Here is a 144,179-nt window from a genome sequence, read left to right as displayed (position 1 = left end):
TTACAAAGACGGTGGGTAATACTGACAATTGCTGTTTATTACCATTTCCTACCTAATTCCACATTTTCCATCAAATCCAATAGGTATTTGATAGAGAAACACACAAAGGAGCTGGAGGAACTCAGCTGGTCAGGCAGCATCTATGGAGGTAGATGAACAGTCGATGTTTCAGGATGAGGCCTTTCATTGGGACTGGTATTTGATAGATATGTTTTGTTGGCATTTATCATCTGACACCATTCAACAGCAGTGTTAACCACTTTAAAAACAGCTACAACTCATGCAAAACCTTGTGGTTGGAGAGATACATCAAATGCAGAGAAGAGCTAATTATTTCTCCAATAGTTATGTTGCTATGAATCTCCATGCATATATCTAATTGCAATTTATGGGACATTGTAAAAATATATCAAATATTTGTAAGAAAGCAATGGATACAGATGCAGATCTTGTCCAGAGAAATTTAGAATATATTTGTCATCCAGCAAATGGTATTGAACCAGAAGATGTGCACGGTGTGCATTGCAGTGAAGTGCACACAACTATTTTAGTGGGGGATCTCCTGCCACAACAAACTCCGTTTGTGTGCAAGAGTCCTTGGGTAACTGAACAGGTGTCAAACATTATTTTAATCAAAATTTTCTGCTCAGTAATTGGATCCATGGCTGCAATTGTGGTAGGTATGGGTGACCGGAAGCTGTAGATCCAGTCAGACCTGTGATGTGGTCAGTGAGATGGAGGGTTCAGGGTCTAAAATCTGTCCCTGATCAGAGATGGGGGAGAGAGATTGGAACCTTGGGTCAAGGAGTGGATGGAACCCTCAATCAGGGAGTGGCGATAGAAGAACCAGTCCAATGATTACTCGCAGGTATTATGTACCAGGGCACATTGGAGGATACTAGGTGGAGGTGAGCAAATGATAGAGCAATGAGGTTTGGAAACTGAGAACTCAATCAGGGCCCACTATGGATCATAAGGTTAAGAGCAGGGGTCTGGGCCAGAGTGTTGGATGTGGGGCATTGTGGATGTTGATGGTGTTGTGGGCTGGTTATTGGATTAGGGCGTCATTGTCCGCAATTTGGTGGATTACAGGTTGTGCAGTTAGTATTTCAGGAATGAGATCAGTGGGTAATGAGTAAGGAGGATCAGGGCAGAACTGATGTGACCCAAAGGATTAAAGGTAAGCATGAGATTTTCCCCTCAGCAGTCCCAGCCCAGCATGCACTGGGAAGACCTACTTTACCTGGGAACAACGATTACCTGAGCAGCATCTTGGTCCAAATTCCACCACAATGCTCCAAGTAGAATGTTGCATATGGAGATGACCTTATCCCATGAGACCTGACACAGAAATTGCATCAGGGCACACAGGTGATTCACACCTGGAAGTACCTAGTTTAATTTTCAGAAGGGTGCTAAATAGCCTGGAAGTCATTATAACATTTCACTCTGGGAAAAAAAAATCAACTTTCAATTGGATAATGCTGAAAAATGTCAAAGATATGCAATTGATTTTATGGGTAATGATGTTTAAATGTGCCGCTTCTTTTTAGTGATATTGATTAAAAGATCAATATTGGTCAGAATACCAATGTTAACAACTCTGCTCATCAACATTAAGCCCTTGAAGTCTTTGACACCCATTTAAGAAGGCAGCTCAAGCCTTGGTTTGATACTTAACCTGGAAGTCTGCACCTCTAAGAGAATACAGCACTCCCTCAATACAGCACTGAAGTGTCAGTCTGGATTTGTGTGCTCAAGAATGGGCTTGAGACCTGAATCTACCCTCACTGATTCAGAGGCAAGCATGCCATTGATTCACCCTCCTCTAACAGCAACTGTCCAGTTTGTCTCTTAGAGTGGATTTGAATCAATGCAATTTAATTTTACTCTCCCATGTTGCTAGATTCATTCCAAGAAAAAATCCAAAGACTGTTACACTCGTGTTATCTTGATGCATAAGAACTCTTCAGGCATTCAGACACATGTTATGCACATGAAAGAATCTGAACAATAACTCATTGTTAGAGCAAGATGACTTCGGAATTGCAATCAATAATTTGTATCTATGATAAACAGACGTTTCATGGTTTGAAACAATCGGTTTGATTTTTAGAATTATATAGTCAAAATGTCGTACAGCACGGAAACAGGCCCTTTGGCCCACCAAGTCCTCACCAATCATCAAGCACCCATTTACACTAATCCTATACTAACCCATTTTATCCTACCCACAGTCTCAACAACACCCTCCAGATCCTACTACTCATTTTACAGTGTCCAATTAATACTAACCCATGCATTGTTTGGGATGTGGGAGGAAACCCGAGCACCTGGAGGAAGCCCATGCAGTCACGAGGGAGAACATGCAAAACTCCACACAGAGAGCACCGTAGGTCAGAATTGAACCAGGCTCACGGGAGGTGTGAGGCAGCAACATCACTGCATTGTCACCTGAAGGCTGACAGCAGAAACATGACAACTACCTTTGGTCGACAACAATCAGTTAACCTAGTTCAAGTTCTAAGGTGGCTTAGAAACCCAGCCAACCTGTGGTAAGACCCTTTGAGGGTGGACTGCAAATGCATGTAAGGTAGGAAGGATGGCTGGACCCGCCATAACCTGAAGCTTTTTCTCAAGCTGAAGGAGGATTCCTGCTCTTCCTACCTCCACTGATATACAGCCAGAGACTTCTCTGGACTGATTTTGCCATAGATATTAGAGGTCCGCTGATCACACTGCTCATTGCCGGGATTTGCAATCCAAATATGCCTGGTGCATTTGTCCTTTAAAATTCCAGGGCTCCGGTTACATCATTCCATCCAAGCACACAAAGGCAAGAGGGCAACTGCCAGAACTGGGTTGCAATTTGCAGCCACACAAGCTGAAGGCTAGAATAACACACCCATTTTGAAGCCATTTTCTGCTGATTTTGTTCGGTCCAGATAGTTCCACTGAGTTTTCCTTCATATATTTATTATTTTATGATTTATTTATTATCCTGTCATTCTCTATATCTGCAGTAGATGAATGGACAATATAGAGGCTGTAAATAATATTGAATGACTAAATTTGATAAAGATTTTGGAATTGGAATTGGAATTGGTTTATTATTGTTATATGTACCGAGATACAGTGAAAAACTTGTCTTGCATACCGTTCATACAGATCAATTTATTACACAGTGCATCGAAGTAGTACAAGGTAAAACAAGAACAGAATGCAGAAAAAAGTGTAACAGCGACAGAGAAGGAGAAAGTGCAGTGCAGGTAGACAATAAGGTACAAAGTCATTACGAGGTAGATTGTGAGGTCAAGAGTCCTTCTTTTCGTACTAGGGAACTGTTCAATAGTCTTAAAACAGTGGGATAGAAGCTGTCCTTGAGCCTGGTTGCACATACTTTCCAGGCTTTTATATCTTCTGCCTCATGGGAGAGGGGAGAAGAGAGAATGACACGGGTGGGTAGGGTCTTTGATTATGCTGGCTGCTATACTGAGGCAGCAAGAAGTGTAGACAGAACTTGTCTTCAACCCCACAGCTACAGAGACCTGAGTTTGATCCTGACCTCAGGTGCTGTCTCTGTGGAGTTTGCACCTTCTCCTTGAGACTACATGGGTTTCCCGGCTTCTCTATTGTGTTCCCACAGCCAACGACATGCTGGTTGGGTAGTTAATTAGCACTGTAAATTAGTGGCGGGAGAATCGAGGAGGGGGACAGTTAATGGAAATGCAACAGGAAAAAAGGTGTTAGTGTAGATAGGTCTTTGATAGTCCGTGTGGATGTGGTGGCATGAAAGGCCTGTTTGTGTGCTGTGTGACTCAATGACTCCAGGGCTAAGATTTATTTTTTATCCATTTTCTACTCCAGGAAGTAAGTGAGTAGTTGCTGAAGAGCCATTCACGGTTTGCTGTTTCTCCATTGATGCCCAACCCTACTGGCCATTCTTTAAGCATGAGGGATTGTTCCTAATGTTCAATGTAATATTGATGCAAGATATTGGAAGCAATGGAATGAGCCATTCCTGATGTTTCTGCAGGAACTTGACACCAATTTATGGTGGATACTTGAAGTTGTAGTCTCCAAAGAGTTTCAAATTCTTTACAACAGCATGCAATTCGACAAGTGATAATCACAGCTGATCCATTTCTTCCCCCCACCCCAGATGCCCACACACCATGTGTTTTTTTCCCATTGAAAGTTATTTTCTGTTCTGGTGTGTCTTCTTACCAAAAAAATCTCCTGTGATATAAAGGCAACACTGGATTGTCCTTTTGCATTTAAAAAATATTTACAAATATCTGTCGCACTCATCTCTACACTACAAAGTCTCAGTTGTGACAATGGAAGATGCCAAGTGTGGACTGGTTGCTCCTATATTGGTTATGGTTTCCAACAAACAGTGTAGACATACTTGAGATGTAATATACAGCTTCTCAATATCAGCTTTGGTCATTTTCATCACCTTCTTCCAATTATTACAAGAATTTTTGCTGCATTATGTTGAACCTTTGATGTTGAAGATGTTGAATTCCACACTCAATACACAATTTAGACACACTCTGTCCCTTCAACTCATTTATCTGGGAGATATGAAGAACAGGTGTTAAAAATTGGCCCGAAAGTGCTGGGTTTTCTTAACTGCCCCATCCAAACTTGGTTCAGGCAGAGATGCAAAACAAAGGAAAATTGGTTGGTTTGGTCCACCATAAATTTTATACCCTAAATTCAAATATCTTTTGAGCTAAATGGCAGCCAATCCCTTCGTGCCCATGGGATAAAAATCTTTACGTGAAGAAGAGCCTGATGAGCAGTTCCCTTCTCTTGCCTTTTACCATTGAATCTATCACTCCCAGAGTTGTGTGTGTCCAATCACCCTCTGCATTCCCAGCAGCAATCAATTGAAACTCAGGTTCCTTTGTTCACTGTTTTCTTCCACCATATTGCAAGGAAGTCACCCAGACACAGAGTTCCAGGATGACTTAAAATCACAACTCACACAGTGATAATTATACCCTTTGCATAATTACATGTGACCTTCATTATCCAATTCTAGGGTTACATAGAAACAAAGAAAATAGGTGATTGAGAAAGTAGGCCATTTGTCCCTTCAAGCCCACTCCACCATTCAATATAATCATGGATGATCATCCAAATTCAGTACCCTGTTCCTACTTATTACCCGTATCTCTAGATCACTTTAAGGAGCGTAAGAACTCCTTCTTTGAGATATTTAATGATTTTGCTTCAACTGCCTTTTGCAGTAGAGAATTGTCCCACTCACTACATTCTGGGTGAAGAAGTTTCTTTCATCTACATGACTTACCCTGATCCTCACACTCTGACTCCTAGTCCTGGACTGCCCCACCATTGGGAACATTCTTCCTGCATCTAGTCTGTCCAGTCCTGCCAGAATATTTCTTAGGTTTCTATGAAATCCCCTTTCATTCTTCAAAACACTAGCAATATAGGTCTAATTGACTCAATCTCTCTTCATACATGAGTCCCAAAAATCAGTGTGGTGAACCTTCGCTGGTCAAGCTCCAAAAAAAGAACATCTTTCTTCAGATATAGAGACCAAAACTATGCACAATACTCAGGGTGTGATCTCACCTAGGCCCTGTATAATTGCTTCTCCTTACTTGAATCCTCTCACCATGGAAGCCAGCATACAATTTGCCATCTTAACTGCCTGCTGCACCTGAATGCTTACTTTCAACAACTGGTGCACAAGGACACTTAAGTTTTTCATCTCCCTCTTCCCCAATCTACTGCCATTCAGATAATAATCTGCTTTCCCATTTTATTGAACAAAGTGGATAGTCTCACATATATCCATATTATACTGCATCTGCCATACTCTCTCAACCTGTCCAAATCCCGCTGGAGCTTCTCTGTATCTCCCACACAGGTCACACTTCCACCCAGCTTTGTGTCGTCTGCATAGTTGGACATACTGTATTTAATTCCATAAGACAAATCATTAATATGTATTGGAAATATAATGATGTTGGTCAAAATTGTCTTTTTCTGGATTGTGCACTGTTTCCTACTTCTGGTTAGATATAGCTTAGACATTAGTTATCATTCTAATGGATATTTTCTTCAGATCAGTTATTCATTGTACTCATATGTTCCTTTGAGAACACTTCGACTGACAGTCATGCTTAGAATAATCTTAAATAAACACAATTTTGCTCTCAGAATAATTCCACTTAATGCATAGCCACTTCACCTTGAGCATTAATTTGACTGGGGCAATAGGTTTTTCAGAACTACTGATCTTCATTTTGGCCTTTAAAAGGAAAACCAGTTGTTATTTAGTTCATGGCAGCTGAAAGTTATCCCTGTAGGTGTATTAGGCACAAAAGAAGCAATATTAAACTTACATTTGTGCACATTAAAGCCAAGTACTAGAATGACAACAAAAAAGGGCTTGTAAATCACTTTCACTGGATTAGTGGGATTTATAACTTAAATGTTAATACAATGGTTACCATGTATGGTGCATTCTTTTTTCTGCCCTTCAAAGGCTGTGCATTTATTGAAGTCACAACCAGAGGTCCACTCGACCCATTAAAATCAGTGTGACAAAGAAAGTATGGAGTTCAGAATGGCAAAAGGCACAGCATTTAATTTATGAGCATCTCAATGAAGTTAGAATATATTCTTAGCATGTTCAGTTTATGCTCTAAAATGGCCTTACTTGATAAAAAATGGTTCATATTGACTGGACACATAAACATAAAGCTGCAGTTCATTAGCAAGGTATAAGGATTAACGTATAAACTGATATACTGAAGCAAAAAACGGCAGATGCTAGGAAACAGAAAATGATGGGAACGCATGGTGGGTCAAGCAACGTCCACTGGGAGAGAAACAAAGTCAATGTTTCAGAACTAGGGAAGTGAGCAAAAAGTGCGTGCTTCAGTTATACAGAATGGTGGAGTGTGGAGTGGGTGTAGAGAGAACAGATGGAATGTCTGTTAGAGAGTGTTGACCAAATTTGTCAAGATAATTTTTTTTAAGTGGTGATTACCTGAAGTTGTTAAATTCAGTATTGTGTCAGGGTTTGCCATGTGCCCACACAGAGAGGAATGCTGCTCCTTGAGCTTTATGAAGTGCACCACAGGAGGAACCGGGAGGCTGAAGGCAGAAAAGTGGAGAAATGAAGTTACAAGTGAATGAGAACTCAGGGTTACCCTTTCAGACTAAATGAAAGTGTTCTGCATGTTGCTCACCCAATCTGCATTTGGTTTCTCCAAGGTAAAAAAGACCAATCTTGAGCGTTGAATCCAATACATTAGGTTGGAAGAAGTACAAGTGCATAGCTACTTCCCTGTAAAAGGTCAGGTGTTGTATCCCCAGACAATAGTTACCTGCTGTCATGGGAAGACAGCAATGTTGACAAATCCAGTGACCGAGATGCTACCTGGTACTCACTGAAATCAAAGTAGACAAGGCCATGTCTCCTTGCATGTGGTGCCTCACTGAACACTCTGATGCTGTGGTGAATAGTAAATTGTGAGCTGTGATATTCTGCTACAACTGTTTGGAAAGAGCCTTTGGTAAGGAAGGTGGAAAGCATCATGACCTTCTTCTCCAAGGAAGGCAGAATTCAGGCATGAGAGTGCAGCTGAGTGTCTTTCCACATTATTTCACATATCCAGAGCCTGTGAATACATTGCAAATGGGAGGTACAAAGTGATGTGTCTGAAGTCTGTGTGGGAGTAGGCTCTACACGGATGGGCCTGCCTTTGCTTCCTATCCCAAGGTCCCTGAACCACCAGTCAAAGCCTCCAGGAATGAACTTCTGCCAACAGTGTCACCACTGACAGACCCAAAGAATGAGTGTGTCACCAGCTCACTCTGTAAACTCTGTAAAGTGTTTGAATAGCCTGCAGTGAATTCTGAAGCTGCACAGTCGGGTCTCCCAATGTCAATAGAATGAGAACATAAGAAACAGGAGCAGGAGTCTGTCATCTGGCCCGTCAAGCCTGCTCCGCCATTCGATAAGATCACGGCTGATCTGTCCGTGGACTTAGATCCACCTACCTGCCTTTCCCCCATAAACTTAATTCCCCTGCTATGCAAAAGTCTACCTAACTGTGATAATTAATGAGGTAGCCTCCATTGCTTTCCTGGGCAGAGAATTCCACAGATTCACTACTCTCTGGGAAAAGCAGTTTCTCCTCATCTCTGTTCTAAATTTACTTCCCCGAATCTTGAGGCTATGTCCCCCTAGTTCTAGTCTCATCTACAAGTGGTAGAAACCTTCCTGCCTCTACCTTGTCTATCCCTTTCATAATTTTACATGTTTCTATAAGATCCCCTCTCATTCTTCCGAATTCCGGCGAGTATAGTTCCAGACGACTCAATCTCTCCTCATAGGCTAACCCCCTCTTCTCCGGAATCAACCCAATGAACCACCTCTGCACCGCCTCCAAACCTAGTATATCTTTCCTCAAGTAAGGAGACCAGAACTGCACGCAGTTCTCCAGGTGCGGCCTCACCAGTACCCTGTACAGTTGCAGCATAACCTCCCTGCTCTTAAATTCAATCCTTCTAGCAATCCTTCCATTTGCCTTCCTGATAACCTGTTACACCTGCAAACCAACCTTTTGTGATTCATGCACAAGCATTCCCAAGTCTCTCTGCACAACAGCATGCTGCAATTTTTCACCATTGAAATAATAATCTGATCTTCTATTTCTCCTTCCAAAGTGGATGACCTTGCATTTATCAACATTGTACTCCATCTGCCAAACCCTTTCCCACTCACTTAACATATCTATATCTCTCTGCAGACTCACTGCGTCCTCTGCACAATTTGCTCTTCCACAAAGTGTCATCAGCAAACTTAGATACGCTACACTCAGAATTCTCTTCCAAATCGTTAATGTATATCGTGAACAGTTGCAGGCCCAGCACCAACCCCTGTAGCACCCCGCTCACCACTGATTGCCAACCAGAGAAACACCATTTATCCCAACTCTCTGCCTTCTATTGGTTAACCAATCCTCTATTCATGCTAATACACTACCCCCAGCTCCACGCATCTTTGTCTTATGGATGTCTTTTATGCAGCACCTTATCAAACGCCTTCTGGAAATCCTAGTATACAACATCCACCTGTTCCCCTCTATCCACTGCGCTCATTATATCCTCAAAGAACTCCAATAAGTTTGTCAAACAGGATCTGCCCTTCCTGAATCCATGCTGTGTCTCATATTCTGCTTGGGGAGCCTGCAGCCCAATGGTATGAACATTGAATTTTGCAACTTCAGGTAACTCACACTGCCTGTGTTCCTTTCCCACTCCCACCAGTACAATCAGGTTCTTTCTCCCGTTGTTCACATTTTTCATCCCTATCCCCCGCATTTCTAAGACTCATTACCTCTACCCAGCCTCTTCCCCCACCTAATTCCATCCCTCCCTTATCTGTTTCCACTTATCACCTACCTGCTTCTGTCTCCGTCCTCCATCTCCCCTTCCCCACCCAGTTCTATCTGCCTATTTCCAGTAACTACCTCTTTTTTTTAAGTTCAGAGAGCCTCTTTTCAACCACTTACCTCCAGACAGCATAACTAACTCCTGAAAATGGTGAGTACATTGTTCTGTGAGACTGCTTTCTTTGGGCAATGGGGTACAGGAATCCAATCTGGCAGCCTTAGTTGGAAATGGAAAGCTCTGAGTTCATATCTTACAATTGAAGTTTGATATTGTGTTGAAGACCCAACAGCACCAACCATGAATAAGCAATGAGACCGAGGTTTTTTTTACCTCGTATATTTAGTTGGGCAGAGTCAAGAGGGCTGCTCAGTATTAGAATCAGGAATGACTAGGATGGAAGTTCACACGTTCAGGGAAAGAGCAATCCCAACATAAGAAAGCATAATACTATTCAAAAAATGAAGTTAAAATATTACAACAAAGAACTTACTATATACTTATCTGTATGAACTTAAAGATAATGTAGTTATATATGTCGTAGAAACAAAATTCTTTATGGTACAAGCTTTAATACAAAGTTATCCATTCCAATTTGAACAGCAACAAAGATTCAAGAGCAATTATACTGTGGCAGTTCAATGATGGTCAGGGACTGTATCCTAAGTCTTCAATTTATATTGGATAGGGGTGCATCATGAATGGAGATGTTACTTGCTTGGCGCAGGAGAGACTTCAACTCACAGAGGATTTTGGTAAAATTTCCTCAGTGGGTGCTATTTCACCTGGGAGTGATTGTTCAGATAAACTGTTTCAGGCAAAATAAACTTTTGTGAAATTTGCCCAAGAGAAATGGGCACTAACCATTCTAAATTAATGAAGGCAAATTAGGGAGAGCTTAGGGCTCAGATAAAATTTTGGAAATCAAAGTTATTGTTGGCATCTATTCAGCTCAGATTCAGACACTTAAGCTTGATAGTACTAATGTGATTTAGTTAGAGTGTTGTATGCAAATCCCTGGCTTATGTTTTCAACAGCTCGCAGCAACAAGGATTCAAGAACAATTAATGTGTAAAATTTAAGTGTACAAACCCACATCTTTACCTTTAATTTAGTAATTCATATCTTCTGACTTGTAAAACCTTGCTCATGTGAAATTGCTCTGTGAAATTTTCAATGACCAAGAATTTTTAATGAAAAAATACAAATAACAAAAATTCAAAGCAAATTCGAGCTACTGATGGCTTTACACATTATTTCTGTGTGATCATAAATATCACTCAGGATCGATAATGGAATCTGTTTCTATCTCTGTAAAGTCGGGAGCTGTTGATTGTCTTTAATATCCTGAATAACTTTTAGTAGAAACTCTTCATAAAATGATCACCTTGATGTTGTAGATACCCAAGATGGTGAATATGTTTTCCTACATGGGCCAGATCCAGGTAATTCATTGCAGAGCACCAGACTAACTTGAGGTATAAGTGACATCGGGCCACGTGTCCCCATGTTTCCTTCATGACTCTGAGTCAATTTTGCCCTGAATACTGTCCTCAGGAATGCCTTGGACCATTTTATGGTTATTTGTGGTTGTCGTCAGGATCTGGAACCAAGTTGGAAATTTAATGCAGGTACCAGTAGTCTTAGGTCTTGAGTTTTGGGGCACCTTAAATGAAGGATTAAGGCTGATGTTAGAAGATACCACCAAGTATATCTTTGTATGGATCTAAGGTTGGCATGCTTGCCTTCAGCAGTCAAGGCATTGAGTTCAAGAGCCAAGGAGTTATGTTGCAGCTTTATAAAACTCTGATTAGGCTGCATCTGGAGTATTGTATTCATTTCTGGTCACCCCATTATAGGAAGGATGAGGAGGATTTGGAGAGGGTGCAGAAGAGGTTTACCAGGACTCTATCTGGATTAGAGGGCATGTGCTATAGGGAAAGGTTGGACAAACTTGAGTTGTTTGCTCTGGAACAGTAGAGGCTGAGGGGAGACCTGATAGAGGTTTATAAGATTATGAGAGGCATAGATAGAGTAGACAGCTGGTATCTTTCTCCCAGGGTCGAAATGTCTAATACCAGAGGGCACGTATAAAGATGAGAAGGGGTAAAGTGGAGCAAGTTGTTTACACAGAAAGTGGTGGGTGCCTGGAATGCGCTGCCAGGGGGATAGTGGAGGCAAATACGATAGAGGCATTTAGGAGGCTCTTAGGTAAGCACATGAATGTGCAGAGAATGGAGGGATATGGACATTGTATAGGCAGAAGGGATTAGTTTAGTTAGGCGGTTAGCTAATTAGTTCAGCACAGCATTGTGGGCTGAATTGGCCTGTTCCTGTGCTGTACTGTTCTATGTTCTAAAGTTATTTCCTAAGTTCTGAGTTGGCTCCTGATGATGCTTTGTGGAGTCCTGCAGTACCCATGTACAGGAATGGAACAGTATTTGTCTACTATGCATTGGAATGTCTGAATTCCTTTGCCACATTCACATTTATATTTGACCACCATTGTTCAGAGAGCCAAGTCCCTAACAAAAATTTGTTTGTGAATTTGACTGCTGAGATCCCAGGACTCTCTTCCCAGAACTATTGAGTTGCCTTCAATCCTTCGGAACAACTCATGGTTGAAGTAAGCACCTAGCACACCACTATTGTTTAAAGAATTAGGGAGTAAGGTAGCCTAAATCTTGAGTTTGTAATTGAGTAATAGTAAGTTGAAACTTAAAGAAGAGGAGAAAATTGTTGTGCCATTTTAAGGTCCTTGAAGAACATGGAAGAGCATGACAAAGGATATGGTAGTACAGGTTATCAGCATAAGCTATTGATATGATGATACAAGTTCAAATCCCACCACAGCACCTTAGAAATTTAAATTCAAGCAAATAATCAAACCTGGAATGTAAAAGATAGCATCATTAATAACCATGAAACAACTGGATTGTTGTAAAACTAATCTGACTCAATAACGATTTTCAGGATAAGGAATCTGCTGTACTTACCCATTCTGGCCTTTCTGTGTGTCCAGACTGACTTTTAACTACCCTCTGCAATGGCTCACAAATTACTCAGTTCGTGGAGAGCTCTGGATGGCTAATAAATGTGGCCTACTCCAAGTTCTGTGAATGAATGAATATTAGGAAATGGTGCAATAAGTCTAAACTAAAAATAAATATAAACTTTGCAACATTCCCTTCTCTCTCCCTTCACTGATGACTCATTGGAAGTGAACCAAATACTCTGTCCTTGGACTGGACAGATCACAATGGTGGCAGCCTCAACCATTGGCTTACGCCAAGGTTACACATCAGATACCTGGCAACAGGGAGTGGGCATGCAACTCAATTGCAGTGGTGGGGGTGGTGGGTATAGAGGAAGCAGAAAATGACTAGTTTAGCAGCACAACATCCTGTCCTCAAACACCATGTTATCTCACCTCTGCCGGTGACTTTGAACAAGTCACCAGTCACTATCATAAGTAAATGAAGTACTCAATGCCTCTTTAAGGACTCAGCTCTGAAATAGGTTAAAAGTTAGTCAGAAACGATGCTGTCTAGGCACTTGGTTGTGTTTCAGGCACGACTTTAATTAGCAAGGGCAGAAATTTTGATTTAATTAAACTGCAGAGTGAAAAACAAAAGGGAATGGTGGTAGCGAGAGCACTATTTATGGTTGAGCACTGAAAGTATTTCATATCACTGTTGTTATCTAGCTAAGTTTCCTGTGAAAGGTTCGGTTTCTTTCATTGAACGTGTTATAATTCTTTGCCAAATTTAGTGCCTGTCTCATAAACAAGCTAAGCAGCTGGCCTCCCCATTCACAAGACAAATATGTCAAGCATTTAGATAGCCTTTGTCATTAATTGCCATGTTACTTAAATAACAGTCCAATAAACCTCTTGACACATCCTTACAATATTCCATCCCAAAGCAAAATACTGCAGATACTGCCAACCTGAAATAAATGCAGACAATGCTGGACATACTTGTCAGGTCAGACAGCATTTCATAGAGTCATAGAGTCATACAGCACGGAAACAGGCCCTTCGGCCCAACCGGTCCATGTGGACCAAGATTCCCATCTAAGCTAGTCCCATTTGCCCACATTTGGCCCATGTTCCTCTAAACCTTTCCTATCCATGTACCTGTCCAAGTACCTTTGAAATGCTGTTAATGTATCTGCCTCAACCACTTCCTCTGGCAGCTCGTTCCATATACTGACCACTCACTGGGTGAAAAGGTTGCTCTGTAGATTCCTATTAAATCTCTCCCCTCTCACATTAAACCTATGCCCTCTAGTTCTTGATTCTCCAACCCCAGGAAAAAGACCATGTGCATTCACCCTACCTATGCCCCTGATAAGATAAGATAATTTTATACACCTCTTTAAGATCACCCCTCATTCTCCTATGCTCCAATGAAAAATGTCCCAACCTGCTCAACCTCTCTCCATAACTCAGTCCCTTGAGACCCGCCAACATCCTCATAAATCTCCTCTGCACTCTTTCCAGCTTAGTGGAACCTTTCCTACAGTAGGGTTACCAAAACTGAACACAATATTCCAAATGCGGCCTCATCAACGTCTCATACAACTGCAACATAACATCTTGGCTTCTATACTCAACTACACAGCATCTCTGGAGAGAGTAAACTGAGTTAACATTTCAGGCCAGTCTCTTTTCTTCAAAGCTTGGCTAAGTTAGAAATAAAACAAGTTGTAAGGTACAAAGAAAGAGAGCAGGAGAGGGGAGAACATAAAAGAAGGTCTGTGAGGGCTGGAACACTGGAGAAAATAATTTTAGCAAGACCAGTGTTTATCCCCCATTGCCCTTGAGTTGGTGGCGGTGAGCTGCCTTCTTGAAGAGCTGTTGTCCTTCTGGTGAAGGTACTCCCACAGAGCTGTTGCGGAGGGAGTTCCAGAATTTAGACACAGCAATGATAAAGGAGTGGTGATTTACTTACAAATTAGGATGTGTGCAATTTGGAGGGGAGCTTGCAGGTAGGAACGTTCTCATCCATTTGCTGCCATTACCTTTCATGGTAGAGGTCTTGGGTTTGGGAGGTGCTGTCAGAGTAGCCTGAGCAGGTAACTGTAGTACATTTTGTAGATGGTGCACACCGTAGCCACTGTGCAGCAGTGGTAGAGGGATTGAATGTTTAGGGTAATTGATGGGGTGCCAATCAAGCAGGCTGCTTCACCCTGGACAGTGTGGCAGAGTTTCTTGAGAACTGTTGGTACTGCACTCATCCAGGCAAGTCGAGGGTGTTCTGTGCTACTGACACATCCAACATTGATGGTGGGGAGGTTTTGGGAGATGAGTCGCTTGCTGCAGGATACCCAGCCTCCAACCTGCTCTTGACATCACAATATTATGGTGGGGGACACAGTGATGGCAGCCACTGAATACCAACGTTAGGTGGTTAGATTCTCTCTCCTTGGACATGACCATTGCCTGCCACTTTCCTGGTGCAATTGTTATTTGTCACTTTTCAGCCCAGGCCCAATGTTGTCTATGTCTTGCTATATGCAGGAATGGGCTGCTTCATTTGCCAAGGAGTTTTGAGTTGAACTGAACACTATATAATCATCAACAAACATCCCCCATGGCCTTATGATGGAAGGAAGGTCATTGACGAAGCAGCTGAAGATGGTCAGGCCTGGGACACCGGCCAGAGGATGTCCTGTGGTGATGCTCTGGGGCTCGGATAATTGACCTCTGACAACCACAGGTATGATTCCAGCCATTGGAATTATTTCTCTGTGATACCCTTTGAGTTCAGTTTTGATGGTACGAGGCCAAAGAAGATGACAATGTGCCAAATGAAGAAGCGAAAGGTCTCTATAGAGCAATGGTTTGCAACTTGTGGTTTGCAGGAGTCTACAAGGCTATATCTAAGGGATCTGGCACATTGTTGCCTCAGCTGACAAACCACTCTCCCATGGCCCCTGTTGCCTTGGACCAGTCCATCTCCCCTCCCCAACACTTCCACCCCAACACATTTAACCAATAAGGGTTGCACCTTCTGCTGCTGCATGAGTCAGTGCCATGTTGTCGGTGATGATTAAGTTTACCAGGGTAATTTCCTTAATGTTTAATAATAATCTGAAATCAAAACAGAAAATGCTACAACCTCTCAGGAGGTCAGCATTAATAATCTTCTGAGTATTTATTAGGGAGAGGGGAGAAAATGTTTTTGGTGGAGATGTGGGAATGGCAGAAGATGGTTTGTTAAATATGAAGGCCCGAGGGTGGAAGTTGAGGACAAAGGGAGCACCTTGGTGAATGGGATCCCAGACCAGAAGAGCATTATTAAAACCAGATTTTCTTGGGAGAGCCCATACTGGACACTCTCGGAAGAAGGAGAACTAATTTCCCTGGAGCATTGCTCAGCATATGTCATAACTCGATGCATGTCTGATGCAGAAATCACATCAAATACACAAGAGGGAATCTTCTCAAAAATGTCCAGATGAGTTCCCACAGAGGCGCACTTCAAACCAGAAATGTATGCAATCACATTCCACTCTAGAAGAAATCGGTTTTCAGATGCCCAGCCAAAATACAACAGTGCTTTTTGTCCAAAACTCCAGGTCAATAGAAGGGTAAACAAATGATAAGTTGCTTTGCCAATACCCTGTACACAGATGAGGTGATCACATTCTGCTGTGTGACCATGAACTACCTGTTTATTTTCTTTTTACTATCTAAGTTGGGTGGGCCCTCCACAAAGGGATTGTTAGTCATTTGATAAAACTATCTGAAGAACCAAAGGAAATCAGTTTTTCACATAACGATGTGGAAGGTTTTAGTAGCTGAGTTCCTCCGAGGATCACTTTCACGGTCCGGAATTTGACACTAGGGCTATAATTAACTCAGTAAATTTAGAAACTGTTACATTATTTCTATGTCACTGAGTGGGATCATGGTAGAAGCTGTTTTCCAAATGCAAGAAAATATGAAGATTGAAGGAATATATTACAATGCTAATAATAAAGCAAATCAAATAAATGTTTTGTTATAAATTACTGCAGCTGACAGAGGTGTGATATCTCCCTCTCCTGGTGACAGGGAGAACAGCAAAACTGCCTGTCAGTAAATGAATATTAAATAAAACTAAGATGCTGGAAATCCGAAATCAAAACAGCAAATGCTGGAAACTCTTAGGAGGTCAGGAGGCCAGGTATCATCTGTGGAAAGAGAAACAGTGAACATTTCAGGTCCCAGACCCTTTGATGAAACTGAATTTCCCAGCTGAGTTTACGTAGAGGTACAATCCAACCCGGAAATTTTTGCAAAAGTGTTCCAGTTAAAATGTTAGCTTTTGTCGAGGATGTTTTAAATATTTAACTTAACATTTATTTCATAATTTTCTCTGTCTTATGGTTCTGTAGATTAGCATCAACTTACATCTGATTACATTTCCTACAAAAATCAGGGCAGGAAGTGACTTTAATCCATTAGCAACAAAGAGGAAGCAAAACAAATCAGTTTTCCACTGCCTGTTGTATAAACAATAAAAAATATAGCCATGTTGTATGGATTAGGCCAAAGAATTGCCACCAGATTCATCACAAGCATATTAATGATGCAAACAGCCCAAGATCATGTCCCCATCTTTCTCAGATTCGCAATTAACTAGAGCAACAATATTTAGTTTGACAGGCCAGTGTCATAGTACCATAGCCAGTGTGGATTGAATTAAAGCAGATCCTATCATTGATGATATCCTTGGTGATGCATTCCGTCAGATACAACTTTTTCCAATGAAGTCAATCTTCACTTTTGCTGTTTAAGGTTGGATTCATATGGTAATTGTGAAATAAGAGAGAAATATTTTGACTTTGCAGAGACACTGTTGCCAGACTGTCTGAATCCAAGTCTAGGGCTTGAGCCACATACTTGGGATTTGACTTGGATCCTCATGATAATTTCCAGATCTCCAGGGATCTGGAGCAATCTCCAAGTCACTGCGGGTTCACAGGCCCATCCCCACCCCCTGCTCCGAGCACATCTGCAACCTGGTGTGGTGGTTTGGGCTTATGACAAGTTGAAGCCCGCGGCCTGTGAGTTCTCCAGATCGGCTGACTACAAATGTTCCCAGGTATATTCACCTGAATCAGAATCCAGCCAACATTCCCGAATGGGTGATTCTTGTTCTGTTCCATTCCCTTTCCTGCCACACAGTTCCTTGACCACAAGTCAATTTCATGTGACTAATTTGTCAACCCCTCTGTGCAGCACAGCTCATAGTGTGCAGCCTTATGATGCAAAAAACCTCAGCCATATGATATTCTATCATCGTGCTCCCTTGTTTTGCTCTCCACCAAACTATGCGTCCAAAACTCTGCTGCCAGGTCGTAACTGATGCAAGTCCCGTTCACCCTGTGCTTTTGTACAGCACTGGATCCCAGTCAAATAATGCCTCATTTCAAAGTTCCTCATCCTTCTTTTCAAATCTCTCCTCTGTCGCTCTACTCCCCGTGTTACCTTCTCCATCGCTAAAGCAGTCTGAGAAACCTGCATTCCCCTTACTGATCCCAGTATTTAATCTCTCCACAACTGGCAGCCAAACCTTCACCTGCCATGGCCCCAAGCTCTGGAATTCCCTCCCTAAACCTCTCAGCCCATCACCTCTCCTTCTTAAAATTTACCTTCTGACCAAGCTTTTGGTCATCTCTGCAAATATGTCTCCTCCTCACATGCTGGGCTACCTTCCCATTACTGAAGTCAATGAAACCAAGATCAGAAGGTGAGTACAAGTGGAGGCTGATTCCTTGTCTTTGATGGCCCCTTACAGTCAGGTTAGACTTAGTCCTGCCTGAGGTAGGAGATGAGATGAAGCAGAGTAAGAGTCACCAGAGGTGGTAGATGGCATTTGCCATAGAGTCTGTAGCATGTACATAGGATTCACCTGCCGCAGATGTGACAAATGTGCTTAGTATTGGGATTGGTTTATTATTGTTACTTGTACCGAGGTACAGTGAAAAACTTGTCTTGCATACTGATCGTAGAGGTCAATTCATTACACAGTGCATTGCTGTAGTGCAGGGTAAAAACAATAACAGAATACAGAGTAAAGTGTCACAGCTACAGGGAAGTGCATTGCAGGTAGACCATAGGGTGCAAAGTCACAACAAGGTAGATTGCAAGGTCAAGAGTCCATCTCATCATATAAGGGAACCGTTCAATAGTCTTATCACAGTGGGATAGAAGCTGTCCTTGAGCCTGGTGGTACGTGCCCTCAGGCTCCTGTATCTTCTGCCTGATGGGAGAGGAGAGAAGAGAGAATGACCTGGGTGGGTGAGGGCTTTGATTATGCTGGCTGCTTCACCAAGGCAGCGAGAGGTATAAACAGAGTCCACAGAGGGGAGGCTGGTTTCCGTGATGTGCTGGGCTGTGTCCACAACAGAACGGGCTTGAGCACTCATTAGTACTGGTTTCATCCTGGTCTCTTTGGAAAGACGCAAAATGCTCAGCACCTTCCCAAATATTCCTCTTCAAGTTTGAGTAGTCAGGGACTCTAGTACACCTTTGATACCAGTTACTTAAGATGAATTTGTAATGTCTTCACTTTGAAAGGCTCGAGAGCTGGCAAGCCCCATCTGAGCCATGCATGCTCCCCCATCACTTGATGCAAGACTGCATTGGTCATCTAGTTTGCGATGAGAAACAGCCAGTTCTCTGTCCTCTCATGTATGCCAGCCTACAGCTGAAACTTGGATTGATGCTCCACTTCTCATTGGTAGAATGTAAATGTTTCCCTGCCCTTGGGTTTTTCAAACCTTCGGGATATGGACAGAAGAACATAAGAGATAGAAGCAGGAGTAAGACGATGAGTGGTGCTGAGGTCCAGAGGGTTGAGAGCTTCAAGTTCCTGGGAGTGAACATCACTAATAGCATGTCCTGGTCAAATCACGTAGATGCCACGGCCAAGATAGCTCACCAGCACCTCTACTTCCTCAGGAGGCTAAAGAAATTCAGTATGTCCCCTTTGACACTCACCAACTTCTTTCAATGCACCATAGAAAGCATCCTATCTGGATGCATCACAGGTTGGTACAGCAACTGCTCTGCCCCGGACCGCAAGAAACTGCAGGGAGTTGTGGACACAGCCCAGTGCATCATGGAAACCAGCCTCCCCTCCTTGGACTCTGTCTATACCTCTCGCTGCCATGGTGAAGCAGCCAGCATAATCAAAGACCCCACCCACCCAGGTCATTGTCTCTTCTCTCCTCTTCCATCAGGCAGAAGATACAGGAAACTGAGGGCACATACCACCAGGCTCAAGGACAGCTTCTATCCCACTGTGATAAGACCATTGAACGGTTCCCTTATACGATGAGATGGACTCTGAGCTCACAATCTACCCTGTTGTGACCTTGCACCTTATTGCACTGCACTTTCTCTGTAGCTGTGACACTTTACTCTGTACTGTTATTGTTTTTACCTGTACTACCTCAATGCACTCTATAATTGCACTGTGTAATGAATTGACCTGTACGATCAGTACGCAAGACAAGTTTTTCACTGTACCTGGGTACAGGTGACAATAATAAACCAATAACCAATAACCAATGAGCTGCTGGAGGAACTCAGCAGGTCAGGCAGCATCTGTGAAGTCAACATTTCAAATCGACACCCTTCTAACGTTGATAGTCCATTTCCTTCCACATGTGCTGCCTGACCCACTGAGTTCCTCCAGCAGCTCATTTTTTTGCTCCAGATTCCAGCATCTGCAGTCTCTTGTGTCTCTTCAGAGCAGGAGTAGGCCATTTGGCCCTTCAAGTCAGTTTGGTCATTCAATCAGATCATGAATTCACCCTCAGGTGAAGAAATGTCTTTGTATCTCAGACCTGAATAGCTGACCCCTTATTTTGAATCTGCAACCCTTGGTTCTTGTCACCACAACCAGGGTAAACCTCATCCCTGCATCTACCTTATCAAGCCCTTGAGAACTTCATAAAATGGGATCCTGCAGAATTTTGCAAAATATCCAGGAATCTCTGAGAATTAAATGCTATGGGTAACCCAGGAGAAAATCTCAAAGATTTTCTTTTTTAACTAATTGGAAAAACGTTGGCAATGACAGAGGAAGGAGATGCTTCACTAATGGTCAAGATGTATCCAAGAGGGCTACAATGACCTGGATATTCACTGGGTCGGTAGAGAGAATGGTGGGTTCCGTGGGCTGAGTTACCTGGGTGATGGGATGGGGGGATAAGTTTCAGGTTTCCCTAAATGTTGTGAAGTGTCTGTCTTTCGTCCTTGATGGTACCCCCACCCAAGTGTTAGATTGATTGGCAGGTCTAGGACCACAGGACAGACTGCAGGACCATTGAGGCCTATTCCATATCTTGGCAGAAGACCCAGATTCAGCTGGACTGCAATCCCAGACCAAGGGGACTTTACATGGAGCTGTGGACTCAAGGGGGAGGGTGGGGCATCTCTGGTGGGTTTACGATGAAGAGGAGCATGGGGGAATTGGATGGAGACACTTGTGCTCCTTCTGACCCACAAGCACAACTGAACAGGCACTTAGCTTCAACTCTGGACTATCCTCACCTCCCTTCACATGCTGGAATTCCTAAGGCCTGTGTTAGACAGGTTGAACCAGAAGTTTCCATGCATACCGACATCCCCAAAATGCTACCTTGGCTCCTGCGCACAGATTGGCTGCCCACCCTTGCATCCTTTTGCTAAAACTGAAGTTGCTGGGTTGGAGCCACTTTCTTGATGCACTTGGAATTTCCCTCCTTTTCATACAATCCTCACTGACACCTGATGCCGTGCAAAAACGATATTAAAATTTCCCTCAAAGAATCTGCTCCCTTTATAATAGAATAGCTGGAGGATGGACCAATGGTGGAAGATTGAAGTCTGGGTGATTCAATGCAAGTTGTCATGAGATATAACCGCCGGGAATACATCCAACCAGAGTTCACATTTCCACCCGGTCCTGTAAGAAGCTCGAGCAAGAATGAGGATGTAATGAGTTGCTGCTTGCTTGAACCCCACCAGGCCTCTAAAGCTAAAGCTCAAACTTGGAAAAACAACACAATGCAGAACAGTTGCAAAGGAGGAATAGAACAAACTGAGAACTGGAGCCTTCTAATGTAGAGCAGACTAATCCCCAAATTGATCAAGTATAGGATTAGGCAGCTGAGAACAGAGTAGCCATCACGAGGTTATAATTGCCGTTAGATGGACAGTATTTGTCAGCTGCCTTACTTGAGCAGACAGCACTAGGTATATTCCTGCATTGGCATGTTGATCGACACAACTCTGATGTACACCATTGATCATGAAAGAGATAATTTTCAACTCTTTGTTAATAACTGCAGTTGCCCAGTTCTGACTCCACCACCTACCTACAGGGGGCACTGTCTCAGTTTCACTGGAGGTATTAGGAGAATTCCTCTGCAACTATTATCCTTTGACAGCTGCAAACTATGGAAAATCCCACCGTCCAACATCAGCAGATCTTGACAGACCAGCTCAGCACAGCTGTGAGAACTCAGAAAAACATTAACATCTTTTTGTAAGTCAACTTATTAATCAAATAAAAAAACCCTCAGAATACCTCAGTTCCCAATACTCCAAAGGGCTTGAATCCAGACAACATTGGTCCATGTTTAGTGTCCTCTGGTAGGTGGTGTGACCAGTGGGGATGGCATAAAGATAAGGGTAGGCTGATTTCCAGTCACAGTCAATACTAGATAAGTGCATAAGTAACAAAAGTTTTTTTGTAATGTGAGGTAATAACACACATTTGCTGTGTTAATTCTCAATGCTAATCTATTGGTTATTGTTCTGTAAAATTGCGGTGACCTCATCGTGAACTGTTCTCTGCAATACCAGTTGTTTGTCCTTTTATGTTTTTCTGGGACTTTAATGGACAGAGCAGAGTTTAGACCTGCACTGGCGTCAAGCACATTATTATGGTTGTGAGGTGGGAGAAGCCATTTGTAATTCTGCCATCGTAGTTTTATGTGGAACTCACAGTTCAGAAGCCATACGGAACCAGACCATGCTGATGATTACAATCCACTCAAGCCTCTGACTGTTCTTCCTCAGCTAGCGCCATGTATATGAGCCTTGACTTCCTTCTCATGCCTATCTAGCCCACCCTTATGTGGATCTATGCCATTCACTTCATTCAGAGTTCTTCATCTACGCCACCCTCTGGGGAAAGAATTGTCTTTAATGACCTTTGGAATTCTTATCTTGGTGGCTTCTAGTTCTTTCTTCCCACGAAAAGAAACACCATCCACCTTTGCTGATTTTACCAATCTCCATTGTGTCATCTCTTGGTGTTCTATGTTCAGAAGTACCAGTCTGTCCATCCTGCTCTGATGGGGATCTCTTCTCAGTTATGCTATCATCCTTGTAAATTGTTTTTATGCCTTCTCTTTATCCCTGTAATAATTTCCTTGCCTCATTTCTTCAAAGGTGGCCACATCCATGACAGTTATCTGATTGGCACATTGAGATCCTTCACACCAGGGGACTAAGTTGGAGCCAGCTGACTAACTGAGGCTCCTCCACCCCATTTTTTTTCCCAGTGCTGTACCAGTTATTTGTTGTCCTGCTGTTCCAGGTCTCTTAGATGTCCAGCAGTGCTCCGCTCTGCAGCTTCCATTCCCCAGACTGAGGGCTTTATTAATGGGTTGAGCCACCAAAAACCAAGCCTTGAGGGTGGCAGTGCACTATGGGGATGATGCAACTATCCCTTGCCCAGACAGCAAAATCACCTCAGGACTTTGCTCCATATTTGTGGATGAATTTATGACAGCATTCTAACATATGCTTAAATACAAGCATGTAATACATGTTACGATCCTGTCACAAATAATAATACAGCAAATCCTCCCCTTAAGTAAGAAGAGGAATGAGTTTAGCTTCTCATGTGATGATTGTTGTAGTTGAATAGCATAAACAAAACACTCCCCGATTCCTTTCCCAAATGCCATTTTCCATGAAAGTGGTAATCTGGAAGAACACTCGCCTACAGAAAATGCCCCTCCTGCAGCAGAACAGATAGTTGAAGAAAAATATAATCAACTCATTGCAAGATTCTTGGATTGCATTAAGAAACTGAGCCATACATGATCACTGTGACTTATATAACATCAGACAAAGAAAGCATTCTCCATGTTCTTCTTCACTCTATCTGGTGCTTTGCAATGAAGGCATCACTGAGGAGATTCCCTTTTGCCTCTAGTCCTACATGTTTGATGTCATTTTTGCATACTAATTCTAAGAAAAATCTCTTTTGGGAATTGTTTCCAGCTGTTTCCAGCCTGCTTCATTTGTAGAATGTTACACAGACATGAGGTTTTACGAACTTCAAAGAAACACAGACAACAGTGAGAATCTAAATATAGATTTGTGCTCATTTTGAAGGACAGCTAAGTATGGAAATTGATGTTAACTGCTGCTGGATTTTACTGTCTGTACTAGAAATTGCCTTTCTTTACAAAGAGAAATTGCTTAGACTAGTAAATTTTCCACAATGGAAATTCAGCTGTCCCTTTGTATGAGTGGGCATGTGTGACTGGTTTGTGCAGCAGTCTGTTTTGAAGCTGGATTCATCCACCAGCATTTCAGAGTCTGTTATGCAAAGTGTAGAGCCCAGTTCTGCGAACATTCCTATCTCAGGTCTGGGATATTTTTTGTTGGCGGTGTGCATTCCTCATTAGATTTGCCTGTGCATGCATTGGAAGTCTTCAACTCCCTCCAAACTATTCAAACAATTTAAGGAGGGGGCTGGCATGAACTCAGCAGTCTCGCTCTGTGCAGCTAGGTGGAGTAGCTGATGTCCTTTTAAGCTTGCAAATTTTTTTTGGACACTTCTTGAGCAGCTGTGTAACTGGAGTGAGAGCACATACATACAGGCTTCTCTCTTTCTCTCTCTCTCTCCACAGGACTGGCTTCCATCCCCAGCACAGTGAGCCCAGGTTCAATCGGTATTTTCAATCCCAGTTTGACATTTCCAGCCATGGCAGACTCCATGCAGACTGAAGAGCATGAGCAGGAGCGGGAGCAGGAGAGCCCTGAGGTTCCAGAGCCACAAAAGCACAATGAGAGCCCTAAAGCAGAGCCTCAGTTCAATGGGGTACTGGTGCTCACTCTCCTGGACAAAGTGGTGGGCATGGTCGATCAGATCCAAACCAGCCAGCAGCAGCTGGAGCAGCGGCATCTGGAGATGGAAAGCGCCGTCTTCACCATTCAGAACGAGCTGAGCAAGCTCACCAAGTCGCATGCAACCTCCAGCAACAGTGTCAACAAGATGCTGGAGAAGATTCGGAAAGTCAATGTCAATGTTAAGACCATCAAGCACAACATGGAGAAGCAGGGCAGCGCAGATCAAGAAACTTGAAGCAAATGAGGCCATGCTACTGAACGGAATAACTTCAAAGTAATGATTTATCAGGTAAGACGTTCACTGATTTGAAGAGAGTGAGTTTGTGTGTGTGTTTGTGTGTGTATTTGAGAGTGTGTGTGTGTGTGTGCGCGCGCGTGTGCACGCATGTGGGGATGTATGTTTATGCACGTATCTAGCCATCAAAGAGATCTGAAGAAAAATTAAACTGTGCAATGAAGTAATTCTTTTCACCTCAGGCTTACTCTTTTGATGTTTATCAGGAGTAACTACAGTAAGCTTCACTCAGAGCAGGCAAGAATGGGGTGGGGTTGCTGGTTAGCTAGGGTGAGATCTAACTGTATCTCGCAGTGTGAGGAATGCTGATCAATGACCTTTGTGGTGTGACAACCACTAGAACTATTTTCACAGCGACCCCCCCCAGTGTGTAACTAGACTCCAATTCGCAAACAATAAAAGCTCAGGTCCTTGTTGTGTGCATCAGACTATTCAAATTAAGGTGGCTTGATTGCAAAACTCAAGTGAGCAAATTATGAGGTGGAAGATATTGTCTGGTCACTCTGTGTTAGAAGCAATGCATATTTCCAGTCTTATTAATGCAAGTGAAACTGTAATGATGTTCCAAAGTGGCTGCTGCACTTAATGTCACTAATACAGCATACAGAGGGAACCCTTTCCCAAATACCTCTACAACCTAATTCTGCACAGGTATCTTGCCTGCATGTTGGCAATTGGTGCTACAATTAGAGACTCAAGTGCTGCAAACATTTTTTCTTGGCTAGGAATTTATTTTCGGTCAATCTGATGCAGACTGGAAATCATGTCTAATATTAATTATAAAAAGAATTACATTTCACAGCTTCTTCATTGAGTTTTGCTCCTGTACCATCAGTAGAGAACAAATGCTTGTCCATGTCCTGCACAACTTCAGTTAGAAAAGCGGCAAAGGCGAGGCAGTGGGAGTGTGAGCTGTCCTCCTCCACTGACAGCAATGCCAAATCTGGGTGGGGCCCAATAAAAAGATAAAAATAATAGGGAATTCAGGCACAACTCAAATAACTGTATTAAGCAGTTCCTCGGGCTTATTCCTTAAACTGTCCAAAGCCTTTGAGAAGCAATCAATCAAACGAACTAACAAGATTCAATTTAACTCTTATGGAATTCAAGGATTTAAAATTAAAATGAATGGAAATAAAAGTGAGCGCAACCGTGGGATTTATTCGCGGGGGTGTAGGCTATGAAAGAAAAGAATTGTTAAAATTGGTGCAAGGCATTAATTGGACCACAGTTGGAGTATTGTGTGTGGTTCTGTGCATATCGTGATAGGAGTGGAAGCAGACCCGGGAACGAGATCAGTGAAGATTCACTCTCCTGTTGTCAGAAATACGAGGTTGTAGTTATGAAGAAAACCTCAGAAAACAGGGGTTCATTATTGTTTAAGAGGGAAGCAAATAACATCTTTTAAAATGACAAAATATTCTGAGAAGCAGCAATACAAAAGCTTGTCTTCAGTGTCTGATAAATCCTCATTGCAGAACAAATACTTAGGCTTATCAAGAGAAGGAAAAAGGAAGAAATTGGACAAATTTATAAGCAAATATAACTAATTTATGCAAAGTGCTTTCAACATAACACCAAGAAAAAGGAAAAAAAGTATTCAATGCAGATGACAATGAAGAAAAACAGCCAGTTTATATTAGCCTATGGGAAACACCAGCAATTTATTAGCATCTGCCAGAGAAATTTACCAACCACAGGAAATAACTTCTAATTGGTCACAGTTTGTGGCTATAAGCTATCATCAACTAACAGGCTTGCTCAGGATGTACCTATTTACAATCATGTTTTACGTAATGTTGAAAACAATACTCTTAGTGTTTTGTTATTTGATGATAGGATCTTCCACTGATGGGGGAGCCCAAAACTCAGGGCTGTAGATTTGAGATAACTGTCAATAAGGAAGTCAAGAAAAACTCGTTCATTCAGAAGACAGTGGAAACTGCTACCACATGGAATGCTTGAGATTAGTGGAGATAGATTTATACAGAAGCTAGATAAGATCATGTGGCAGAAAATTGGGATCTGTTTGAGTATAAAATTAAAACTCAACACTCTCCACCCTAACAGCGGCCAATCCAAATCTAACTCATGCCCAATGCTGTTTCAAATTTTCCACAGCCAACCTGAGTCAGAGGCATTTGCAAAAAAAGTGGAAAATTCCCACTGGCCTGTGCTGCACATACATTGCTACTGATCAAGAGCAGAATACACACACAGTAATACTAAGCATATAATCCTGACCTGGATAAAATACTGGGCCAGGTCGATATAGCACGGTTGGACTCAACCCAAACCTCACCCAATACGTATCGTCAAGTCCTGAGGGCTCAGGCTGGACAGCCAAGCTCCAGTCGAGAGGACTGGAAGGGTATGTTGAGGGGGTGATATGAAGTAAGAATAGGAGAGGATTCTGTGGAACAAACACCAGCACAGAATTATTGGGCTGAATGGTCAGTTGGGCATCCAGTAACATAATTCCTTCCACATCCTCAAATCTCACCAGAGCCTTGTAAAGTCCTACACAGACTGAAAACATAACACTTCACAGCAATTTTAGCTGTGCCAATTCAGTTGTACCCTCAGCTTTCCTGAATGGTGTATATTCAACCCGCTTAGAAGTGCCAGCGGGTGCATAATAATCAGTAACATTATATAAGAAAGCATTACAGAAGTAAACTTTAAAATGCTCAATAATTATTTATTGATTAATACAACCTTGGTAAAACTTGGTTTTGGCTTGATACCTTTAATCTTATTGGGGCTGAAAGAGTTCAAAAGAGCTGCTGGAGCTTTGTCAGAATCCATAAAAAACACATGTTGGATTCTTTTCTGAAATTTGCGCACAGCCGGTCCCCATTTCAGCTATGGCTCTATTTTATACAACTGCCGATGATGCAGGGTCTGCAATACTTCAAAATTTTTCTTGGAGAAAACATTCAGCTCCAGAGAAAGATATTGGGCTGAAAGTGAAATGATTTTATCGTTTATACTTGGGCTCAGTGGGTGTTTGCTTCATATTTCTTTGCTCCCCCTGCGTGACTGTAGACACAAGGGATTAATGTACTGCTATGGAGAAAAGAATGTGCTGGGTTTGGACGTAACAGCAAGGTTGGAGCCAACCTTCAAAACAAGGGCCTATGTCAGACACCCACCTGCAGTAGAAATGCCCAAAACATCCCGCTTAAAGGTCATTTTACTGCAGTCATTCAATCTAAGAACCGTCCCTTGCCACACTGAACATTCCATCCAATGTGATCAAGAGAGAAAGAAAAGTTGCTGTCTTCACACAAGATTTCTTCAACAATTGGCCAAGTTGACTGTGATGAACTTACTAGTATATCTAGACTCAGACATTAAGAGTATCAAAAGATAATGGGGACGGGCAGAATTTGAGGTAGAAGATCAACCAAGGTATTATTGTATGGTGGAGATCTTTGAGATGTGTGGTCTCCACCTGCTATTTCTTATGTGCTTGCTGTCACAAGCCTCAGCTTCTGAAGCATGCAGAGAATTATTGTACCATTTGCACTGTTGAGGTTATGAGGGTCTCCAGCTTACTCCAAGCACTGCTATGTTTGTCATGTTTGCTGATGGGATGTTGGGACTGAGTCTGTCCCCTGTGACAGAGCTGGTGATTATCTGAGTCAGGTACATTCATATACTCTGGTCTACTCTGATATTTGATGAGACCAACCTGACACATTATTGAGATGTGTGTAGACTTGCCCACCAAGGAGATGGGGACTCTTCCCACTTTTCTATGGATACATTGAAAACAATCACTCAAAAGCATTGGTTGGTCCAAGCTGGAGAGTTGAGGGCTGGGATTTTCATACAGAGGGTGGGTGGTTACATGGAACAAGCTGTCAGAGGAAGAGGTAGAGGCAGATAGAGGCATTTGGACAGGTACTTGGGTTGGAAAGGTGTAGAAGGATACAGGCCTTATATGGGCAAATGTGATTGGTGTAGATAGGCATCAAAATTGGCCATGGACAACTTGGGCCGAAGGGCCCAATTCTGTGCTGTATAACTCTTAGAGTCAAAGAATCTAAGCTGCAGGGAGATTACTGTCGTTCTTTGCTGATGATTTGTGGTAAAAGTCAGTTGACCAATCAGGAATGTCCCTGAGCTGTGATCTTTGCAGACCTGTTGCCGAAATTCACAATTAACAACAGAAAATACTAGGAATATTCAGCAACCGTGGAGAGAGGAACAGAGTTAGCATTTCGGGACAATGGTCTTGGGAAAAGTTGGGACCTGGCATGTTTAAAATTGCAGAGAGAGGTAGAGCGGAGGAGAAAACAAAAGGGCAACTCTGTGATGGGGTGGGGAGTAGGGGCACTTGAAGCTCACAAGTGAAGGTGCTGATGACTGACAAGAGGTGGATAGGGTGTGCCTTGGAAGGGTTAAGTAGGAGAAGGCAAATGAAATCTGAAAATACCAGGACAGAGAGAAAGATCTGAATGCTGGAAAGAATAGATATGGGACTCGGTTTGTTGACTATCTTAATTTGTTACAAGGTGCTTCTATTACTCTTAAATGCTCTGGGCTTATTATTCCAACAAGAAAACATCAATGGAGATAATGCACAGTATAGCATCAGCATTGAAGAAACTTTGGATGGGGCAGGATGTTTGAAAACATTTAAGTGGGATGTGGCCCTCATAAACCATTGTGTCATTTCCATATGGTTCCCCTTACTCAGGGTATCTCTGAAAAATGGACTCAGAGAGATGGTTATGGTCGATCCTTCTCTTAGGTAGCATGGAGCTGACTACTGGGACCAGTGTGAGGGGAGCACAGGTTGTTGATCCACACTTGGCTTTCCCTCCTGCCAGAGAAGCATTTCAGTCCTCTGAGCTTCACTGAACCGGCTCCTGAGGAGCCCCAGATCACAACAGCCAACAACACCCAGAGGTTTTTCTGTCTCATGGGGAACAGGGAACAGTCATTGCAAGTAGGGGCATTCAATATTTTCAAATCCAGCCCTGACTAGTGGGGTGATGATGGAGTCGTGGAGAGTAATACAGCATGGAAACAGGCCCTTTGGCCCAACTCATCCATGCCGACCAAGTTTGCCCATTTAAGCTAGTCCCAATCACCTGCATTTGGCCATATTCCTCCAAACCAATGGAGGCACAAGTGTCTGAAGATGCTGGAATCTGGAGCAACAAACAATCTGCTGGAGGAATCATGGAGTCATACCTTGCACAAAGAAGGATGATTGTTGGAGGTCAATCATTCCTGCCTCAATACATCATTACAGGAGTTCCTCAGGCAGTATGCTAGGCCCAACCATCTTCAGGTGCTTCATCAATGACCTTCCTTCCAGGTCAGAAATGGGGATGTTCGCTGATGACTGTACAATATTCAATTCTCTTCAGAACTCCTCAACAAATGAAGGAAAAGCTAAGAAAACATTGTATGGGCTGATACATGCCAAATAACATTCATGTCACAAAAGTGTCAGGCAATGATCAGGTCCAACAAGAGAGAATCCAACCACCAGCCTTGATACTCAATGGCATTACCATTACCAAGTGCTCCACCATCAACCTCCTGGGAGTTCCATTGACCAGAAACCCAACCAGGCCAGCCATATATATAACATGGCTACAAGAACAGGTCAGAGGGCTGGGTATCCTGCAAGTATCTCACCTCCTGATACCCAAGACCTTCTCACCATCTGCAAGGCAAAAGTCAGGAGTCCAATGGAATATTCTCCATTTGTGTGGTTGAATGCAGCACCAGCACCTCTCAAAAACTCAACACTACCTCCCAGAAAGTAGCCTATTTGGTTGCTCCCCTACCCATCACCCGAAACATCCATTTCCTCCACCACTGATGCATGGTGACTACAGAGTGTGTCACCTACAAAGGGCACCACGGTCACTTCCTCAGGCTACTTTGGCAGCACCTCCCAAACCCACAACCTCTCCCGCAAAATAGGGACAAGGGCAGCAGGTGCATAGGAACACCACCACCTGCAGATTTCCCCTCCAAGTTCTCACCAACTTGGAAATATATCATTAATCCTTCATCATCACTGCTCTCAATTGCGGAACTCTTTACCCAGTGGCATTATGGGGCTACCTTCACAAGATGGGCAGCAGCGGTTTCAAGAAGGCAGCTCACACCACCTTCTCAAGGGTGGTTAGGCATGGGTGATAAATGCTGGGTTTGCCAGGAATGCCAATTCCCAAAAATGATTACATTGTAAAAAAAACTGCAGGTTGTCATCAATCTAGTGAACAAACCTGTTGCCAACTTATTTTCTAAATGAAAATATCTTACTCAGAGATGCAGGAGACAGAAAAAGTAATAGTGCTTTTACAAAGATTACATGAGGTGCAATGTTGGGGCAATGTAGAGGGAGGCTCGACATCTAATTATATTATAATTCATATACAGTAGTATTTGACAGTCTCACAGTTTGCCTTCAATTGTAAGTCTCCCATTCCCTACTAAGGACAAAATTTATATTAAAAATAGGGTTGGTAACCAATCTTAATATTTAGACCAGGATTCATTAATCAGCTGTTCTTCATGGTAATTGGTTTTATTATTGCCACATGTACTGAGATACAGTGAAAAAGTTTTGTTCGCATGCCATCCAGACAGATTATTCCATACTGTACATAAGTACATTGAGATAGTACAAAGAGGGATAGAAAACAGAATGCAGAATATAGAGTTATAGTTACAAAGGTGAAGAGAACATTGTTAGTAACTCTTACAGCCTTAGAACCACTGCAATAAATGTAATGAATAGATCCAACAAAGCCATCTCACAAGAGTTGCCACACTTCAGCACCATCTTGGATTGTCCTGGTACTTGGGAATCAGGGATTTGGACTTACCATTATTTACATTACTGGATGGAAAAGCAGGAGGAGAGCTCTCATCAGGAGGAGCCCTGTTGCAAATCACCCTTCACATTGCCCACCTGTATTTAAGGAGATATGAATTATGAACAGGAGTAAGCCCCCTTGGAACTGTTTCACCCCATTCACTCAGATCATGGTTGATTTCAATTTGGTCTCAGCTCAAGTTTCCCTGCATGACCCTGGATTCTCCTGTACTCCAAAAATCTGTCTGACTCAGCCTTGACTGTACAGGGTGACTCACAATGCACAGTTCTGTGGGGTGGAGAATTCCAAACATTCACAACTTTCCAGGAGAAGAAATTTCAGCCTTAAATGGCAACGCCTTACACTGAATCTGCGCTCCCTGACTTCAAACTCCGGGACCAGGGTAAAAATCCTCTCATCATCTATCCTGACTAAACCCCTCGGAATTCATATGCTTCATAAGATCACCCCTCATTTATTTTAAACTTCCCAATTGGAATCCAGAAGGGCTAAGAAGTGGCTTTCTTACACCAGAATAAAAAGATTAATTATCCCATAATAACTTAAAGTGATTTGGTAAGAAAATGGGGAGTAAGCTCCCTCATGAATGAAAATGTGATCCAAATTACTAAGGTTCCTGTAAGGGATAATTCCCCTTGTACTCCATGACAAACCGAATTAATTCCAGAGAAAGAAAGACCAAAAAAACACTTGCTCTTCCCTGCTTTTTAAGTTCAGGATCAAGTGCCATGACATCCATTTAGATGCCGTCCTTCAGAAAAAGCTCAGACTTAGTTACACAGGTTTATGATACTGACACTGATTTATTATGTTGCTCAAATCTCCGATAGTGCGGCAAACAATTAGCCACAGGGGTGGCACAATGGTGCAGCAGTTACTGCTGATGTCTCACCACTCCAGGGACCTGGGTTCAATCCTGACCTCCGTATGGAGTTTGCACGTTCTTCCCATGACCACATAGGGTTTCCGCCAAGTGATCCGGTTTCCTCCCACATCCCAAAGACACGCTGGTTGGTTAATTGTCCCCTGTCAATTACCTCTTAGTGTAGTTAGATGGCAAGAAAATAAAGCAAGGGAGTTGAGAGAGCATAAGTGCAGGGCTACAGTGAAAAAAAAATTAGAGAAATGGGATTGATTGGATTGCTCTGTTGGGAGAAGGCATTGACCCAATGGGCTGAATGGCCTCCTTCCGTGTCTTAATAAGTAAGTGCCCTTTGTCCAATGTTTCTGTTTCCTATTGTTTCCTTATTAAGACATCTAACAATGCTGTTAAGAAAGGATGCTGACTAGAAGTAGCAAACAATCTGCTGAAGGAACTCAAAGGGTCGAGCAGCATCTGTGGGGGCCCCAGAAACTCCTGCTCGACCCACCGAGATCCTCAAGTAGATTGTTTGTTGCTCCAGATCCCAACATCTGCAGTCTCTTGTCTCAATTCAACTGATAGGAAGTTCTGGGAGCAAAGAAAAATATTCCTTCAATACAACTAATGGAATAGAAAATTGGACACATCACACCAATCTAAATTCAGCCCACAGAATCACTGCACTGCACAAAAAATCCAAGATCAAGAGAGGTTGATGTTGTCAAGTTGCAACATTCAGTGAAGGTATTAAAAGCAACAAAGAAAGGAATTGCTTTTCATTGGACATCCCCAGGACGCACAGAAAGGACTTGAACATGGTCTCAGAGGAAAAGAGTGTGGAGCTATTGCCGTCTTGAAAAAGGCTTAAAAATATTTAGTGGCCGAGAAAGTCTGCTGTACCTGGAAGTGACATTTTTCTCATCAAAAGTTTCTTCAAGGGCTTGCTGGTGTAAAATTCTATTGCACACGAGGCCCAAGGCACAACTGAAGCAATCTCACATGGTGAACATGCTCAAAGGCCTTTCTTCTGCTCAGTCTGCTGTTGTAGTGTGTGTGTGCTGTGTGGGCTGAGGCGTAGTTGGTGCAAGTAGGAAGCTCAGTGGAGCCAATGTAGGTCAGGCGGGGCGGATGATTTTACCGGACCTAGTACAATTAGGACCTAGACAGCAGAGCCTTGGGTGAGGGTGACCTGAAGTTTGCAGACATAGATTGTGGAATGCCACAAAAGAATGAGAAGGAAGAGTCAATCAGAGGTAATGAGGCACGGATAAGTGTCTCAGCAAGAGAGGATTTGAGACAACACAATGTTGTAGAGGTCCAGAGTAGGCAATCTTAGAGATGGTAACATCGGTTGTCCCATATGACATCAGCTTGCAAACAGCCTGGTTTAGTTTCAGGTGGTTGCCAGGATACTGTCGCTAGATAGGAAGCAAAATAGTGACAGGAAAAGAAGATTGAGAGAAGCTGTGGTGTAGAAAGTACAAATAAAACAGCTAATGTATGACAACAAGACTAAAATTCAGGGTTGGCAGTGGTGTGGCTGATGATATTAGATCAACCAACCATTATAAACTTGCACAATTTTTCTTCTGAATGAAGTCAATGCAAAGTATGTACAGAAAGTACAGACAAGGGCCATAAAGATAGCTGACACATCACCACTATGTTGTCCCATCACTGAAGTTGAATTTCACTCAACCATGCTCATTCCCACCCTCAACCCTCACTCCTCACCCTCGCCCTTAACTCCCAACCCCATAGTATTCCAAGTGTACATTTATTTACCTATCGGATGAAGCAGTTGCAGAATTTGATGGCTGGTGGGAGGATTATATTGATTGACACACCCACTTCTTCACTTCCTACAGAAGTGAACAGATTTTCTTTGGTTCCTTCTATTGTAAATGTCCTCTGTCATTTTGGCCAAAAGTGAGGTTTCCTTTCGACCGCTGGGTTATAATAAACCAAGACACTGGATTTACTTCAGAGGCTTGCCTGCCTCAAGGCTTGGCATAGGATTAATCTGCAACGGAGCTTCTCAGAATATAGCCATGCACATCTGCTGTGATGATACTCCTAAATTGTTTTATGTTATTATGCAGATGCTATTAATAAGTTACCATGCTCTTCAGTTCAGTGTCCAAGGATTTTTCAACAATCTTTAATTGCTAAAAGCTAGCTAAGGAAGCTAAGTCATAAGAAAGTTATGCAACTATAATTAACCTTTTCCTTTTATGGACAGATTAGTATGCGTGTTTGATGATGTATATATGTACAGGATTGCATTTGTATTTGTAGAGTGTGTGTGTAAGTCGGACTGTGCTTATTTGTGTACCTTCTAGGATTATGGGTATCTTCGAGTACATGCATTTATGTGGGATTGTGTGTTTTGGATTGTATGGTTATTCAACTATATGTGTGTGTTGATTAGTCTGTGTCAGATTGAATATTTGTGGGATTTTGTATGGTTGTTGGATTGTGCAGTTGTAGGATTATACAAACACATATGATCCATCAGACATACACAAATACACAACCCAACAGACAAGAAAATTATCTACCAGACAAACACAAATACGTACACAAACACACGATTCATAATCCCACACATATATAGTCAAGATTCAACAGATATACAGAAATACACGTGATCCAATAGACATACATCGTCTAGCAGAAACACACACACAAACACACATGATCTAACAGACACACAGAAACACATACAATTCAACAAAAACACAGAAACACAAACAAACCAACAGACACAAAACTTCACACACAATCCAACAAGCACACCAAATACAATCCTACAGACAAGCGAACAGACATTATACAACAGATACAGAAATAGACACATGAATCTACAGACACATAAAAACAGACACATAATCTCAGAGATGTACACTATTCATGATTCCACTGCTGGGATAAAACAATTTCTTTATTGTGTTGAAAGCTTTCCTTTCGTAACTACAGTAACAACACTTCAAAAGTAATTCATTCTGGAGATGTTACAACTTGATAACATGTCAGATAAATGCAAGTATTATAAGATATACCATGTTTTGTGGAGAGATAGAGGGAATGGAATGTTCTTCAGGAGCTGAGATGCAGGCTGCAACAATAGCAGGACAGTAAGTGTTGAGACTGGTTAGTTCTTCCAGCAGGTTTGAGCAGTGGTGTCTGCTGCCTGATGAAATGCAATGAATGGATTTATTCAGTTATTTATCAGGAGACTTTAATTTAAAAAATAAATTAGATGTCATGTCAAATGAATTTATCCTGAATAGTCAGGATCAGGACATTTCCTGCGTATGTCAAGATTGTTTCAGTCTCCCAATTTGTGAAGTTTTAATACAGAGAAATATACACAACCAAACTCCTGAAAACTTCACTGGAAGAGCCATCTACCTTCTTCTCACCAATATTTGAACCTGTGGAGCTTGTCTGAGTGCATTTACAAAGTGGTATTCACCTTTATGGCTTTTGTTTTTACCATTGTAGCTTGGCTTCAGTCACAGAATCTCTAATCATTCTTGAGCTAGAAATTCCCAGAGAGTCATTAGTATGGACTGACTAGTGAGCTGAGAAGTTAGTGCCAATTTATGGGCAGCTTTAAGATTGAATAAATGGGTGTGTGCCCAGTTTTGAGGTGAAGTTCATTTGGCTCGTCTTAATGGTGTGTTTGACTTGTCAATTCACCACAACTGGAACTGTGGTTTTGAACTACCCTTTACCGAAAAGCACAAATTCCCTGGGGTCACCCAATCATAAAGGAACACACACCTTCTCCTATCTTGTTCTATTCATCTCATCAAGTAAGTAGCTGGAATCAGTTACAAAATGTTCCTCACACAATTGCAAATTAAGGCTTGCATTTGTTCAAACAGGATCAGGCAGTGCACAACTATTACTTATTTAGGAACACTTGTTGATGACATGTAGTTTTTAGTAAGATTTATTTCCACTTTGTTCTTTCCAAAGTCTTCCTTGTAGGCTTACTCTCTTACTTAGGTCACAGACTGAATGGCTAATTCTAGCCCTAAGACGCTGTTCTATAACCAGATCCCACATGAGAATCCAGGATCAATCAAGGTCCTGATAAAAGCATCTATAATTCTATGTGGTCACTTGGTCTCAATACATTAGTGAGTAACCTCTGACCCTCCAGTTCTGGCCTCCTGTGCACAAGCAATTTTCACTTCCCCAGCATTGATACCGGGGCCTTCAGCTGCCTGGTGCCTGACCTTAGGAATTTTAGTTCTTTTGGTATTGGTTTATTATTGTCACTTGTACCGAGGTACAGTGAAAAACTTGTCTTGCATACCGATCGTACAGGTCAATTCATTACACGGTGCAGTTACATTGAGTTAGTACAGAGTGCATAGAGGTAGTAAAGGTAAGAACAATAACAGTACAGAATAAAGTGTCACAGCTACAGAGAAAGTGCAGTGCAGGTAGACAATAAGGTGCAAGGTCACAACAAGGTAGATTGTGAGGTCAGAGTCCACCTCATCGTATAAGAGAACCATTCAATAGTCTTATCACTGTGGGATAGAAGCTGTCCTTGAGCCTGGTGGTATGTGCCCTCAGGCTCCTGTATCTTCTACCTGATGGAAAAGGAGAGAAGAGAGAATGACCCGGATGGGTGGGTCTTTGATTATGCTGGCTGCCTCACCGAAGCAGCGAGAGGTATAGACAGAGTCCATGGAGGGGAGGTTGGTTTCCATGACATGCTGGGCTCCTTCTTTCTTTTAAAGTGTTCCTCAAAACTGAGCTTTTGGTTATGTGGCTCAGGGTCACAGTTTGAAAACTTAATAAAAAGGTGCAGATGCTGGAAACATGAAATAAAAACAGCAAATGCTGGAAACACTCAGCAGGCCAGGCGGTATCTGTGGAAAGAGAAACCGTTAATGTTTCAGGTCTCTGTTAATGTTTCCAGCACGTGCTGTTTTAATTTCAGGGCTATAGTTTGCTTGATTGCATTCCTGTGGACATTTTCTACATAAAAATCATTATAAAAATAAAAGTTGTTCTTGTTGTCAGTGGCAGACTTAATGATGGGTGACTTAATATATTGGCTCATTCTTCTTGCACCATTAGCACAGCTTGACCTGCTGAGCATGTCTAACAGATGTGCATTGTGCAACATCTTTTACTCCTTTGTCTTTATTATCACCCTCAAACTGTAGCCATAACCCAATAACCCCTCCTTAACCCCAACCTCATCCTATCACAGATGTTCCCATTTTCCTATCCCTCCCCCCCCCCAACTTCTCTGCAAAATAAAAGCAAGTTGTTTTTCAGTTCGAACAAAGAACCTTCATCCTGAATCAGTAACTTTTCTCCTTCCACAGTTGCTACCTGGCTTACTATTTCCAGTATTTTCTGTTTTTACTCCTGACTTGTACCTTGGAGGTAGTGGAATGCTTATGGGGGCGTCAGGAGGTGAAGGATACCCATATTTCAAGTTAATTGTAATCCTAGGATGTTGTTGATGGGAGATTCAGTGGTGTTGAGACCTTTGAATGTCAAAGGAAAGCATTTATATTTTCTCTTGTTGCAGGATTTGCTGAAGAAATGTTCTGTTTTAAGATGGTGACAGAAAGACAGCTTTGTAGATAAAAGATGCACTGTCTGCAGATGTACCCCCTTCTCTTTTGTAATTACTTGTAATTCGAACTAAAGGAGCAGTGTCAACTCGCTCACACCCCATACTTTCATTCCCTCAGTTATTTGGAGACTATTGCCAATCAATTATTATGATGATCCATGCAGGAAAGTAGAGTAGAGGTAGAAGATCCCCATGATCTTGAGTTGTTGGAGCAGGCTGCATCCTGTGTTCTTTCCAGATATTGGTGGATCTATTATATCCTTGCACCATTTCTGTTTAGATTTCCGATTTCCAGTGTTATACGTTTGCTTTTACTGTCTGAGCTTATGGAGGTGGATATTTCAGGACAAAATCTATTTTAAACGCACCCTTTTAAGTACTCTTCTGCTTTATGAAGCCTCTTTTATATCATAGATAAAGATATTTGTCAAATCTCACGCATATGGGGTTTGCAGACCGGTACAGACTTGTCCAGATAAAAGTCTGCATAGTGCAAACATAACATTGATCCATATTTAAAAATTCCAATGTATTATACTCACTCACTTGCCCGTACACAGATTTCCATCCAAAAGTAATAGGTCACGGCAAATTATTAAACATTTACTAGGTTTCAGCTGCAATGTGACATCAAAAACTCAGCTGCAAAGTAGGGCAGAGCCCAGTGTTCTGTTACTGAAGCCTTTGTGACCAACCGATATGGTTCAAAGGAAACCTCACGTTTCTTTAGAAGGTAGGAGGGCCACTTGACCCATTGAGTCTATGCCAGCTCTCAGATCAATCCTATTTCCCACTTATTTCCCTGTAAAGCTATAACCTCTCCACCATTCTCACCAACAGATTTATGAACAGTCCATGAACCCATGAAACACTACCCCGTTGTACCTCTTTTGCACTATTTATTTATTTTTGTAACATAGTAATTTTTATGTCTTTATGTCTTGCACTGTACTGCTGTCTCAAAACAACAAATTCACGACATATGTCAGTGATAATAAACCTGATTCTGATTCTGATTCCATCCTGATTTTCCTATCATCCCTATACACTTGGGGATTTTTTAAAGTGACTAAATAACCTTACCAACTTACATCTCTTTGGAATGTGGGAACTTAGCAGAACGCCCAGGGGAAACCCATGTGGTCACAGAGAAAATGTACAAACTCCCCCCACAGACAGTACCGGAGGCCAGGATTGAACCCTGGACTGCTGGAGCTGTGAGGCAGCAGTGCTAACCGCCAAGAAGCTGTGCCACCCACAATTGTAAGCTGCCAGCAATCTCCATTTAGAAGCACCAGACTCTATCTGACTCCATAAACACTACTCCAGCCATTTGATGATGTAGGCCAGCTTACTTGTGTGCTTTATCTCACAGGTTTTGTAATGTCAAATGCTTGGCTCTTAGGGTCAGGCTTTGGTGTAAATATTCCAAGGTAAAGGGGAATCAGCTGACAGGACTGATAATGTAATCCTCTTGATCCACCTGGCCCCCATCGCCATGTCTCTTTCTTCACTCCACCCTCCCATCCGCCCATCACCCACACACTCCACCCATTGGATCCCCTCCCCACCTCTCTCCCTTTATTCCATGCTCCACCTTCCTCTCTTATCAGACAGCATCATCTTCAGCCCTTTTGTCACTTCCACCAATCACCTTCCAGCTTCTGACACACTCCCACTCCCCCTCCTGCATCTGCCTTTCACCCTCCCTTAAACTGGATCCACCTCTCACCTGCTATCTGTTGCACCACCCTTTCCCTTCACCTTTTTATACTGACTATTTTCCCTCTACCTTTCAATCCAGAAGAAGGGTCTCGATGCAAGAGTCGACTGTCCATTTCCCTCCACAGATGCTGCCTGACCCACAGAGTTCCTCCAGTCTTTTGTGTGCTGCTCCTATTAACGTAATTGTTGACCTCAGCCATGCAAAAGTTAAATCTGACATGTTCTATTTTGGCGGATCAATGCTTTAGTATCTAAAGTCCCCCTCCAGAGGTCTGAGCACAGATTCCAGTACTGACAGACCAATAAACAGTTGGAGGATTCCCCTTTAGATGGAATGATCCAGCCAGGTGGAGACACAAGAGACTACAGACGCTGGAATCTGGAGCAACAAACAATCTGCTGGAGCAACTCAGCAGGTCGAGCAGCATCTGTTGGGGGAAAGGAATTGTCAACCCACACTGATGCAGGGTTTTAATCCGAAACGTCAACAATTCCTTTCCTCAGATGCTGCTCGACCCGCCGAGTTCCTCCTGCAGATTGTTTGTTGATCCAGCCAGGTGACTGTCTAATAGATGTAATCAACCATTATCCTGTCTAACAGTTATCTCTTCGTCAATGGATAAAGCTTAGCATGAACCATGGCAAGATTTGGGCCACTACGGCTAACCTCAGTGCAAAGAGGCAATGGGGGGGGGGTTTAACCAAGGTTTCCCACTTCCAAGGGCTATTCAGCAGTCCCATTGGAAGGTACGTGATTAGGAATTTCAACTCCAATGTCCAAACTGCTATACAGAAAATGAAGGAATTTTTGAAGTGTAATAACAGATGTTGGAAATGCAACGGTTAATTTGTACACAACGATATCCCACAAACAGCACTGGCAAGATTGGCAGCATAGTGGTTAAGTCACTGGAAGCCTTTACTATTGATCCATGGGGGAACTTAATTGCAAGTAGTGGAATAGAAGTGGATTAAAAAGTTAGTGGAAGTAATGTTGGTCATGAAACTACCAGACTGTCATAAAAAAACATTTGCTTCATGATGTCCTTCACGGAAAGAAATCTGCCATCTTCATCCGGTCTCAACAAATAGGCTCCAATGATTAACCCTTCACTAACCCCTGAAATGGACTAGGGGGAATTAGGAATGGACAACAAACACTAGCCTTGTCAATGATGCCAACATCCCATGAACAAATAAATAAAAAATGATAATCTGTTAGTTGATAATCTGTTTGTTTAAATGATAATGTTGGTAGTTAATGCTAGTTGATGGATCAATGTTGGCTGGAACACTGTTCTGATTAGTAACATCAACCTAAGAGGCAGATGTGGCCTTAGTATTCTGAAGGATAAAACCTCCAATAGTGCAGCAGCTGCCTGGTTTCTGTTTGCTATATTAAACACTTCAATTATAACATAAACCCATTTGTAAACCCAGGATTACTGGAGCAATGAAGGCAGCTGTCAACCTTGAGTCATTGTGCTATAACAAACCAAAGAATCACAAGAACATTTTAACTACCTTGTGAAGGAGTCTTAGAGGGAGAGTTTATTATTCAGGCAGCCAAGAAGTAAAAGAGATGGTTCATCTATTAAATAATGTAGATCAAATCTGTGGCAATCCTTCTAGCACTATATACTGCAGGATTCTGAAGACTAACCTGTTCAGCCAATATTCCCACTTCTTGCTGTTTCACAAGTAATAGAGCATTTCTGGCCACTCATCTTCCTCCACTTTCAGTTCCTTGTTAAGTTTCTTTCTAATCTCGACCACAACCCCCTTAGCTTGAATTAAAAACCTAGTGACACACTTGGGAGCCACGTCCTGAGCACTGGCTTCACATTTCATAGGAGGGAAGTAAATTGCAGTCAGTTCTTTAGGGAACCTTTGGTTGATTGAGAACTTGGTGATGAGCTCTCTCTTCTGGGTGCAGGTTTATACCAACCGTTTTCCTGGCACTGAGTCAGAATTTTTAGGTAATTAAGTCATATTTAACTGTAATTATGAACATACCAGATATTAACTGGTTTCTGAACTAAGTCATTCCTCTGAAAGAACATAAGAACATAAGAAATAGGAGCAGGAGTAGGCCATCTGGCCCATCGAGCCTGCTCCGCCATTCAATAAAATCATGGCTGATCTGGCCGTGGACTCAGATCCACTTACCTGCCTTTTCCCCATAACCCTTAATTCCTCTACAATGCAAAAATCTATCGAACTGTGTCTTAAATATATTTAATTAGGTAGCCTCTACTGCTTCCCTGGACAGAGAATTCCACAGATTCACTACTCCCTGGGAAAAGCAGTTTCTCCTCATCTCCATGCTAAATCTATTCCCCCGAATCTTGACGTTATGTCCCCTAGTTCTAGTCTCACCTACCAGTGGAAAAAAACTTCCTGCCTCTATCTTATTTATCCCTTTCATAATTTTATATGTTTCTATAAGATCCCCTCTCATTTTTCTGAATGGTCTAGGCATGAGGATATTCATGAAGGCATAGGTCTAATATCCATACCCAATCCGGTCCTCAATCATTCCAAAGTAAAGCATCTCCTCCCAGTCATTCTAGAGCCAGCCATGATATTTCCCAATGCTCACAAACCCAAGCACACCTTTCTCCATAGATGGCTGACCTGTAATTCTAGTTATCTTGATGCTTTTCCCCACCAATACGTTTTACTCAAAATCATCTCACTGATTCTCAATGATAGCCAATCTGATCAATGCCGCATGTAACCTCTAAAAGTATTTTTCAATCACAGCACAGCAAAATAATTTCTCCCCCTTCACAGACATGAACTAACCACTCCAGCAGGCAGTGAGACTTCAGACTTGACATGGTCTTTTGGGGTAATGCCTGAGAAAATTAGAGAATCCTACTCTTGTATTTTCTTTGGATATAGTGCAAGAATCCATTAACGGACTCCATTTCCAACAAATGTTTCCTCTGGTCCAATAAGCAAAGCCACAGTTCGGCTCTTCTGTTCCAGATTTGTCCTCTGTTATTCACCAAGGCCTCCCTCTCCAGTGGAAATGTGTATGACTAATAAATCCCAGGGCCAGTCCTTTGCATGGACTCACTTACAGCTGCAGATCCCATCCAAGAACAGTCTATTTGTAGCCTGGCTCAGGCTCAAGTGATTCATTGGGGTCTGACAGATGGTATTTGCTGCTCATGTGAAAATTAATATCAACAGGAATTTGCATCTCGTTTATTTCTGTGATGAAAGACCCAAGTATTAGTGGGGGAAAGCAACTTTAAAAGTGAACTTGTAAATGTAACTGTGCAAAGTATTAGGGCACTTAGCACCACACATTCTGAAAAGGAAGTGCATTGAATCACACCCAATTTCTATTGTCCTTTGTAAAACAATGAGCGACAGGGGACCTCATAGACCAATCAGCCAACAGGCCCCTGCGTGCTATGTTGTTTCCTATTCTGAGACAGCTTTCAGTTGGTCATCATAACACAGTGGCACAGCTCCTGTTACAAGCTGTGGAAAAAACAGGCTGATTAAAAACTAAACAATTAAATCCTCTCTGAAGCAACTTGAATTTTCCAACAAAACACTTGCCTGTTCCTGATATTGTTCTTCTAAGGAATGTGCCCTTCCAGTCTTGCTAATTAAGACAAAGTTTTGTACGTTGACAGAGATGTTTATTTGTGGCTGCTTAGTTTATCTTTGAAACATGGGATGATGTGGAAACCAGAGGTAAACGTTATTAGGAAGATCTCCAACTTTGCCTGAGGAAATCTTTACACTTTTATGCAGGTATGTCCCAATGCAAGAGGGTACATAAATTTGTTGGGGTCAGGGTCCAGCTCAGTAGAGAAACACTATCATTTCTGGATCAGAATTCTCCAGGTACATTCCACTCCAGAGAATTAAGCACAAAAAAATAAGTTGACAATCGGTATGACATTGAAGGGATGTTGTTCTTTGGATGAGACATTAATCAAAGCTACATGTGTTTTTTTAGGTGGGCATAAAATATTCCATAATCTCAAAGAAGAACAGGACAGCAATTTCTGTTGAACAGGCAATATTTATCTCCCAATTAACATCACTGAACCAGGTTATCCAGTCATTATCACACCACATTGTAGTAATTGTGGTGTGATCATGACCAAGGTGATTGACTAGTGTAGTTTATCTATTACAACAGTGACTACACTTCAAATATTCTTCTTTGACAGTGATTTTGGATGCACTTAAATTGACGTGGAGGGTGTAATATAAAAGCAGGACTTCCATCATTATCAATAGGCTGGATAATATTGGCCAAGTATCCAGATAGAATACCTAGAACCTTTTGTGCTGCACAGAATATATATGTTTAGCCCAGATGTAAAATAGAGTTTTAGTTCAGCCAGAGTAAGAATAAAATTTCAGTTGTCAGAAAAGCATTAGTGTGGACAATCAGCATGTCCCCTTTAAGAGAGACAATAAACAAGAGATAAGGGGAATTTAAAGCTACTTTCAAATCTCAAACATTACAAATGACATTCAAAAAAATAATCAATATTTTTTCTCAAAAATAAATGCAAACTTTTCAAGGGAAGCAAACCACTTGTGCCACATTTTATCTTGTGTTTCAATTAGTTGGAGAACAGAATATGACTTTTCTTTGAACCTCTGAACCCCTTCCTTCTATTTGTAGTGTCCAATGTAATTGCACATCTGACATGCATGCTCAAGTGTACTGTACACCTGGTTTGTACGGCACTTTGTGCTATGTTGTACCCAGCAGCAGGATAAGTTGAGACAGTTTATGAAATGCAAATCATAAATGATAAAAGCTTATTAGAATTAATTTTATATGGAACATTATAGGAATTAAGAGGGTGTGCAATTTAAGAACTGATAGTCTTACAAGCTTTGGTCAAGAACCTAAGCCCACAAGAAATAGGACCAGGAGTAGACCCTCTGGCCCCTGAGCCTGGTCCGACATTCAATGAGATCTTGGTCTCAGCTCCATTTCCCTGATTGCCCTATCAATCAAAATATCTGTCGATCTCCACCTTGAATATATTCAATGATTCAGCCTCTACAGCTCTCTTCAGTAGAGAATTCTGAACATTCACAACCCACTAAAAGAAGAAATTCCTCCTCATCTCCATCTTAAATGAGAGAACCTCTACTCTGAAACTCTGTTGTCTAGATCCAGATTTTCCATCATCCACCCTTTCAAGCCCCATCAAAATCTTATATCTTAATGAGATCACCTCACATTCTTCGAAACATCAATGAGTATCGGCCAAACCTGCTTAAGCATTCTTCACTGGGCAAGGCCTGCGTCCCAGAAATCAACTCATGGACTTTCCATCAACATCATCTAATGCAGGTATATTCCTCATGAAATGAGGTGACCAAAATTGTAAGCAGGTGTGGTCTCACCCAATGCCCAATACAGTTGTCAAAAGAGTTGCCTATTTTTACACTGAATCCGCTTTGCAACATTCCACTTACGTTCCTAATTACTTGTACCTGTATATGTACATAACTGCAAATTATATGTTGTACTTGCATACCTACATGTATAAGGACTCCCAGATCCAACTCCGCAGCAGCATTCTGTAGTCCCTTTCTATTTAAACAATATCTGCTTTTCTATTCTTCCTACCAGAGTAAACAACTCCTCATATATCCCCATATTGTACCCCTTCTGCCAAATTTTTGCCCACTCATTTAACCTATCTATATCCATTCACAGATGATTTGTGTTCTTCTCACAACTTGCATTCTGATCTATCTTTGTATTATCAGGGAATTTGACTCCAGTACACTCGACATTTTCACATAATATGACTTGTAAATTTCTGAGGGCATAGCACTGACCCCTGTAGTCAATTACAGTTTGCCAACCTGAAAATAATCCATATATTCTGAGTCTCTATTTTCTGTTGTTTGGCCAATCCTCTAACCATGCTGATATATTAGCATCAATGCCATGAGCTCTTGTACAGTCAAACCATCCACACTATAATCAAATGATAGTTAATATACACAAGGACTGTCAAGCGTTCCCAAGTACAATGCCAAGCAAATACCTTTTTAGTGGGAATGGGAAAGTAATTATTTGTTAATTTCTTAGCTAATAAGTCCATCTTTTAATATATTGGATAGTGGGAAGGTTGAACAGAGTAGGAGCATTTCCTGGATTTTATCCTTCCTTTACAGAGGAAGTGCAAGGAGAATGTAGGCAGTTTCTCTCGCACCTCTTCTCTCTGTGCAGCCTGAAACAAGTTGAGTGGAGAGAACTGGACAAGGTCCACAATGCAGCACAGCTCAGAATCCTTATAAAAAATTATTTTAAAAAAAAACAACTGAAAGCTATAAATAAATAATATAAATACAATAATTACAAATAATATGACGTAAGCTGTTGCATGGAATCGTTTAGCTGTTGTACTTTAATGGGACCTTAGCTTACATAGCTTTAAAGCTGAACATTAACCCCTGGCATTTCTCTTTCTCCACAAGCCATTCTTTAGTTATTACTTACTCTTTAATTCTGGATGTTTTTAGACACAACTCATTCTGGCAACCATTCAGAATGTGGAACATTTCTTACAAGTTGCTCCCCTTCTCTCTGAGTACTTCATCATCCAAAAATCTCACCCATGATAATTTGATTGATGCAGCCTTCCCTTTGGACTGTACCATCTCCACCCTGTTTGTTTACTAGAAGACCATGAATTTTTTTGATGTCCAACACAACAAGGATATTTTGATGGAGGACAAGGTTTAATTTTATCAGTATTCTAATACTTGTGAACAAATGTCTTCCCTGCTGCATCAAAGCCATTTTGTATTGTATGCAATAAATTGCAACTTCAGTGACTTTGTCACATAGCGAAGTCCAGAGGTAAAGTTTGTGGCTGTATAAACAAATATTTCAAGATTTCCTTTCCAGCTTGCAGACTGTTTGTAAAGTTCAGGACTCAAACTGGAGTGTTAATATGGGAACAGGTTGGGAAAAACTTCTGTGTCCACTTCAGAGTTTAAGTTCATTATGTTGGATCAGTCAAGAGTATCTGGCCTCCTTAGAGTTCAGAATAACTATTTTCAAAGAGTTACAGGATAACAAACACAACTTTATTAGAAGAAATGGAATCAACAGAGCCACGAGTTCATCAGGAGACAATGAATCAATACGATCAGTCTCAAACCAAATAAAATCCACTGCATAATAATAAAGTGCATTAAGATCCATCTTTGGTAATCCATCTGCACTAATTGCATGGAAACTACAATTTTCCTATTATTGTCTTAAAAATTAACATCATTTCATTTGACACAATATGTTGCTTTCATTTGCATCATGGAAGAATATCTTGTGAAGGGAAGAAATAATTTCATCAATTTGGCCTGCTTTAACATGCAAAGGCACTAGTCAGATTTATTGTAAATATACTTAACATCATTGGTTATCAGAGATGAGTCATCCTGTACAATAACTATCAATTTTCCTAACAGGTTAATGTATGCCTACTAAGATCCTGGTGAGATGCCAGTATGTTTTGCTTAACTGGCTGTCCCTACTTGTGGAAGTGGTTAATGCACTGACAGAGAATAGTATAATTTGCCTGATAGCTTACTGGAATGCTTGAAGTCTATTTTTATGCAGTCATGTCATGAGGGCAGACGTGGAGGATACCTACGGTAAGTGGCAGAGTGTAGAAGGAACAGCTAGAGTTTACTGTCATGCATGAGGTATTTTGTTCTGAGAGCAGACACTCCGGGAAAGATCGCAAATGATCTATTCTGGGAAGAAGAACTTTGTGTGTTACGGTTAGTACTTCAATTACTTTTAAACTAAATTAAAGGTTACAATGCATCTTCCTGAGATGCCATAATTAGTTGTCATCTTGACAGGAGTGTGATGTTCACAGATAATATGCTGTAAGATAAAGGATTTTATGAGTGGTACAGGCTATGGTTCAGACATACTGCTGGACTTTAGGGTACCAAGACTAGGAGACAGAGGGAGAAGGGTGAGGGAGACATCCTGAGCCTCAGTCAGTCCAAAGTTGCTATGTGTATTGCCAGGGTGGATCTGAACTGTTTAAACCAGTAATGTCCAAGATTTCACCCTGTAGCCAAGAAATTAAGCTAAACTACATTCATTTTAGGATGCTAAATGGCCCCTAAATCTCCAATAAACCACATCCTCATTATGAATCACATTGTACTGGCAAAGGCAAAATATATAACTGGCAGTGCCCACATCTTAAGTTGGCCTTATGCCCTTTGCACATGCAATGTCCATGATATCTTCCACTTTTAGTTAGTTTACTGACACTCACTGTCCAGATGTATGTAAAATCCATCTTTAACATATCAGTGTATAAGATGAAAAGAAATGATTCACAGCAAGAGAGCCCTCTCATTCTGCAGGTTAACACAATGGAACAGGTTAAAGAGGTAGGGCCTTTGAAGTTGTTCTTTGAAAAGTTCCCCAGGAAATCATTTAAACTCACAAACAGAAACACATCTGCAAAAATTTACCGTAAAATATACAATCACATAGCACAGCTTCTCTGTGCAAAGATGAAAGGATGCTTCATTTCAAGAGGTTTGGCAAAGCTGATTGGTTATAGACAAGGATTTCAATATACGTAGACTAACACTACTTTATCTTGAATCCAGAGAGACTGAGATTACAGTGAGGCTCCATATTCTAGTTTCATGTCCTGTTAATTATTTATTAATAGTCCCTCTAGTTTTCTCCCTTATTTTGCTGAAGGCACTGACTCACACTGGGGGGGAGCCTTTCCTCGGAAGCAAGGTCAGGCAGATTTTTCTCCATAGGGATATTACAATGGAACCTATGCTTGCCAAGCATTTTCCAGGAGAGGTCACAAAACAGGTGTTGTTCCAGTTCCTCGTACGGGGACATGGCAGTCAATCATCGCTGCCCCAATGCCACCAAGGTCGAATTAGCTCAACCAGCACACACCGCCAACCAGGCTGAGTTGGGATAGTTCAGTGCCACGTGCAACACTGTAGTTATCAATGAAATACTGAAGAAAGTTTCTTGGTACTGAAATCTTGCAATGTGATACTAACAACTCCTGCACTGTTACAACGAGGCCCAACGTGATGTCCTGTCATGTCTAGAGCTCTTAAAGTGATGATTCCTAACTGGAGTAAGTGGGCACCTCTGGGTGGAGTAATAGGAAGCATGCAAGAACTGAAACAGGAGCAGGCATCCCACTTCTCTGACACTCGACTGAAAACAGTGGTAGGAGAAGTGGTCACCAGGGAAGAAGAGCAGAAGCCCCCCCCCCCCCCCCCCACCTCCTCCCCCCCTCCACCCCTCTTACTCACACTCACACACACACACACACACACACACACACACACACACACACACACACACACACACACACACACACACACACACACACACACACACACACACAAAAATGAGGACCTCTCCTAAATTTTGGGAATTGTTGATCCATTGTTGCATCCATTACTGTTTTCTGTATCGTACTCCCCATGAAAGCCTGTTCCTTTAAGGGTGCTTGAACAGGGCTGCTTCCTTCCATCAAGCCTCGTTTTCCAACTCTAATGTCACAGGCACTATGTCAAATGTGCATTGCACGCAGATTACTGTCACTGCTCTGTGCGCGAGGTCACATGCACAGGAGCATCACACACAGAAGCAAGTGATTCAAAGTGGCATTACGTTCTGAGCACATTTTACAATTATGTTATACTTCAATTCAACACAGACCACATACAAACTATGCCCAATACAAATACATTTCAGATAAGGCCTGCCTAAATTCAGGATAACCTTCAAATAAATTGCAGCAGACAAAACAGAGTTGCAGAAAAGAAACATTTTCTCTTACCACCTGTGATCATTTGCAAAAGTCAGCAACCATGTTCAGCTCTGGGAAGAAAACAGATTAAATTACTTGCACACATTTTATACTTTGTTATAACATTTAAGTCATTCCAGTATATCATGATTGTGGAGAGTTTTAGCTTAGTGGCTATCTTTTTTTAAACATCTATCCCTTGACACAAAGCAGCACATTACCCCAATCCAGGGATGTGATTGGTTTGGTTCATGCAATCTGCTGCTGAAATAGTTGAGCCTAAGGAATGGCGAGATAAAGACCAGAGACCCTGGACTCGAGAGTGAATCAGACTATCTGGCCCATTGTAGCAGAAGCCTGATACTGCACAAACCTCATTGCCCGCAATACCTCAATTTAGATAGGATCTTAATTCAACATCTTTATTTCTCTTGAAACACTCCCCTGCAGGCACAGTGGTCATAGTCCATACTACAAGAAGCTGATGTTAGAATACCTTTATGCATCTTTTTACAGCTTATCTTCCACATATCTCAAAACTCCACTCTATGCAGGCCTGTTTTAAGATAATAGCCAGTTGCAACATTTGGGCAAGTTTTAATCCATGTTGATAATGATGAGGATGCCATATTTTCTGTTGGGAAATGGAATCAATGGGGTTTTTGCTGGAATTTTGCACCTGTGTTCACCTTCCAAAATGCTACCACATTGACATCACATGGAAACCCACCCCACTCTCTTGCTAGTTTGCCCTCAATCCACAACAAAGGAGCATCTGTGCATTGAACTCCACTTGCCATGTTGACCTCAATGGAACTGGAGCTTGGAAACAGAGCTCATCTCCCAAATGTCATTATAATACATTCAATACATGCAAATGAGGATGGATTTCAAAACACGAAACCAGTTGAGATGATGTTGCTGTCAGTGACATTAATTTCATAGATATTGGATACATTTAACAGGAAATAAGGATGTGGAATTATGGCCCGACCTAAATTATGATATTGTGGAGACTGAAAATATTGTTATATTTAGTTTGCTTATTTTGTTGTGTAAGTTATGTATAATTTATGTTAATTTAAGTTTATGTTAACTTATGTTTGTAATGTACCGTGCTGCTGTTGCAGGAGGCTAAATTTCACAGCACTTATACCCTGGCCTATCACTCCCTTGTGTCTGAGGCACCAGGTAGGGAAACACAATTGCTGATTTCCACCTTCACATTCCAGAATATTTATCACTTCTACATTTGGCAAGACCTGGACAAAAACACATGATCTGGCAAACAATCCAACTTACTGGCTTTACTTTTGGAAATACACATTGATGCAAAACGACCGACAAATACAATTGATTTCAATATGTTTCCACCAAAGTCAAGAGACCGGGGAACATTGTAATTTACAAAACAAATTTCCTGGATTCCGCCCAGTCTTGTATTATCTAGAATACCTTGGCTTTGAAATTATGCTAAGGAAAATTTTAACCTATGTAATGTGTCTGGTATCAGTTTTGTTGTCCCTTGTATATCCCTCCTCTCCTGATTTTAAATACTCATTGAGTATTCAGTGGAAATCAGCCAACGTCAAGATTACCCCCAATTTGTGAATAGTCGTACAGAAGCTGGCTAACTTTGTCTATCAAACAGTGTAATAGTTTAAAAACCATTTTCTAAATATGGATTTATAAAGACTGCTGAGGGATATGGACTTGACAGGGAAAGCAAAGGGATAAAAATGCTTTGATAGCTATTCAGGTTATCCTGAGAAATGGGTTAATTAAAGGAAGGTATTGATTTTATTGCTACCTTCAAATGTATAGCCCAGCATCCAAATGAGCCTAAAGATCTGAGATGACTCCTTTGCTCCTGAGATTGATGCTATCAGGTTGTGAGATGCTATGTTAGATTGTAAATTGCTGCCATAATAGTCAGCCCCTTCTACAGATGAAAAGACTAGTAGCAAGGCAGTGACATTACACATTTCCCAGAAACATCTAACAAACATTGAAGCTGCTTTTTTGCAGGAGAATAACTAATGTGAGGTGATGCATTTTGGGAGCACTAATGAGGCTAGGACGTACACCATGAATGGTAGGGTCTTAGGAAATATTGAGGAACAGAGGGAACATGGAGTACAAGTCCATAGGTTCTTGAAGGTGGTAACGCAGGTAGACAACATGGTTAGGAAAGCATACGGGATACTTGGCTTCATTAGTTGAGGCATTGATTACAGAAGTACAGAGGTAATGCTCCAACTGTATAAAACCTTGGTCAAATCTCAGCTGGAGTACTGTGCACAGTTCTGGACACTGAGGTATTAGGAAGGATGTGATAGCGCTGGAGATTCAGAGGAGATACACCTGGATGTTGCCTGGGATGGAGCAGTTCAGTAACGAGGAGAGACTGGAGAAGCTTAGGTCTTTTGTCCCTGGAGTGGCGGAGGTTGTGAGGGTGGGGGGAGGTGGGGGAACATGATAGTGATATATAAAAATATGAAGGGTATAGATAGGGTAGACTGAAGGTAGCTTTTCCCCATATCCATTGTAGATAAGACGTGATGGCATAGTTTAGGGTAAAGGGGAAGAGATTCAAAGGAAATAAGAGGGGGCCTTCTTCACCCAGAGGGTGGTGAGTATCTGGAATGCACTGTCTGAGAGAGTGGCAGAGACTGGGTCACTGACAGTATTTAAGATTTGTCAAGATTAACACTTGAATCGCTTAGGCATGGACCAAGTGCTGGGCGATGGGGTTAATACGGAAGGGTGTCCGCTTGTCAGCGTGGATGAGTTTGGCCGAATGACCTGTTTCCATCCTGTACAGTTCTATAATTCCATGGTCCTGCGATAAAGTCACACACTCATTAGAAAGTGAGAGTGAAAAACTGGAATCATTGATGTCAGTGTTTTGGATCTATAAAATGGAGTGGAGTTCCAAAATGGTGTCCACATTACAGGCAGAGAATTGTGGCCCAAGTTACACCGGGTGCCAGGCTGTTGAGGGTGATTCCACAGTGAGCTTCTTCCTGCAGTGTGCGTTGGTAGATTGTGACACCAATGGAACTCTGATTTGACACTGGTGCCACAACTTTGGAACACAACAGTCAAGCCAAAGTCTTTTCTTAGCTCACACAATTGAATGTGTCTACAGCAGCAGGAGTGATTCCCACAACTGTGATCAGCCGTTTCTTACAGTTTAGTCGACGGCTAGTTCTGTCTGACTTTTGCTACAGATTTTACAAGTGTTTGATGCTTTTTATAGTAGTCTCATGTTACAAAAGACTTTCAGAGATTTCTGTGGCAGGTGCTGAAGGACTTATTGGTAACTTCAAAGCTTCCATACAGATCACCTTCACCCATATTTGGGTGTATTAGTTGGCATTCCCTTTAGAATATGGACTGGGAAAATGAGCAGGGATCACCAGAACGGGAGAAAGGGGAGAAGGAGAAGGGAAGAAAGACAATAGGACACCATTTCTACTCAAAGCATTAAGGGACTGATTCTCCTATCTGAACTTAGAGTAATGAACAATGTGTGATGTGTCCACAGTTCACAAAGGACATCTGCATTGAAATATGTTCGATGCTGCAGCTGCAAGTAAAGCTTTAGAGTAGGAGAAGGACAGCATTACCAGTGCTCACCAGGTTGGTTGTAGCAATGAAATTGTACGAGTCTGGATCCTTCCTTGTGAGACATTTGCAATACCTGCCGGTTTGCATCCAATGATTCATAAGCTAGGTCACTAAGTTTCTGCATTCAAAGAGAGTCAGTTATATAGGTTGTCCTCAAATTACAACAGGGTTCTGTTCCTGTGAACTGTTCGTAACCTAGACAGTTCACAAGTTGGAAATACTGCTGTGAACTGAGTTCCCAGGCGGCAGAAGATGCCTGCAGCAGCAGCCGGGAAGTCCATCCCGCCGGTCTCCCAAACTCTCCTTCGTATGTACGGGTTGTGCATAAGTTGGGTGTTCGTAAGCTGGGAAGGTCCTGCAGGGACCAGCAGATGGTGAAAGCACACTGCCTTATTGAGATTTCAGGTGGAGGGTGTCATTAATCTCATCATTTTGTTTTGCGGAAAACACATGTCAACTCCTTCATGTGCTTTGGAACAAAGAAAACCAAGGACTGCTGCGATGTGACCACAGGTAATGAATCATACTGATCACCATCTGCTATTTTGGCCATAGTCTCAATGCCTTCATTCTGAAGCAGCTGCTGTGCTAGCCAGATGGTGGATTTTCAGTGACAAGGGATATCCATTGAAGCCCCCAGATGCATGAATGTGCTGTGTGCACACAGTTGAATTCATGCTACCACATAAAGTCTGATGGAACAGGCCACTGGATCAGTGTGGAGAAGCATGCAGCAGTCAGCAAGAGACAAGGTCTGAGTCCGTCTGCTGCATCACCCTTCTGTACGAGAGGACAACCCTTGATGCCAGCTATACCGCAGCCAGCAGAACATCCAGCAAAGCCTGAGAGCATATACCTCCAGGCTCAAGGACAGCTTGTATCCCACTGTTATCAGAATCTCGGACAAAACTCTTATATGTTAAAAGATGAACTCTTGAGCTCCCAATCTACCTCATCGTAGCCCTTGTATTTGATTTGTCTACCTGCAGTGGCCTTTCTCTGTAACTGTAACACTATATTCTGCATTCTGTTTGTTTTCTTTTTACTACCTCAGTGTACTTATGTATGGAATGATTTGTCTGGGATGGCACGTGACAGAAGTTTTTCACTGTATCTCGGTTCATATGATAATAATAAACCAAATCTAATTCCAGTTCAGAAACATGAGGAAGAAGAGGAAGGGAGGGAGTAAGCTTACACTCTCCCTGCGCCTACTTGTCCATGATATAAGATAAGATATTTATTTATTAGTCACATGTACATTGAAACATATGGTGAAATGCATCTTTTTGCATTACTGAGAATGCGCTGGGGGCAGCCTGCAAGTGTCGCCACTCTTCCAGCACCAACATAGCATGCCCACAGCTCCTAACCCATACGTCTTTGGAATGTGGGAGGAAACCGGATATAAAGACAAAAGCTAGTGCAGAAATATTCCAAACCAAATTTCTACCTGTAATAATGCAATGTACCATACAAGAGTCAACTCATTACCCTTGAGCATCCCCCTAGTGTTGATGTTTCATGTGGCTTTGCTTGCAACTGCAAAAGCACAGGTGAAGCAGGAGATGGGTTAGGATGAATGCTTCTTCCTCAGAGAAGACAAGCTTTAATTCCCTGGAACTGTGGCATTCCCCTGGGTCAGTGACTCAGCAATGCTTGCGATCTGTTGGGCAGTCTGCTGGACTGCTGTGACACTCTCAAAGCCCCTTTGCACCATGCAATCCACAGCCACATTGGAGCAGTCAGAGCTTCCGCTGCAGCTGTCTGACGATGGGCAGTCATTGCTTGTGCTGCAACGGGAGCTGCGATGTCAGCCATCAGACATTGCATCAGGGTTTGGTTCTTAAGTGTGCCACGGTCAGCATTCTGGCAAATCTCCAAGTTCTACACAGCACCCCATGCCAAGTAGCCAACAGTTGATGAGAATTGCCAAAATTGCCAGGAGATTGACAATTTCTCTCAGTAAAACAGCATTCGTAGAAAGCTTACAATGCAGGGGGAGGCCATTCATGTCTGCACAAGCTCTCTCTCCTAACCCACTTTCCAGAATCATGTCCATCGCTCTGCAGATGATGGTTCCTCAAGTCCATGTGCAAGTTCCGACGAGGGTTTCACTCCTGCCATTGATCTCCAAGGTTATCTCCTCCCACGGCCTTCTGATCAGAACATCTCATTCACTTTTCACCTTCTCCAAAACTTCCAATGCAGCAACCATAAACTATGGAGCCTATTCTTCCCCAGATTGTTCCATGCTTCAATGTTTTCCAGGTCAAATTCACTTCTGGTCCCTGCTGTGATGCAGCTGTCCCTTTAAGAGATGCTAGGTAGCTTAAACTGAAGAAAGCACTTGCAACATTGGGCTCCTCCTGATCTGCCAATCAGCAACATGTTTGAACCTTGGTTGAATGTTAACATTCTTAAAATGCAGGAAGCACAAGTTTTCCTGCATTACAATCAACATCTAGCAATATCCCTGCCTCTGATTTTGGGTATTATCACACTTACCTTCCTAACAATATAGAGTGGCTTGGAGCACATCGAAAGAAAACATTAAAATATATAATCTAATCAGACACTTAAAGAAAACAAAGAAGTTATTGACAACAAATCTTTAGTTAACATGTTGTACTTAGGGTGGGCTGTTTGCTGAGGTCAAAGCAAATAGTCTGTAGTAGAGCAGACAAAGTCAATGTATTCAAAAACACTTTACAGAGTAGGAACAGAAAGTACAGCAACTTTACCCTGAACTTCATAGAAGAGCAGTGAGTTATTTTCAAGCTAGTGGCTGACATTTATCCTTCAATCATAGACTCATACAGCATGGAAACAGGCCCTTCAGCCCAACTGGTCCATGCTGACCAAGATTCCCATCTCAGCTAGTCCCATTTGCCCACGTTTTGCCCACATCCCTCTAAACATTTCTGATCCATGTACCTGTCCAAGTACCTCTGAAATGTTGTTAATGTACCTGCCTCAACTACTTCCTCCGGCAGCTCATTCCATATACTGACCACCCTCTGGGTGGAAAAAGTTGCCCCTCAGGTTCCTATTAAATCTCTCCCCTCTACCTTAAACCTATGCCAGCTAGCTCTTGATTCCCGAACCCTGGGAAAAAGACTGTATACATTCACCCTATCTATGCCCCTTATAATTTTGTACAGCTCTATAAGATCACCCCTCATTCTCCTGCGCTCCAGTGAAAGTAGTCCCAACCTGCTCAACCTCCTTCCATAACTCAGTCCCTCAATTCCCGGCAACACCCTCGTAAATCTCCTCTGCACTCTCTCCAGCCTAATGGAATCTTTCCTATAGCAGGGTGACCATAACTGAACACAATATTCCAAATGTGGTCTCACCAACATCTACAACTGCAACATATCATCCCAACTTTTATACTCAGTGCTCTGACTGATGAAGACCACCATGCCAAAAGCCTTCTCACCACCCCGTCTACCTGCGCTGCCACTTTCAGTGAACCATATCCTTGTACTCCAAGGTCCCTCTGTTCTACAACACTCCCCAGGCCCTGCCATTCACCGTAAAAGTCCTACCCTCATTTGTCTGCCCAAAATGTAACACCTTGCGCTTATCTGAACTAAACTCCATTTGCCATTCCTTGGCCCACTTACACAGCTGATCAATATCTCTCTGTAAATCCTGATAACCATCTTCACTGTCAACTACACGACCTATTTTAGTGTCATCTTCAAACTTACTAACCATGCCTTGTACATTCTCATCCAAATCATTGACATATATGACAAATAGCAATGCACCTAGCACTGAGCACTGGCGAACACCACAAGTCACAGGCCACCAGTCCAAAAAGCAACCTTCCACCATCACCCTCTGCTTCCAAACAGCAAACCAATTCTGAATCCAATTAGCTAACTCTTCCTGGATCCCATGCGATCTAACTTTCCATAGCAGTCTACCATGTGGAACCCTATCACAGGCCTTTCTGAAGTCCATATAGAACACATCTACCACCCTGCCCACATCGACCTTTTCATGAGACGTGATCTCCCACGCACAAAGCTGTGCTGACTATCCCTAATCAACCCTTCTCTTTCCAAATGCTTATATATCTTATCCCTCAGAATCCCCTCTCATAACTTACCTACCACAGATGTTAGGCTTACTGGTCTATAGTTCCCAGGCTTTTTTTTTGCTGCCCTTCTTAAATAAAAGCACAATGTTATACCTCAGACAGGGCTGCTGCAATTTCTTCTCTAGCATCCCACAATCATTAAAGCAGTTCATCTGATCATTATCATGAGGCTATTTGTGGGAGCTTGCTGTGCAAAAAACAGCTGTAGTGTTTCCCACAATACAACTACACTTCAGTGTCATTGGGAATGACCTAAAAGAGACAAGAAAGGTGCTTTAGAAAAGCAAATCTTTATCTCTCATTCTCACAGCTAGCAACACTCATTCCCTAGTTTCACATCCAACATTTGCAGCTAATGGACGTGACCAGTTAGGAGTCTGTGGCTTCATGAGAAGTGAAGGATAATAAGCAGAAAATATCTTGTCAGCCAAATATTGGCGCATTGCATTCAGAGCAGAAGTAAGATTAAGAAATTGTATTAAACAGTGCATGTCAGAAATTGAATATTTTGATGAAAAAGTAGGTGTATAATTTTTTCCTTGTGATTTCTTCTGCCAGCAGCCACCTCAAGTACAAACAAATCAAGCACTGCTGTCTAATGCCAAGTCCCTTCACTGTTTCCAGTACTAAACCTCAGCTTAAAAAAACTACACGTCCTTTGTATGCCGACTGCAAGTTCTATTTCCATCAGACTATCAAAGGGGCCCAGGGGATGCAAGAACAGTAATTTTTTCCATGCTGTGAGTGAGACTGTTTGGTTTAAGGCATTGCCAAAAAATCCCAGCAAAGCTTCTCCCTTAAAGGGACATTTTTCATGGATTTGCTTAGGATGTGTTTAAAAGAATATTAAGACTAAAATCAGCCATCAAACTGTAATGTTAAAGTCAACCTCAGTGCAGTTGGTCAGTAAATTTCACAGTTGTGGTGCTTAACTGCAATTTTATTTTTAAACCACTGAACATGTATCCAATGCAGTGAATGCTTTGCTTTGAATGTGCTCTGTTAGGGGGCTTTGGGATAGAGGGTGGTCTATTCTTACTCCAGACAGAATTTTGGTGTGATCATGTGGTCTCATGCTATTGTGTTACTACTGCTTAATTTATCTGAAACAAGATGTACTACAAGCAGTAACTGAATACCATTTTCGATAGGGATTAATGAAAAACAGTCTCCCTTCCACCCACTTTGGGATCACAAGTCTGTTTTCAGTATTTCCCCTCGGATGTCATTTAACTCTTTTGCAACAACTCTTTTGTAACTCTTTGTACAAAATAGAAAGTTCAGGTAGTTTGTCAAACAATCAGTGATCTCTCACTTAGTTGTAACCTCCCTTTCTCAGTCACAACATTTTTTTATCCTCTACCAAAGTAATTGTCCCTCCAAATTTCCCTCACTTGTTCTCCAAGCACCAAATGCTTCACTTCCAAGCTGAACGTACCCTCAAGTTTTTAAAATTCTCTGCACAATTCATTGTTTTTTTCAAAAGTCTCCAATCCGTAACAATACACAAAAAGTGCTCAACAAACTCAGCAGGTCAGGCAGTATTTATGGAGAGAAATAAACAGTCGATATTTCGGGTCGAGACCCTTCATCAGTCAACTGTTTATTTCCCTCCATAGATGCTGCCTGACCTGCTGAGTTCCTCCAGCATCTTTTGTGTATTGCTCCAGATTCCAGAATCTGCAGAATTTTTTGTGTCTTCAGTCTGTAAAATACTTTCAGCCCTCAGTCTTTCTTCCTTTTTTGCAACTTTCAACCTTATTGCAGTGAGCACTTAAATTACTGAACAAATAGTCTAGGGTTCTGGATTGATGATCTAGAGATGTGTTCAAATACCATCATGGCAGCTATAAAGGTGAAATCAGTTAATTAAATGATCTCAGTTAGAAAGGACAGTATTGATAGTGATGACCCTGCTTCATCTTCTTTTGTTCTAAAAAAATAATCAATCTGCTTCACTAACATCTTTTAGGGAAGGTAACCACAATCCTTACTTGATCTGGCCTTTGTGTAATTTCCATTTAGCTGTAGTGATGTCAATAGACAAGTTAAGTCTTGGAAATCTGCATTCAATCCATTGACTTCAACTGAACCGAATTTCGGAAGTGGAGTTTGGTTCTCAGCTGCTGTTGTACTGGGCTTTTAGCCCAGACAATCAAGGGCAAATTTTTAAATTGCAAGGGAAACCAAATCCGTTTACCAATTGGATTATTTTTGAATGGGAGTCAAACAACCCTTTTCCCTACCATCAATATTTTTTAAAATTAATAAATTGAAGTGATCAAAGAAGACAAAAACGTTTTGTTATGATTTTCTCCAAAGGTACTTGCAGGAATGTTCTGGAGGTTAGTCTTCAACCCTTGGATATCCCGGACAACCCTGGAGCATTGGCAACCCCGGGTTCAGTCTAAGTAAAGGGAGATCAACTTAGGCAGCTACCAGAGTTGTAAGCTAAAAACATATTGAAAATCCTTTTGACCAGTTTATTGCAACTGCTATTTTTTGTTTGGAAAGCAAATCTTTTCAAAGACAAGGGAACAACCTTTAACCCAGTGACCTCTTGGCTGTTTCAATGAGTGGTGAGTTTACACACTTGATTCCTGGCCACAGTTAGCAAACTACCACTTTAATTTGCAGATGCAATAGATCCTCACCCAGGCTGGTAAGGACGTTTTTAAATGTCAGTCAGGCTCCAGTGATATCATTAGGACCCATAGGTTATTTTTACCTGAAGCCTTAGTGGGGAGGGTTTGTAGTTTCTTTGCCAGGACAAACTTGCTGGGAGCAGTAGACACTAAAATGCCCTCTGTAGTTGATATGTTTTACAAATATTGCAAGGTTCTCCTGGGCCGAGAGAAGCAGGATTGGCTCTCAATTTCTCATAAGAAAGTTTTGGTCTTCGCTATCCTGGAGATTACCTCTGCTGGCCACCCCACCACTAACAGCAACCTCTCCCCCTTCCCAACACTTCCTATTCCTTCCATCATCAATATTTTTTAAATTGATAAACTGAAGTGATCAAAGAAAATGAAAACATCTTGTTATGATTTTCTCCTAAGTTGCTTGCAAGAGTGTTGAGGAGGTTCCCTTGGATCCCTTTACCTTGAGCAGGGGACAAACACTCACCTTGAGCAGGGAATAAGCCCCATAGTTCAGGGAAGTTTGTGAACAGCACTCTTGCCATTAAAATCATCTGAGATTCCCGGATGGCTAGGATGCTTTCCTGCAGAGAAAAAAATATTCCCAAACCTGATTTTCAGCCATCAGTAGTGATGGAGTTAAGTCTGACAGATTGAGTGATTGCGTGGGATAGTGATTTCAAAGCTGGCATTAGTCAAATGGGAATGTCAGCTGATGAATGGAGTTACCGAAGCTTTGCTTTATCAGCTGCTTCAGTTCTCTCCCCCAAGTGACAGATGCCAGTCACGTTTCCAGAGAAGCCAACCCTGCTGCAACATAATATACAGTAAGGACTGTGCAATTTGGGACATTCCTTACAGGTAGTGCTCTCCCAATCCTGCTGAATTCAATCTCAAGCACAAAATCATGGATGTTTAGCTTAGTCCGGTGATCAATTCATTTAACCAAACAAACAAACAAACAAACAAGCAACAAACAAGATTAACCAAATGCAATTTTAAAAGAATAAATCAAGTCACTTGCCAAGTTCTGTTTTATAATCTAAACATTTTGGATCATTTAGTGAAAACTATCTCCACAAAAATAGAATTCTGTGAATGATAAAAGTAGACTGCACCTTGGAATGACCTTCAGTATTTACTCTACAAATGCTTTGTAAATGTTTGTGGTGTTTCCGGCTTAACCTACCATTTGTAGAAAGTGCTGATAATATTAAGATCACTGAATTGAACCCAAACATTGAAATTTCTTATTTGAAAAAGATGTGGGAAAAAGAAACTTGCATTCATTTCCTTCATATTAAAGATCTGTTGCCCAAAATATGGGATCACATAACTCTAAAGTGCATGAGATTAGATTACCTGGCTGTTCAGCTGTAGGACTGAAGAGCATGAGGGTGGATTCTTACCTATACCAATAGGCTATTGAGCCTCCAGTGAGGGGGAGAGGTAGCTGAGGTGAGGATTGCAGCCCTGTAATTCAGCGCACACTTAAATTAACTGTATATATTGACTACACCACATCAGGGTGTTTGAGATAGGAGAGGTCATCGGACTCACAGCAAACTATCAACTTGGCAGCAAACTTACAATTGTGCTCCAAAGTCAATTTACTCAGAAGGCAGAATCTACTTTAAGAGTGGAGAAAACAGAAATGACAGCAACTTCTCCTAATAAAAGCTGAGCGATTTCTCCCTAAAAAAAATTACAGTGAGTGGAGGATGGTCACATATAAATTATGTGCATAAAATCAGTCTTGGTCACTTGCAGCAGTGTGGTAACCAAATGCAGGACAGGATAACTACTCCATCATCTTCACTCTCCCCGGATCTAGTATTGTCATTACGTGCAACTCGTAATTAATTGATGGAAGTAAAATTAGATGGGCTAAGGGCAATTCTTCCCAGCTGGGTTCCTTTTTCGCTTCCATCCTCAGTCCATCCTTGGCTTACTGCCAGTATGAATGACAGTGATGTTTGCCACTATTTCTGAGAATATGATTTTTCCTACCAGGTTATTAATATTGAGATGTGGAAATCCCAGTGCTTGTCTTTAAAAAGGGAATTTCACACCCCTGAGTTCTTATCGCAAGCGGTGATGGATTAACACACCAATCCCCAACATGTAGATGTTTGAACAAGTGTGTGCACTTGGGCAAGACGCGTCAGAGGGCAGCAAACTGCCACTAATCTGTGATGCACTGAAAATAATTTTTGTAAATGCTTTCCTAAGTTTGTGGCTCTTGACTACTTTAAAGATATCATTGCATTATATTTGAGAAATTATTTTGGACGTGCATCCTTGAATATTCCTTTAATAACCTGTAGAAGTAGTTGCATTCCAAATGAAACAAACTCATTTTAGTTGCCCCATCAGGGGTGAGGGCTAGGCATTTGAAAAAAGGAAAAAGAAAACTATGGTGCCTGGAAATCTGAAATTGAAATCAAAATACAGAGAGCGAGTGAGATTGTGAATGTGAACAGTGAGTTAAGTCACCTTCCTGAGTTACTCCTCAGAAGACCAACCAATTAATTCTGAGTACTATGTGCTTTAATTCACTTATAAGAAAGCAGCAGCTGTGAGTTGTACTCTTCTTTCAAAATTCTGTCCCTTTAAAATCAGATTTGACTCTATTCTAAGTGACTGAAGAAAAATTTCTAAACTTACTATTTTGGTTCCCTCTTGTGGGAGTCAGAACCCCACCCTAGTACTGCTTATCCTTCACTCCTGATTCATCTCAGTGGTTGGGTCAGAGGTCCTCAGAGGCTCCACCTTGTGAATACAGACCCTTTCTTGGAGAGGGTTGTTCCCTGAAGACTTGGGTTATGCATTCCTCATCTCCACCAATCATAGAACAGTACTGGGATAGAGATTGATGGGTCCCAGTACTGCTCTGTCAGACCACCTGCACGAGGAAACATTGTAAAGACCACCAGCGAATAATTCAGTGTAAAGGAACCTTTGAGATAATGGTGTAAATACAAAGATCTGCTTTGTGGCTGATGCACGTTGAATGTTCCTGTGGTCTATGGTCAGGGACACATGAATTTCAATCAGAGCAAGTTGCAGCTGTCTTCTTGGGTGGGGCATTCCCAAACTGCTGAGAGGCCAAGAATGCAAAATAAAATTATGTTCACTTTATAAGAAGTGCAAAATGATGATTTCATTAACTTTAATTTAGTCTGTGGAATCAACACCACACTGCCAATGTTTCATTACTTCCCTAACAATTAGCTGATTTTGCACCATTGCTTAAATATATCGGATTCCCAAATATGGAGTAATGAGAGATTGTTTCCCTGTCTCTCCCACAGTAAGTTGCATAAATTAATGGAAACAAATTGTTAAAATGAAGAATGTTGGCAATGGCACAGAAACAGTTTATATACTGCTGTTCATATTATCAACACGTAAGTGGTCCAGCGAAGATCAGTTATAATGGATAAAAACAAAATCATGCTTGTTTCAACAAACCTTGAGTTTTTCCATCTGGTGCATCCATGAAGACAGGAAGTTTAATTTCTAGGGGAGAATTTTAACTCTCCTGTTTGTTACAGAGAATTACTTCAGCAGTGTGGGTGTGGCTGGATAGAACAAACGTTCCATTCCTGTATCGTCTCCTTTGCAAAGTGACCTACATGGGATCAAACTACTCCTCATCCTGATTATAAGGATCGTGAAGGCAGCCAGCCAATTTAGATGGACTATTGTTGTGAGAAAGGATACAAGAATTTGAAAGAGTTGTTAATGCCTAAAAGGGTAGATAAAAACAATTAGTCATATCTGTAACCGTGGCCTACCACAACCATCTCACAAAAAACATGGGTTGTTTTGGTGACCTAACTCTTTGAATAAAGCAGAATTTAAACATGAAAGTAAGTGAGTACAGTTAGGTTTCGAAAAGCTCTTCATTCATATAATGAAATGGTGTGGAATAATGACTAATCTAGTAATAGTGTACTCCAGTATATTGGGATTTTCCCCATATAATACCTTTCAATGCTACACGTTCTGACCAACCAATGGGACCCTTCATGAACCCATGCGCAATGTTGCCAAGTGCTCCAGTTCCTCCTCATGAATATGTGCAGCCTTATGACTACATCACTGGAGCAATAGCCAGGCACTGAGACACACACTGATCCTTATCTCACTTCCAAGATGTACTCTCAAGGAGGGTAAATCTATGCCATCAGGTGAGGGAGGTAGAAGTGAGTCGGGGATCACCTTTGCACCGATCGTGAATCGAGGCAACACCAACTGGCATTAATATTGCACCTTTGAAATAGAAAAAGGTATCTTGAGGTGCACCACAAGAGTATTATCAGGCAAAATGAATAACGCTATATTTTCAAATAAGTGGCCAAAGCCTTGCTCAAAGAGCTAGGTTCTAAGTCACCTCTTAAAGGAGAACTGAGGTGGATAGAGGTAGCCAGGTTGGGAGAGGGAATTCCAAAGCATAGGTACTTTTCATGTGAAGGTAACCCAACAGTGGCTGGGCAAAGCAGATCAGAGGCACACAAGATTGGAGGACAGCAAAGATCTTAGTGAATTGTAGCAAAACAAAACAACTGCTGGAAGAACTCAATGGGTCAGGCGGCATCTGTGGAGGGAAGTGGACAGTTGACATTTCGGGTTGAGACCCTTCATCTGAAGTCCAGCAACGTCGACTCTCCATTTCCCTCCACAGATGCTTCCTGAATCACTGAGTTCCTCCAGTAGCTCGTTTTTGATCCAAATTCCAGCATCTGCAGTATCTTGTGCCTTGGAGAATTGTAAAATGGAAGATGTTACAGAGAAAGAAAGGGTCAAGATCATGGAGGGATTTGAGCACAGAACTGGGGTTTTATTTAGTGATACTGTGTAGGAGGCAAGCAAATACCAGGGCACGCCCTGATTTAAGCTGTAGGAAAGGTGGATAGACTTTAAAAGTAGTTGAGGACACATCACACAATCAGAGTTCCAACGGATGGCATTGACATTCAACACTGGACTGTTAACATTTTTCCAAAGCTTTTGATTTTAATCTCATGACTCATCCACAGATAAAATCATATGGGGGAGGGGAGACAAATATACTGTTGCTAAGACAACAGCCAAAATAACATGTCAACAGGGTGGAAATGACTAGAAAGTTTGAACAGAGTGAGCATTCTTCGGCATTTTACTGCTATTAGCATCTGTTTTGCCCAAAACTTCCCAGAGAATTTCCCTCTTGTTGTTAGTGAAATGTAGAAAACTGCTCATTACAATGTGGGCAAATTGCCAGCAGAACTCCAGTGAAAAAAAATAGAGCAGAGAGCTGTTTTGGGAATTTTAAAACACGCCCGTGCTATGTTGCCAGTTGTCACAGTATCCCCTGTGCCGGGGGAAGTCAGGATCCTAGCCTGGAATCACTTCCCAGGACATATTCCAAACTCTGTGTGTGTGTGTGTGTGTGTGTGTGTGTGTGTGTGTGTGTGTGTGTGTGTGTGTGTGTGTGTGTGTGTGTGTGTGTGTGTGTGTGTGTGTGTGTGTGTGTGTGTGTGTGTGTGTGTGTATGTAACTTAAAATCAGCAAGCTTCTTCAAAATGCTTCATTTAAAGGAGCAATGATCCCAAATTTACTGGACAAATGGAGCTTTCGAGGCAGTCCTTTCAAAAGCTGTCCCGAGGCCCACTGGGAGTTTTCCCTGCGGTAGAGGTGTTCACTGCTCTGAAGCTGGCTGCCATGGAGCAGATTTTGAAGGAGCTCTGCACATTTTCCAAAAGATTAGTTCCTCTTTGGTCTTGCATTTAGTTCCATTGTAAATACAGGCAGTAGTTTCCATGTATACAATCATTTGAAAGGTTACACAATACTGTTGGAAAAGTATCACTCTTTCAAATAATCTTTAAACATTACAGATAAGTTACTAAAATCCAAACTCGAATTTCAGACACACATATCAATGTACAATATATTCTGATGCAGGGTCCTGAACCGAAACATTGACTATCCCTCTACATCCGCTGATGCTGAGTTCCTCCAGCAGTTTGTTTTTTGCTCCAGATTACAGCATCTGCAGTCTCTTGTGTCTGCAACGAACAAAATATGTTGCAGTGTTTTTGTTTGGTGTATACAACCAGAGATAAATTCTCTAAGATAGTCCCAGAAGTTCTTCAGCACTTGGAGAGGTGTGTTTAGCAGGCAATATGCTTTAGACCCAATGCACATTATGTGCAAGGGTCTGCTGCTGCAATATTCTACTGTATATGGGGTCCAAGTACAGTAAGAGAATAGGCCTTGAATAGTTAATGCACACAGAGGGCTTTATGCTCCTTATTCCACCATTGTTGAGTGAGCAGAAGAAAACAAGTACTAATCCACCGTCACTTCTGGTTATGGGTCACGGTGGGGTGGGTGCAGTGGAAAGGAGAGAAATCCAGAGTGGGAAGAGGGAAGAGTCAAGGCATCAGTGGATGAGGGAGATGTAATCCCAAGTCAAGCATTGGTTATGAATGGTTGCTGCGGGGATGTTGGGCGGTCATGGTCATTATCATCAGAATCACAAATCAGATGTGCTGGTGGAGCAGTGAGTTAGTGACATCTCAAAGGACAGTTTCAATAAGGGGAAAATTTTTAACTTTTGAAGGGTACTTACCTGCAGTCAGTTCCCAGTGTCGGAACCCAATGGGCTTAGACGGATCCCTTTTAAACCTCAGTGAAGCAGGTCGCATATTTTTTATTGAACCTCGTCTCAACATGAATGCATCATGCAAAATGTAGTATATCACAGCAAATATCAGAGTGCCACTAATTGTAAATACATAAGTAAATTCAAGGCATAGATAGGGTAGACAGTCAGAATCTTTTCCCCAGGATAGAAATGTCAAACACCAAAGGATATGCTTTCAAGGTTAGAGGGGGCAAGTTTAAAGGTGGTGTGAAGGGCAAGTGTTTTATGCAGAGAGTGGTAAGTGCCTGGAATGGGTTACCAGAGGTAGTAGTGGAAGCAGGCAGTTTGGTGGAGTTTAAGAGGCTTTTAGATAGACACGTGAATATGTAGGGAATGGAGGGATATGAATGATACACAGAAGGAGGATATTTAGTATAAATTGGCATCAAGGTCAGTACAGCATCGTGGGCCAAATGGCCTGTCCAGTACTGTACTATGTTCTATGACACAAATAGAGCAAAATCTCAAACTTCGAGGTAGAGACAGCAAATCACTGATCATGTCTTCCAACTGATTTTCCAATGAAATTCTACAAAGTAGCACACATGAAAGTTGAGGCATGCCATGGAATTTTTAGACTACAATCCTTTATTTCTGCCACTTTACTTTCCATTGACTACTTTGATCAGAAGGTGAGTGGACTGCATTGTGAAATGAGCTCAGTTCAAACCCAACAGTGCAAAGGAACTTGGTTACAATCAATAGAGGAATTGCTTTATTACATTTGTCTGCTTTGAGTTTCACTCTAGCATGGGCATTTTAGCCATGTCTCTTAAAGAGTGTGTAGTTAAAATGGTGCTGGAAGTTGGAATGTACATTCCCTCTGTGGTTAACTTGGTTTCTCATACCCTCAACTTGTGATTAGTTCTTTGCAAGTAGTTAATGTTAATCTCTCTGTGTGTGCATAGCACTGAAGCCATTTATTTTATGGTTTAATTCGAAGTGTGAGGGGAAGCTGCGGAAAAACAAAATAAAATCTAATTGTTGTAAATTGGGACAATATTAGGCAAAGCATCTGTCTTTTATTAAATACCAGCTCCAACAGACTTGCTTATAGGACACTCCCCACGTCACATTTCTCTCTCCAACATTCTTTGCTGAATGTATTGTGCAGATTTATTTTTCTTTTGCATTTTTTCTATGTATCCTCCCCAGCAATTGCCCTCCTCCAGCCGAAATGGAGGGATTGTTCCGTGACTGGCACCAACTCCATACCCTGGTATGATGGGAGGAAGTGTTGGACATTGTCCAGAATCCTACTCCCATGGCATGGAATACTGATTGGTATGTCAGTCTCCAGCTAGATGCCTGGTTTAGGACTGTCAAAACACTTCCAATTGTAGGCAAGAGTTTCCAGCCGAAACATAAACCTTGACTTCAAGCTTGTATCTTCTGGGAGGAAAACAGGTTGAATTTGGATGCCAATTCATAAATTTAGTAGATACAATTTTTGACTTTAATTGAGAATTACCTTGATTCAGGAGACACTCTCTCATCTGAATCAGAAGATCAAGTGTTTGAACCATACTCTTAAGACTTAAAGATATAGACACAGTGACAGCCTGTTTTTGAGAGGTCAAAATGAGGTAGATAGAAATGATCCCATGACTTCATTCAGATCAGCATGTCATGTTGTGCTAACTACCATATCCCACCAACATTATTGATGGAATTTACTTCATTGCCATTTGTAGGGCCTTGCTGTGTGCAAATTGGCTACTTTGTGTTCCTGAGTTAAAGCAATGACCATTGTCAAAAATAATTTCATTAGATGGAAGATACTTTGGGATATCCAGAGGTTTAGAAAGGCAAATTTAGTGTGTTTTGTCTGCTTTTAGTCCTGCATTACAAAGTACCTGGGCGCAGCACAGTGCAGACAACCTAGGTAATGTTCATTGTTTTCAGACCTGAAAGACCAGACGACTGAAACTGTTGGGATCCTTGGCTGACTTCAAATCCAAGACCCATATGGAGCCGAACTAGAAATGGCCTCATATTTAATCTGCTTTTCTCAAGTGAGAGGCTGCTTAAAAATCCATTGTGGCAACCCCATTCAAATGTTGAAGTTCAAATTAGGAAAAATGCCACAGCCAACTGTTGGCCCATACAAGTCCCTCTTATGAAATTGGTTTCCCTCCCCTCCTGCCTGCCTAACGCCCAGCTAGGCCCAACCTTCTAGCACAGGAGCCAGCCCATTTTGTACCATATCATGTGCTAAACGTAAACAGGAGTAAGGACAAAGGATCCTCAAACTGGCTTCTATTTTCAGTAATATGATCTTGACTGATCTTAATGTCTCAAGTCCACTTTAATATCTCATCCCCATATCACTTGATTGAAAGTCCAAAAGCCTATTGATCTTGAATTTACTTGATAAGTGAATTTCCATAGAAAGATTTCCAAAGATTTCTACCCTCTGAATAAAGGCATTTCTTTTCATCTTAGTCCTGAATGATCAACCTCTTATTCTGAGACTGTGCCTCTTAGAGTTAAATTTTCCAGCCTCAGGTTGCAGGTTCTCTCCACCCATCCTGTCAATGCCCTTCAGATACTTGTAAATTCCAATGAGATCATCAATTGTTCTTCAGTGAGTGTGGGACAATCTTTCTCAGTCCTTCTTCATAGGACAATGCAGATAGTCCAGGTGCAATGGTTCCATAGATTGTCATCTGAATTTAAGTGGGGACTTCTTTCCTGCCATTTCCCTTCATTCTCTTTTACCTCTAGTTTCACTTATGGCACTTGTTGAGGCCAGAGATCATCCAAGCTGTTTATGGTTTGAATTAACTTTGATTTGACAGTTATTCAATACAACCACTGGATTGTAAATTCAAAGCAGCTCATTGCTAAAAGAACCTATGACTCCCTCATCCCTCCTCCAGATCTCTAGGCACGGTTGCTCATCAGTTAGTGGAGTAGAAATATGATGCTTTAGGCTATTAAAATTCACTTTAGTTCTCAGGGATTGAATATTCTCAATGCCCAGGTATTTATAAAATAAGCTACTTGACTGAAGGCCATATCCCTCATCTGACTCATTCAAGGAAAAGCAAAAGGGTATTATCCTCTTAGTTAGACTAAGATAATTGTATGCGTCAGACATTGTTTGAACCTCTTAAGGTTTCCTAGATGAGCAGAACAAAACATCTCTCCTACAGTGGCATCTATGTTGTGTCACTTTCTAAATGAGTTTCCTAGCACTGCTTAACAGGAATTGATTTTTTTTATACTTAGTTGTCAGACGTGGGCAAGCTGGCAAAGGCAACATTTAATGCCCATTCTTAAATACCTCCTCCTTACTGCAGTCAATGTGGTTAAGGAATTGCTGCTGTGTTGTCAGGGGTGTCCAGTATTTAGGCCTTTTGATATTGAAGGAAAGACTTAATTGTTAACTAAATATGTTCATGCTAAATATGAGTATTCTCAGGCTTATCCACCATATCTCTTTAAGCATGGAAAATACTGCTTTCCCTGTATTCACATGTATGCTAGCATTGCGATCCTACTGGATAGCGTGTGGCTTATCTGTTTCTTAAACGATAGCTTTACAGGCATTCAGTTTGCACCAAGAGTTTAAAGACTCAACATATGAATAAATTACCTGCAAGACAACACTCTATCTCTTTGGATTTATATATACTTTGTCTTAATACATCCTGAAGATATTACATCCACTGCTGTTTTCATTTATTCCCAATTAATTCCTTGGATTTTTTTTTCCCTTTCCTCTTTATGGTCTCCTGACTTAAAGCCCCATGTTTCACTCAATCCCATCTTGGTCTGGAGCTGAGTCCTGTGACTCTGCTGTTGAAGATGGTTTTCCCTCAGATTTTCCTCCAAGTCATTAAACCATTTGCAGTGTCTACCTGGGAGCAATCAGTGCCTCAATCCTACATTCTCCCATTCCATGGCATGACATAACTGTTCCTGCACTAATTCCACTTTGCTGTCCAGCACCATGCTCTGCACTACCAATCCCATTCATCCGTAGTTAGAATTCCGGTGGCATTGTCTTTCTAACAGAATAAATTCAATTGCATCAACAATGGATCACAAAGCAACAAACTTTAATCCAATAATGATTGCAGAGAAAGTTCTTCCCAGATAATGGTTGCAATGTATAATCTCATGGCAGTTGAGTCAAATAGAGATATATTAAAAGAAAATGCTGCAGATATTGGAAATATGAAACGTATAGAGTTGATATTCAGGACAAGACCTTTCAATAGACCTAATAAATGGTCATTTGCTTGAAACATTGACTTTGATTCTCTCTCCACAGATGCCTCCTAACTTGCTGAGTATTTCCAACATTCCCTTCTTTTTTTTATGGCATTGATGTATTTACAGGGATGCTTGATAAATGATGAGGGAAAAAACAGTGCAAGAGCATGTAATGAGGATTTTTTTTCTTGAAAATGACATACTTACTATGGCACAGAAGGAGGATATTCAGCCCATCGGCTCCACATCAGTTCCAAGAGGAACAATCCCATCCATCCCAATTGCCCCTTTTTTTATTTTCTCTTGAGCCCCTGCAACTTATCACTTATCGCCCTCCTTTTGATTCTTTTTGCCACTTACAAACACTAAGGGGTATTTTTTACAGTAACCAATTAATTTACCAGCACAGCTTTGGGTTGTGGGAGAAAACTGGAGCATTTGGCTGAAACCCATATTGTACATACTCCACACGGTACCTATCAGGATCAAACCCAAGTCCCTCGAACTGTGAGGAAATAGAGCTAACTGCTGCACCACTGTGCCCCATTTCTAAAAGTGACACAAGGAAAAAGAATGCAAAACAAGTGCACTGCCAAGGATATTAGTGGAGGCAGATTCAATTGCAGCATACAAAAGGATGCTGGACCGACATCAGAAAGGGCTGTGGGGAAAGGATCGAGAAGTGGGATCAGCTGCATTGCTCTTATGTAAAGTTGATATAGACTCTACAGGATGAATGGCCTTCTCCTTTTCTGTAACTATTCTGTGATTCTACGTCAAAGAACAGAAGAGGTTTAGATGAAGAAGGATGGAAGGATATGTGAGTAGAGTGTAAACATTAGCATAGATTGGGCCAAATGGAAAGCTACTGTGAAGCAAATTCCACATAATTCCATGCTAAACGCCAGGATGAATTCATTGCAGCTACAGGAATGTGATAGTTTTATTTAATTTGATTCAGAGCTACAAAATTCCTCTCAACAGTTAGCCTAAATGCTTGGAAAGGAATTTCCTTGGTATCAGGTAATGTTGGGGAGGCTCCCTGACTCACCATTCCTTCTTAGTTGTTGCACCTGGGCATTGTGGTCAGGGCTTCTTCCTGCACCATTGACTCAATCCCAAAGAACATATTGCATTACCTTTTATAATAACCCCCTGAGGTTCAATTCCAACAAAAGCTTTTGTGTGAGTTTTAAGTTTAACTAGCAAGTTTAAAATTGGCCCTTCTCAACCACATGGAGCATTAAAAGCAATTTTCCAATCTACTTTTGGCTTTTCGAGAACATAGATATTTCACATTCCCTAGCCATGGTATTTTGCAACCACACAGACAGTAATTGCAATATCGGTACTTGTTTATGCCTTTTATGGAGATATCTTTAAAAACTCTCAGCTGTGGAGATTCCAACGTTTCACTTAATGATTGTTCCACACTCTCTTATTAATTGATTCCATTTATATATTTCACCAACGCCTTTAATTATCTTTGGAGAGTGCAGGGAATAAACCCAGTATTTTCTCAATGATCAACATGGCAGTTAAATCCAAAAGTTAAACGTCACTTCTCGATCTTAGCATATAATATTCCTCCACAGTTCTTATTGCAACATCAGAGCCAAGATCTTTGAAATATTGTGCAAGCTTTTCCATCTTAAACTTCTGCCAAAGTAAAAACAAAATTGTTTAAAATACAAAGTGGAAAACATCCAGGTCACACATCAAATTATGACAACGAGTCTTTGGATGAAAAACTTCTCGACCCTATCATTCTATATTTGTGCTGTGGATCACATTACAGTACTTGATGGTTGTCATCAGAGGGCACCAGCAAGCTATTCAAAGACCTTTGCAATTGTAATGGTTCTGGATGTAACCGAACTACAGGTTTAGACGGAAGACTCAACACATCAAATAGCTAAATAGTTATATAGCCTTCAAGAACTTTAAACATATGCAATTTTAAAATAATTGAGCCAGGTTTTTAATGTCCTTAAAATGGTAAAATCTGCAAGAACATCTGTAATTATCCCATCACTTTCATATTTCACAGTAAGTGCAAAGGAGTCAGATCTCAACCGGACACTGGAATACACAGAAAACAGGAGAACTTATTCCAGATGGGTGACTCATTGGTTGCAGTATAACTCCATCTCAGTGGAAATTAGGAATAGTTGCATGTTCAATGTTCCAGGTTTTTTTTATATTGTAAGGAGCATGCAGACAATTCCAAACTAGTTAGACTCAAAATTAAGAATTGGGCAAGCAGAGAGCTCCACTGTGGCTTTCTGGAGCACTAGCTATCGGAATGGGCAGCAGGCCGTATCATTTGTTCTGCTCACTCATCTCTAGATTCCACAGATGTTTACTGGCCAGAGTCAAATACCTGCAGCAGATTTGTGCACTCCATCAGTTAAGAACTACAGGAATAATGGAGTAAACCAGACAATGTTTACATTATTTCTTTAGATTCTGCATGAAAAATGTATATCTCCTAATCTGTGAAAGCCTTGCTGGAATATTTCACACTGACAAGCCGTAGATATTCGGTTTAGCTTCTGACTGCTTTCTGGAGATTAAAACAAACTATGTAGATAGGGTAGATAGTCAAAATCTTTTTCCTATGGTAGGGATATCAAAAAAAAGAATGCATAGGTTTAAACTGAGAGGAAGGAATTTTAAAGGGTATCTGAGGGGGTAAGTTTTTTTACACAGAGTGGTTGTTATCTGAAATACGCTGGTGGTGGAATTAGATACAGTTACTATGTTTAGGAGACATTTATTCAGGCACTTAAACAGGCAAGGCAAGGAAAGATACAGTTCTAATGCAGGTTAATGGGATTAGAATAGATGGGCAAAAATGTTGGCATGGATGTGGTGGGCCAAAGGGCCCACTTCTGTGCTGTACACCTCGATGACTCATCCTCATCTCACGAGTTAGCAGTTCTGAGCAACAAACAACCAATTCCATTTAAACAGGGGCAACCGTGAATGGAACATGGTGCTAAGTTCAGACCTGGGCCGTGGGTTTTGGATGACTTCAAGCCAATGGAGCATTGCATAAGAGAGGCCAGCCAGAATAATCAAGAACTGAGGGAACAAAGGCGAGTTGAGGGTTTCAACAGCAAATGAACCAATGCAGGGTCAGAGACTGGCAATGTTACTTGAGTGGAAATATGTGGTCTTTGTAATGGCATCACTATATAGTCTATAGGTCATCTTGGGTCAAACACCACAAGAAGGTAGTGAACAGTCTAGTTTGATTTCAGACAGTTGCCAGGCAGAGGGACAGAGTCAGTAACTGGGGAACAGAGCTTAACCAGCACAACCTCCCAGGCACAAAGGATGGTCAGTGTGCAGAATGGGGCAATCTGCATTAAGTGCATCGGCAAAGTACAGTATATTGGGTTTACTAAGTGAATCATGCTCCAAGGAGGGGAGAGGAAAGACTGGATTATGAGTAATGTCAGTCTGATTGAGTTGCCAGCTGATGGCCCATCAAAAAAAGTACTGCTGTACTGGGTTATAGAGAGACAACCAGGCAAAGAGGGGTGCAAGGTGCGAGGTAGGATGGCAAATGTGTGGCTGCAGAGAATGAGAAAGAAAAGGCAAATGAAGATTACTAAATTGACTGAATGAATGACATGCTCAGTCAAAAATACCAAATATCTTAATAATGATGGCCGTGAAAACAGACTGTCATAAAAACCTGGAGACACAAGAGATGCTAGAATCTGGAGCAACAAACCTATCCAGTTCAGTCATGTCCTTCATTGGAGGAAATCTGCCATTCTCACCCACTCCAGTGTAGAAATCACTCCAGATCCGGACCCTGTGGTTGACTTGAAATGCCATCTGAAGTGGTCAGCCAAGCCATTCAATTGTACCAGTATTGCGACATTCAAATAAAAGGAATAAAACTGGATGGACCACCTGGCATTGATGTAGGCCCCAGATTCAGACATGGTAAAGTCGCTTCCAGACCAACCAACCATGTAGAGTCCTCCTCAAAAACATCTGGGGACTAGTGTCTAAACTGGGAGAGCTGTTCTACAGCAGGGCCAAGCTACAGCATGACACAGTCATATTCACAGAATCATAACCTGCAGACAATGTGCCCGACTTTTCCTTCATAATCCCTGGGTTCGTATTGTCCCACCAACAGGGTAGATCCATTAGAGGTGGTGGGACAGGCCGGCCCCACCCATACAGTTGTCAATGGAGTCCTCAATATTGGGTCTAGACTCCATGTCAAATGGCATCAAGTCAAACAAGGGCAAGGAAACCTCCTTCTGATTGCCATCCGTTGCCTTCCCTCAGCCGATGAAGCACTGCTCCTCCATGTTGAACAATGCTTGGAAGAATCAATGAAAGAAGGAAAGACACAAAATACACTCTTGGTGTGGACTTCAATAACCATTGAAGAATGGCTTGATCGCACCACCTCAATCCAAGCTGGCTGAGTCCTGAAGGATATAGCTACTGGACTGAGTCAGTGTCAGGTAGAAAGTGAACAAATGTGAGCAATAAACTTGACCTTGTCCTCACTATTCTAAAAGTCCATGGCAGCTCTGGTAGAAGTGACCATTGTACGGACTTTGTGGAGACAAATTCCCAAGTTCCTACAGAGGACAGCCTCCGTAGTGTCATATGGCTCTACAAACTTGCTAGATGGGATAGTCTCAGAACAGCACTGCCTGCAGGTTGCCTTTAAGTTGTGCATCATCCTATGTTCTTCATCGCTTGTCCTTATCGCTATATCGCAATATATTGCTGGTTCTTCATCATTGCTGGATCTAACTCCTGGAACACCCTACCCAATGGCACAGAGGAAGTACCTTCACCAGAAAGACTACAGGGAATCAAAAAGACTCATTACGTCAATTGCTCATTACCACCTTCTCAAAGGTAACTAGGTCAGGGTAACAAAAGATGGTGCTGCTCACACCCTAAAAATGAACATGAAAAGAAATTTCAATTCAAAGCCTCCACCCCACCACATTTGCCAGCTCAATACCCACTAATACTAGGAACCCAGAAGTAGTGGTGGACCCTGGGGTACTGATGGCAAAACCCATGGTTGGTTAAATTTTAGCCTGTAAATGGTCTCCATCCCTTCATAAGCGCCTCTACTATCCTATCTCCCGTCAGTCACCATGAAAGTGCTCACTCAGCTTTTGTAGGACTTTCAGTCTGCCAATGAGTCAGGAGGTTTCAGGTTCAAGTCCCCTTCCAGAAACCTGAACACAGAAATCTTGGCTGATGTTTCTGTACAACACTTTTGTACAGTGCTGCACTTTTAGAGATGTCCTTAGGATTAGCTATTAAACTGGACCTCCTGCCATCACAAGTAAATGTCAAAGACACAATGGCACAATTTTGGAGAAAGGTGGTGTCCTGGCAAAGTTTATCCTTCAATTAACATCATTAAAAGCAGATTATCTGTCCAATATCAGGTAATTGTTTGTGGGAACTTGTGCATAAATTGAGTGTAATTCTTACTCTATTATGAAAGTGACTACACTTTAGAAGTACTTAACTGACTACAAGGTGCTTTGGGATTTTCTGTAGCCTTCTTGTGGAAATACAAACTTTTCTTTCAACAAAATTTCATACATTCCACTGGGTGTCACTGCCCCTGTAAATGGGCTCCATGCTGTTTTGTTGCCTCAGTGGCAGTTGTTACTGGTGCTGGAGATCAAGGTGGACATCCTGGCCAATATAAACAGTGAGAAATTGGACTGATATCACAGTGGGGGAATCTCCTTTCTCCCAGGTCTTGGACAATCCAGTTAATCAGGATACAGGAAGTGGAAATTCAAAAATAATGCTTTTCAGTCCCTCTACAAGGATATTTGCAGTACAAACTGTGAAATTCCCTTTCATTTGGATGAAAGTTAAGACAACTGTTTTAAAAACTTTTGCTCAGTCTGTGCAGCATGTGTGTTTGATTACAGCTGAGCCCACAGATCCAGTTCCTCCTGCTGCCAAATTAGTTGTTCGAGTACAATAAATAACATGGTAACACCACACCACATCTCTGCACATAGATGTTCTGAAACAGTTTGATCAAACACAGATGGGGGTGGGATTTTCCCATCAGTATAATGCAGTCATTGGCAGTAAACCTGGTCCCGCCTACCCTGGGGAAAATCCCACCCCAAGTTGTGTGGAAATTACTTTGTAAACCTCCTTTAATATTTAGTTTAGACTCCTTATATTACACACTCTTTATATTTGATGAAGGTCAGAGATTTTGTCTGAAGCATTTACTTAAGGCTACATCACAAAAGAAAGAACATTAATGTAGACTCTGAGAACCTGGATTGCAGAGCACCATATTTCTCGTGCTCTGTGCCATTTCAGTGATAAATAACCATTTAAAAGATTTTGGACAATAAACTCCATAATTTTCATTCAATATCCTCTTTGCATCTGGTATTATAACATACAACGGACGCTGAAATGCAAAGAGGTATTTGAAGGCTTGCAACAAACTCCTGGAACCATAACCATCCCACCACATACCCTACCACCTGATCAACTTACACTCAATCTCCAAGTTCGCAATCTCACCTCCCCCCAGCACCACCTCTACCCAAAAGCTCCTACCTACCAATCACTCCTCCCAACCACCCACTGCCTGCTCCTCCTGCAAGACCACTGAACCCTCCCAGCCACCACTTCTCAAATACCAACACCTTTCTATTGACTACCAGTCCTACCTCTTGATTACCAGTCCTACCTCTTGATTACCAGTCACCTCTGATTACTAATCCAACAACCCACCAATCCTGGTCAAATGAATCTTTTCTCAATGAGCAGCCCCAATCTTCCTTCCTTTGACTCGATCCCTCTCCCCCAACACCTCCCAGTCCCAAACCCCACAACAGAAGTTTCTCACTTCCTTTGCAAGGGGAAGGGCTTGACCATTTAGTAGAGGAAATATCTTTGGCCTCACAAGCTACTAAATTTCCCTGCAGAGAGTCTGCAAATAAAAATGTTTATTGCCCACCATGAACTGGCTACTGAATTTACTTTTACAAAAGCTGACTAGTTCTTAAAAAGGTTTTATGCAGACCTTAAGATGTGTCAAACCACTTCACAGGCTAGAAAGTACATATGAAGTGTGGCACTCAGGAAGCTAAAAACTGTAGTTGCTAAAAGGTTGCAATAAAAACAGTATATGCTAAAAATGCTCGATAGGGTAACTAGTATCAGTGGAGAAAAAAAAGGTCAATGTTTCAGGTTGATAACTTTTCATCAAAAGCAAGAAAAATAACAGTTAGACCATACACAATAAGGCCCCCTAGGTCACGTATTCAGCTTTGGCTCAAAGGAAAGGATCTTCTTCAGGCTGCCTTACAGCTCCAGTGACCTTGGTTCGGTACTAACCTCTGATTCTGTCTGTGCACAGTTTGCATGTTCTTCCTGTGTGTTTGCCCTCTTAAGTGCTCGAGTTTCCTCCCACATCTCAAAGATGGCAGCTTAATTTGTTATTGTAAATCACTCCTAATGGAGGAGAACCAGGTGGCTGGAGTTGATGTGAGAGTGAATAGGTTGCCAGGAAATGTGATTAGTGGAATTGCACTGAGATCTGGCATAGACTTGATGGGCTGAACAGCTTCTTTCCAGTAGGAAATATGAAATATGAATATTAAACAGCAATGAGATTAGTGACCAGATAATATGTTGTTAGTGGCACTGGATAAGTGACAAATGATCCCCAGGACCTGAGAACTCTACTGGTCTCTTTTGAGTATTGACACAGCTTGAGAGACAAACAGAACCTCAGTTTAATGTGTCACCTGAAAGCTGACACCTTCCAAGCTACTACACTGAAATGTCACTCCAGAATATTTGCTCAGATCTCTGGAATGCATCTTAAATGCATTCCTCCCAAGTTAGCAATGAGGTTTCAACTGCAAAGCCAGGGCTGCTACTACGCATTTTGCTCAATGTGTTCTCAATGAATTCTGCTCCCCATGCTGAAAGTCTGCTTGTCCTACTGATCAAGCATCAGGAAATCCTTGCCTGAAAATTCTTCCATGCATGGAATCCCTGGGCTACTTTGTGACTTTTTTCCCCCTGGGAATACATTGTCTTCTGATTCCTGATTATCAGACAGATAATTCAGGCAGCTGAAATATAATGGGTGCAGATCATTTTTGATCATTTCTGTGGATCGTAGTTGGGTAATTTTTTTTTCATCTGTGCAAGATCATGATAGTTTAGATAGTATAAACAGAGGGAATCTGATTCCATTAGCATATGATTAAAGGACAGGAAACAGGTTTAAATTTTGAGCAAAAGATACAAGGAGGATGTGAGCAAAAGAAATTTACATGGAGAGTATTTATGAAGTGACATTCAATTATTGTACGATGGTGGAAACAAGATTAAACAATGCCTTCTAGAGGGAATTGGATAGGAAGTTAAGAGAGAAGGATTTGAAGGGCTGGGCAATGGACTGACAAGATTGCTTTATTTTGACCTGGCAGACCTGATGGACTGAATGGTCTTCTCTGCCTTAATAGTTCTATGAATCTTCTTCTATATGGTAGTGACAAGCAATAGCAGATAAGGTTAAGGTGAAAATAATATGTTGAGGTTTAAAGGTCTGTTGTCTGATTTTGTGCATTGCTTCACTACCCTATGATATGCAAGTTCAGGGCAGGAATTTGCAACATAGCTCATTGACTGCTCTTCTCTATAATTTGGCACATCCTTGATGCCCCCTCTATTCAATGACTAGGTACTTCTTCCATATCCCATTCAATATGTTCCAATATTTACACTGCTGGCAGAAGGCTGGAGCCCTGGGACTCAGTGGTCAGTCCTTTGACCAAATGTATGTTGGACACTGATGTTGCAAATCAGATTTTGCACCATTGACTGTCAAAGTGCTTGACTAATGTTGAACTGTTGGAAGAAAATCATACAGAGATTGATGATTTTGCTTGGATACAGTCTCTCCTTCCTTATAAAGGGTTGTGATGTCATGGGATTTTGGGGGACCTCCAAGAACGACACTCATTCTGCTAGTTATGTTCTAGTTCCAGTGGAGAGGCAAATGCTCAGTCTTGTATGGGTCCTATATTCCTGAGGGGCACTGTTTCAATATAGGGCGGAGCAGCTATTTCACCATGATAGTTGCGCTGCTCCTAGCATTGCTGCTACAAGCCCAATAGAAAGGAGAGAGTGCATAATGCTGGCAAGGTATAGATCTCTTATCTGTAGGGTTAAAGTTCTTGAGATCACTTTGATACCACCTGAAAGCTTTGGTGGGAATATCTGGAAATGGATTTTGAACTGAATTCTTCACTCGTGCACAATTTCCATGGTATAAATGGCTTTTCTATCTCCATTAAAAATGGGCACATATCCTTTCATCCCTTTCTCTTTGCATGAATATGAGGTTTAAAAAAAAACAATTATAGGATCTACACTGGAGAGGTGGAACACAAGATATTACAGGCCAAGTTCATTGGACCACTGGTTCAGATGTAGTGGGATACCCCCTGCCAATCTTTGTACCATTCTGCTACTTTGCGCTCTTCATCGTATTTATTATTACCATATATACTGTTTACTCAGTGAGCATCATGTCAACAAAGAGTTTCATTGCACCTTGGAGTATATGACAATAAACTAATCTGAATCTGAGTGAAATGTGCTGAGCTAATTTGAAAAACATATAATCAAATACAATGTCTGAACATGTTTATAAGGATTTTGTCAAAGAGTCACACCCTTGGCTATAATAGTGCATTTTGTATTTTTCAGGATGAAACACCAATGCCTTCAAAATTGAGCCTTGGTAAGTCTATAAAAGAAAGCCTGAAAGCACCAGAGGAAAGTGAAGAAGGAAAAGAGCTTGTATCTAATGAGGAGAAACCTGAAGGTGAAACCATCTCGCTCTCCTCTGATGAAGAGATTGAACTTGAAGTCATTGAAGAGGAAACAACAGCCGTTCGTCTGAAGAAGAGCAGCCTGAAGCGAATGGATGACTTCAAGAAAGCATTCTCCAAGGAATCCATGGAAAAGGCCAGGCAAAGGACAAAGGAAAATCTGCAGAGGACCCAATTAAGAACAAGGGAGAATATGGAGAAAACCAAGCAAGCGACAAAGGAAAATCTGAAAAAGACAAGGTATACACTTGAAAAGAAAATGAATAAGCTCGGCAACAAGATAGTAACGCAGGAGCGGAAGGAGAAGCTTAGGGACTCCAGATCAAGGCTGAAGAAGTCCTTCACACCAAACCATCAAAAACAAGCACGGTGTCGGACAACCGTCTACAGGATCCCACCGTTTACATTCTTGGTTAAAAAGATGAGAGACGGGGATGTGGTGGTGCAGGAGGTGGAGATGATAGAAGGTCAGGGAGAGGAACACATTGTAGAAGATGAAGACCACACCGATCTCCTTATTGAAGAAGTCCATGAGGAATCACTGGAGGATGATGCAGATATGGAGACTGAACTCCTGCTTCAGAAAAGGAGAATTGAGTAATGACTTTATTTAGTGGAAGAGATGTCACATGGTTCTTGCTAGTTGGCTGAGGCAAATAGAAAGGAAGGAGTGAAAAGTTTTCAGAATAGCAGATTGTAAAGTACAAATGCATTAGGAAATTTATGTTGCACAACTTTGTTATCCTCTCATCTTAGTTATTCTAAGGACATTGCCAGTAAACGTTGCATTGATGAGATAAAGCAAGCTGTTTGTCATCTCATCACTAGAATACTAAACAGGATTTCATTTCCCAGTCAAATCAGTTTTAGGAAACAGCCTTTTAAAAATGCACTTGTGACTTTATAAGTTACATTATGAGTACATTAAATAATAAGCTGGATTTTCCCGAGTGGGGCCCACCGCCCGCACTCACCACTTGGATTTGCCTTCCCTAGACCTTCAAGGTCAATCTCACCAGCTCAAGGTGCAAAGCCCTGAGTCACACCAAGATGTGGTGTGTCATAACTAGGTCAGGTGGGTGGGCCAGAATAATCCAGCTCACCAAGTCTTTATCAGCTGGTGATGCCTCAACTCTGATTGTTGTCAAAACTGTTGAAGTTTCTCAGTGCATCTGAACTTCAGACATTTTGAAAAATTATACAAGCTGAAACAATTTTAAAAAATGACCATCAAAAATTGGAATTGTATCAAATAAAATAACTTCCAAATAGTTTTGAATAATTCAATCATTAAACCAATATTAAAAATTAAAAATAATATACCTTATTCATGTCTCCCACGGTTCCCTTTCAAATAAATGGGCTTGTGATCCTGCAGCAGTTTTCAGTATTTAAATGTAGACTTCTGCATTTACACAGAAATTCCAAAACCTGTCAATACATATGCTGAGGAATGCTGATGGTTCCATGTAAAACCCAGCAAAACCTAGGCCAAGTATCAAATGTGAAGGGTGTTCAGAAATAAGTGTGTGAGAAAGATTAATGCATGCTTTCAAACTGAGATGACAGTTGTAATCAGGAGGATACCTAATGTATGTGCAATTAGTTTCTGCATTGGAGAAACTTGTATATAATGAAGGGTTTTAAAGGTAAAGAGATTTTTATGAAGATTAATTCGGGTTATTCGCCTTTTTAATTGATTTCATTTCCCTCAAACAGCATAATATGCTGGCTATATTTATCAATCAGTTAACATTAGATTGCAAAACCAAGGACGAAAAGAAATGTCACTTTTTTTTCTGCTGCACTCTCATCGGCAGCCACATAAAGTATAATCTAACTCAATAGCTTTTCTAACCTGAGTTTTGATGACATTAGCTTATGGTGGCAGTTGAAAAAAATAGATAAGGTTTTGCATATTACAACACAGGCAGGGGAAAGATAAAATTAAGCCTTGTTATTCAGAAGGGTTAAACTTGGTCCAGTCAGGATGTGAAAAGAAGGCCAGAGAATGGGGAATGATTCAGAAGGTTAATGTGCTTTGTATTGCTATGGCAATGGAACATGAAAAAAAGTGGAATGAAATATTGCTCTTGCCAACGAGTGAAAAGAAGGGACCTTGTATGACGTCAATGCTTTTGTCTATACAAAATGAAATATCTTTTGCATTCATGGATTAGCTGGCAAATCAATTACTGGATACATTTTACCTTTCCAGTTTTCTGTTATTTGCTTTTACACGCAGTGACCATATTAACAGGCAGAGCTGTAGTGTGTTGCATGATACAAGCTTTAAAACTGCATCACTATTGTGTAATAATAAAAATTCATTTTAAGAATTTATATACTTATCGCATCAACCTGCTGTAGCAGCTGTGTATAAGGAATAGAAGATAGTTGATGAGTTGTGTAAGTAACATCTTGAACTTTGGAAAGGAGATTTTGCAGCTCATTGAGGAATTTATAAATTTTCTTCAGTGTACAATTTTACTGCAAAACAGTCCTACACTATAGTTCTTTTAACTCTATGCAATAATATACAAGCATTTTTTTGCATTTAGCAAGAATATACTTAAGTAATTATATCTGCAATATCATCACCAGATTTACTGTTATAAATTGAGTAGCTCCTGTAAATCTGTCATACTGTAATTACATTCTCCTGCCTTTAGAAGTGCTATAGTGTCACCACTGGCAAGAACTAGCTCATAAGAGCAAAACTAATTCACCTGGCCAGTGTCCACTGTAAATGTGGACAGACCAATTTCAAATGAAAATATAAAGCAAAGGCAAAATTATAACCTTAAAATGGGCTATGTCTGTGCACTCTGATCCAAATATCCTCTGCCCCTTGCTCCTGTTTAGACTTGTTTGCCCATAAGTAATTTCATGGGAGATTGATAAGCAATATTTTACAAACCAATGAAAAAAAAGACATAAATTAATATTTCAACTTTCAAATAATTAATGACCATGGAAATATATAACGTGACATTAGAATATAAATTCTTTACATTTGTATGAAATATTGTCTGCAATTATAATGAATGCTTGTTTGAAATAAATGGGCTGACTCTGTTCAATAAGTAGAAATAGTATTTTATACAAATGCGCTAAATGCTTATAGCTACTATACAATACAATATCATGGTTAATATTCCAAATATGATTTAGCTTGGATTTCATAAATAAACACATCTATTATTTTTCAATGACACTTGGAAATCTGCAATTAAAATGTTTGGGTATGACATATTTTGGAATAAGTATAAACACTTTCCAAGTACCATAGTTTAGAAATTGGACATTATATGTCTGAGATCTAAATGCATACTGGTGGTTAGTAACAGTGTGTTATCATAAGAGTATGTGATTGAGAATGAAGAGGCAAAGGACTTCAGAGCAGTTGGCTCGTTCCATCTCAGTCAGTCAACCACACATAATGCTTCTCAACATATGTACCAATCCCTTCACTCTGGAAAAGCTTACCAAATTCACTTTGCCACAAATATGTTGTCTGTTTCAATGCTATATGCCCAGTTCCTGCTAATCCACATATTTAAAGGCATTCTTCCTTATGCTTTGACAGCTCATTCTTTACAACTTCCTCTTTAAAGCTGTATTTGTTTAATGGAACTACAGTTTTCTTCAAATGCTGTCACATCTGAATGCAGAAGGGGTGCTGCAGTACGAAGAGGTAGTTTCATGTTTGCAGTATGTATTTTTTCAACAGAATATAAACTTCCAAAATGTATATTTCTATAAAGCATTGAGTTCACTTTGAATGGTTTGCTTAAATATATGACTGTACTCTGGATATCAGCATGAAACAAGAAAATAAATGACATATTGAATATCTATGTTTTAAGGCATAAAAAATCAGAATTGATACTTGGCTTACAACCTAGCAATAGCAATTATGAATGAACATTATGTAGCAGACTTTAAATATTTGCCTACCGTATTCTGTACTTCCATTTTGCTTAACAATTCATAATAAAAATTAGTCTGATAGACAGGAATTTATTGCTTGTTGGCTGTTATTATTCCTTTGCACTAAAGTACATAGTGTAAAATTATCAACACACCTTGAGTTAAAAGAGATACCATGTCATATCTATTGCATTTTTTCTTAAAGGTGACAGATTTTTATCCAGCTTTCTACCTTATCATATTACGCTATAGAAGGAAGCTATCAACCCACATGGTCCATCGCCACTCCCAGTGGTGCAATCTTAATAGTCCCATTGCCCTGGACTCCTGCAATTTATTCTCTCTTCACATGCCCATCAACTCCCCTTTGATCCTTTTTGCCACTAGCTTGCACTAAGAGGTAATTTACAGTAGGCAATTGACCTACTGTTGGAGGAAGCCACAGCATTCAAAGGAAGCCCACAGAGGGAGGAAGAGAACATATAAACTCCACACAGAGAGCATCTGAGGTCAGGATCGAATCTGAGATCCTGGAGATATGTAAGAGCTCCACCAACAATCATTTGTCTCCTTCCCTCCTGAAGGACTGTAATGGCAGGAGTTTTCTGGAGCATCTCTCTACAGCTGCCTCATTAAAGCCTTCCTTCTATCCTAAATTCAGATTTGGACATGTTCCCTGATATTTGCACAATGTTCAAATCCACCAGCTATTCCTCAAATAATGAAGTAGTCAAAGGTTAAGTGCAGCAAGATTTTTCAGGGAAAAGCTGATCAATATTAAGTAATGACCATGCTAAACAAGTGGCTGAAATGGCTATTTTCAACAAGGAAAGTCTGACCACTGTAGTATAGAATAAATCCCACAATCTTTTATTTGTAAATAGTTGTACAGCTACAATTCTAAAACATGATGCAAAGCTTAACTAAGTAAATTAAGGGTTAAAAATTTGTGCAGCTAATGCATGATTGCACATGTGCTGGTGTTTCTGTTAACTGTGATAAGGATCTTTGGTTTCATAATTTCCTGAGGAGATGTTGCAAACCTGAGATGAAGTATAAATATCTCTTTGTTGAAGTAGCCTTTTTATGCAGTATGAACTCAGTTGCCTATTTTATATTAGAAAGATTCCAAGCAAGGATGGACCAGACCAAGTATGTATGTCAAATGGGGTATGAGCGATTATTTATGAGATCGGAGCTCTGCGGGAAGAATGGAATGGGAAAGAGGTGTGAATGTCACAAAAAGCAGGAGCGATTGAACAGTGACTTGGGTTTACAGATAAAAGTAATTGTGAATTGTCATGTGAATTCCACATGAAGACTGTCGATTGGTAACCAAGGAGAAGTTAAATTGAGAGGAATCAGGACATCTTCTGACATGCCAAGAGCCATACAGCATGGCTCTTCGGCCCATTGAATCCATGCTGACTGTCAAGCACCCATCTACACTCATCCCATTTTATTCTCCTCACATTCCCATCAGCTACCCCCAGTTTCTCCCAGTCACCCACACACTAGGAGCAGTTTACAGTGGCCAATTAACCTATACCTGACAAGTAAGACTGCAGTGAAGAGAATATTACAAGGATGGACGAAAGTAGTGTCCCAGATGAAATTGGGGGCACAGATACAAGTGCCAAGCTTCCCTCATAACCTATTAACCATTGTTGAGTATTTTGTTCGTATACCTTAAAGCAACATAATAAACCTCAGCTTAATGTGAAACCTGGATCTGACATGTGAGGTCTAAGTCAGCAAGATGCAACGCTTACACCATCTGCTCTCAATATCCAAATACACTTCTCAATCACTCACTGTTAACATCCTTGTGATTGCTTTTGACCTGATACTTAATTGGGCCAGTCACATTAATAATATGACTGAAAAAGTAGGTTAGAGGTTAGAGATAAGCACTCCTCTACCATTTGGCTCGCAGACACAACAACTCTAGGACTGATAGCCAACCATTCTAAAGAACATTATTATACGAATATTGGTAGACTTAAAAATGGTTCCACTTGGGCAACAATCTAAGGTCAATTGGAGGAATTGTTACACATCATTCCTAAGTGCAGGATGCAGTTTGATTCCCCAATCTACTGTAATCCTGATTATGAACAAAGCATCTCCTCTCTAGTTAGAAGAGAAATTAGAGAGACCACTCAGTAACCAGCTAACAAGCAGTTCTGGTGGGAGACTCAGATAGATCAGCAAATAAAGGTTAGGACCAGAAAGAGTGGACAAAACTAAGGAGAGCATATATCCTCTTAAAAAAACACAAAACGCCTAAACTAAAAGCAATGCAACCTATAGCCCAACTAAAATTGCCAATAATGCAATCGCTTTTTTTCTCCATTGGGAATGAAGTTATTATGTTACTCTTCAATCAATTCTCTGCGTTAAAACTGTAGAAGACTGAAATGTGACACTTTTAACTGATAATGGCAATATTAAACTAAAGGACATCTGTATATTATGTGTATAAGACAAGCTTTATTATAACGAATCATACAATTGGATTTTTGTCAATTGGTCCTGTGTAATATCCCAATGCATCAAAATGTTCCATACTGATAGTCAATATCAATTTAATACAATGATTGATGATTATCAAAAATGAATACCATTACCTTCTGCAGTGACTCTGAACCTATCATATACATTCTCAAGAGAAGAGGTTATTAAAGAAAAACACACAGCTCTAAAATATAAATGTAATGATCAAAAGAGCAGCTGGGGTCCAAAAAGTACTGGAGGGATGTATTCATGGTGTTTAGTGGTAAGAGAACAATTGATTTAAAAGGGAAAATATAATCCATTCTTCAACTGTTCAAGACAGATCTATCAATGAGTTTAGGTTCCTTGATGCTCACAGCAAGATCCCACTTTGAATAAATGTAATTCACTTGATTAATGGCAAACCGTTTTGTTCAATTGGCAGAATAGCACTGCCATACGACATGTGAAGAAGTACACAGCTAGGGGAAAACCACATACCAATCTGCATGGTAAAATGAAGGAGAATGATCAACATGGTACAATAGAATTTTCCCTATTTCACAAGAGCATCCTGTACAATTAACATTTGGTGATGTACTTTGTTAGAGTTGAAGTTTTGCTTCCTCATTCTCTCATGTAAAACTTCTGTTAACCGTTGTTCACAAAAGGTTATCACAATGGAATGGAGATTATCAGATCATGGGAGGCTCTTCGTCAAGATTGATAAAATGAGTAAAAGGATTCCAAGAACTTCCTGGAACATGAACATGTGGGTAGCTGTTCATGGGATCCCAACAGTATTGCCAGGAATTGCTGTTCAAGTTCAAGTTTATTGCCATAGGCATGCATCCACAGGGGATACATGCCATGAAAATTAGCATGTTATAGCAGCAGCTCAGTACGTTACAATCATAACAGACATAAGTTAACAAAAATTTAGTTTTAGCTTACGTGACAAAACATAATGACACTGGTGCAAGTTGAGAGATAGAAACAGAAATATAGTCTGAGGTAGTGTTAGGGTTTTTCAGGTTGGTTCAAGAACCTGATGGCAGTGTGGAAGAAACTATTGTTGAACCTTGAGGTGTGGGTCTTCAGGCTCCTGTATCTCCTGCCTGATGGCAGCATCAAGAAGAGGGCTTCCTGCGACATCACCTTTTGTAAATGTTCTCAATGGTGGGGCGAGCTGAATCTGTGATGGAACTCTCTGTTCCTATGCATTGGAGTTTCCGTATCAAGCCATGATGCAACCAATCAAAATGCTTTTCAATGTACCTCTGTAGAAGTTTGACAGAGTCTTCAATGACATGCCAAATCTCCTTAAGCTTCTTAGAAGGTAGAGACTTTGGAGCACCTCCTTCATGTTTGTATCTATGTGCTGGGCCCAGGATAGGTCCTCTGAGATGTTAACACACAGGAACTTGAAGTTACTCACCCTTTCCACCGCAGACCCTTCAATAAGGAATGGTATGTGTTCACCTGACTTCCCCTTCCTAAAGTCCACAATCAGTTCCTTGGTTTTGCTGACACTGAGCGCAAGGTTGTTGTTACGACACCATTCAACCAGCTGACATGTCTCATTCCTGTACACCTCCTCATCACTATCCGTGATTCTGCCAACATCAGTATTGTTGTCAGGAAATGTGCAGATAACAATCTTGGAATTGTTACCTTACAATGCTGTGAGAGGACCACCAACAAAGGACAGTAAGGCTGCTCATTACCATCTTCTCAAGGATAAAGAAGGATGCACAGCAGCCCCTCAGACAGGAAAATCCCACTTCCATCCCTATCCTCCAGAAGGCCTCTGATGATAAAATCAGTTTTTAGCTCTTGAAAGTGTCTTAATTTAAACCTCACTAATCACAACGTGCATTGACATGAGTTCATCTCATTGAGAATGAGGCCCTTCATTGCCAAACAATAAAAAAGAAAGTGTTTTTGATGGACCTTCCATTAATTGGGTGAAGACATGGCTGCTGTATTGCATAGATCTTAAAAGTTAAAAATCATTGTTAGGAAATGTTGAATAAATAAAGAAACAAAAAATCATGGGGCAAAGTCCTGTCACAATATCTAACCCCGGCGCTTTATTTTTATCAAGCATTAACAACAAAAGATCACATAGCAATATATCTTATTTCCTTTCAGCTTTACTTATGTCAGACCCAAACATAAGATAGTTAAGAAGGTTCATTGTTGACACACTTTTATTAGCTAAGGCATAGAGTACAAGAGCAGGGAGGTCATGCTAGAACTGTATAAGGCATTAATTAAGCTGCAGCGAGACTAATGCAGAGAGTTCTGGTCACCACACTACAGCAAGGATGTGATAGCACTAGGAAAGATGTAATGATAAGAATAATGCCAGGTCTGGAGAATTGTAATTATGAGATGAGGCTAACTAGACCTGGGTTGTTTTCTTTCAACCGGAGGAAACTGAGTAGGGGTGTCATTGGTGTGCATAAAATTACAAAAGACTTGGAGACGGGAAATATTAAGAACATATTTCCCTTGCCAGAGAGGGCAATAACTGGGACACATATATTTAAGTTAATTGGAGAAAGGTTCAGAGAGGTGTTTAGAAACAGTTAGTTCACTCAGCAAGTGGTGAGGTCAGAAACTCATTGCTTGAAAGGGTGGTAGAGGTTGAAACCTTCACAAGATTTAAATATCTGGATGAGTATTCGAAGAGCCATAACCCGCAAGGCTAAAGCCAAGAGCTGGGAAATGGGATTAACCTAAAGTCTAGGTTTCCTTCTGGCAATAAATGTCAATGATTCTTGTGATTTTGCACTAAAATTGCATATGTGTGGAAGATGCAAAAGGAAAGAAATGTTTCAAGTAACCATCCAGGTCCTCAATATTTTCTATTCACCAGCACCTCTATCACCTGCCAAGGCCAAATAATTGATAGTGATTGACAAATTAAACCAATAGGCCACAATCATACACAATTTCTTTCAGATCAGTTTTAACATCCTGGATGACAATCACAAGTAAAAACAAACTTCCAAATCTACCTTCACCATGTTGTTCACACTCCAGCTGTGGTTACAAGTTGGTTAGGCTTCAAAAATGTCTCCAATGGAGCATTACAGGGAAATGCAGAAGTGGTCTGCTATGATTCACCCATAGGATTGTTCATCAAACAATTGCTAATTTTCAGACAAATTATCAACAGAATGGATTTTTTAAAATTGAGTCATAACATCAAACTGCTGCCCCCAATTTTTTGGGCAGCTGCAAATCTCAATTAAAACGTGTGGAGATGTACAGAACGAGCAAAGAATTTCCAATTTAGTGAGGCATTAGTGAGGCTTTCACCTTCGATTAAGACCTGCTTCCTCATTCAACCCCTGCTATGGAAATTAGGTGGGTGGGCAATTGAAACATCCAAGATGTCTTTTATAGTATTCCTGGTTTGATCTCTTCTGAAATTGGTTGGAATTTCCTCTACATATACAGGTCAGATCTATTCTGTCTTTTTGCCCTGATTGACATAACAAAGATACATCCTCTATTCAATGCAGAAGCTCTTGAGATTTAACAATTGTCCCAGCTGAATTAATTAACCACCGTTATTTCAGAGCGCTAGGTTTACTAATATATGGTCAAAAATAACAAAATGATCAAAAAATCCTCAGTCATTTTTTAATTTTCTTTCCAATATTTTTCCTTTTGAAGATGGTGGTTCATTAACCAGATACAGTTCCATCAGCTTCCAACAGCTAGCTCAGTGACCATTTTAAATAAATTTAAGAGAAATAGAACATTACAGTCATTCTCTGTGCTTTTCTCATCTCATTTTCATCCACATATTCTTGTATTTAATGTCTACATAGAAATGAGGAGGATAAATGTAATACACACATAAGAATCACAAATCCTGGGACTTCTATGCAATTATGTGCGGTAACAACACATTAGTTTCCAAAAAACAAACTCCTGGAGGAACTCAGTGGATCAGACAGCATCTGTGGAGGCAAAGGGATGTTCAACGTTTCAGCCTGAGACCCTGCATCAGGGCCTCGACCCAAAACATCGACCATCCCTTTGCCTCCACAGGTACTGCCTTATTGCTGAGTTCTCCCAGCAGTTTGTTTTTGCTCCTGATTACAGGATCTGCAGTCTCTCGCGTCTCCCTTAGTTACTAAGCTGTAGGTGACGTGTGAGCTCTCTTGCTTTATCGTCCATCATGGAGACAGTTTCCCTTCCTTTAAGAAGACCCATTATGGTGTTCAAATAGGCAATAAGACTTTGTGTCTTTAGGTGTTGATACTAGGGGCAGGGATCATCCAGGACTTGCCCTCACTCAGAAATAAGAAGAGCTACTCTTGAAACTGGAAGATGTTGGGACCGTTCTTGAAGATACCAGACCTTTTTTAAGATAATATAAAATAAGTTATCTTTTTGTTAGTCACATGCACATCGAAACACACAGTGAAATGCATCTTTTGCGTCAAGTGTTCTGGGGGGCAGTCCGTAAGTGTTGCCAAGCTTCCAACACCAACATAGCATGCTCACAACTTCCTAACCCAAGATCACAAGACAAAGGAGCTGAAGTAGGCCATTCGGCCCATCGAGTCTGCTCCATGAGCTAAACTAAAACTATTCCTATCTAGCCCCAAATCCCGGCCTTATCCCCATATCCCTTGATACCTTGACTAATTAGATACCTATTGATCTCCTCCTACAAGACCCATACACCTTTCAAATGTGGGAGGAAACCAGAGCATCCAGAGGAAACCCACGCAGACACGGGGAGAACATACAAACTCCTTACAGACAGCAGCCGGAATTGAACCTGGGTCACTGGTGCTGTAACAGCGTTACGCTAACTACTACACTACCATACCTGCCCATCCGTGCTTCCTATTCATATATTTTAACAACTGCAAAGCAAGGACGGGCTATTTAACTTATGCTAAAGCAGACTTTACTTTCCAGTTATGACCTGCTTCTTCATTCAAAGCCCACAGCATTTCTGAAGCATATTTACACTGAAGGATTGAAACAATGACAAGAATTAGGCACTGCAAGCTGATTGAGCAATTGTTGAAATCCCACATCCTCTCAATGAGGATTGGTTTGGGAGATGTTGTCAGTGTACTTGTAGATGGTATGCTGTGGAGAAGGAATGCTCAGAGTGATTGATGGGCTACCAGTCAAAAGCACTGCTCTGTCCTGGATGGTGTTGAGCTTCTTGAGAAGTTTGGAGCTCCACTCATCCAGGCAAGTGAAGTGTATTCAGTCATCACACTTAAGGTGACCTGTACTATAAGTTCCCAAAACATGCCATACATGGATGGTGTTGCAGCAATTAGTTTTCCAATACAAAAGAGATAACATATAAAAATACTGCATTGTGCGATATAATTTCTATCCCAAAGTCAAAGCTGAGTTTATTATCATATACACAAATACAAAGATGCAATGAAAAACTTACCTGCAGCAGCATCACAGGCACATTGCATCATATAAGCAGCAGTCACAAGAAAAACATATGTTAAACATAAATTATACACAATTTTACAAGAAAGAACACAATTATAACAAAAAACAACAAAATCCATTTTAGCGCAAAGTAATCAAAGTGGTCATAGTGTTGCTAAACTACAGTGATTTGGGTTTTTCCGGTTGGTTCAAGAACCGAATGGTTGAAGGGAAGTAGCTGTTCTTGAACCTGCTGGTGTGGGACTTCAGGATTCTGTACTTCCTGCCCAATGGTAGCTGAGAAAAGATGGCATGGCAGGATAATGGAGATCTTTGATGATGGATGTTGCCTTCTTGAGGCAGCACCTCCTGTAGATACTACCTATGGTGGGGAGGGATGTGCCCATGATGTATTGGGCAGAGTCTACTACTCTCTGCAGATTCTTACATTCCTGTGTATTTGAATTGCTGTAGCAGTACATCTGTAGAAGTTTGTTAGAGTGTTCGGTGACAAGCCAAACCTCCTTAATCTCTTAAGAAAGTAAAGACGCTGGCGCGCTTTCCCACAGTTCATCTTGAGGCCTAGTGTCTATGATTCTGTGTCAGCAAGATTATTGTGAACATTTATCCACTTAAAGTTTTTTCAAATTACTTCACAGGGAATTTTACTTGCAATGCTGGAGTTATTACAGTGTCTTCAATATGTTGTCCATTTCAGAATTAACAGCAAGCAGAGACTGACTACAAGACAATAAAGGATTTACAAAGGGCCTGACCCCCAAGGGTCTGTACTCATTTGCAGACAGGAGCTTCAGCTAGTCACAGTTAGACACTAAGTAAAAATTCATAATAAATTATCAAATGAGTTTTATTTTCATACACCATAATTTTTATCTGTGCAGCTTGAATTAATATTATTTTTGTTTGAATGAAATGGATACTGGGAACTGAATGGAAAGCACCTATTAAAAGTAATCAGTCAACAACAACTCATCTCATAATTCTTGTTATGGCTTAGAGCAATTTAGAAATGCGGGTGGAGAAGTTTGGTATTTATTTCACTGCTTGAGTTGACGATGACTCCCTGAATAAATACACTGCTACCATTGAGTATTGACATTATCCATAATGGCTTTTGTCTACTCATCTTCAGCCTGCAGGAACTTGGAAGGGATTTATTGCAGGCAATCAATGAAAAGCTACACTACTGAAGCTACTAATTTCCTCCACAGACTTTTCACAGAGCTTTTATCACATGTAGCATATCCTCCAGTTGATTTTGAATGGTTCTAACAATCTTGATGACACTATTTGAATTCCTGAAATTCCCTACCCAGGGCCATTATGGGAATACCTGCAACAGACAGACTGTAGCAGTGTATGAACTTGGCTCACCACACCACTTTTCAAGGGCAATTAGAGGCAAGCAGTAAATGCTGGACTTGTCAACATAAAGAGAATGCAAAGTGTATTACCAGTTAGTATCTCTTTCATAAATATAGGCCACAAAAGTTTAATATCCTTACCTTAGCCTCAGTTAAAATTACATTTTTTTAATTCTTTTTTTTTGGATCTGGGCATTGTTGGCAAGGCCAGCATTTGCCCATCTCCAATTGCGTTTGAGAAGCTGATGGTGAGTTGCCTTCTTGAACCTCTGCAGTCCTTCAACTTGAAGCTACTTCCACAGTGCTGTTGTGTAGGGAGTTCCAGGATTTAACTCCACAATAATGAAAAGCTGCTAGTAGATTTCCAAATCAGGATGGTGAGTGGATGGGAACCTGCAGCATGTGTCTGTTTCCCTTGTCATTCTTGGTGGTAGAGGTTTATTATAGATAATGTATAACTAAGTGCAAGATCACTAATTAGTCAGGATAAGGAGCAAATTAAAGTTTTTTGTCGTATCATCTTTCTTTCCCCTCTAATGCCTTTTACTGAAGGCAGGGCTCACATTAGGTACTGTTCTAGGTTTCCTGCAACTCAGCTAAGTGGTAAATTTTCACTTGTGAACCAAAACAATGAGCACTGACCAGTTTATTAACCAGCAGGGTCTTATTCACAGCTAATGTCTGTGCACATGAGCTTTCAAGTGACTGTTTATGAACAGCCATTAAGAGTGGAATCATTGAAGGTTGTTTATTCTATTCCCAGCCTTGATTCAGTTGCCAATCAATTCAGCACATATTTTCCTGAAACATATGGTTTGATAACAAAGCAAATATAACTATGATTCATCCACTTAGAGAACTGCAGATCTGGTTTATCAGAAAGAAAATTCTTGTTCTTCAAGATGATTTGAAACAAAGTTTGATTTCTTCTATGTAAAAGTAAGTGTTTAATTACAGGTCTTATCTTCTGGCACATGTAAAGCTTAGGATTCATGGAGGAAAAGGAAAACTTTTGGTCTCCAAATTTAAAAAAAACTATTGTCTGGAATGGTAGATATCACTACATTGGAAATGGATTAAACTCTGAGACCTGTTCTTTATTTAGTGAGCATTCTTGGCACCTAGTGTGTAATTTTACATTGTCATCTGTTCATTCAGTAACTGGAATTGTGCAAAGGTCTGTGCCTTCATGGTTGGTGCCATAAATTATGTACAAGAATTATTCATCACATTAATCTTTGGTTTCTTATTAAGATATGTCAGACCAAGTCTCTCGTAGTATGCCATCTGGTATCAGTACAGCTTATTCCATTGTTGATTTCAGATGAAAGGTCGTTGACCTGAAATATTAACTCTGTTTAAGGTTAGCTCTGTAACAGCACCTCATCCTCTAGCTGTGCACGTTGCAACCCATAGGACTCACCTCTGACCTACAGTTGGGGTCCTTGCTTTGCAGTTGTTAAAATATCTGGATAGGAAGCACGGATGGGCAGGTACAGTAGTGTGGCGGTTAGCGTAACACTGTTACAATTGCCAATGAACCTAACAGAGTTAACTTTGAGGAACAACAGTGGTACTTGGAGGAATTATGTAAATACTTTAGAGTAAAGCAAGTTAGAAGGATAAGAGAAGATAGGTTGAAAGTTTTAGAAGGGTAACCTTGTGCAGATACACATTTCCTTACCAAACATTACTAGTAGCTGGACATGGTCACTGGGACAAGTGCTTGATGACAGGACATTTCAGAAACAGCTGAAGTTCAGGTTGTTATCTTGGAAAACTAAAGATTTACTTTCACAAAGCACCCTTCAAAACCTTAAGACTTCACAGGCAATAAGACACTTTGTTGTGATGTAAGAAACCTGAACCAGTTGCACACAGCAAGTTCTCATAAACAGCATGTGACCAGATTTTTGTTTTGAGAAGGTCCCACAAGCAGCAAGTTAATGAATGAAACACCAGATAATGAATCTCTTGGTGATGTTGATTAGGGAACATTTGTTGATCTGGTCATAAAAATGAACCAGGCTTTCCATTCCTGATCACCCTCTATTGATGCTAGTTTAGCAAAAATATCATTGGGCATGGGCTTAACAATATCCTTTCATTTCAGTTAATACATGATGATTGCCAAAATTTTGCAGCAAAGAAAATTATGACAGGACTTTTAGATATTTGATTGGCAGTCCTAAGGTGAAAGGTTAAAATTCTGCAGGAAAACAAACGTAGCGGTTAGCGCGACACTACTACAGCGCCAGCGATCGGGGTTCAATTCCCATCGCTGTCTGTAAGGAGTTTGTACATTCTCCCCGTGTCTGCGTGGGTTTCCTCCAGGTGCTCCGGTTTCCTCCCACATTGCAAAGATGTACGGGTAGGTTAATTTCGGTTTAAAATGGGCGGCGTGGACTCGTTGGGCCGGAAGGGCCTGTTACCACGTTGTAAATAAAATATATTTAAAAAAATTTCTCAAAGAAGAACTCATGTCTATAGAAACTAGAGGGATTGATTGCTTTGTAAAATATTGGTCCACATCTTTGCAGAAGCTAGTTTTGAGTCAACTTGATTCACACTACATTATATAAAGGAACAGCTAAAGGCACAGATACGGAGAAGGCTGTGAGGCCCAAAACACCCTGGCTGTATTGTCAAAGAGTTGTACTAATTACGTTTCCATCCAAACTTTTCCCGAACAGCTAGAATGTGAGCATTGACCCAACAATGTAAAACAATATGGATAGGTATGTCCTGTCCACAAAAACAAGGAGAAGTGTAATCTGGCTAATGAATGCTCCATCAGTCTATTCTCAATCAAAACTAAAGTGTTAGAAGGTGTCGGTAACAGTTCAATCAAGTGGTGTTCTCAATAAAAACTGTTTGCCAATGTTCAGTTTAGACTCTGGCAGGAAAACTGGGGTCCAGGCCTCAATATAGTCTTGAACCAAACACAGATTAAACAACTGAATTACAGCGATGACATCAAGACAACAATTTTCCAAGTGGGACATCAGGAGCCCTGATAAATTTAATGTTAATAGAAGTCGTGTGGGCTTGATCTCAGACTGCCAGACCATGTCTTTAGCTTTTACCAGATGAGCTGCAAAGGCTTTCTCAACCTTCCAAGAACATAGTCTCTACCAGCTAAGAGAACAGGGGCAACAGTCACAGGGGAATATTACACTTCCTAGAAGCACTCCAACCTGATCTGGAAATATATCACAATTACTTCAACATCACAAGCTTCAAATGCTGGAAGTCCCTATTCTAAGGGATTTCCTTCATCACGATGTCAAAGAAAGTGGCTTACCACCATTTTTCTTGAGGGTAATTAGGGATGGGCAATTATTAGTAATTATTTGCCATAGTAAAAATGAAGTTAATGAGAACCAAGGGAGAAGCTTTTCCATACCTGGAATCATATGTGGTAGAAAGTGCTAACGGTTTACAATAATCTTAAGCCAATCATCTCTCACCTAAGGCATCAGTGCAGGACTTCCCCAGGTGAATCCTTCACCATCAATGTTCTGTGCTGATCATCAACCAAAAAGTTAACTGGATCAGTTACATAATTGCCCTGGGTAAAAGCACAGATCAGACATTGGGTATTCCCCGGTGAATCATTCACTTCCTGACTACCTTAAGTCATTCCACTATTTACAAGACATGGTTCAGGAGTGTGATTCAACTACAACTCTTAAGGATGCAACACCATCCGGGACTAGCAGTCTACTTAATTCATACTAAATTGATAAATTGGTATACTCTATGCATCAACTTAAATGTTTACTCCATCCATCACTGGCAAACCATGGCTGCAGAGCATAACATGTACAAGATGCACTGCAGTTAGTTTCCAAGTCTCCTTAGATAACATCACCACCTCTAGAAGAACAAGCACCAGAGGTTTATGGGAGCACCCTCCCCTCCAATATCCCCTGCAAATCACACCCCATCCTGACCTGGAGACATATCACTGATCCTTCATAAACACCAGGATCCTTCAAAATCTGCAGCTCCATACACAAAAACAACATAATCGTTCCTTTGCTAATGGTTTGGGAAGGCAGGTCACGGTTACTTTCTCAAGGACAATGAGATTTGGGCATACCCCACAAAAAAATTGGTTTATATTGCTGCAGATTGCATGGCAAATGCTGCAGTTTTTTTCTCTCAGAGATTGACTACATATTTGAATGTTGTTCATGAAATATTGATAGAACTGCAAAAAGAATTCTCTGAGAAGCTTCAAGTCCTAATTTTTACACATACTGTATGTTTTAAAGTAAGAAGTAAAAATTGTTTTACTTTATGTTCAGAGTTTATGGTATCTTTGTTTTTTGATATATGGAGTTATATCCTGAAGAATGACTGCTTTAAGGTGTACACTGTTCAAATATGCATTTTATTTAAACAGGTTTTGCAGAATTTAGTCTTGTCATAAGGAAGTGTACTTCTGATTCAATTTTCAAAGAGATGTAAAAGAGGCATTTCGGTGGCACATTACACAACCAGTGTTATGATACCTGTGTCTAGCTGTTGCGAATCTGGAAGCTGAGCAGGAAAATATGTTCTCAGAATCATTAGAGTACAATTGATGTGTGTGGTTGGTGACACTGAACCAAAGTGTGATTCTTTGAGGCCATACTTCACCATGACAAGCTGCTGCCAGGAAAGAAAATTGTGGGAAAGATATACCTGCTTCAGTACATAATAAAGCTGATTAGACATTTTTGCAGAAGCCTATCAACTTAAGCACACTATGTTTGACTGATCTTGTTCCATTAAATAATTAAATTCTAGCACAGTAGCTGGTTATTCAAATTGTTGTACCATTAATTTTCCCCTGATAAATAATATCTCAGCCTAAATATAGGTTGCTGATTGCACAACCAGTTGGCAGTCTCTGTGTCCGTATAACTGTAGCCACTGTTCTGCTGAAGAGGCAGCAAACTGCAATACTGTAACTGGCTCTCAAATTCCAGGCAATGCAGGGATTAAAGCCAGATGAGTTTACCAGCAAACACATACTAAAGTGAGTGAGACAAAGACATTTGGACCAGAAACAATGCAAAGGTCTAGGGGGTCTGACAAAGAGTCTCCTGTGAATTTACTCAGTCACTTTCAGCAATTGGCAGATGATTTTTTTTCATTCTCCATTTTAATTTGTGCCCTAGGTATGTTTGTGAAGAAATATTAGCCCATATGAAGAGTTTTAGGCAGGTTAAGATTAATGTCCTTCCCTTATAGAAATAGTAATTTAGAAACACGGAAGTCGACCCATAAATTAACTTTGTTTTATTTGCTAAGTAATCATTAACATTGCTAATGAAGTGATTCAGTATTTTAATGTAGTTATCAATACAACCCTATTTATATTTTGCTTTTAACGTGCAACATTCATCAAAATATAATAATTCTATCTCCATTAGAAATAAATAGTGCAATGCTTAAGTCTCCAAAAGGATCTCTAATTTTGTCAATGAGTCAGAAGCTTAAAATCTAGCTTTAAAATGATGGTAAATATTCATTATGTTGCATAAAGGCATATGCAATTAACTGTTTCCCTTTTCGTTAGATATAAAAAGGGTTACTCATTTGACTGACAGCAAAACTCCCATCAATTTGTTCTCTGGCACTGGCGATCGGGCGAATACGTCATCGCTGCCAGGAACTCAGATGATTTCGCAGTTGCGGTGATTCCAGGAACTTTTCGCTCCTCCCCCCGTTCGAGTCCCTTTTCAACGGCGCCAGTGCATGCGTATCCCTCCAGACTGCTGAGGGAGGGAGTGCGCACAAAGGAACAGCCGCGGGGGCGGGACCCACGCTCCGCGCCTCTCAACCAACCTTTATCCGATTGGTCCCGCCTCTGCTCCTCGCCGATTGGTCACCCCTCAGGGCCGTGCCTTGTAGGAGGATGCAGACGGCAGCTTCTCAGCGGTCGGTTCGACTGTCAATCAAGATGAGCAGGGTAGGTTGCGAGTGAAGTTTGTAAAGGGGGAGGAGGGAAACTGCGTCAAAAAAAAATTCATTGAAACCTGTGATTCAACGGTTTTCCAGGAAATTTTTGGAGACAAAAAGGATCAATTCTGTGGCAAAATATTAGCTGGTCGCCCAGTGGATGGAAGCAAAGATGTTTCAGCCGTAGTGCGAGTTGTCAGAAAGTTGGGATTGACAGGCTGGAAACTTTTGTTGCTCTTGTCTGAAGCTACCGGTAGGTGTTGGAGCAGGCCCGAGACCTGATGTTCCCTTATCTCAACTGAAGATGGTTCTGCATGGGGTATAAGGCGTGAATTGCATGAGAAATAGAATTTATTTTATGAGGATTTATTTATCTCTCGATACTTTGATTTTTGGCTTCCAGGAATTTCTTAAACCCCCCAAAAAATCACAATTAATCATGTTCAAATCAACTATTTCATGTACAAACAATAAGCTGCTGGCTTGCAAAATTCATTGCACTTTTTTTTCTAATGGATGACATTAATTGAAATGTTTTCATTTAGCCACCAGTTACGGGAAGTGTAATGGCTTTTTTTTTGTTAAAGGAAGTGTTTAAACGAACTGCAAGTATGTTTATCCGGTATAGTTGCTGTTGGAATAACTTGTCGGTGAATTTTTTTCTTCCTGAATGCAAACGTAAGATGATGTAGATGAGTGCAAAGTTTATAAATTCTGTTTATGTCTCTAAAAAGGAGCTTTTGATACTGGGGGGGGGGGATGTAGAGAGAGAATATGGAGTTTGTTAGTTCTGTGTCTAGTGCATTCTAAACACAAAGTACATCCCTGTTCAATAGATTATTTTCCTTCACTGTATCATACAAAATCTTTTGTAGTTTTGCAAATCCAACTTTTAAGTGGGTTTAGATAAGTAAAAGAAAACACAGAGATAGTTTATTTCCGTGATGAGGGTAGGCTATTTTGACTGCATAGTAAATGCTGTAGAATTTAAGAGGACCCAGCATGTGCGGAAGTGCGTGTTTGATCTTCAGTTTATTGGTTTGCTTTTAATCTATTGCATAAATATTTCAGTAACGTTTTGTGTGTATTAAAAGTAATACGGAAAGGGTTGAATTGTTTTGGTATTTATGTGCTTTCATGATATAAACAACTGCTTTGACTTTGAGTGTTGACGTTTTAATGTTGAAACAACCTCCTAAATTGTGATAGTGCAATCTCGAGATTTATCTAGAAGTAATCAAAGCTGAATTACAGTTTTTGTAATTTCATCATTATTAAACAAATCCGCAATGTTACTCACTCAAATATCTTTGCTTGTGTTTCCTATAATTTTTTTTACAAGAATAAGTACCACCCAACTGTTATAAGCAGCTGACTGCAAGTGGCTTACAAAGTTACTATGTCATGATGTCAGTAAATTTTAATTCCTTGAATACCAAGCAAAATCTAGTGTGTTTTTTTTGAGCATCTGAGAAAATTATTAGTAGTATAATGTCTCAGTGATGTTGGTCAGAAGAAGCAGTACTTTGAATGCCTGAGTCCATTATTGTAGAACAACTGATGAAACACTTGCTGTACTGTGCAGTTTGTTAAAGGGATCTCTTTTGATATTGTGTCAAATGATCTGGTTTTAAATAAATTCCTTACCACTTCATGTTTTGAAGATTACTGTTTTGCCATATTTTTGGCAGTTTTTCTGCTTTCCAATTGATCAGATTAGACACTTCAATTTCCATGATCAATTAGTGATTCCCCTTAATCTACGCCATTAAATTCACCACCACCTCCACTGCTCCCCCCCCCCCCCATCAATTCTCATTCCTGTTATCTGTTTCTCAGTTATTCATTTTGTTTCAGTATTGGAGTACGGAAAAGGCAACCTCTCTCGACAACGCTGTGGAGAAGAGACATTCTTGATTAGTCATCTGAGGAGATCAGGTAAAATAACATTTCTTTAAATCAGTGAGTAATTTCTCCCCATTCCCATTTCACACAAGATATTTGTTGGTTTTGTTCCTAAAAATAATCATTATGAGTGGTCCCAAAATAATGTAATGTTAATGCAAACTCAAAATTTTTTTTTGTGGTAAACTTCTGTATCAAAGCTATTACTAATGGTTGAACAGGCTTGTATGCTATTCTTATGCTAAGTAATCTCAAAACAGCCAAGTCAGTTTGAAAAGTATTATATTTCAATCAGAGGAAATGCAATTCAGAATTTTATGATATTTCAAGTTATTTGGGTAATGCAAGTTGAATGTACTTTCATTTAGCCCATAGTTGAACCTGAATTTTGTAAAATGATTTTGAAACTAAATCAAAAACGTGAAGTATCATATTTTGCTTCAGTTTACAAGAATGAGGAAGGATATTCAGCTTTTAGCAGTCATTTGCTGGTAGTGCCAGAAGTTCAGTTTCTTGTGAGTAGGAATTCCGTATCATTGCAGCATTCCCCATTCATTGAACTGAGGAAGATCCTGGGAATTTGAGTGTATTACATGTTTCTTCATAACATTTTAGCTCTAGTGAGATACATTGCCAGAAATAATTTTAAAAAGCTACAAGTTTTTCTTTATTAAATCTCATGCATCAAATTGTATTTACAGATTTCATATTGAAATTTCACTTGCGTAATCAAGTAGTTGTGGTCTCCAGTATAGCCATTGTGCAGCTTCAAGTTTACTATCAAAACTCAGAACTGTGGATGCTGGAAACTTTGATTTTAAAATGAAAAATCCCAGAAATACTCAGCAGATCAGACAGCACACATGGAGAGACAAACAGGATTGGTGCAAATAGTGGTGATGCTGGCTGAAAGTGTGAAGGCTTGTGAATTTCAGCTACTCTGTTTAGAGGAGATGTAGGTAGAGGAGAGGGGATGGGGAGAACAACACTGGAGCTGTGGGATATGAAACATTGTAGTTACTGGAAATCTGAAATAAATGAATGCTCAGCATGTTGGGCAGCATCTGTGGAGAGATGAAAGAACAGTTGGCATTTACAGTTAGTGGACCTTTTATCAGAACTAGCCCATTCTGATACCATCTATTACAGTTCACTGAACTCAAAGTTAACAATCTTAAGTAACAGCCTTTCTTATTTGCCACTTGCTTTGTCTTAGTCTCTTCCCTATCACAGATGACCCTATTGTTCTTTCCTCAGCTCCCTCTTTGAAATTTAAAACTTGTTTGATTTCTATTTTCTTGGTTTTGATGAAAGATCTTTGACCTGTAACATTAACTCCTGTTTCCATCTTCACAGATGCTGCCTGATCTACTGAGTATTTGCAGTATTTTCTGTTTTAATTCACTAAGTTTGTACTTGTAATATTTGTGCATTGTAATGGTTAGAAGTAAATTTTACTATTGCGTCATGTATCATTTCCACACCCTGTAATTACGCTTAAGATCTTTTAAACTAGTAGGTAGCTAATCAGTTCCCTTGGATGTGCTAGTGGCATGATCCTATTTTATGAATGTTAATGCTATTTTATTCCAATCTTTGTGTGGGATGAGGGGAGGGAGATGGGTGTGGGTGAGTGGAGGAAGGAAACATGGGGAAACTAGAAACATTCCCTGCTTTGAAATGTGAATGGGCATTACAGTTTTGCATCATGATTATTCTTGTGGAATGAAAAGATTTTGGTTCATAATGATTTTAAAAGTAAAAGTCACATCATTTAACCTCATTCTTTAGCTGTTTTTATCAAACCACTTAACTAGAGCAGTTGTGAGCAAAAGGTTGAATGGCAGTGGATATGATTTGTTTTGCCATAGTTTTAAGAATTTTATTTTATGCTGCAAAGAATACATTTTTTAGGTACAAGATGAACCTTTATTAATTTATCGTCAGGACTGGGTATCTTCTCTCCAGAAAGACACACAAGATTGATCCTCTGAATTTTTCTTTTTTGTAAATTCATTGCCTTCACTCAGCAGCTAATCCAAAATCATTCTGTTCTATGATTTTTAAAAATGGTTTGTTCAGCTACTAAACATCTTCCTCCACGAAGTGATTGTTGCATCTGATCCGCAACTTGGGATCAAGGATAACTTCTACTTTAGTTTTGTGGGCTCTGAGGTGGCTAATGAGGCCAATGTGGAAACCACACTCTCTTCCACAAATGGGGCAGGAGGTGCAGGCAAACGAGTGGTTTTGTGAGGTGGTGCTCCTTCTACTGTTAACAGAGGGCTTTACCCATATTGTAGTGTGAATTGCAGATATTAGAGTTCCATCAGACATCACTACAAAATCTGCAACTCCAGAAGTGAGCACAAAAAACAGCTTTGCCATCAACCAATCCACTGACAATCTCAATGATGTTAGCATAGTAGCAATTAAACCCACGATTTTCATCAGAGGAGATGGTGGTACTCATCCAACTATACCTGATAGTATAAACCTTGTATCTTCTGTACCACTGGGTGATTCAGTTTTTATTGGTGTTTATATCTTGTGATTACTGACTGCTTAAACTTAATTCTAGCACCCTTTAGAGATTAAAGGGAAAAGTAGGATTGATTTCAATATATTTTGTAGATCTAGTGTTTTATTTTGCCGAGTTATTCTGTGGACTGCTGGTACATTGAGAGAAATCTTGTGCTTTATATATCTGGTCATGGAATTTGGGGGGGAAAAGAATGAACACCTATATGGATACTCACTATTATATCCGGCATAGGAAATGATTGCAAAGCGGGTAGAGTTGAACAAATCCATTTCTTCCAAACAGAGTGGTCCACATCTTTCTTTGGTAGAAAGTCAAATATGAAAGAATATGGTTACACACAATACTAGTTTTGTTGTGAAAATCAAAAACTACGGATACTGGAAATCCTGAAATAAAAGCAAAATGCTTTAAACACTCAGCATGTCAAGCAGCATCTGTGGAAAGTGATGTTTCAGCTTGAAGACCATTTGTGAGAACTGGAAAAGATTGAAACAAGTGTTTAAAAGTGCAGAGAGGGTGGGGGGGGGGAGTCATTTCATTAGTTCACATTGTAAACTTGGAGCAGCCTTTTAAATGTACACCTGTAAAGCACGAACTATATTATTCTTAAACAGGATGTGATTGCAGAGGAAGAAATAATCTTCAGTTGTTATAGCTAAACACTGTCCATTTATTAACTGCTGATTGAATGATTGTTTCTGTACATTTGGATTCATTGAGGTCAGGTACAGCAGTGAGCACAATCCGCAGCTTTATTCACACACATTCGGCTGCTAATGCTAAATATGAACTTTGCACTCTGTTTGCATTTCTTCCAAATGTAATAGTGTGGAAATTATTCCATTGATCCATCTGATGACTGTTCTACTTTTTTTATTAAAACTATTCATATTGTAACCTTGATTTCAACTAAGTCATTTGTTTTGCCTTCCATGGCAGTCAAAGGTTTTGAGGTTTTTACCCTGAAATTGAAATACCTGCCTTAAGTAATTTTAATTTTTTTATAATTGGAGAAAGTGAAGTTGGAAAAGGGGGGTGAGCACAGAAAGTTTCACTTTATTCTCAGTGGATTGCCTTTTGTATCCCATAACTTTTGTACTTGGATTAAAATAAGATAGCAAATGGGTGGTTCTTCATGGCTTCTTTAAGAACACCTAAGCCATTATAACTTCTTTTAGAGATTAAAACTGCTTCCATTTGCATGGTGTCTTTTGGAGTCATAGTTATACAACTTGGAAGCAGGCTGTTTGGCCCAATTAGTCCATGCTGACCAAAGTGCCTTCCTGAGCTAATCCCGCATGCCTCCATTTGGCCCATATCCCCTAAACTTTTCCCATCTATGTACTTGTCCAAATGTTTTTTAGATATTGCATTTGTACCTGCCTCTACCATGTCCTTGGGTGGCTCATTCCATATACCTAACACCCTCTGTGTAGAAAAAGTTTTCCCTCAGATCCCTTTTAACTCTTTACCCTCTCGCCTTAATGTGACCAAAGTGACCCATGATACTTCACAGGAATTTTACCAATGAAAACTGTCATGACAAATGACCAAAAGTTTGTTTGAAATGAGAGGTTGAAAGAGGGAAAAGGCAGAATGACAAAGTGAAGGCTATTCCATTTTCATATGTTGTGGCTGAATGCATGACTGCCAGTGATGGTGTGGTTTTAAATTTGATAATGAACAAGAGGACAGAAATTGAGGAGGATTATGGGGCTGGAGGAGATTAAAGCTAAAGAGATAAGACCATAGAGGGATTTGAAAACAAAAGTGAAAAATTTTTAATTCAGGATGTTGCTTAATTGGGAACAATCATAAGTTCACAAGCATAGGGATGATGATTGAATGGTGTATTGGCAGCAGTATTTTGGATGACATCCAGTTTACAGGTAGTAAACAGCTTTGTATTTTGGCTAGGATTGTTGGAATTTTCAAGTTTAGAGGTTACAAAACATGGGATTAGAATTGTAGCTTTTGATAATATTGTTATATTGATAGAAACAAATTTCCTATTTCTATCAATGTAAGTAAAATTCAAACCTGGTGGAGTAGAACAGATATAAATGAGGTTTTAACAGTTTGGCTTGGTCTTGGTCAGGAATATAGTGGAGTGGTATCTAGAGAATGAAGTTTGTGATGGGGACCAGAGGTGATGGCTTTTGATTATCCAAATATTTCACTGGAGGAAATTTTCTGTTTTCCCGATGTGGATATTGGGTAAGCAGTCTGGCAATCTGGAGCTGAAGAGGGGGAGATTTAAATTGGGTATCACTAATGTGTATGGAAACTGACTCTCTTTTCTGATCTTGCTGAGAAGCTGGATGTGGATGAGAAATTGGAGAGGGCTGAGGATGGGTTCTTGAGGAGCACCAGTGATAGAGAAGCCATTTCTGGTGATTTTTCTGTATCGAACTTTATGGATGAGAATGGAACCAAGCTAAGCTCTCCTATCTAGCTAGAGGTCAATGAAGAGGTACTAGAGGATGGGGTGGTTAATTGTGTCAGAAGCTGCAGATGACCTAAGAAGGGTGAGGAAGGTTAAAATATTTCTGTCATTTGTAATTTTGAGTAGGGTGCTTTCAGTACTGTGACAATGTTGGGAACCTGATTGGAATGGTTTGTACAATGAGTTATGATTTACTTTGAGTTTTTAATGGATAAAATAGTTATGAATTTCATGGCTAAATCAACTTTTGTCATGGAAAATAATTGTTCTAGAGATGGCACAAGGTTTGGTTTCACTGCTGTTGTGAAATAACTTTGGAAAATGCATACTGGTGCTCTCTGCTAAGCACTACCCTGCAGTGCATCGATCCATTTTAGCACTCTTGGTGGGGGGGGGGGGGAGAGATACTTTTAGCTAGTTTATTTTTAGTAAAACAAAAGTAGTTAAAAACATACTAGCTTGATGATGTTATTTGCAAATGCAGTGCATAGACTTTATTTTCATTTCATATTTTTTGCCTTTGCCTTTAAATTTTTGGGAAATGAATCACTATTGGTTTCAGAAATGGGTTTGGAGAGAATTTCTAGCTGCAGAAAACCCAGAATTCAAATAGAAAATAAAACTAAGCAAATAATTGGGCCCTATCAAGGTAAAGGCTGTTGATTTCTTTGTGGTATATAGAATATCTTGGATCATTTGCACAAACTTCTAAATGTGTTTAAGGAAGTGCTCCCAGTTCCTGAATAGCTATTACATGTGACTTGTTTTCTTGTTATATTATTTCAAAGTAATCAAAGATTTTTGCCACAGCCTAGTACACCTCAGGATTAAAGCAATCCATAACCTCTCACAATTGGTTATACCAAGCACCTTTGGGATGAAACAAATAATTTAAGTATTTCTACATTGTGCTTAGGAAAAATATTGTAGACAGTAAAATTATGAAATATAAATAAAGTGCTGGAAATACTAAATGACTTGTGGAGAAGCAAATCTTTTGAGTTGATGACCTTTATCTTGTGCACTTCATTCAATAAAAATCTACAAATACAAAGCTGAATCTCTCCAAACACTTGTTATCTTAGTACAGTTACATGCTCCTTTCATTAGTGTGTCTTGTCACATTAAATTTTCTACTCCAGTATATCAAAACACAATCTTGCCTGATATTTCTGATGCTTGTTTAGGAAGCACCATATCAATTCATACATTCTACCTCTGACTAGTTCACTTGCTTCCTTTGTTTTTGTTCTAACTCCTCCTTCCAACTCTCTTCCTTCCCCCCACCCCTGAAGTTCAGTGTCTAAACTTGCTTTTTTTTTTGCTTTCTGTAATTACAGAAGTAAAACACAAATTATCTTGATTACTGTTCGCAGTGAATAGTTGTGCAGAGGAAAAAAATCAGGAAAATCTTTGTCATTTACCAGTGATTTTGCTAATGTTGAATAGTTAAATGGATGAAAGTTTTTTAAAATTTGTATTTTTTTTCCACACTTGTATTTATCTTTGGATCTTTATATGCAGTTGGAGTTGAATTCTGTTCTTCTCTCCAACTGATCTTGTGTTCCTAAGTTCTGATTTCCTGTGTGGTTACCACTTGGTTTGCTTTATTTCTCTAATTGAGTTTAACTGATTACTTTTGCTGACACAATACAATGTAGAGAAACATTCTAAGAGTTGTTGCATAATGTTTCATTTGGAGTTGCTTGTATGTCTCATCTTCTGAGATTAACAATAGGGAATTAACTTAAATGTGTGTGGCCACAATGCAAGTAGAGAAGATGTAAACATGCTGCTTTCATGCTATCTGCTCACTTTGAATTGGACGATCCTGTTTATAGACTACCAGCTTGGTTATCGATTTGTTTTTTAAATGGTAAAATTAGCCCAAATATCCTGTACATTTTTTTTATTTCTCCATACATCACATGTTTGCATATTATTTTGATTTAAAAACAGTGAGAATTCTTTGAACGTGCTCATTTAAGGCTCAACTGACATTGATTTGCATTGGCAGTGTAACCAATTCTAGTGATGCAGTTATGAAGGGTGGTGGCTAGAAACAATATAAATGTGTCAAGGCTTGCCTTTCCTTGCAGATTAAAAAGTTTGAATTTGTAGTTTTTGTTGATAAGCAGATAGGAGTGACAAAGGAACCTAGCTCTTGAGTATTATGTCTGTGCTGTTGGTGGAGGCACCAATCTGTGTTTCTCAATTTAAATGAGATTGTCATTAATCAATCATGTTAGCCTTGCTCACTTACTTAAAATTATCACTGTGACTATTGGTCACTTTTTCTGTAGACTCTTAAATCCAATCAGAAAAGTAATTTCCATCCCTGTAGCACAGTAGCATAGCAGATAGCATAACGCTAATACAGCACCAACGATAGGGGTTGAATTTCCACTGCTGTCTGTAAGGAGTTTGTACGTTCTCCCCATGACTGCATGGGTTTCCTCTGGGTGTTCTGGTTTCCTCCCATATTCCAAAGACATACGGGTTGGTAGGTTAAAATGCACGGGCTCATTAGGCTGGAAGGGCCTGTTACCATGCTGTATAAATAAGTAAAGTGTTTCATTATTTGTTATTATATGCTTAACATGAAATGGTTTTTGGGCAGATTTTCAGATATAAACTTTCATTTCTCAATTTGTGCTTCAGCATAATTGAAAGTAACAATGATCAAATTATATATTACCCTATATTTGTTATTTTGGTAAATGCTTTCATCTAAACCTTGTAGAAATCAACTTCTACAGTTGTGAATTACTGTTTAAAAATATGCTGAAGATATGTGGATGATCTGGGGAAAGGGAGGAAGAGTGCACCTTAATAACTAGTTGTGCTGTGTACAGTAGTCTGTTAACTTGGGACAAGTAACTTGAAAATTCTAGCAAGTGTAAAAAAAATTGAATCAGTATATCTGATAATTTGGAGGCAAACTCTAGGAAAAGTAATAATAAAAGTTGAGATTCTAGTGAACAAAATGGTTATTTGGATTGCCTTTTTACGAGGGAAAGAACTTTGCTGTCTCATCAGTTTCTGCTCTGTAACCACTTTTGATGCTCTGGGAAGTGGTGGAACCAGAAACTAGTGATTGACGGTTTGGCCATGAGTGTCACCAACCTCCTTGTGAAATTTAAAGTTGCAAGTATTCCCAGTTTTCCCCTGTTAAAGTACAGGAGATATGTGCATGTTGTCTGTACTTAATGCAGCCACAAAATTATTGCATTGAGAAGATTTTGATTTTTACTCTTTGCTAACTCTATTTACTAATCCCATGTGCAACAGTTTTTGAGAAACTTTCTATGAGAGATGATTATGAATAAAGCAAGGAGATTGAGTTGCTGGAGGGTATCATTGCTGGAATGTTGAACTGTTAATGTGCTGAATCTGAGATTTTGAGAATTTGGGGTACAGTGTAGAAATGGTCTAGTTATTAGAAAAGCATATTTCAGAAAATGGAAGGTGGTCAGATGGGCTTAATCCACATCAAATATCATTTGAATGCTGCACAGAATGGAGACTTAATTATCTTGAACTTCTGTGTAGTAACAAAAATTTCTTCTCCTGTTTGGACTCAATAATATTTCGGCTGTATCACATACAGCTTCAATGTGCAATGGAAGATTTTGTTTATGGCTTTTATTGCAAGATAGATTGTATTTTCTTCTGATGCTTGATGACCTTGCACTTGTCTGCTAATATGTTTTGTATGAATGATAAACTGTTTGATCTTCAGAAGTTTGTATGGTTTTTGAACACACTTTAAAATTCCCCTTTTTTTTTCAATCTTACTTCAAACAGTGCAGTGGTTTTGTTTCTTTTAGACTGCAGGTATCCTTGTCATTTGGTGAATCATAGCTGAGTAATTTTAAGGTTACTTTCTGTGAATTAAAGGAAGTTAAGTGGGTATTGCACTCACTGAATTAAAGTTTTGTATGTCAAAATTGAAACTGAAGGTGGCATCAAATCACTCATCTCTTGAAAGAGAAAGGTTTGGAATTTAAATTTTGGGATATAAAACTGGGTTAATTGATAGAAGCCTGACAAATTTTCTTTTTAAAATGTGGTATAAGTTAATTGACCAAGGATTTGTTTTAAGCTGTAGGAAATTTAGGATCTGATGTACATATGGAATCAACAAATCTCTAAATGGAATATAATGTATGAATTTGTTTGAGTTCACAATTGAAAATAAAATGATGTAATCAATGTGTACAGGGGAGATGTCATAGATGACATCTGTTTCATATTTGCACATTTTTTTATTGCCTAGTGTAGGTTCTTCACCTGCAAATAATGATCCCTGTAATTGGGTCAATGTTATGACTTAACCTGCATCCCATGTGTAAATCAAATTTTGAACCTTGTTCATATTGGGTATCATTGACAGCAGCATTATGGTTAGCTATTGTACTAGCATCCAGAAGGCTGGGTTGTTAATAAAGGATATATTTTAAATTTAGAATTTTGTTTTTTTTTCTCAAAAAAGAAGCTGGTATGATTAATGGTGATCATGAACTTACCAGATTGTTGATTTTAAAAACCATCGGATTCACTATTATTCTTTTGAAGGAAATCTACCATCTAACTGATCTAGCTATTTGGTGGGTTTGGGATCACAAATGTGATTGATCAGAATTGCCCTTGGAAGTGGTTTGGTAAGCTACTAAATTTAAGGGGCAATTAAAGATGGGTAGTAAGTTCTGGCTTTGCTAATGACATCTGCATCCCATGAGTGAATTAATAACATTGCAAATTTCCAGCAGTACTTTAATTTGACCCTGATACATACACAAATTGTACCAAGTATGATGTGACTTTGATGTCACCCACTGGGAAAACATAATCTGTTGTTGGTTTCATTGGCATTCTTTCTCTATTAATGGGGTTTTCCCCAAAACCCTACATCTTGGGTCGTAAATCTATTTAAAAATGTGTGCATCACTGATTTGGGGATTTCGATTAACTTTGGGTGTAGGTTTTTTGAAAAATGCCTAACATTTAAGAAATTTGCTTGCCTACTCGGAGTGATGTAAATATCGTGGAAAATAGCTGTGAACATGCGTTAGCTGGGGAATTTACCTTTCTAACAGGAAATTGCAATCGATTCTGACCTGATGGAGAAAAAAAAACAAAATGCTGAAGGAGCTCAGCAGGTCAGGCAGCATCTGTGGAGAAAAGCAGAGAGTCAACATTTCGGGTCAGGACCCTTCTTCAGGACTGAAGATAGGAAAAGGGGAAGACCAATATATGGGGGGGGGGGGGGGGAAACAGAACAGTGACAGGTGGACAAAAGAGGGGAGGTGGGGTGGGCGCAAGGTGGTGATAGGTAGATGCAGGTAAGAGATAGTGATAGGCAGATGGGGAGGAGTGGAGAGCAGATCCATCAGGGGATGGGTCAAAGGTATGGAGGCAGGCATCATGGGGGGAGGGGAGGAGAAGAAAAGGAGAGAGGGGAAAAAATAGGCAGAGATAAAAGAGGCTAGGAAAGGGAAGAGAAGAAGTGGGGGGGGGGGGGGTGCTGGTTTACTTAAAATGGGGAAAATTTGATGTTCATCCCATTAGGCTATAAGGTCCCAAGATGGAAAATGAGGTGCTGTTCCTCTAGTTTGCATTTGGACTTCTGGCAGTGGAAGAGGATGAGCACTGACATATCTGTGATGGGAGGGGGAGTTGAAGTAACTCCCAGCAGGGAAATGGCAGAGATGCAGGTGTAAACTCTCTCGACCACAGAAGGAGGGAAGCCATGGGAACAGAAGTGGGATGTCTCTGATGTCCTGGAGTGGAAAGCCTCATGATGGGAACAGATGAGGCGGAGAAATTGAGGGAAAGGGATAGTGTCCTTGCAAGAGACGGTGGGAGGAGCTGTAATCAAAGTAGCTGTGGGCATCAATGGGTTTGTGGAAGATGTCAGTGGATAATGAATCTCCTAAGATGGAGAGATCAAGAAAGGAGAGAGGGGTATCAGAGATAGTCCAAGTGAATTGGAGAGCTGGGTGAAAATTAATGGTGAAATTTATGAAACTGTCGAGTTCCGCACGGTTGCAAGAGATGGCACCAATTCAGTCTTCGATTATGGCAGAGAGAGAGTTGAAGAATGGGACCAGAGTGGGCTTGGAACAGACTGTTCAACATAGCTAATGAAAAGGCAGGTATAGCTGGGGCCCATGTGAGTGCCCATGGCTACACCCTTGGTCTGTAGAAAGTGAGAGGAATCAAAAGAGAAGTTGTTTAGAGTGTATTTTCATTGAGGTGGGGGTGTAGAGATATGAAGGTGAGGCCTTTGCTGAGAACAGACCGCTCAGCCTCAGAGGGGTAGGTCAGGGGGATGGTAAAGACCCAGCAGGGTTTAGAGTGGGAGCTGGGGTGGGTGGGGGGTTGGTTGGGGGAGTGTAGAGGGGCTGGGCTGGTGAGAGGAAAAGGGAGAGAGAGGTTGGGAGTGGTATGGGGTAACGTGGGATAGGAGGTGGGAGGGGTTTTTCATTGAGGTGGGGGCATAGAGGTACAAAGGTGAGGCCTTTGCCTATTGTACTATTTTAATATGAAATTTTATCAGCAGTTGTACAGCATAACTAGCATATTTGAAAAAGCTTTTGTTTCACTGGGCAGTGTTTCATTTTGTTTTTTTTTATGCTGAAGTTCTTCTTTGTGCTGTTTTTTGTTTGCATTTGAAACGGGCATTATTATTTGAATATCAATTTCATCATAGTTTAGATGTGAAGTCTGCTTCCCAAACAACCAGAGGTGCAAAAGCACTTCTGTTAACTCTGAATCCAGCTCTTTTTATTTAAAAGAATATCTATTTCTCTGAGAAACTATGTTTGTGCCTTGTCAGAATTTTTACAATCTAAATGAATTTCTGACAATGGGAATTGTCTATGTAAACTTGTCAAGATTGTACTTTTCTGTTTTAATGGTGCTGTTCAACCCCTCACTGTGGTCTCCTGTCTTCTTTTGGCCTTTGCTGCATCAATTCTTTTACATTTAATATTTGTATAAATCTAGCTATTAACTTAATGTATATAAGGAAAGTGCACAATTTTAAAATTGGATTGATTGATACTTGTGCATCTTGATAAAAATATTGTCATTGATCTGAAGACTGCCCTTGGTTTTGATTTTAATTCTTGGTGACGCATTACTACGTTTTGATTCACTGGTTATTTTCCTGTGGCTTTGTGAGATCAAAAGTTTTCAGTCTTGTTTCATATTTATAAATGGGATGAATCTGGGTCATATATAAATTATTTTACTTCTGTCATGTCATTTTGGGTATACCTTTTTATTCAGTACCAGTTTTCTAATGACTGTTCTTAAATCTTCTGAAGAAACTGTGTATATTTTAACACCATTCTGAAGACTTTTTATGGCAGCTTTCTACTTGTGGTTTATTAATTGCATAGGAAAACTTCTTTGTTTGGTTAGCAGCTTTTCTTCCATTTTCACTAGTGGAGGAAACTTAAAGTGAAAACGTGGGCAATGAAAAATTCAAGTCAAGATGGAGTAGATGGTGCAATTTTTGTTGTAGGCAATTTTTTATTAAGAATGGCATTTCTATAAAGCCTTTTGCAGTCTTGGGATATGCAAAAGCACCTTTACAGAAAATGTTACTTTTCAAAGTGATACTGTTAGTGGAAAATTGTTCAACCAATTTGGGTACAGCAAGCTTGTACAAGCCATAAGAATTTTACTGAAGGATAAATATTAGATGGGATTACAAAATCCATCTGAGTGCATGGAGAGAGCTTGAATTTAACATGCCCCCCCCCCCCCCGAAAGTTGGCACTTCGAACATTGGTACTCCCTCAGTACTGCCTAAATTTTTGTGCTTGACTTTAGAATGGCATTTGAACCTAGAACATTCTCCTTCCTCAATGGCATCTCATGGTGAGAACATTTCTTTAAAATGAAGGTATAAAATGAGTCTAAATGCAAAACATAATACCAGATAGAACAAAATGCAACCACAACTTTTGTTCTTTAAATGACTTGGATTTCATTTGAAATTGTAAAAAGTACTAGGGCTTCTTCACATTTGAAGAGTCTGAGGGAATTTGGTGTTCTTGACTAATCAAAAGTGTTTTTATTTTTGCACATTGGGCTGATGAGTCAAGAGAGACTTGTATATTTCTGCCATTAACAATTGAAATATTTCTTTTATATCATAATTTTGGAAGGGCTAGTGAGTTATCCAATATTTTGCAGGGAATACCATGCAGTGTTTGAAAATTGAGTTTCTTTCCCAGTTATGACAATGTGGAGATGGCTTAAGTGTCTGTTAGTAAAAGGGCTACTCTATTTAACAAAAGGAAAGAGAATGTGACGTTCCTTTGAAGTAGACTTGGCTGTTACCATCTCCGGCATTTTGAAAAATAAATTGTAAAGAATTGCTGTTAGTTCACTGAAGTTTATCCACTTTTCAGTATTGCAGAATGATTCAGTACTCTGTAATAACAAAAAACAGCAATTCATTGAATCCCACTTATATCAGTTGCCTACAAGTTTATTCAACTATTGATAATGGCAATTGGCTCCAGGTATTTCAATGTTATTTATACATGTTAGTTATCATCATAAGTAGCAGGAATGTGGTTCAGAACACAAAACTTTGTATATAAAGATGGGAAACCATCAGCTAAGTAACATTTCCCTAAAATGACAGTTGTGTGGAAATATACACCATATACTTACTGCCCACAGTTCTGTTTGAAGACTTGCATCATTTCCAGAATGTTCAGTGTTTCTGCAATTCCATGTCATGGACTTTGTAAGTTAAAGTATCTCTCTTGGGTTTACAAAACCACTTGAAGATGATTGCACCATTCTAGAAAAATTCAAATATGGGCAAGAATCAATGTTACATTAAGACCTTTAAGAAAATGCCTTAAAAGAGAGATTTCTTTGAAGACCTACAACCTACATTCTTAATGTTCTGAAAGAGATGTACTTTAGGGACTGGTTGAATTTGAGAGAACCTGTTAAATTGCCATCTGTCCCCCTTTATAACTTTTTGTTTTGTTTCTTTTCAGCTTTCTACAATACCTTCTTACAATGGCACAATGGAATCAATTACAACAGTTGGATACCAGGTATCTGGAGCAACTGCACCAACTTTATAGTGACAGCTTTCCTATGGAGCTGAGGCAGTTTCTGGCAGCATGGATTGAAACTCAGGATTGGTATGTATGGCAACTTTAGCTGACTGTTAAGGGGGGAGTTTATCAAACAAAGTGTTTCAAACTTTTTTTTTAAAAAAGGCACAATTGAATTGGCTGTGTTACTAATTCTTTGGTCTAGGGCCTGCCTTCTTTTACAAGTATGTTTTTTTTGCCATGACTGTGGCTGAAATATCCATTTGTTGTTCTTCAAAAGTTAATGCTTTTAATTCTGGCTTCCATTAATCTTCTATGGTATAATGATCTGCAATTTCTTGGACTCCCTCCCATTCTATATTCATAATCATTGCGGAACTAGTTTAGAAACTCTATTTATGTATGTGAGGGGAGACAAAAATACTGCGTAAACCAGGAGCAGTTCTATGGAAATTCTTGGGCAGCACCTTCAGATCATCAAAAACATGCAAATGTTGTAGAAAGTTAATAATCTAGAGATCCCCTTTTCATGTAGTCTTGAAATTTTGCATTATATTCTGATTTTTTTTTTAAGTTTTAGATCTCAATAAAATTGTTTTGATTTTATCTTTCGATCTCTGAATTTGTCTTGATTTATTTTGTTTGCTGTTATCCAGACTATTAATCTTGTAATGAAGATGCCAGAGTGGTGATGAAGCATTAATTTTCCCATTGAAATAACTGTTTAACGTTCTAGGGGATATGCTGCCAGTAAGGAATCACATGCTACATTGGTGTTCCACAATCTGTTGGGTGAGATTGACCAACAGTACAGCAGATTTTTGCAAGAATCCAATGTCTTGTATCAGCATAATCTGAGGAAGATTAAACAGTACCTCCAGGTATTTATCTACTATTGATGAATTAATGTTAATTAAAGGTGAGTGTGGATAGTTTCAATGTCATATGAATAACTGATACCCCTGCATTTGAAACTTAATTGGCCCATACTTGAAGGCCCAATTTAATCTCCTTAAGCACATGTAGAACTTTGAGGATGAAGCCCCCAGAATAATAAATCTGGTTTTCTTGGTTCAATTTTAACAAATCATTTTTTTCTCTAATTATAACGTAGAACGGCACGGTAGCGTAGCGGTTAGCGCGGTGCTATTACAGCGCCAGCGATCGGGGTTCGATTCCCATCGCTGTCTGTAAGGAGTTTGTACGTTCTCCCGTGTTTGCATGGGTTTCCTCCAGGTGCTCCGGTTTCCTCCCACATTGCAAAGATGTACGGGTAGGTTAATTTCGGTTTAAAATGGGCGGCGCAGACTCGTTGGGCCGGAAGGGCCTGTTACCACGCTGTAAATAAAATTTTATTTAAAAATTATATTATTCACAAGTTTCATTGATACTTGCCCTGATCAGCTTCTTGTTGGCTTCTGTCCGCAATTAATGATGCAGTACTTTCTCTTTACCAGTGAAAGTAGTAGAGATTTTTGTATTTAATGAATTAAATTCAATTTATTTGAGACAGTGACAGATTAAATTTTGATAATTAAAATTGTGGAGGTCCCTATTTAGAATGTCCATTTGCTCTTAACGCTTTCATAGGGTTACATTTATCAATTGTCCAAGGTTAAGGTGGAAGGAGTCCAGTTCCTTGATGCTGCTGTAATTAATCATGAAGTTTGTCACATAACTTTCTTTATCTGTCTTAAGTTTTCATTGCATGTCCATAGTGGCCATCAGATTTTTTAAAATTGTCATTTAAATAAGCAACCATTATGGAAAATTGAATCCACTTCATTGATTGCATTTTTTTGATAGCCTCATAGAAGCAGTCTTGCCTTGTGGAAACTAATTTGCTAATAATTATCCTTGGGTTCTTTTTTCCCAGAATAGGTATTTGGAGAGGCCAATGGAAATTGCACGAATCATAGCAAGATGCTTATGGGAAGAAGCTCGTCTCCTTCAAGTTGCTGCATCTGTCTCACAGGTAAATGGTCCAAATAAAGTGAATGAAATGTTTTGCCCTCAATATAAATCTTTTGTGCAGCATTCACATTTTATACTCCTGTGTTTTGTTCTACTGAAGTTGGGGGAGTGAAATAAAATATAGTTGTGATAGGGAATGTTATAGTTAGCAGGATGTACTCTGTTTTTTGCAGCTGTGAGCATTTGCGTGCCTGGTGTCTTCTTGGGGCTTAAGAGGAACTTGGAGTGGGAGGAAAAAGACCCAGTTATTGTGGTCTGTGACAGAACCTCCAGTGTAGATAGGATGAAAGTGAAGGAGAAAAAGACTACAGATTATGAGGCACAAGTTCGAAACCATATTAAAAATATTTCAAGAAATTATATTCTGCTTACAGCAAATGTCCTGTTTTTAAGGCACAAAACACAACACACAGACGTTCATCCATAGCTAATGAGAAGTTAGATAAGTATGAGATAAAAGTCTTGTTTGTGAAACCAAATTGGTAAGCCTAAGGTTCGGGGGAAAATTCTGAGATATGAGCAAAGGAAGACCAAGAAATTGATAAGGAAAGTAGAATGAGATAATCTAGCCAGAAATGTAAAAACAGACTGTAACAACTTCTGTAGGTGTGGAAAGAAGCAAAAATTATTGTGGGTCCCTTAAGACTGAGGCAGGAGAAGGTATATTAAGAAAAAACTGGTGGAGAAATTAAACACATTTTGTATCTTCATTAAAGAAGCTGCAGAAAACCTCTTGGAAATAGTTGAGAACAACAGGTATAGATTGAATGAAGAGAAGAAGTTAGTTAGCATTATTATAACAATAGTATTGGAGAAATGAATAGAAATAACAGATGATTGTAATTCCCAAAGTCTGATGACCTGGATCCCAAGGGGTGACTTTCGAGAGGACTGGTTATCATCTTCCAAAATTCCATAGATTTGAAACGGTACCTACAGATTGGAAAATAGCAAATGTAACCCTACCATTTTTTTTGTTTTAAAAAAAAGAGGGTGAGAGAAAGTGTGAAAATATGGACCAGTTTGCGTGATATCAGAAGAGGAGATTGCAGAACCTTTTATTGAGGATTTCGTAGCAGGGCACTTGGGAAAACAATAATAGGATTTAGCAGGGATTAATAAATTGTAAATTTTGTGTTTGTCAAATCTGTTGATTTCTGGAATTGTAACTAACAATAGACATAGTGGGCTGGTGTAGTAGAACTTTCAGCTGGCCTTTAAGGTGCAACACGAGAAGTTTTTTTAATAAAATTAGAATGCATGGGATTGGGGATAATATAGTGGTGTAGGATTGATTAATGGACAGAGAACAGTAAGAATAATCATTTCCAGGTTGGAAGGTCCTAACAGCTGGGATGCCATAGAAATTGGTCCTGGGTTTTCTACTGTTTGCAGTCAATATCAATTGATATGAATGATGAGACCAGGTGTAATGTATCCATGTTTGCTGAGTGCCAGGATGGAATGTGAGGGGGGTGCAGAGAGGCAATGTAATTTGGTGAGGATATATGACGGGTGGAATATTAAATGGAAAAAATGTAAAGTTATCCACTTCAGTAGAAAACAGTGGAATTTTTTTGCATGGTGAGAAATTGAAAAGTATTAGTGTTCACGAGGACCTGGGTATCCTTGTTCATGAATCACTGGAAGTTGACGTGCAGGAACAAGTAATTAGGAAGGCAATTTTTTTATTGCCTTTATTGCAAGAGTATTTGAATACAAGTGTAACAATGGCATGCAACAGTTGTATAGTGCCCTAGTGAGACTGTTCCTAGAATATTATATACAGGTCTGATGTTCCAGTATTAGGAGTTTATAAAAATGAGAAAATTCTTATTGGACTGGAAGCAGGTTTACAGTCTCATAAGGGATTGTGAGATGAGGAAATTTCTTTGCCCACAGGTAGTAAATCTTTGGAATTCTCAAGCCAAAAGGGCTGTGGTGGCTCAGTCAATGAGTATTGTTAGGAAAAGGTCGGATAGAATTTTTGAATATGAATGTGTTTGACAGATTATTGGTTCAAAGCTTCAAAGCGGTGCTGTGGTGAAAGATCAGCCATATGACCATATTGAACGGTAGAACAGGGTTCTATTTGTGGTTGGTAATTTTCTAGAAATATCTGACCTGAAGGGTACAAACAAAATATATTCACAGAATGATTGGCACTATTAGAACTTAATTGCTAATAGAGGAGAAACAAGATTCTATCCATTCCACACCTCCTGTTTTTTTTTTCCCCAGTTGTCTTAAAAGGACTAACAACCTTAATTGTGCTCGGTCTTGTTATTTTCCAATTAATCCAGCATTCAGTTAGACATTCTACATATTCCACACACCTACCTTTTCATTCCTCTGAATTTGCATATATTTTAATTTTAAAGCAAGCTGGACAGTCACCACATCACAGTTCTGTAGTAACTGAGAAGCAGCAGATTCTTGAACATAATCTGCAGGATGTACGGAAGAGAGTGCAGGTGAGTCCATTTGAAGTACCAAAACAATACAAGTTATATCTTTGCATTTATATGAACTGTGTACGTTGTAGTAAATGGATTTCTAATTCCTCTATTACTGCTTAAATTAAAAATATAAGTATTATAATCGCTAGTTAAAAAAATTAAGGTCCCACAAAGGTGAGTGGTCACTATGTAGAAGTGTATCAAATTATGGTAGAAGGGGTCTTGCATAGGTTTGAATTTGATTAGAATTCTTATTGTTTTAGATATTTATACTCTGCATTTGGCAAAAAATATAGTAAAGATATTTCCTAGTTAAAGATTTTTACTGAACTATATTAAGGAAATTAATCAGTTTTGTAATCCTGAGTATTGCTGTGATCATCAGGGACTGTCAAGCAAGGCAAGGTGATTGCTCAAAAGATTTAATAGTGGTCCCATGTATGGCTAGACAGGTGTGCTACGTGGTAATCATTGGCTAACGTCAAATTTAGGATTTGAGTTTACCGTTCAGCCACTCAGGCTGCTTTGTTGCTCAGTATGTTTACACTTCTGTTTACATGCTGAAGGTTGTGCTCCCACGACTCATTTACTTCAACCACCTGCTACTCAGTGGCTTTTCTCTTAAAAATGTGCTTTAACTTGAAGTTTCATAGTGCAAATTTAATCCAAATGGTTTGGAAAAAATGTAGCTTGAAATTATTTTTGCTTTAAGTGAAATTTGCAAATTATCATGTCATAGTAAATGTAAGATTTACGTTTTTAATTGTCGTACAGGATCTTGAACACAAGATTAAAGTATTAGAAAACCTTCAGGATGATTTTGATTTCAACTACAAGACCTTAAAGAGCCAAGGAGGTGAGTTGTACTGTGGACTGGTTTAAAATGATCCATCGTAGCAAAGTAACTTATCAAGGCATTGTAAATTGAAAATAGTTAATTTATTAAAATGTTAAAAGGGGAAAAAAAGAACTTTGCTCTAAATGTTAACAGATGTGCAAGATTTAAATGGGAACTCACAAGCAGCAACAAGGCAGAAGATGGCACAACTGGAACAGATGTTGACTGCTTTGGATCAGATGAGAAGGGTAATGTTTGTTTCTTTTAAAAAAAAAAGGAGATTGTTTGCTTATTGTAAACCCGTTTAAAGTAATTCTTATTCTAACCATAAACCTTTTATTTCTAAACAGCAAATAGTCACTGACTTAGCTGCCCTGCTGTCTACTGTAGAGTTTGTGCAGAAGACATTAATGGATGAGGAACTGGCTGACTGGAAAAGGCGGCAACAAGTAGCATGTATAGGAGGTCCACCCAACATCTGCCTTGATCGCCTTGAGAACTGGTATAAAATAATTAGTAACTGAGAAATCATTCTTCCTTTCTAATAAGATAATCTGACTGAGCAGAGGCAGCATGGATTTGTGAAACTGAAATTGTTTAGCTAATTTTTGGAATTCTTAAAAATATGTGGATGTGTATTTGGATTTGTGGAAGGCTTTTGCTAAAGTCTCACATAGGAAACTGACAGTAAATGTCAGGACATGGAAAGGGGGTGAACATTCTGCTAGACTTGGTTAACAGATGGAGAACAGTAGGAATAAAGCAAGCCTTAGGTTGGCAGGCTGTAACTAATGTTAGTTAGTAGAAAACAATTTACTTAGTTGATGGTGCCATATGAACCAGTTAATTTTCAGGAACAGTTTGTTGCATCAATATCATGCATATCAGCATTCACTGAAATCTTTGGGAGAACAGGGATGGTTGAATGTGGATTACCAGCCTGTATTAAACTAACACTTTGAATGCAAAATAGGATTTTTTCATTTGTTTCTGTAATAGTCTATTCTGTATGTCACTGTGCCTGCTCGGTAAAAGTTGCAGTTCAGTCTTCAGCAAAACCCAATAACAATCTAGAAAGCTGGAATGTAAGCTCAACAGTAGCTGTGGAGGGAGAAACTAAATTAATGTTTTGGGTCAATAATCTTCAACACAGATACTTACCTTCTGAATACTTCCAGCCTTTTCTGTTATTTCAGATTTCCAGCATCTGCAGGATTTTGCTTCGGCACAGTAAAAATCTTGTTTGAAATTTTAAAAAAACTTTGGCAGTAGAATCTAAGATGCAGATCAAATGTCTACTTGGCATAATGTGTACTTTGTTTTCCCAATTCATCAGGATTACATCTTTGGCTGAGTCTCAGCTTCAGACACGACAACAGATTAAAAAACTGGAAGAACTGCAGCAAAAAGTTTCATACAAAGGTGACCCTATTGTTCACCACAGACCTGTGCTGGAAGAGAGGATTGTTGAATTATTTAGGAGCTTAATTAAAAGGTACTTTGCTTTTGTGCACATCAATCCTATGAGTTTATACAACCCATAGCTCTGGTAACTACCATTATTCTGTGCCATTTTATGTATGCAATTTAGTTCCATTATTTATAAATACCAATTTATGAGGAATGACATTCATTCACAGAAAAAAATAAAGCAATTTTCCACATTGGCATTTAATTTTAAAAAAACTACTTCAACAAGCTATTAATTTAGTAGTTTTTGTGACTCCTCTTGTGCTGCTCTGCGACATCGAAATGCAGATTTCAAGGACAGTTGGATGACAATGGCACATCTGCATCTTTTATCAGGCCATCTGTTGTAATTATTATAAGATTGTTTTAATGCACCTGAGTTGATTACTACATCCCATTCCTTTATCTGCAGCCTTCAATGTAAAGTTTTTGCTATTTTTGTCATGTATTGGCACAAACTGTGCATTAGTGTGTCAAAACAAATGTGCCGTCTGGTTGCCTTGGAATAAGTGTAAACCCAGATCATGAGGTTTGTGCCACATGTTCATACAGCAAACTTGTATTTTCCCCCTAGCCAGTCAATCAATTGCAGTTTTTCCTTCAGTCATCCAATAGTGTTGGTGCTGACAATTATTTTTCAAAAGAAGCCTAACTCCTCCACACACCCACTCACACCATTTTCAAATTGGCAGGGATCAACCAAGCTTTAATTTAAATAACATACTTAGCACTGTGCCAACAGATACTATTAAATATAGTTAATTAAAGATTAATTTGTAACACTTGCATAGTTTCTGATTGACTTAATGTGTTTTTTTTCCTTAGTGCTTTTGTTGTGGAGAGACAGCCTTGCATGCCAATGCATCCAGACCGTCCCCTAGTGATCAAAACGGGTGTGCAATTCACGACTAAAGTGAGGTAGGCAGTAAAGCAGTCATGGTAATGCACCACTACAAAAATCCTATGGATTATGGTGGCAAAATATTCATCTGAATTATTAGGTATCAATTTTGCTATTGTGGTTGGTTGCAAATTGGTCAGTTTAAATGCACTTTAATTGATATTTAAAGTAATCATGGCTAGGAATTGTACTATAAATATTTTTTAAAGAAACAACTGCCAACTCTACTAAACTTCATCACTGAATATACAAAAATTTCACTTGATTTCCTACATGGAATTAAGATGTCTCTGTAGCAGTCTCATTTTCTGGAAATCGAGATTTTAAGCAGAAAAGCAGAGTATCTCTCTAAGTAATGAGACTGAAAGGTGTTTGTGTTCAGAGGAACCTGGGTGCCCTTGTGCACTGAAAGTTAACGTGCAGGTTCAGCAAGTGATTAGGAGGGCCAAAAGTGTGTTGGTTTATTGCATGAGGTTTTAATTTGAGTACAAGAGTTGAGCAAGATATTTCTATCTATATAAAGGTCTGGTGAGACTGCATCTGAAATATTATGTACAGTTCTGATATGTGTAACATTTGCATAGTTTCTGATTGACAGTGAGGCAGTGAATACAGGACTGAGGGTGTTGAATTTGCGCGCAGTATACACAACGAGGTGAATGAGTTCATAGCGCAGATCAAAATTGCTGGGTATGATGTCGGGGGCATCACAGAGATGTGGCTGAAAGAGGATCAGAGCTGGGAGCTAAACATCCAAGGATACACATCCTATGGAAGAGACAGGCAGGTGGGCAGAGGGGAGGGGTGGCTCTGTTGGTAAAAATGAAATTAGATCTATATTTAAATAGATTTATAACAAGAAGCGATTATAGGATCAGAACATGTAAAATGAGGAACCACAAAAGTAAAAAGACACTGATGGGCATTATACACTGGTGGAAGGAGTGCCCTCGGATTGGAAGGCAGTGACTAGTGTCCTGCAGGGATCGGTTCTGGGACCTCTACTTTTTGTGATATTTATAGATGACTTAGATGAGCGGGTGGAGGGCTGGGTTAGTAAGTTTGCAGACGACACTAAGATCGGCGGTGTTGTGGATAGTGTGGAGGGCTGTCAGAGCTTACAGAGGGATATTGATAGGATGCAGAGCTGGGCTGACAAGTGGCAGATGGAGTTCAATCCGGAGAAGTGTGAGGTGGTACACTTTGGAAGGACAAACTCCAGGGCAGAGTACTGGGTAAATGGCAAGGTACTTGGCAGTGTGGAGGAGCAGAGGGATCTGGGGGTCCATATTCACAGTTCATTGAAAGTTGCCTCACAGGTGGAAAGAGCAGTTAAGAAGGCCAATGGGATGTTGGCTTTCATAAGTCGCAGGACTGAGTTTAAGAGCCGCAAGGTGATGATGCAGCTTTACAAAACTCTAGTTAGGCCACACTTAGAGTATTGTGTTCAGTTCTGGTTGCCTCATTATAGGAAGGATGTGGAGGTGTTGGAGAGGGTGCAGAAGAGATATACCAGGATGCTGCCTGGATTGGAGAGTATTGAATATGAGGAGAGGCTTAAGGTGCTAGGGCTTTATTCACTGGAAAGGAGGAGGATGAGAGGAGACATGATAGAGGTATACAAAATACTGAGAGGAATAGATAGAGTAGACAGTCAGCTCCTCCTTCCCAGGGCACCAATGCTCAAGACGAGAGGGCATGGCTTTAAGGTTATGGGTGGGAGGTTCAGGGGAGATGTCAGGGGGAGGTTTTTCACCCAGAGAGTGGTTGGTGCATGGAATGCACTGCCTGGGGTGGTGGTGGAGGCAGATACATTGAACAGGATCAAGAGCTTGTTGGATAGGCATATGGAGGAGTGTGGGATGGGGGGATATGCGGGAGGAAGGGGTTAGGTAGTGTGAGGGTGGTTTGATGGACGGCACAACATGGTGGGCCAAAGGGCCTGTTTTGTGCTGTATGGTTCTATATGCAGGCCTCTGAATAGTAGTCAGGATGTGGGGTACAAAAGACGCCAGGAGATAGAAAAGGCATGCAAGAAAGGCAACATTACAGTGATAATGTCCCAAGGAAGAAGCATACCAAGGGGTAGACGAGGCAACCATGGCTGACAAGAAAAGTTGGGCAGCATAAAACCAAAAGAGAAGGCATACAATATGGTGAGGATTATTGGGAAGCTGGAGGATTGGGAAGCCGTTTTTAAAACCATCAAATAAAAAAAAAAGCAATAATGGGGAGAAAATGAAATAATGAGGGTAAACTAGCCAATAATAGAAGATGGTAAGTTTTTTTAGTTACATAAAGGGTAAGAGAGGCAAGAGTTGACATTGGACTGCAGAAGGACTTAGACAAGTTCGGAGAGTGGGCAAAGAAGTAGAAGTATGGGGTTATGCACTTTGGTAGGAAGAATAAAGGGGTAGACTACTTTCTAAACGGAGAGAATTCAAAAATCAGAGGTGCAAAGGGACTTGGGAGTCCTAGTTCAGGATTCCCTTGAGGTCAGCTTGCAAGTTGAGTTAGTAGTGTTGGCATTCATTTCAAGAGGACTAGAATATAAACACAAGGATGTACTACTGAGGCTTTATAAGGCATTGATCAGACTGCATTTAGATTGTGAGCAATTTTGGGTTGAAATGAATGAAAGACTTAACGTATGAGGAGAGTTTGATGGCTCTAGGCCTGTAGTCTGGAGTTCATAAGGATGAGGGGGAATCTCATTGAAACCTGAATACTGAAAGCCTGGATAGACTGATCATGGAGTGGGTGTTTCCATTAGAAGGAGAGTCTGATCTGAGTGCACAGCCTCAGAATAAAGGAACATCCCTTTAGAACTGAGATGAGGAATTTCTTCAGCCCGAGGGTGATGTAATTCCTGCCATGGAGGGCTGTAAAGGCCAAGTCATTGGGTGTACTTAAGGCAGAGATTGATAGGTTCTTGATTGGTAAGGGGGTTCAGGGTTACAGGGAGAAAGCAGGAGAATGTTGAGGCAAAGAAAAATCGACCTTAATTGAATGGCAGAGCAAACTCGATGGGCTGAATAGCCTAATTCTGTTCCTATATCTTGTGGTCTTACTATAGAGTGCAGTGAAGGTTCACCAGGTTGATTTTGAGATGTTTTTTTTCATAGGAAGAAAAGATTAAAAAGACTAGTGGTGTATTCTCTGAAAAAGACTTTAGAGCTTAGAGTTGATGTTTACACTGGTTGGGGTATCTAAGACAAGAGGTCACTGTCTCAAAATAAAGGGCCAGCCAAGAAGAGTGGAGAGGTTCAGTTTCTGAATATATTGAGAAGACAGACCGAGAGATTTTAAGGGATATAGGGGTAGTGAAGGAAAGTAGAACTGAGATAAAAGGTCAGCTAGCACGCCAGCACCTGGTGAAAGTGAGTGCATTTGGGAGCTTATCTGGGGGATGAATGACTTGAGGAATTGGAAAGAGTCTGGTTGAGGGTGTGAGGAGAACATCAGAACCTCTGGCTATTGATGGGTTGGAGAGGCTGGCTGCACATGACAATTTTCGCATTTGAAAACGCTCTTCTACCTGAGTATGGCCACAGGAGGCTTGCCATATTTGGGACTTAGACTGGGTTTTGGAGAAGGGCTTTGAATCGGGGATTTTCCTGCATTCATAAGGGATCCTCTGGCTGTTTTGATTGTGAGAGGGTGCGTGGAGTAAGACTAAAGAAACTGGACTGACACTGGTGTGTTGGGGTGAAGATCTAACTGGTAGATGTGGGCATGGACGGGGATCAAAGTGGCATGTGGTGGGGGTTGGTTCTGATGCTAGTAGGGGATACGTTCAGCATTTGTTTGGAGTGGGTGGGGTGGTATGGCTTTGATGCCAGCACACCAGCATCTGGTAAAAGTGAGTACATTTGGGAGCCTATGTGGGGGATGAATGACTTGAGGAATTGGAGAGAGTGTGGTTGAGGGTGTGAGGAGAACATCAGAACCTCTGGCTATTGATGGGTTGGAGAAGCTGGCTGCAAGTGGGGGGCGGGGGGGGTGGAGAATCAGGGACATCTGGAGGAAGGCCAGCTGCAGGTCAGTGGGCAGGTTATACATTACGGGTTTTGGCCAAGGTTTGGGAGTCAGGAGAAAGGGGCCAACAAATGAAGGCAAGGATTTTAGTTGGTTTGTAGGTCTTCCAGTCCAGTGCAATGTTAGCAAGTCCATGCTGTCCTGGGAATGCCAAATGACTGGTGCCCTGAGGACAAAATGGCACACATTCCCCTGTAATGCTGCAAAACAAGCTTTTTGCAGAATGGCATGATCACTTGCTGCCCAAATGAAGGCATCACATTGCAGGTGTGTGGTTGAATGAGTGATGCAGGAAAGCCAGAAATGGTTGTTAGTTGTCTCACTTATGCGGAAACTTCCCCACCCCCCCCCCCCCCCCCCCCCCCCAATTGCTGAATGCTTGGATGGGGGACATTCTTTGATGGAATTGCCAGGCATTATTGTGCTTGCTCAATCTTCTTCCAGTTCTAGACTATTAAATACTAAATGGTGATTGAGTTCAAACTGCAAAGCGGGAATCTAAATTTGCAATTCTGCTTCATCCAAGAATATAGTTGTGGAATTATCGAACTCTGTATGCAGATATAGAGTGCCACTCACCCTAGCAGCAAATATGGAAACACTGACCCATAATCAGTCAAGTAGCATTTGCGATTGTATTGCGAACCTTGAGGCTGTCTGTTAGGAGCATACAGAAGCCCTGTGTAAGCAACAGGAGTGCACCACCTCAAACCACTCACTCATCTGCTGCACCAGCTACCTCCTTCCCCGTCTGTGGTTCTTACTGTGGCCTCATTAGCTACCTCAGAACCCACAAAACCGGAATGGAAGCAAGTCATCCTCAATCCCGAGGGACTACTGGAGGAGGAGTTATCAGCAAATGATGTAAACCCTTAGAAAGTAAGGTGCTCCCTTTAAATGGATTTCACATACATGTCTTGTGTTCATGTCAGATTATCATGCTGAAATATGCATCTGTAAGCAGATAAAATCACTTTAATGAAGTGAAAATGACAGTATGAATATTTAGTCATCTTGCAAATAGACTAAGCAACCTTAATTAATTTGGTACTACACTGAGGTAATTTCCCTTAAGATGTTATCATAGCAGTGAGTAGTTTCCTGCTGCTAATTATTTGCACCATTATTTGTCTTAAAGGTTTCCTGCATTTAAACCACAATGTGTTCTTCATGCGTGTAATACAGTAATGACATTTGCTTTTCAGTCTGTCATTTTTTTTTACTTTGTACCTCATATATACTTTCTGTTCTCAGGTTGCTGGTTAAATTTCCTGAGTTAAATTATCAGCTTAAGATCAAGGTTGCCATTGACAAGTGAGTGCAAATGAATCACTAAACCATTAAGCACATTAATGTTAATTCTGGATATGTTTATTTTGCTGGGAATATTTGTTGCTGTATTTTCTAACAAATGTTCTTTTCCATTGTAAGAACATAATTCCTTCCACTCTGTTTCCACGCAGTGTACGTATAATTTATTTTAAAAAAACCAAGGTTAATTAGTATGCTATGTCAATGTTTTTATGGTGATGGATACTTTTTTAAGCGGCGGTCTCCCCCTGCTCTCCCTCCTCCCCTCTTCTTCCTCCCCCCCCCCCCCCCCCCCCCCCAACCACACATGTAGATGTGCGCGCACACATGCAGAGACAGGCATTATCCCTCACTCTGGGGCTCACTTTTATGTGTCATTCTGTCATGTTTCCAGTCTCATATTTCAAGAGACAATGAAATATTGAACCTTATTATCCAACAGAACCTAACACTGAATCAGTTGATCCTGCCCAGTAGTATAGGATCAGTGTATTGATGTAACTTGCAAGTGTTCCTACCATGTGCTATAATGTATTTGGAGTTGTGTTGAGGTTATAGATGGAACCTCCTGCAGTCAGTGCATTAAAACATCATTGGCACCAATAAACTGGCAGAGTTTATTGTTCAAGGTAGACGAGGTGACCCAAATTTCTACAGTGGAATGGCTAATAGAATTACTGCAACAGGGCTGGAAAGCAAAGGGGTGTGAATTGTAGTTCACTTTTACAGAGCCTTAGCGTATATCTGGAGTACTGTTTTGAGTTCTGGAAAGGGCACTTTTGAAGATTGTATTTGTATTTTATTGCTTCTCTCACAAATAATAATGATTAAAATATTAAATGAGGAGAAGTTGCATAAATTTGGCTTGTTTATACTTTTATGAAAGGGGGAGAGAAGGGGAGAAAACCGTTTCACCTAATTAAAATTGCTGTAAGAAAATCAGTTAATTTCTTCTCAATTTGCATCATCACAGACCTTAACAGAATATGCATTCTAATGTTTTCTGTCAATCTTGTTTCAGGGATTCTGGAGATGGTTCTGCACTGAGGGGGTGAGATTTTTGATTTCCTTTTTTCAGCTCTTCACTTCATGCTGGACGATATATTTTGAGGTGTTTTGTTTGTACGCCATTTTCTATACTTTCCACCGAACTGCAACTGTAATGTGTCATGAGCAGGAGGGATATGCCATAGAATTAGCAATTAACCTTTTACAAAAATACTTAACACTGCAAGTTATATAAATGGCTTACCATCCTACAATGGGAGGGGTGTACAGGGTACGCCATCTATATTGTTCAGGCTAAAAATACAAATCAAATTTGTTTAACACAAGAAAAGTAAGATTCAAATCACCTCAATATATCAGAAGACTCTTTGGTATGATGAATAGTGTTCTTGCCTTTCCCTTTGTTCATGATGCAATTAAACTGAAGGTAGTCACTCAGCATTATATAACTCTGCCTGAGGCCCCAATAGGCACAGAGCAGTCATTAAAATTGGGTTAAATAGCCAAAAGTGAACTTGCTTGAATAAGGTCAATGTCTTTCCAGACTCTGCATAACAAAAGTTGAACTAAAATTTATTCTTGGGATGTGGATTATGGTGCCAGAACTGCATTTAATACCCATCTCTAATGTGTATGAACTGTATAGTTTACTAGGCTACTTCAGAATGAGAGAGATCTAATTGTTATCACAAAATGTGCTTTTTGTTTCATAATTTGGTTAGCTAGGATTTCGGTCTATTGAATCCAATTGTACTTCTGAAGCTGCAGAATTTTTCTTTGAACCCCTACTAGCTAGATTCTGTTTTAAATTATTACTTGTATTGGTTTAGTCAGAAAGTGATAAAGTATGGAAATTGTCGAGCTTCAACACTTATTTAAATAATTGAAAGAAATTTTAGGCAAATGTGTATTAAACATTTATTATTTCCAGATCCAATATAAATAATGTATTCCTTTATAAATCCTATTTTGTTGTGCTGTTAATCCATGATTCATCTTAGACACATGTCTACTTTCATCTTCAACATCTTAAACACTTGGAAAAATTTAGCATTTTAATGCAGAATTTTTGTATTTGCAACACAATAAAACTCTGATAATTTAGCACCATTGGAATTTTGGGAGTGCTGGACTAGTGGATTTTTCCAGACTATTGGATGTTACTCCCAACTGAAACTTCTTTATTTCACTTTACTTTTTACCCCCACATGTTACAAAGTAGTATAATAGTTTCTGGAGAAACTGAGTTTAAAGAGTGGGAAATATACAGGCACTCTAGACCCCAGCACCAACCGCAAACCTAGCCATGTTCTTGACTCTGTGTTCTAGCCTCCCAGCTCTAGCCACACCTCCCTCTTGCACTCTAGACTCCCAGCTCAGATTCTGGACTAATGGGTGAGCTTGATATTGGGCCAGTAGGATTTCTGAACAATCAGGTGCTGGATTATCAGAGTTTTACTATATATTGGATTTTGTTTGGAAGTTTTAGTAATCTGTTGATAACTTTCAAATTATACAATTGCTGTATAGGTTGATACAAATTCCCTATCTAGTTCTACAACTGCAACTTCTAGTATAATACTGAATACCACCTCAATTGTATAGCACTCATAACTAATTGTTAATTGCTTATGATGATGTTTATGTTGAACTCTTGGGTTAACTGAAGAAGTCTGCTCCACAAAGTAACTTGTTAGAGAATTGAAATTAGTTGTGGAGAATGATCTAGTAGAATACCAGCTTGAATGCCAGTTACAGTTTCATTGCTTCTTCAAATTAGATCACGGAAATTCAACATATTGGGAACCAATACAAAAGTTATGAATATGGAAGAATCAAACAATGGAAGTCTGTCAGCAGAGTTTAAGCATTTGGTTAGTATTATGGAGAAATGCTGTAGACTATATGATTCGAGATGTTTGCTCATTGCTAACTACAAAAAGGCTGCCTGTATATATTTAAGAACTTGGTTCATGTTATTGGCAAAGTAGCTAAAACTCCGAGATATTCATGCCAATGTGACTACAAAACTGGATCTCTGCATATTTCTGCAATGTTTTTTTTGGTACAATTGATGCATTACTGTAGTATGATAGATAAAGACTTGTAAATTATACTTTTGTGTAGCCTTCTAATTCACTACAAAATAATAATGGTTAAAGGTTATGAAGTATATTAACATTTATTTTCTCAACAAAATTTTTTGCATTGCCCCGTCTACAATTTAAAGAGTATCCAGCATCTTAAAAGACAAGTAACTTATAAAGAGTATATTAAATTGGTGTTAATGGTGAAAAGTTACAGACAACATTGATCAGCAGGTAAATTGGGTGGAGCAATGGTAGGTGGAATTTAATCCTGATAATTGAGGTGATGTACATTATCAATGTACTAGGGAGTTTTGACAAAGAAACTACATACAAATCCATAGATCCTCAAAGGTGACTGCACAGGTAGATACAGTGCTGAAGAACATGTATGAAATGTTTGCCTTCATTACCTGGGGCGTTGAATACAAGGACATGAAGGTGCAACTTTATAAGAGTTTGTTTCGGCCACAGCTAATGTTCTGGTTGCCACATTATACAAAGGATGCGAATGCATGGGAGAGAATGCAGAGGCAATTTACCAGGATGTTGCATGAGATGCAGTGCTTCAATTATGAAGAGAGTTTAAAAGGCTGCAGTATTTTCCTTGGAACAGAGAAGCCTGAGGGAGGTATACAAAATTTATGAGAGGCATACAGTCAGGAACTTTTCCCATAAGGGAAAAACGAAAACCAAAGGGCATAGATTTAAAAAGAGGGGCAAGAAGGGATCTGGGAAATACTTTTTCACCCAGATGATGATTTGAAATGTGGAAAGCTATGCCTGAGAAGTTGGTGGAGATGGGTACTCAACATTTAAGTATCTGGATGAGTGCTTGAATTGCCAAAGAATAGAAGGTTATAGATCAAGTGCTAGTAAATGGAATTAATATAGATGGATACCCAATGGCTGGAACAGATATGTTGCCCGAATGAACTCCTCACTTGTAAATGAATTTGTAATATTTCCACTGTATTCTTATTTTGTGATAAATTACAGTAGTTAGTATATTTTCTTTAATAGCATTTGGCATTACAGAATGTATTTAATATTTTTAAGTATACCAGTTCTAATTATTGAACACATACTGAAACTGCAGTACAACATTTTGTTATCCAAGTCATGACTATGTCAGCTAATGAGTTTTTTCCCTTCCAGACACTGAGAGAGCAGAGATGTGGAAATGGAGGGAGAGCAAGTAGTGATGTAGGTACAAACTTGATGCTTTTTTTTAAAGAAACTGAATTTTCATTATCAGCTCTGTTCAAGTGTATCAGGGTGTTGGTGTTTCTGTTTATCATGATAGCTATTTTTACAAAGTGGTATCCCAAAGTTGTTTGAAGAGTTTGTCTTAGACTTGCTTTGCATACTTCAAAATGTAGTGGATTTGTTTCTGTACTTTTTGTCTGAGTCTTTCCTAATTAGAATAAAGACTGTTGTAGTTACTACACCACTTAATAACAAGCTTTTTGTATTGAAGCAATATAACTTGTGAAATTGGTATAAAGGAAGAGGTAGTGGATGTTTGTCTTTATGCTTTGTTGAAGAGGCAAGTTTATGTAGTTTATCCAGACAAAACACTGTTGAACTACCTTCATTTGTAATAATACTGTTTTTTGTGTTGTTTTAGGCTTCCCTCATCGTCACTGAAGAGCTACATCTGATAACTTTTGAGACAGAAGTTTACCATCAAGGACTTAAAATTGATTTGGAGGTGTGTTGCAGCATCGATTATCCACTTCATATTTTTTCCATGGCATTTCTTTTTACTTTGCTTTTGCTTGCAGACATTCTAAGTGTATTTGGCAAACTTAAATTATAATGTACTTTCAGGGCAAAAAGTGTGCCGGTAGTTGTAATGGTGCCAGCAACTAACAAATGCCATAATTTTGTGAAAAATGCTTTGCATTCTGTTTTTGTGTGTTGTTGGACTAAGCAAGCTACACACACTGATTACTTGCATCCTTGTACATGTTGATGCATCAGTGCATGGCATCTATAAACATTTCCAGCACTATAGATGGTACAGAGACAATGCAGAAGAAAACTACTTGGTGCACTTTTGAAAATTTTTTTTGTAAGAGATATTAGTACCATGTTGAAGGAACAAATGAGATTATCAGTTTTCTTCAAAGCATTTTATAACTTTTTACATTTCTTTGTATGTACAGACCTCTTCACTGCCAGTTGTTGTAATCTCCAACATCTGCCAGATGCCAAATGCTTGGGCCTCAATCCTTTGGTACAATATGTTAACCAATAATCCGAAGGTATGAAATTCACCTGGTTCTTATATTATTGTTATCCAGTCTAGTCTGGAAAGGAGCATTTGGAGTAATATTTAATTGAGTAATAAAAATAGAAATTTCTAGTATGGCCCATTTTAGAGCAATGTCTAATTTTTTTCATGTTCAAATATGGTAATATAAAGTCAGAGCTATTTGGATATGTTTATTTACTGAGGTTGGTCATAACTCAATGGTCTGCACCAAAAAGGCATGAGTTCAAGTGACATTCTAAGGACTTGAACACTAAATGTGAAAATAAATTATTAAGGAAAAAATTGGGAAAGATGTAAAATTGGCTGCATTCACTATCATTCTTGATATACTTATCCCAGGTGTCTAAAGAGATTTTAACATTGATGGTTATGAGTTTAATGTAAAATGTGATTTTTAATCCACATGCAGTTATCCTTGTGATGTAATCTGTCTCAGCAAGCTGTTAGATATGCTTTTCTGAAGTACAAGGATGGAAGTTTTTATGTTGACCATTTGTTTTTCTTTTCTGGAGGGTACTTTAATTTTGTTTTGAAGGCTTTTGCACTTTGTGGGAGAGTAGATTATGGTATAAATAGACTAAAGGGAATGATGGTAATGTAATTTTCCAAATAGTGTTTTGATTAAATTGTGCATTATATATTCCATACTATTTTGAAATTTTGTGAGGATTTTATACTATTTTGTAAGGATTATTGATTACTTCATCCATGCTTAGTAAGGTAATGAAGTTGCATGTGATAAATCTAGAGGCTGTAGCAAGGTTCTTTTGTGCTGATAGAAATAGTAACTTACATTTTAAGTTAATATTATGACTAATTAATGACATTCACTTTGCTGTTTTGCATAGTAGAATTATTTATTATTTCCTGTTTTGAAACAGAATGTGAACTTCTTCACAAAACCTCCAGTTGCCACATGGGACCAAGTAGCAGAGATTCTGAGCTGGCAGTTTTCTTCCACCACAAAGAGAGGACTCAATATGGAACAGCTGGGAACATTGGCTGAGAAGCTACTTGGTAGGTAATAGAAAGCTTGTCATTGAAGTTGAACCATGAATCAATATGACCGAGCACTAACATTTTTAACTTAGTGGAGTTCTGTTCTTACTGGAAATATGTTCTTCTGATGAAAGATGAAATTAAATCCTGTCTGCCTGGTGATAAAGATCCCCTGACACAACTCGTGCCTAGAGATTTTCTTCTGTCCAGGACAATATACCTCTTCATCTCCATTGTGATATAGGATCGTGATGGTGTAAACTATGGCAGTTTGGCTACAAAATGAAAGTCTATATTATATAAAGTGTAATTCAATCAGAAATGTTCAGAGGCCATTTAACAATGTGATAAATTGCCATTTAAGTTTTTAAAACAAATGTAATAAATTTATTGCTAAAGAAAATTGAATTGGTTTTGATTCAAAACTGGAACTTCCTGTGATTCAGAGATGTGAAGTCCTTTATCAGTATTGACTCTACTCCTTGGCAATTGTGTTTACTGTCAAATATCCTTCATCTACACCTATTTCTAGCTGTTCTTTCAAACTATTTTGAATATTGTACAATCCGGTGGGAAATTGAATCTCTATAATAGTAAATGCATGGAGTACTGGAACATCTGAAGTATTTTATTTGTACTATACCTTCATACATTTGATCTCTTACTGTAATAAATACTTTGTTTTGTTTTCTAGGTCCTGGTGTCACCTATTCTGGCTGCCAAATCACATGGGCAAAATTCTGTAAAGTGAGTGAACCCATTTTCTTCAGTTATTTTTATGTCCAAATATTTGCAGCGATCTTTAAATTTCCTCAATTGTTCATTTAAAATGTTTGTGGTTTGTTTTGAATTTAAGCAACACCTTGCTGCCCTGAAAAATACTTGAGCAGAATCCTTTCAGCAATTTACTTTCTGAAGTTTCCAACAATTTAAGTGTTATTGGTAACTGATACTTTCCAGCATGATGTTTTATCTGGCAGATGAATATGGTATTTTAACTGTGTAAGTGTGTGAGCAATTTCAGGATTTTTGTTATAAATTTTTTTTAAAAAAAGCTTGTGATAAGGAAACTGTCAGGGTTTTCAATGACTTTCATAACTTTTTTTTTCCCCTCCATTCTAATTTATCAAGGAAAACATGCCTGGCAAAGCATTTTCATTCTGGGTGTGGCTGGACAACATCATAGACTTGGTGAAGAAATTCATTCTCTCTCTCTGGAATGATGGGTAAATGTTTGTTCTAACATGCACCTTAGGTATATTTAACCATTCACATGCTTTTTATGCAACACAACCATTGTCTGTAATTCAACAGACACCAAACTCTGCATTTTTTTTTTTGTTTAAATCTGGGGATGTTCATCCATACAGATAATCCAAGTTTCAATAGTACTTTCACATTCATCTTGGAAACATTCTGAATGTGATGCTGTGCCCATATTTTAACCAACCTTTAGTAAAATTTGTGTGATGTGTATTTTTATCCATTCAGATATATCATGGGTTTCATAAGTAAAGAAAGAGAGAGAGCCTTGCTGAACGTGAAACCCCCGGGCACATTCCTCCTACGTTTTAGTGAGAGCAACAAAGAAGGAGGGATCACATTTACTTGGGTGGAAAAGGATATCAATGGTACGTAGCTACTTTTGAATGCAAAATAATTTCAGTAGGCGGAGAAATATATCTGGTCAACAATATAAAGTAAATTATTACATTTCAAAAGTGTAATAATTTATGTAAACTGTCAACACAAGCTTGATGCTTGAAAATGAAAAACTGCAGATGCTGGAAATCTGAAGTTAAAACAGAAAATGATGGAAACACTCAGCAGGTCAGGCAGCATCTGTGGAGAGAAACAGTTACTATTTCAGGTCTAGAATCCTTTGTCAGAACTGTTCTGATGAAGGGCCTCTTTTTTTTTTCCGAGAAAGTGAGTTCGCATCCCACCATGACAGTATGACAAGATTAGTTCTCTAATAAACAGCCGACATCGGACATTGCTGTGAAATAGTCAGTGTTGAACTCAACTGAGTATTGTCCTAAAGCAAAGGAAGTTTTGCCAAGTATGGTCCATGCATGTCTCCAGTCTCGCATTAATCTGGCTAACTCACGTTCCATTTGAAGTTATGCCAGTTATAATCAGACTGCCATCCATGCAGCTATTCAAGAAGGCAGTCCATCTTCTAAATTGTTGTTTCAAGACCAGGAAGTGATTGGTACTAAATACTGGACTTGCCACCATCTCTGCACTCCGAGAATGTTTTTTTTTAATTATTCACTTAAGATATGGCATGACATTGCCCAATTATGTAATGTGTAATCTTAGTCAGCTGTGTTTTTCTTAAAGCTAAGTACTACAAGAAAAATGCATGGAAAAAGTCTTAACTTAAATCCATGTTAGTCAGCTCTTATTCAGTTTAATTGGGAAAGTGTTGTGAAGTGCTGATATTCTGAATAAAATCTATTAGAGAAACTGGAATATGAGCCTTAAGTGATCTTGTACACTTCTACACAGCTGGAGTTGCTAGCCTTTTTGAATTTGATTGAATAGGTCCCAATCTGTCCTATTTTGGTCAGAGCAGAGTCACACTGAAGCGAATCTATTGGAGTTAATTATGCCAACCTATTCTCTGCGTGATGTTTAGATGCAACAAACAGTGGGTATGCTGAAATGAGAAGATTGTAACTTAAGGTTTCTCAAATATAAGAACAATTAGCTGATTTTAAACTTTGCTACTTTTGAAGTTTATAATATTAAAATTTTCTATTAAACATCGCATGGTTCATGTAGCTACAAGTATGATCAAAAGCACCGTGGTTTATTCCACTTTTAAGCAGGATTATTGCAGTACTTCTGGCAGATTGTGTCCAATCCAAGATGTCAGCTTGAGTTCAGTCAGATAGAATGAAAGCTCTTTTATATCTGTTGGAAACGGACCACATCTTACAAGATCGCAAATCAATTAGCTCTGTAGGGATCTTCTGTACTGTACAAGCATTTTGGTTAGTTTTAACAAGTAAGCATTGCAGTTTATTTTTTTAACATTCTGTACTTAGCCCTACCACTCCTCCCACCTATATCTGGAGGCACCAGTACAGTTGACATAATATGTATGAATATTTAAACTGGTTCCACCAGAAGTGCTATTCTGAACTTGGCAGTGGAGCACATTATAGCGCTATAAGGTGTATTCATTCTTGATCTTTAATAATTGATTGGCACTAGCACTGGGTGTATAAAACACAAGTGTTCTGTTTCCAGCATCTGATGTACTACACTTGGGTTGGACCAAAATGTTTCCAAACCACGAGATTTGAGAACTTCATGCATGGTGTAAATTAATGTTATTGAAGAAAATACTTTGGCACGATAAATCCTTTCGTATATTATCTTTAACTTTTTGTCCCTTTTAACCTTTCAGGAAAAACCCAAATCCAGTCTGTGGAGCCGTACACCAAACAACAGCTGACCAACATGTCCTTTGCTGACATTATCATAAGCTACAAGATCATGGATGCCACCAATATTCTTGTGTCACCACTGGTGTATTTATATCCTGACATTCCAAAAGAAGAGGCATTTGGAAAATATTGCTGCAGTGAACCTCCAGAAGCTATTGATCCCAATGATCCAGGTGAATTTTTAAACACTCACATATATTTTAAAATAAGTTTAGAATTTTGGTGAGAAGGAGCTGTCATTGTGAGTTTACTCGATAGTCCAAACTACAAAGAACCTCAATATGCCAACTCTAAAGAAATAAGAAGCCAGAGAAGTAATAACTATAACTTTTTTAAGCTGCAACACACATCAGTTACTTGAAGTTGCATGTGTATCACTTATTTCAGCACAGCCAGTTCCTCCAACCAGATGTTCTGGATCAGTCAATCCCAGAGAATTCTCCATCAGTTAACTTAGCAACGCACTGTTTTGTTTTCCACGTTGATGTGGCGTTGAGTTCACTGCCAAGCAGAGCCACATTTCTTCCTTTGTTATAATAAATGGCTGCACTGGCATTTAAGGTTTCCCTAATCAACAGAGCAACTGAGAAGCCAAAGAATTTCCAATTTAGCAAACTTGCTGATATTTCTGAGTAGAATATCACAGCAGAAGACCATACAGTCTTTCAGCTCTGTATGTCCTATTTTAATTTCCTTTTAGCCTGTCTGCTGGTTCTATATTATTTTCCTTTTTATTAATAATTGACCAATTCCACCTTGCTTAATTTTACTTAATATTGAACTTATTTTATGTTGCAGAAACATTTGCATACCTGAAGAGAAAATTCATTTGTGTGACACCGTAAGTAATGCTAGTGCATCACTTTGTCCTAGTAATTTGTTGTGCATATTTTAGTGGCAAATTCGTAATTAAATCATGTTGTCTGAGTAACTTTATACCGATTTAGAATTTCAGTATATTGAAATGTCTTTTAAGTTGCAATATGAACTCGATTGGTAAATTTTTATTTAGATTTCACATGCCCATGGAAAATTGGCTAATTTGAAAATCTGTGCTTCATATATCTAATTTGCACAGAACGAATTCTGGTAACACCAGTGACTTGTTTCCAATGTCTCCTCGAACGCTGGACTCGTTAATGCATTGTGGGAGCAACAATGAGGGAAATGAACAAGGAGCAGCAGGTGGCCTTGGTAAGTGTTTTAAAAAAACAGAGAGAGAGAGTGATATGAGATTTTCCGTCAAATTTACTTAAACTGTTGTCTTTTTCCTTTTTGGCTTTGCAGAATCCATCACTCTGGACATGGAGTTTGGCACAGAGTGTGCTGCCTCTCCGATGTAAATTCTGTGCATCATTAGCCAATGTGGGATCCTGACTCAGTTATTACTTCAATATGATGAACCACTAATTACAATGGTTTACAAGTAATTTGTTTATATCTGTTGTCTTCTGAGAATTAGTACCTTAAGTTACAGCCCTTTTGCATATAATGCTTTTACTGCATTGTATCACGTCAACTTCTGACTGCTTGATCTAAATTTAATCCATCAAAAGGCTTTGTATTTTACCAGTCCAGTACTTCAACTTGGATTCTATCATTCCTTTGCAAATGGTTCAAAAGAAACTCCTTTTGTGCCGTATGTTACAGGCTCTGGTGCATCGTGGCAAAATGTTGCCCCTTCATTGTCCTTTATCATGTGGATTTAGTAGATTATTAACAGCTTCAAGCACAATCATAGCTCTAGGATTAGAAGTAAATTCTTCATGGGTATATTTCTTGATTTGAATTCTGAGATGATGCACTTTTTGTGTCTTGGCCACAGTGCACCTTGTTTGAAAAATGAAACTTGATTGTGTGGAAACAAGATGTTGTTGACCAGTGTTTGAATTGTGTTTTATTCATTCTGGGCATGTGATGACATGGGAAAATCTGTAATTGTTACGGCTGATAAGGAGGTAGTGAACTTCCTCTTATACTATTGCTGAGGTTTGAGCTGAGTAGCCTGTTAGCCATTTCAGTAAGTGATTAAAGTCAACCCAAAAGGGTGACAGGTCCTTCTCAAAGGATACCAACACATAACTGGGTTTGTACAACAGCCAAAGATTGATTTTCAGAGAGAATTGTTTTATTACTTCAAGATTTTTCTTTTTAATTTCTCGAGCTGGCAAAATGGGAATTGAATTTGCATGCTTTGGATCATCAATCCAGGCCTCTTGATTACTTGTACTGAATGGAGCTCTGATTGTCCTAAAGATAGACTAAAGGGAAATGATATCAGTCTCTCTGCTGATGAGCTCTGCTTTCTCCAGTTCATAGAAGAGAAGTGTATTGTCAGTGGCCATGACATGCTCGATGTATAATTACAATAGTCTGCTTATGATTGAATGGATATTGTGCAATGCTAAATTTAGCAGTACAGTGAAATGTTAACGAGGCTGATTGTTAAGTAAATGAAAAGCTCTTCTCTAAAATTGTTTTTATATTAAAAGCATTTTTTAAACAACTCTTAAAATACAGAAGTTGAAGCTCCATCCATGTGGTATGCTGCCACTGAGGAAAGAACAATCCAAGATTACTAAAATTTGGAAGTGTTTGAAAATACAAATTTGCATTTTGCTTCAGGGAATTGTCAGTGATTTTTAAACTTTGAGGTATATTGTTTGCATGGTAGAGTTGAATAGTGGAAATTGCTTGTATCAGCCTAGGTCACAGATGGATTCAAATTTTGCGTTTGCATTTAACTAAGGATTTGAGGTCTGAAACCCTTCTGCATTTCAATAAAGCTGTGTTTAGTGTTGACGAAAGTATATAGAGAAACAGTGGGAATGTACTTTTTAAGACTTTTTGATGTTGCCCAAATGCTTGAGGCTGCTTGAAGTAAACTGACTATGCAAGTAAAATGTCAAGCCAATGTCTTGCAAATCTGGCAAAGGTTGACTGAACCATTTGAGTCCTGCTTTCGGGTCAGTGGGGAGAGGACTAGAAATCCAATTTGAATTGCCTTTTGGCCTAAAAATTAGAAAAACAATCAATTAGCATGTTTTATTTCTCATCCCCATGCAAAGTCCTTGGAAGATCATACTATGGTATGACATTTTACTTTCAGTGAGCTTGTATTATGCTAGACATGGAATGCTGAGTGAAACTACATTATCAATTTTTCACCAACTCTGGTCAGAAGTCCATAATCAGACCTCACAGAAGCAGTATTTTGTGACATTTTTAAAGAAATTTTCCCAAAACCTTACTGGAGAGGTGGGAAAAATACTATGTTTAAAGCTGGGGGGTTTTTTTGGATAGAAAGATTTCAATTTACCACTTTGGGAGAAGGTAAATCTATATCAGAGAGCTTCAAAGATGTATCCAAATGGAATTATGACTCATTTGGTAATGGAGTAACCCACTTGCCATCTAAATGCTTCAGTATAAGGCAGTTCTGTGTAGCTCAAACATAGCCTTCTAAAGCAGCTGCTGTTGAGAAGCAGGGAGGCATATTTTTAATCCTCTCCATTGTATTTGGGATAAAGAAAAAAATGTGCAACAATGAATTCTAAAACTAGTTAAGCATCACTGATCAGCTGTAAAGCAATCTACTACAGTGCATCTGTTGAAATGCTCAAAACAGATTAATTTCATTTGTGAAATGTATGGTTTGACTGTGTGTATATGGAAAAGTGTATAGAGGCAGCATTCACTTATGCTGTAAATTTTATTGCTGTACTACTGAAAGATGTCTCCTTACCCTTTTACTGATTAAAAACCTGAGCTTTAACTGTCCTGTTGTGTCAGTTTTATTAGTTGGTGTTCAAATTTGTTTATGTATTGTCTGCAGTAGTTCAGCTAACTCAAAATGATGTAAAGGGAAAAATGCATTATAAAAGAGTGGTGTAGTGTACCTTAGAACAGTACAGCCTACAATGTTGTGCTGAACTAATTAATAATTAAACTGCTAATGAAACTAATCTCTTCTGCCTACACAATGTCCATATCCCTCCATTTTCTGCACATTCACAAGCTTATCTAAGAGCCTCTTGAACACCACCTATTGTATTTGCTTCCACTACCACTCCTGGCAGTGCATTCCAGGCACCCATCACTCTTTGTTTAAAAATAAAACTTGCCCTGCATATCTCTTTTGAACTTTCCCACTCTCACCTTAAATGCATGCCCTCCAGAAAAAAAGATACTGCCCATCTCCTTTATCTATGCTTCTCATAATCTTAAACTTCTATTAGGTTTCCCCTCAGTGTCTGCTGCTCCAGAGAAAACAACCCAAGTTTGGCCAACATCTCTTTATAGCATATGCCCTCTGATCCAGGTGAGCCTTTTGTGCACCCTCTCCAAAGTCTCCACATCACATCCTTACTATAATGGGGCAACCAGAATTGAATGCAGTGCTCCAGATGCAGCCTAACTAGAGTTTTATAAAGCTGCAACATAACTTCCTGACTCTTGAACTCAATGCCTCAACTAATACAGGCAAACAAGCTATACACCACCTTTACCACCCTGTCAACCTATGCAGCCACTTATAGGGAGCTATGGATTTGGACCCAAGATCCCTCTGTACATCAACACTGTTAAGGGACTTGCCATTAACAGTGTACTGTCCCTTTTACATTTGATCTTCCAAAGTGCAGCACCTCACACTTGGCCAGATTAAACTCCATCTGCCATTTCTCGGCCCATGTCTACAACTGATCTATAATCCCTCTGTATCCTTTAGCAATCTTCCAGACTATCCACAATGCCACCAATCTTTATCATCTACAAACATACTAACCCACTGCATCCATATTTTCATCCAAGTCATTTATATACACATGCAAACAGCGGAGGTCCCAGTATGGATCCCTGCAGAACACCACTAGTCATGGACCTCCAGCCAGAATAAGTCCCATTGACCACCACCCTCTGTCTTCAGTGGGCAAGCTAATTCTGAACCCAAATGGCCAAGTCACTGTGGATCCCATGCACCTTAATCTTCTGTTGAGCCTACCATGAGGGACCTTGTCAAATGCATTAGATCCATTTAGGCAACGTCCACAGTTCTACCTTCATCGCCTCTTTGGAAAAACTCAATCAAGTTAGTAAGATGTGATTTGCCCCCCTAATTAGGCCATGGTTTTC

At 39.9% G+C, this 144,179-nt stretch overlaps 2 protein-coding genes across 2 annotated transcripts; both read left to right on the top strand.

Annotated features, from left to right (window-relative positions):
- Positions 1-24,260: 24,260 nt before the first annotated feature.
- On the top strand, positions 24,261-85,039 carry LOC127583123 (caveolae-associated protein 1-like). The gene is given in 4 exon segments (XM_052038901.1): positions 24,261-24,797; positions 24,799-24,841; positions 24,844-24,875; positions 80,893-85,039. Coding segments are annotated over 4 exon segments (1,158 nt in total). The 5' UTR covers positions 24,261-24,440; the 3' UTR covers positions 81,619-85,039.
- Positions 85,040-100,238: 15,199 nt separating this feature from the next.
- On the top strand, positions 100,239-142,826 carry stat3 (signal transducer and activator of transcription 3 (acute-phase response factor)). The gene is made up of 25 exons (XM_052038620.1): positions 100,239-100,478; positions 102,083-102,163; positions 116,157-116,306; positions 116,956-117,100; positions 118,096-118,194; positions 120,575-120,667; positions 121,427-121,508; positions 121,644-121,738; positions 121,841-121,992; positions 122,827-122,985; positions 123,786-123,878; positions 129,154-129,213; positions 130,232-130,261; positions 131,999-132,092; positions 133,464-133,511; positions 133,936-134,019; positions 134,477-134,575; positions 135,468-135,603; positions 136,280-136,332; positions 136,717-136,811; positions 137,077-137,216; positions 139,007-139,219; positions 139,845-139,887; positions 140,125-140,240; positions 140,334-142,826. The coding sequence occupies exons 3-25, from the start codon at positions 116,179-116,181 to the stop codon at positions 140,387-140,389; spliced, it is 2,313 nt and encodes a 770-aa protein (XP_051894580.1). The 5' UTR covers positions 100,239-100,478; positions 102,083-102,163; positions 116,157-116,178; the 3' UTR covers positions 140,390-142,826.
- Positions 142,827-144,179: the final 1,353 nt, after the last annotated feature.

This window comes from Pristis pectinata, chromosome 25 (genome assembly GCF_009764475.1).
Source record: "Pristis pectinata isolate sPriPec2 chromosome 25, sPriPec2.1.pri, whole genome shotgun sequence".
In the NCBI taxonomy this organism is placed as follows: domain Eukaryota; kingdom Metazoa; phylum Chordata; class Chondrichthyes; order Rhinopristiformes; family Pristidae; genus Pristis; species Pristis pectinata.
This window is presented reverse-complemented; position numbering and strand designations above follow the sequence as displayed.

Coding starts and splice junctions, on each gene's coding strand:
- stat3 (XM_052038620.1), top strand. CDS start 116,179: ATGGCACAATGGAATCAATTACAACAGTTGGATACCAGGTATCTGGAG. Junction 133,512..133,935: donor GAGGGAGAGCAAGTAGTGAT/GTAGGTACAAAC, acceptor GTGTTGTTTTAG/GCTTCCCTCATCGTCACTGA. Junction 134,576..135,467: donor TGTTAACCAATAATCCGAAG/GTATGAAATTCA, acceptor GTTTTGAAACAG/AATGTGAACTTCTTCACAAA.